At 53.9% G+C, this 137190-nt stretch overlaps 6 protein-coding genes across 22 annotated transcripts; 5 read left to right on the top strand and 1 right to left on the bottom strand.

Annotated features, from left to right (window-relative positions):
* The first annotated feature begins 7331 nt into the window (after positions 1-7331).
* Positions 7332-34644, top strand: FBXL19 (F-box and leucine rich repeat protein 19). Of its 6 annotated transcripts, none has more exons than XM_055365954.2 (11): positions 7332-8905; positions 11478-11678; positions 13055-13198; positions 13320-13406; positions 13492-13710; positions 14210-14371; positions 15816-16327; positions 27908-28071; positions 28169-28330; positions 32805-33023; positions 33127-34644. In XM_055365954.2, exons 1-11 carry the CDS (start codon positions 8864-8866, stop codon positions 33303-33305), a joined length of 2091 nt encoding a protein of 696 aa, XP_055221929.1. In that variant the 5' UTR covers positions 7332-8863; the 3' UTR covers positions 33306-34644. The 6 variants fall into 6 exon arrangements, with proteins under 6 accessions (XP_055221929.1, XP_055221931.1, XP_055221932.1 ...); XM_055365956.2 differs by having other exon boundaries at positions 14210-14242; XM_055365957.2 differs by lacking the exon at positions 7332-8905 and adding an exon at positions 9310-10207.
* A 7-nt stretch (positions 34645-34651) lies between these two features.
* ORAI3 (ORAI calcium release-activated calcium modulator 3) lies at positions 34652-41030 on the top strand. Its single transcript, XM_055365971.2, has 2 exons — positions 34652-35591; positions 39273-41030. Exons 1-2 carry the CDS (start codon positions 35364-35366, stop codon positions 39930-39932), a joined length of 888 nt encoding a protein of 295 aa, XP_055221946.1. The 5' UTR covers positions 34652-35363; the 3' UTR covers positions 39933-41030.
* Positions 41031-43345: 2315 nt separating this feature from the next.
* SETD1A (SET domain containing 1A, histone lysine methyltransferase) lies at positions 43346-70809 on the top strand. 5 transcript variants are annotated; one of them, XM_055365948.2, is made up of 20 exons: positions 43346-43466; positions 43579-44007; positions 44796-44960; positions 45172-45267; positions 47340-47610; positions 49505-49626; positions 50168-50397; positions 50684-51533; positions 51673-52458; positions 52956-53132; positions 53573-53660; positions 55473-55630; positions 55770-55857; positions 57538-57879; positions 65303-66352; positions 66643-66815; positions 66897-67007; positions 67219-67338; positions 69780-69917; positions 69995-70809. In XM_055365948.2, exons 3-20 carry the CDS (start codon positions 44811-44813, stop codon positions 70166-70168), a joined length of 5124 nt encoding a protein of 1707 aa, XP_055221923.1. In that variant the 5' UTR covers positions 43346-43466; positions 43579-44007; positions 44796-44810; the 3' UTR covers positions 70169-70809. The 5 variants fall into 5 exon arrangements, with proteins under 5 accessions (XP_055221923.1, XP_055221922.1, XP_055221924.1 ...); XM_055365947.2 differs by lacking the exon at positions 43346-43466 and having other exon boundaries at positions 43910-44046; XM_055365949.2 differs by lacking the exons at positions 43346-43466; positions 43579-44007 and adding an exon at positions 44091-44206.
* Positions 70810-70891: 82 nt separating this feature from the next.
* HSD3B7 (hydroxy-delta-5-steroid dehydrogenase, 3 beta- and steroid delta-isomerase 7) lies at positions 70892-75283 on the top strand. Of its 7 annotated transcripts, none has more exons than XM_019012545.3 (7): positions 71294-71442; positions 71629-71969; positions 72187-72342; positions 72557-72665; positions 72739-72838; positions 72974-73136; positions 73902-75283. In XM_019012545.3, the coding sequence occupies exons 2-7, from the start codon at positions 71804-71806 to the stop codon at positions 74315-74317; spliced, it is 1110 nt and encodes a 369-aa protein (XP_018868090.1). In that variant the 5' UTR covers positions 71294-71442; positions 71629-71803; the 3' UTR covers positions 74318-75283. The 7 variants fall into 7 exon arrangements, with proteins under 7 accessions (XP_055221942.2, XP_018868090.1, XP_055221943.1 ...); XM_019012543.3 differs by having other exon boundaries at positions 71318-71442; positions 71802-71969; XM_019012544.4 differs by having other exon boundaries at positions 71340-71442; positions 71798-71969.
* A 108-nt stretch (positions 75284-75391) lies between these two features.
* STX1B (syntaxin 1B) lies at positions 75392-97222 on the bottom strand. The gene is made up of 10 exons (XM_055365965.2): positions 96912-97222; positions 88063-88137; positions 87211-87310; positions 87045-87119; positions 83632-83705; positions 83079-83187; positions 82811-82884; positions 79480-79617; positions 79263-79373; positions 75392-79036 (listed from the first exon to the last, which is right to left on the bottom strand). The coding sequence occupies exons 1-10, from the start codon at positions 96939-96941 to the stop codon at positions 78956-78958; spliced, it is 867 nt and encodes a 288-aa protein (XP_055221940.1). The 5' UTR covers positions 96942-97222; the 3' UTR covers positions 75392-78955.
* A 22478-nt stretch (positions 97223-119700) lies between these two features.
* STX4 (syntaxin 4) lies at positions 119701-126752 on the top strand. 2 transcript variants are annotated; one of them, XM_055365970.2, is made up of 11 exons: positions 119701-120420; positions 120598-120699; positions 120789-120910; positions 121047-121121; positions 121557-121627; positions 124507-124615; positions 124695-124771; positions 125091-125228; positions 126125-126235; positions 126307-126402; positions 126496-126752. In XM_055365970.2, the coding sequence occupies exons 2-10, from the start codon at positions 120602-120604 to the stop codon at positions 126385-126387; spliced, it is 882 nt and encodes a 293-aa protein (XP_055221945.1). In that variant the 5' UTR covers positions 119701-120420; positions 120598-120601; the 3' UTR covers positions 126388-126402; positions 126496-126752. The 2 variants fall into 2 exon arrangements, with proteins under 2 accessions (XP_055221945.1, XP_055221944.1); XM_055365969.2 differs by having other exon boundaries at positions 119715-120420; positions 120811-120910.
* Positions 126753-137190: the final 10438 nt, after the last annotated feature.

Raw genomic sequence — 137190 nt, forward strand, 5'->3', positions numbered from 1 at the left:
CTCCTGACCTCAAGTGATCCTCCTGCCTTGGCCTCCCAAAGTACTGGGATTACAGGCGTGAGCCACCACGCCCAGCCCCCTCAAGGTGCTCTTCACATCTGGAGGAATTAGCCTCATCCCAGGCCCAGCTCTGTTGTCCAAGGCATCTGTCTCAGCAGAGGTCAGAGGTCAGCAGCTCTGCCCCCTCTACCCTCATCATGCCCCACCCTGCAGGCCAGCTCATCTTCTGTTTTGGTTACACCAGAAGCTGAATTCTTGGGAATCCCAGCAATTTAGGAGGCAGTGGGCTTCGGTTCAAGTCCTGCCTTTGTTCATCTTTTTTGTTTGTTTGTTTTGAGACAGAGTCTCACTCTGTCACCCAGGCTGGAGTGCAGTGATCTTGGCTCACTGCAACCTCTGCCTCCCAGTTTCAAACAATTCTCGAGCCTCAGCTTCCCAAGTAGCTGGGATTACAGGTGTGTGCCACCAGGCCCGGCTAATTTTTTGTATTTTTAGTAGAGACGGGATTTTGCCATGTTGGTCAAGCTGGTCTTGAACTCCTGGCCTCAAGCAATCTGCCCGCCTTAGCCTCCCAAAGTGCTGGGATTACAGGCATGAGCCACTGCGCCCAGCTCCTGCCTTTGTTTATCACTAGCTTGGACAAGTTCCTTAACCTCTCTGAGCCTCAGTTTGCTCCCTTATCTGGAAACTGGGATAATAATTCCCACTCACAGGTTCTAACTCACAGGGCACACCCACCAAGTGCCCTGACCCCTCCTATGAGGCCTCTCCTGGGCTTGTCAAGGGTTGCCCCAGTAACACATAATGCCGCCAACCAATGGCAAAGACTCAATGTCCCATGAGCCTGTGCCTGGAGCCCAGCCCCATGCCCCAGCTACACATGTGCTCCCAAGAGATCTGGAACCTTTGCTCAAGCATGACCCAGTGTTGTCCAGAAAACCACACAGTGGGGCCCATTCAGAACAGAGGCAAGGGTGCTGGGCGCAGTGTCTCACACCTGTAATCTCAGCACTTTGGGAGGCTAAGGTGAGGGGATCGCTTGAGGTCAGGAGTTCAAGACCAGCCTGGGCAGCATAGCAAGACTCCTGTCTCTACAAAAAAATACAAAAATTAGCCAGGCAAGGTGGTGTGCACCTGTAGTCCTAGCTACTCGGGAGGCTGAGATGGGAGGATTACTTGAGCCTGGGAGGTCAAGGTTTCAGTGAGCTGTGATCACCCCACTGCACTCCAGCCTGGGTGACAGAGTGAGATCCTGTATTTAAAAAAAAAAAAAAAAGGCCGGGAACGGTGGCTCACACCTGTAATCCCAGCACTTTGGGAGGCTGAGGTGGGCAGATCACAAGGTAGGAGTTTGAGACCAGCCTGGCCAACATGATGAAACCCCATCTTGAACCCGGGAGGTGGAGGTTGCAGTGAGCTGAGATTGCGCCACTGCACTCCAGCCTGGGCGACAGAGCAAGACTCTGTCTCAAAAAAGAAAAAAAAATAGTACTTAAGAAAAAGATTAATAACGTTATCATTATTGTTAAAATACCTGTTCATTAGAAAACTTGAAGCAGATCATAAATGAACAAAGAAGAAACCAACAAACCACCCTATTTTACCACCCAGAAATAACTATGACTGTGTTAACATTTAGTGAGCATCATTCTAGACACCTGATCAGATAAATAGAAAAAGATTTTATGACAATCAATTAATACTAGATATCCTATTTTTAAAATTACATTTAACTTTATTTGAATTTAACAAAAGGAACAGAAATAAAAGTTTAACTGAAAGAACTGTGGAACTTCAGATAAATATTTCTTCACTATAAATAATATTTCCTGTAAGATTCTTCCAAGTTTAAAAAAAAAGATTTGAAAACCATGAAGGATAAACTCATTATTTATTTATTTATTTATTTAATTTTATTTTTGTGAGACAAGAGTCTCGCTCTGTTGCCCAGGCTGGAGTGTAGTGGCACAATCTTGGCTTAATGCAACCTCCACCTCCCAGGTTCAAGTGATTCTCCTGCCTCAGCCTCCCGAGTAGCTGGGATTACAGGCGCCTGACACCACACCAACTGATTTTTGTATTTTTAGTAGAGGGTTTCACCATGTTGGCCAGGTTGGTCACAAACTCCTGACCTCAGGTGATCCGGCTGCCGCAGCCTCCCAAAATGTTGGGGTTACAGGTGTGAGCCACTGCGCCTGGCCCCCCTAAGGTGTTTCTTCACACCTGGAGGAATTAGCCTCACCTCAGGTCCAGCTCTGTTGTCCAATGCGTCTGTCTTGGCAGAGGTCAGAGGTCAGCAGCTCTGCCCTCCCCCCCCCCACCTCCATTGTGCCCTACCCTGCAGGGCGACTTGTCTCCATCTTTGTTTTGGTCACACTAGAAGCTGAATTCTTGGGAATCCCAGCAATTTGGGAGGCAGTGGGCTTTGGCTCAAGTCCTGTCTTTGTTCATTTTTTTTTTTTTTTTTTTTTTTGAGATGGAGTCTCACTCTGTCGCTCAGGCTGGAGTGCAGTGGCGCGATCTTGGCTCACTGCAACCTCTGCCTCCCAGGTTCAAGCGATCCTCAAGCCTCAGCCTCCCGAGTAGCTGGGATTACAGGCATGCGACACCATGCCCGGGTAGTTTTTACATTTTTAGTAGAGACCAGTTTTCACCATCTTGGCCAGGCTGGTCTGGAACTCTTGGGCTTAAGTGACCTGCCTGCCTTGACCTCCCAAAGTGCTGAAATTACAGGCATGAGCCACCATGCCCAGCCCAGTCGCTATTTATTTTTAATATTTTCCTCAGTCTTCCCCTACACCCAGATTTTTTCATTATATTACTACTTTCAATTTACTAGTATTTATAACATGTATAGTATATTCCATTCTGTACCTCAGACTTTTTAAATTATTTAATCTTAGATTGATATTTAAATATTTTCAATGGTAGCCAACTATGTATTTATTTATTTGTATTTTTTATTTTTAGAGATGAGGTCTCATTCTGTTCCCCAGGCTGGAATGCAGTGGCTCAGTCATGGCTCACTGCAGCCTTGACCTCCCAGGCTCAATCTCCTACCCCAGCCTCCCGAGTAGCTGGTACTACACGCGGGCACCACCATACCCAGTTGATTTTGATTTTTTTTTTAATTTTGCCAGTAGAAACCCCTCTATTGGCCTCGTGTGGTGGCTCATGCCTATAATCCCAGCACTTCCAGAAGCCGAAGATCACTTGAGCCCAGGAGGTCGAGGCTGCATTGAACTATGACTGCACCACTTCACACCAGCCTGGGCAAGAGAGCAAGACCCTGTCTAAAAAAAGAAAATAAACCCAAACCCAGCCATTGATGCCATCCATTCCCCCAGGATCACTGGCCAGTGAAGTCTACTAACATGTTCCTTGGCCATCTGAAGCCATACACACTGCTGGGCACTTCACTTCTGGGATTTTCAGTAACCAGATCCATTGCAGCTTGGGGAGCTTGGCTTTTTGGTGATTGCTGATCCCAAGGCTGACCCTGAGCTTCTCACAGAGGCATTTTCCGTTCACTCGCCCACGTTGGTCAGTGTCAATCAGACTCCTCTGTTCTATATCGATGTTGCCATCCCACATAACAAGAGTTCAATTATTGGGTACCTTGCAGTGGGTGGTATCCCAGAAAAAGCCTCCATCCAGTGGCACTAACTTCCCCTGGGAACCGCAGGAAGCTGTGCTTGTCATAAGGGCTGTCCACAGGTTTTCTAGTTCTTCTCCCAAGCATGTGGCAAGAGTCGGCTTCTCTAACCCCTTTAATTAGTTATGGCTATCTCTGTAATATATATACATATTTTTTGAGACGGAGTCTCGCTGTCGCTCAGGCTGGAGTGCAGTGGCGTGATCTCGGCTCACTGCAGGCTCCACCCCCCGGGGTTCACGCCATTCTCCTGCCTCAGCCTCCTGCGTAGCTGGGATTACAGGCGCCCGCCACCTCTCCTGGCTAATTTTTTGTATTTTTAGTTGAGACGGGGTTTCACCGTGTTAGCCAGGATGGTCTCGATCTCCTGACCTCGTGATCCACTCGCCTCGGCCTCCCAAAGTGCTGGGATTACAGGCATGAGCCACCGCGCCCGGCCTATCTCTGTAATATTTTTAGACAGGGTCTCGCTCTGTCGCCCAGGCTGGAGTGCAGTGGCTCAATCATGGCTCACTGCAGCCTGGACCTCCTGGGCTCAAGCAATCCACCCACCTCAGCCTCCCGAGTAGCTAGGACTACAGATGTGCACCACCACTCCAGCTAATTTTTGTATTCTTTTGCAGAGACACAGCCTTGCCAAGTTGCCCATGCTGGCCTTGGGCTCCTGGGCTTGAGCAGTCTGCCCAACTCGGCCTCCCAAAGTGTTGGGATTACATGCATGAGCCACCTTGCCTGGCCAGGGTTAGCTATTTGACAGGTCAATAAAATGTGAGCTGAATTGACATGTCACTTCTAGGCAGAAGCTATAAAAACCGCCTTCTTCTTCTTCTTCTCCTTCTCCTCCTTCTTCTTCCTTCTTCTCCTTCCTCCTCCTTCTCCTCCTTCCTCCTCCTTCCTTCTTCTCCTTCCTCCTCCCTCTTCTTCTTCCTTCTTCTTTCTTCCTCTTCTTCTCCTTCCTTCTTCTTCCTTCCTTCTTTCTTCTTCTTCTTCTTCTTCTTCTTCTTCTTCTTCTTCTTCTTCTTCTTCTTCTTCTTCTTCTTCTTCTTCTTCTTCCTTCTTCTCCTTTCTTCTTCTCCTTCTCCTCCTCCTCATCCTTCTCCTCTTCCTCTTCTTCTTTTTGAGTTTCACTCTTGTTGCCAGGCTGGAGCACAGTGGCACGATTTTGGCTCATGGCAACCTCTGCCCCCCCCGGTTCAAGCGATTCTCCTGCCTCAGCCTCCTGAGTAGCTGGGATTACAGGTATGTGCCACTGTGCCTGGCTAATTTTGCATTTTTAGTAGAGACAGGGTTTCTCCATGTTGGTCAGGCTGGTCTCAAATTCCCGACCCCAGGTAATCCGCCCACCTTGGCCTCCCAAAGTGCTGGGACTACAGGCATGAGCCACCACACCCAGCCCTTTTTTTTTTTTTTTTGAGACTGAGTCTCGCTCTGTTGTCCAGGCTGGAGTGTAGTGGCATTTGTCTTGGCTCACTGCAGCCTCTGCCTCCCAGGTTCAAGCAATTCTCATGCCTCAGGATCCTGAGTAGCTGGGACTACAGGTGCACGCCACCACACCCAGCTAATTTTTGTATTTTTAGTAGAGACGGGGTTTCACCATGTTTGCCAGGCTGGTCTTGAACTCCTGGCCTCAAGTGATCCAGCTGCCTTAGCCTCCCAAAGTGTTGGGATTACAGGCATGAGCCACCATGCCTGGCCTTTTCTTCTTCTATTTTTATTTTTTTAAATACAATCCACGGTCCTGGACTAGATTTCAGGATTTTTCAAGAGAAGCTGGAAATCCATTTTGCCTGAGAAATGTGTTGTTGTTGCTATGCCAAATTAAATGCACACATGACTGGATTTGTTGTTTCCGCATGTTGTAATAGTTCTGAGCGTGAGTTCGGGAATCTGGGGTTTGAATTTTGGCGGTACCACTCATCCATTCTGCATAGTTGAGGGTCCCAGTTTCCTCGTCTCTAAAATGGAATTCTACCTCATAAGGTTGTGTGGGTTTTTTTTTTTTTTTTTGAGATAAGAGTCTCGCTGTCGCCCAGGCAGCAGTGCAGTGCTGTGATCTTGGCCCACTGCAACCTCCGCCTTCCAGGTTCAAACAGTTCTCTTTTCTCAGGCTCCTGAAGAGCTGGGACTACAGGTGCACACCACTACACCTGGCTAATTTTTCTATTTTTAGTAGAGATGGGGTTTCACCACATTGGTCAGGCTGGTCTCGAACTCCTGACTCCAGGTGACCCACCTGCCTTGGCCTCCCAAAGTGCTGAGATTACAGGCGTGAGCCACCATGCCCGGCCCTCAAGATTTTTATGAGGACCACATGAAATGCTGAAAGCACTTAGTAGTATGTCCAGGAGCAGGGTCTTGCTCTGTCACCTAGACTTGAATGCAGCGAGTGGCATCGTCATAGCTCACTGCAGGCTCAATCTCTTGGCCTCAAGCAATCCTTGCCCCTCAGCCTCCTAAGTAGCTGGGACTACACGTCCAGCTAATTTTTGTATTTTTGTAAAGATGGGGCCTCACTATGTTGCCTTGGCTGGTCTTGAACTCCTAGTTTCAAGTTAACCTCTCACCTTGGCCTCCCGAAGTGTTGGGATTATAGGCGTGAGCCACTGCAACTGGCCAGGACAGTGATTGATTGATTGATTGATTGATTGATTGGAGACAGAGTCTCACTCTGTCGTCCAGGATGGAGTGCAGTGGCACGATCTCAGCTCACTGTAACCTCCACCTCCCGGGTTCAAGCAATTCTACTGCCTCAGCCTCTCGAGTAGGTGGGATTACAGGCACATGCCACCATGCCCGGCTAATTTTTGTATTTTTAGGAGAGACAGGGTTTCACCATACTGGCCATTGCTGGTCTCGAACTCTTGACTTCATGATCCGCCCGCCTAGGCCTCCCAAAGTGCTGGGATTGACAGTGGCATTTAAATAGAGACCTTTTAGAAAAGTGGGAAAGTAGAAAAATAAATAATAAATACATAGAGACCTGTAAATGATGAACAGTGAACTTGGTGGAGAAGTGAGATGGGCGTGGGGAGGATAGCCCTCAAGCAGAGGGAACAGGGTAGAAATCAATCATGCAACACCAAATTCAAGCAGTGAGGATAGAGGGGACAGCCAATCCTCTAGGGAGGGCTAAGGATTTCCTGACTGATAAAGCCTGAGCTGCAAAGGAGCCTCCTATCCAGCCTTGGGCAAGTCTCTGCCAAGCTGGGACTTCACACTACACTGGCCAGCCATTGACTTCCCTGATAGAAAAACCACAACCAACAAGTCCTCGCTGGGGCTGGTCTGCCAAACACAGAAGACAGAGGGAAGGGGAGGGGGCTGTCCTGGGGTCAGAAGTGAGCAGGTTTTCCAGGGGAGAAGGAAGATTGAGAAGAGGGGTATGGCTGCTGGCTCACACCTATAATCCCAACACTTAGGGAGGCCAAGGCGGGAGGCACACTTGTGGCCAGGAGTTCGAGACCAGCCTGGGCAACATAGCGAGACTTCGTCTGAACAAAAAAAAATTATAGTTTAAAAATTAGCTGGGTGTGGTGGCGCGTGCCTGAAGTCCCAGGTATTCACAAGGCTGAGGGAGGAGGATCGCTTAAGCCCAGGAGGTCGAGGCTGCAGCAAACTATGATCCTGCAACTGCACTCCAACCCAAGTGACAGAGCAAGACCTTAAAACACACACAAAAAAACAAAAAACGGCAGAAAGATGAGAAGCCGTTCCATTTGCATAGGCAGTTGAAGTGTCTAGGCAGAGGCCTCCAAGGCTGACTGGATATCAGGCAGGGGATGAGGCTGGACAGCCTGCAATGCCTCCAACTCCAGGTTGCGGAAATCGTGTTTGTAGTACCTCAGTCGAATGGAGATTGAGCGCCCCCTGGGAGCAGTGCTCGGTAACAGACGCTGGAGGACCCCGATGAGGAGGGGCGGGGGTCGGTTCAATCTGGGAGGAGCCTGCGGGTCAGTTTTCTTCTCACAGGAGCTAACTCTGTCCGGCATCATGGATTCCTGGGCTCCCAGAACGGCTGGGCAGGAAGGGACCTTAGAAAGGGACCTACCACCGCGTGCCCCGTGCCAGAGTTGGGCACTTTGGTAACAAGAACATTGGCTTGTTTAACACTCCCAACTGTGCTTCGAGGTGGGGATCATTATCCCCATTGTCCCCATTTTGCAGATGAGAAAAAGCAAGGTTTGGTGGCTTCCCGGGGCGGGGCGGGGATTCGCTGTGACTCCAGGTCCTTTTCCCCGGAGCCCGCACGTCTTGTAAGACACTGATTCCCGGAGGTCTGAGGAGCAGGAATCGAGTGGGAGGTGCCCAGGCTTTCTAGGGAACAAGAGTGTGAATGCACTCTCGACGAGAACCACGCCCCCCTGTTCGACAAGACTGATTCCTGCTACCTTCCTTTAAGGGCCCTCCCCTGAAACGCGAAGTCCTCGCCCCATGGAGAGGCGGACATTCTTTATTCCCGGATCGCCCGACGTTTTTCTCCCCCACCCGCACTGATCCCCACTGGTGACATAAATCCTTCCCCTCCACTCGCGAGTGAAAGCTTGGGACTACATTTCCCGCCAGGCTGTTCAGAAGCCGGTGGCGGAGAGAGGAGAAAAGAGTCTTTCCGTTTCCGTCGCCTCGCAATTTGGCGTGTCCGCCGGGATTCACATTTCAACAGCGACGTCCTTTCTCTGTTGGGCTCGGCAAGGAACTACATTTCCCAGCAGGCACCGGCGCAGAGGTCGAGGGGCGAGGTCGCCATCTTTTTCGTAGTCCTCTCCCTCATTTCCGCAGGGAAGAGGCCAGATGCCTGGACTACACATCCCATGTCGCAGTCGCCCCGGCCCTGCAGCCGCCATCTTTGCCGGTGGCCCCGCCCCATCCCCTTCCATTGTCTCGACTTGAGATGATAGACGGGAGCCGGGAGACTGCAACTCCCGTCAGGCCGTGCGCCACTGGAGGGGTGGATTTCGAGACCACAGGCGGGCGAGGTGCCCAAGGTGGTGGAAAGCGGAGACCGGGAGAGGCTAGGTAGCCTGCCATCTTTACGGTAGTCTCCTCGTTCTCCTGGTTCCGCCATTCTTAAGGAACACTAGAAGGCTAGAAAACTACTAATCCCATCGCACCTCGTAAGATCGACTACTAGTCAGGTGTATGTCCCTCTTCCGCCATCTTGCTTGTAGTCCTCTTTCCTTTTCACCTTTCCATTGTTCCTGACGAGTAGAAATGGCAGCGGGAAGGCAGCAGATGGACTGCGACTCCCGTCAGGTACCACACACGCGGAGGGTTGTGGACAGGAGGGCGTGTGAGTGCCTGGGAAGGAGGTCGGGTCGGGGGAGAAGGCCATCTTGTTTGTAGTCATCGTTCCCTCTCCTTCTCGATGTTCTGCAACTGGGAGCCTCGGGGCAACGGGACTCTAACTCCCGGCATCCTCGGCTCCCGGCTGGGCACGCCCTCCGCCGTCCTGTTTGTAGTTCCCGCTGTCCCCAGCGTCCTATTGTTCCCCCGTAGCATCAGTGGCCGCAGGACTACAACTCCCGTCGAGCCCTGCGTGCGTTCGTCCTGGAAAGTGGAGATGGTGGAGGAAGGAGGGGGAAGGGGGCGGGGTTCCTCTGGGAGAAGGAGGGAGTAAAGAGGGGGAGGAGGAGGAGGAGGGAAGGAGGAGGGAGGGGAGGGGAGGGGGGAAAAGAGGAGGAAGGAGGAAGGAGCTGAGGAGGGATGAGAGAGGCGGCCAGGGCCCCGGGCCGTAGCAGCGCGGGGCTGGGGGACCAGGGGGGCTGAGACACCCCAACTGCCTCCTTCCCCTTTCCCTCTCCCCCTCTATCCTTTCCTTCCACCCTCCCGCTTGAGGAGGGGGATTTATTCAAATTTTATTTAAATCCCTATCTCCCGAGGGTCGCGCGCTGGGGGGAGGGGGAGAGGTTGGGGGTGCGCGCGGGCTGGGGGGGGCGGGGCCGGAGCAGCTTCCTTCACCCCCCCTCCGCTCGCCTCGTAGCCGTAGGGCAGGGGGTCGCAGTCCAGGGGCGGGCCCAGGGGAGGGGGGCAGGTTACAGCGACCCCCCCCTCCCCGGGAACCGGCGGTGGGCGGGCTTGAACCCCGGAAACGGTGGGGGGGCCCAGGCCTGGCCCTGGACCCCTGGGCAGTGGGGTCCGGGAAGGGGCCAGTTAAAGGGCCAGGGGCGCTGGGGAGAGGCGGGGCGGGGTGGGGGGAGGGGAGCTGGGACTCGGACCCGGGACTGAGTGGGCCCCGGGCAGAAGCTGAGCACCCTGCGCCCAAGGAGCCCCCGTTGGCCTGGGGGGGCTGAGGGACTGAGCCCCCCAGAGCAGGACCTCCCCCTGGAAGGGCCGCGCCGCAGCCCGTGGGAGGGCCTCGCCCCCGGCGCCCCCCATCTCCACTCGCCGCCGTCCCGGCCTCCGCCGGAGGGAGGGGCCGAGCGCCCTCGGGGGGCCGTGGACCCCGGCGTTCTGAGCGTTCCGCGCCCCGCGCCGCCCGGCCCCCCCGCCGCCGATGGCCGCCGACCCGCCGGGAGCTGCCGAGAAGGGAGAGATGGCTCCCGGGACACGTGTGAGGTGGGTTCATGCGGCTCCTCCTCACCCCCAGACCTGGGCAGCGCCCACTCCCATTCATCCTCAGCCCGGCCTCTCTCTACCTTCCCCGCCCCCAGCCTCACCCTCTCTCTGCTCCAAACTCATCTCCAGCCCTCCTTCCTATGACCTCCCACCCTGGGGAACTGGCCCTCCTTCCTAGACCCTGCTTCCCCTTGAAAGCCCCCACCCCCGCCTGCAGTCGCCGCCCTCTAGGCCCCTCCCCTGGAGCGCTGGAGGGCCCCTTAGTCCCATGGATGGGTATGAAAGTCCCCGGAAAGGGGGAATCTGGGGTAAGACTGACTGGGAAGAGACCCTCCAGGCTTCTAATTCCACATGGGATCTTGGAGGATCTGGTTTCCATGGGAGGGGGAGCCCAAGGGATTCTAGATGATTAGGGATGAAAGCAGCCCGCGAAGCTGGGGGGCCTAGGACTGAGCCCATCCTCAGTTCTGGGAAGATGTCAGGCTGGATTCTAGAATCCCAAGGAATTTGGGAGATTGCCCAGGTGGACCTGAGGGATCCAAGAGGAGGGTGTCCTGGAGGAGGGAACCCTGTGAGGAACAAGAGGGGCTGAGATCTTGGGCTGAGAAGGGTCTCTGAAGAAGTATCTCCAGGGCTGTCAGAGCTCTGGGGAGTTAGTGGGCAGAGGAGATCGTTAGGGACTTGGGGGCAAGGATCTCGCTGGATCTGGTGAGGATAACTGGGTTGAGGGGAAGAGAGATTGGATGGCTGCTGTGGATGAAAAGGTTGGTGGGGCGGGGGGGAGGAAAAGTCCGGAGCTTCCGTCTAGGAATCTCTGGGTATCTGGGAGGTGAATCTGGGCAGTTTACCCCAGATTGAGATTGGGGAGAGCCTGGGATATTCTACACTCGGATAACAGGGGAAGAGTTGGGATCTCTCCAAGCTAACACCACGGACAAGGAGTGCCTGCCCTTTCCAAGGAGCTCCGGTGTGGGGATGGCAGAGGAGAGGGCCTCGGTGTCCCCTCCTGCTCCCTGGGCTAGGGAAGGGACCCTGAGGAGGCGGTAGAGGAGCGAGGCCAGGAAGCAGTTCTTGGGCTCCTCTTGAGCTGCTGCAGGGAGACAGGCCTTGAGTAGAGGATTGGCCCCCAGATACACAGAAGGGGGTGACCTCCTTGTCCCCCTGAGGAAGAGGGCAGGCTCTAGCTGCCTGTGGGTGGAGGGACCTGTCGGGGGTCTCCCAGGCCAGGGCCCCAGTGGGCCCATCTGACCCTGCAACCATCCACCTACAGCCCTCGGCGTTGCTGACGCCCCCAATGTCGTCGAGCAGCCGGGGGCCGGGGGCCGGAGCGCGCCGACGCCGAACCCGCTGCCGCCGCTGCCGGGCCTGTGTGCGAACTGAGTGCGGGGATTGCCACTTCTGCCGAGACATGAAGAAGTTCGGGGGGCCCGGGCGCATGAAGCAGTCGTGCCTGCTCCGGCAGTGCACTGCCGTGAGTTCTGCCCCCACCTTTGGGCTCTGCCCACCCTTCCCAATACCTCCTTGGAATGGCTGGTGACTGCCTCCCAGCCTGTACTGTGGAGTGGCTATTTGTTCACTCGTTCATTTCTTCCCTTCATTCACTAGTTTGTGTCAGTATCCATTTTTGTCCTCAGCTCCAAGCTGGGGGCAGTGTCCGGGTGCACAGAAGGATCTGACCCAGTCCCCACTTTCAGGCTCTTCCCAGCTCTCAGAGTCACACCCCCGCAGAATGCCCAGCCCCTGCTCTATCACCCCCCAAGATGTCTCTGTGCAGGAGGGGGCCCATCCCCAGAGATGGCCCCCTTCCAACAGGTCTTGCCCTTCTCTGGCCTCTTCCTCACCCAGGGTGGTCTTGGATTTGAGGCTAAGCTCACCCTTTATGTGACCTTGAGCAAATCATGCTGAATGAACCTCAGGTTCCTTCTCTGTAAAATGTTTCCTTTGCTGAGTTGTAAAGATTAAACAATGGCATGGATGCGAGTGTGTCTACCACAAGGCCCAGCACACAGTAGGGATCAGGGAAGCATGGGTTTCCGCCCTGCCTTCCTCATCCTTTGAGCGTCCCTGGGCTCCAGAGCACGGTCCCTCCCCAGCAGCCGTGAGGAGCCAGCTGCATCCTGCGTCCCCCTCCCCACTCTGCCACCTCCCTCTCTTCCTCCTGCCACTCTTTCCTGGTTGGTCTCTTCACTCCTCAGCCCCTCACTTCTTTTCCTTTATCCCCCAACCCCTTGCCTCACTTTTCCTTCTCCCGCTACCTGCATCTTCCTTGATCCTGCCGCATCCTTGTTATGACTCAGTCCTACCACTGTCTTCCCCAAAGTCACACTGTCTGAGGCTGCCCCCGCTTCCCCAGGACTAGTGGCTTCCCTAGTGTTCCCAGGGGGTCTTGCCAAAACCGGGTTCATTGTGGGATTCAGAGCAACCCTTGGGCTGCTCATGGAGCGACCTTGGTATCACCCTAAGCTGTCTTCCCCACCCTCTGAGTGTTACTGTCCTCCTCTCCAAAGCCAGCTGTAATTTCAGGGTCCCACTGGCCCTGGGTCCAGCTATAACAGTCACAGGTGATAACAGCTACATATCAGTGTCTCTCGCGTATTATTTTGGTCTCCCAAGAGTCCTGCGAGGGAAAGATTCTTAGCCCCGTTCTGCAAATGCAGAAACGGAGACTTAAGGAGGTTAAATCAGTTGCTTGAGGTCACACTCCCAAAAGGAGCAAACTCAGGATCAGACCCAGCTTGACCCGTGGGTGTTGCACCTCATCCGTCAGCTGGCCAGGGTCCCTAGAAGGAAGGGTCTTTCCCCTGTTGTTAGCTTTCGGGGCCCCTGATGTCCCCTCTCCCCCAACAGCCCGTGCTCCCACACACAGCTGTGTGCCTCTTGTGTGGGGAGGCTGGGAAGGAGGACACGGTGGAGGGAGAGGAAGAGAAATTTGGTTTGAGCCTCATGGAGTGTACAATCTGCAACGAGATCGTCCACCCCGGCTGCCTGAAGGTGATGGCCCTGGGACCCCGGCGTCTGGGGTGGGGCAGATTGTCAGGAAGCAGAGAGTGGGGGATCACCCTGGCTCTGGGCTTCCTGGCCAACCCCCCACTCACTGCCCTTTTGCCTACAGATGGGGAAGGCTGAGGGTGTCATCAATGCAGAGATCCCCAACTGCTGGGAGTGCCCTCGCTGCACCCAGGAAGGCCGTACCAGCAAGGTAGGGGCTGGGCTGGGCCGAGCTGTGGGTAGGTGGGGGTTGGGGAGCTGTGCAGGTCCTCACCCCCAGCTTCTGTCCCGCCTAGGATTCAGGTGAGGGGCCTGGCCGCCGTAGGGCCGACAACGGCGAGGAGGGCGCCAGCTTGGGGAGCGGATGGAAGCTGACAGAGGAGCCACCGCTTCCACCGCCCCCGCCCAGGCGCAAGGGCCCCCTGCCTGCCGGGCCCCCCCCGGAGGACGTGCCTGGGCCCCCCAAACGAAAGGAAAGGGAGGCAGGGAATGAGCCTCCCACCCCAAGGAAAAAGGTGAGCCACGGAGCACGCTCACTAGGATTGTCCTGAGGAATTCTGGGAGCTGTAGTCCTGGCTGGTTCTGTGGGGCTGTGTGGGCCTGGGAGCGTGCTCTGTGGGTTCCCCAAGGACTGTTGGGAGATGTAGTTCAGGAGTTGGGTGGGGGGAGGATAGAGCATGCTCAGTGTGGGGGGGGGCACAGGTGAGGTGAGCTGGCACTGCAGGAAGCTTTGGGAGCCCTGGGTGGGTTAGGGAGGCAGGAGAGAGCATGCTCAGATCATCCCTGCATGAGAGGAGGGAGGGGCTGGAGAGGGCCTGAGGGGAGGAAAGAGGAGATGGAGCATGCTCAGTGGGCTAGGACGCTGGGTGCAAGGTGAGCATGCTCAGAGTTATCCCTGGGACGGGGGCTTCTGGGACTTGTAGTCTAAGAGGAGGGCAGGGACCTTAGATTTCTGGCCCATGAGGGCCTAATGGGGTCTCTCCCTTCCCCCATATCTCCCTCTCACCCTGGTAGGTGAAAGGAGGCCGAGAGAGGCACCTGAAGAAGGTGGGTGGAGACGCCTGCCTCCTCCGAGGATCGGACCCAGGCGGCCCGGGCCTGCTGCCCCCCAGGGTTCTGAATCCGAGCCAGGCTTTCTCATCCTGCCACCCTGGGCTCCCTCCCGAGAACTGGGAGGTGTGCCGGGGACCTCCTCCCTCCCCTTCCCACCTTCCCTTGCCCCACCCTTCACCCTGGAGCCCAAGACCTGTCCGTTCCTGCTCACCTTGTTCTGCCCCAGCCCCACTTGGCCACGGTGGGCGTCCGGACACCTGGGATGAGTTGGGTGGGAGGGTGGGTTGAGTCCAGGCCACAGGAGCCCCTGACTTCCCAAAAACCCTTAGGGCTCATCTGACCTACTTGCCTCATCTTTCCAAGCCTTACAGGGGAGAGAACTGAGTTCAAATTTCTGTCCGACCGTTTACTCTTTGTATGATCCTAGCAGCTTGTCAGCCACCCTGAGCCTTAGTTTCTTTATCCATGTAGTGGAGATGCTGCTGCCTGCCTTGCCCCCTTATCCCGCAGAAGTGTATAAGTCTTACGAGGTTCTGAAAGGCAATGAGCTTTGTAAGCTATAAAATTTACCCAGATTGAAGGGAAATAAGGCCCAGAGAGGTTTGAAGACTTGTCCAAGTCACACAGTAAAGCCAGAATTGAGATATTACTTGGCACGGACACTCAACACAGGAGTCCGCCTGATTGGGTCCAAATCCTGCCTCTGCTGTTTGTCAGTTTGTAACCTTGGACAAGTCACTTTGTGCCTTTAAGCCTCGGTTTCCTCATGTCTGAAAAGAGTGGCCCAGGTCACCACTGTGTTAGAATACTGTGAGGACGGAATGAGTCAGCCGATGCGGGGTGCTGCTCGTGGGGCCAATCACTGGTACCCTCAGTTGATAGACAGACGCCTGCTCCAGCTGGTCCGTGTAGTGGATGATGAAGCAGGGGCTTCCCACAGCCATCCAGAGTTGAGGGCAAGCCAGGATTCAAAGCAGGGTCTCTCATTTCTCCATTCCCTACTGCTTTTGGAACTGCCTAAGCCATGCAAACCCATAAGGGCTGGAAATTATTTTATTTTATTTTATTTTTGAGACAGAGTCTCGCTCTGTCGCCCGTACTGGAGTGCAGTGGCGTGATCTCGGCCCGCTGAAACCTCCACCTCCCAGGTTGAAGCAATTCTGCCTCAGCCTCCTGAGTAGCTGGGACTACAGGCTTGTGCCACCATGCCCAGTTTATTTTTGTATTTTTAGTAGAGACAGGGTTTCACTATGTTGGCCAGGATGGTCTTGATCTCTTGACCTCGTGATCCTCCCGCCTCGGCCTCCCAGAGTGCTGGGATTACAGGTGTGAGCCACTGCACCCGGCTGGAAATTATTTTAATTAGCACTCTTCTGTTACCAATAAGAAAACTGAGGCCCAGGGCCTGGCAGTGGCTTTAGCAAGGTCTCTCACTGTCCGGAGCAGAGCCAGGGCTGGAACTCAGGACTGTCCCTCGGGCTGTTCATCCCCTGGTGACTCCTCAGGGTAGGGGGGTGGGAAAATGTATCCCAGGCCCTAGAACAGCATCAACCCTGTCTCCCTGCAGAAACCAAAGCCGCCTTTGGCCTCTGCAGAGGGCCCAGCGGTGCCGTCCCCGTCCCCGCAGAGGGAGAAGCTAGAGCGTTTCAAGCGGATGTGCCAGCTGCTGGAACGGGTGCCTGACACCTCCTCTTCCTCCTCGGACTCAGACTCCGACTCCGACTCTTCCGGCACATCGCTGAGTGAGGACGAAGCCCCCGGCGAGGCCCGGAATGGGCGACGGCCAGCCCGGGGCAGCTCTGGCGAGAAGGAGAACCGTGGGGGGCGGCGGGCTGTGCGCCCTGGCAGTGGGGGGCCCCTGCTCAGCTGGCCCCTGGGCCCAGCCCCACCACCCCGGCCTCCACAGCTGGAGCGGCATGTGGTGCGGCCCCCGCCTCGAAGCCCTGAGCCCGACACACTCCCCTTGGCTGCTGGATCCGACCACCCCCTGCCCCGGGCCGCCTGGCTTCGCGTCTTCCAGCATCTCGGGCCGCGGGAGCTGTGTATCTGCATGCGAGTCTGCCGAACTTGGAGCCGCTGGTGAGTGGCCTGGACAGGCCTGCGTTCCGTGGCCAGCAGGCTTCCCGCTTGCTGGGTGACCTGCGGTAGGTCTCTGGCCCTCTCTGGGCCTTGCTTTTATATTGGGGATACTTCTCTAGTATGCACAGATTACAGTGCATCCTTCCGTATTTCCCGTGTGCAGGCTACTTTCCACTTATGGGCTCATTTAACCCCGTAGACAACTTTGAGGTAGAGGTTATTTTCCCCTTTTTCAGATGAAGCTGAGGCCCAAGGTCATGTGGAAGAGAAGTGGTGGTAGAACTAGGCATTGGAACCTAGGCCCTTTGGCTCCAGTGCCTTTCCTCCTAATAGTAGCGACTATATTGAGTGTCTAGTGTGTGTCAGCCATAGCACTGAGCGCTGTACTGCATTGTCACTTCTCATACTGCCACTTCCAAAAACAGTCTGACGATTGGTTCCATTCACTTAGGAGAACGCCATGTGCTGGGCTGCCCCTGCCCTCGAAAGACAGCCAGGCTTGAACCTCCTGACTCGGTTCCTGCTTTTCTTCTGCCCTGGAGCCACCACTAATGCCCTCTGCCCATCCCCCAGCCCCCCAGCCTCTATTAGAAATGTCGGTCATCCTCCCGAGCCTCTTGTCTTCCTCTCTGATCTCGCCCCCAACAAAATTCCTCCTCCTCTCTATCAAACTCCCACAGCGCTCTGTTCCCCTCATAGAGCAAGCAGAGGCCTTCGGCGTGTTGACAAGCCTTCATTCATTTACTCGTTTCATGTTCCCATCAGTTGCTGGGGTGGGAGCAGATAACTGTGTCTGTTTTATCTTCATGTCCCTAGCACGGGACAAAGGGCGGTATAAGGGCCCAAGAAATGTTGCAGTAAACGAGGCTATCAGGCTCTTTCCCAGGGACTCGCTGTGGCTGGGACCAGGCTCCCTGTTGGGCACTGCACCAAGGTTAGCTGATTTGACCTTCATAATGGCAGCCCTGTGAGAGAAAAGGGACACCTGAAGTTACAGTACAAGTTCATGGCTGAACTCAAACTCTAGTCTTCTTTTGGGACCAGGTCTGGGCCACTGGTGCCTTCTGGTATCTGCAGAGATTGTGCAGCCAAAAGTACCAGAGTGCAGGCTCTGGAGGCAAATTGCCTGTGACATAATCTTTTTATTTTTATTTTTATTTAAGATGGAGCCTCACTCTGTGGCCCAGGTTAGAGTGCAGTGGCATGATCTTGGCTGATTGCAACCTCTGCCTCCCGGGTTCAAGCGATTCCCCTGCCTCGGCCTCCTGAGTAACTGGGATTATAGGCGCCCACCACCACACCCGGCTAATTTTTTTTTTTTTTTTTTTTTTGTAATTTTAGTAGACACAGGGTATCACCATGTTGGCCAGGCTGGTCTTGAACTCCTGACCTGAAGTGATCCTCCCACCTCAGCCTCCCAAAGTGCTGGGATTACAGACATGAGCCTGTAATGTAACAGGTTATGGTTATAGCTGAAGAGCTATAAACCATTAGGCCAGTCACTTAACTTCCTGTGCCTCGGTTTCTTCGTCTGAAAAATCAGATAATCAATGCTCTTGCATAGTGTTTTCTTGAGCTAATACACATGAAGAACTGAGCACAGTACCTGGGAAATAGGAACTACTTGAAAGAGCTCTCATTGTAGCCAGTATTTACTTAGTTGCAAATAGTTGCTGAACGCACAGCCTGTTAGGCCTCAGAATGTAGATCTGTGCCCTTGAAGAGCATATAGTTAAGCTGCAACATAGAAGCAGATAGTTACAGAAGTTGCAGGGGATGACACCTGCCTACTAATCAAGGAAATGTTTGCTGAGGCCCCTTCAAGGCCAGCTCTCTGCCTGGCATGTGGGAGCCAGAACTGAAAGGGACCTGATTTCTGCTTCAACGGGAGACGTGTGGCCCGAAGCAGACAAAGCGAGAGGCAATGGCTCCCAGTGTGGGCCCTGGACTCTGCATCCTTGGGTTTCACTGGCTGCGTGGCCATGTGTGGAGAGCGATACCTCTTGAGGCCCTGGTTTTCTCATCTGTAGTCTGGGTTTGTATGAATACTCACCTTTTGGGGATTAAGTGAAGTGATTCCCACAAAGCCCGCAGCACAGTGCCTGGAGGGTACTAAACACTCAATCAGATGGCACCTCCCAATGAAAAGGACAAGAGCCGGGCAGAGCAGGGGCCTGTGGGGGCACAGCAGGACCACTCAGGAGGCTCTGCAAGGTCTGGGCACAGAAGCAGGGGTAGTGGGGAGAGATTTGCAATGATAACTTTTTTTTTTTTTTTTTTTTTTTTTGACAGAGCCTTGCTCTGTCACCCAGGCTGAAGTGCAGTGGCATGGTCTCGGCTCACTGCAACCTCCGCCTTCCACGTTCAAGTGATTCTCCTGTCTCAGCCTCCCAGGTAGCTGGGACTACAAGCACCTGCCACCATGCCTGGCTAATTTTTTTTTTTGAGATGGAGTCTTGCTCTGTCACCCAGGCTGGAGTGCCTTGGCGCAATCTCAGCTCACCACAACCTCCACCTCCCAGGTTCAAGCGATTCTCCTGCCTCAGCCTCCTGAGTAGCTGGGACTACAGGCATACGGTACCACGCCTGCCTAATTTTTGTACTTTTTTAGAAGAGACAGGGTTTCACCATGTTGGTCAGGCTGGTCTCGAACTCCTGACCTCAGGTGATTCGCCTGCCTCAGCCTCCCAAAGTGCTGAGATTACAGACGTGAGCCACTGCGCCTGGCCTAATTTTTGTATTTTTAGTAGAGACAGGGTTTTGCCATATTGGTCAGGCTGGTCTCGAACTCCTGACCTCAGGTGATTCACCCACCTTGGCCTCCCAAAGTGCTTGGATTACAGGTGTGAGCCACCTTGACAGGCCTTATTTTTGTTTGTTTTGTTTTTCTTTTTTAGAGAGGGTCTCTCTCTGTTGCCCAGGCTGGAGTACAGTGGTGCAGTCATAGCTCATTGCAGCTTCAACCTCCTGGGCTCAAGCAATCCTCCTGCCTCAGCCTCCTGAGTAGCTGGGATTGCAGGCACATGCCACTGTGCCTGGCCAATTTTTAAAACTTTTTTGCAGGAACCAGGGGCTCGCTGTTACCCAGGCTGGTCTTGAACTTCTGGCCTCAAGTGATCCTTCCACTTTGGCCTCCTAAAGTGTTGGGATTACAGGTGTGAGCCACTGTGCCTGGCCAAGAACTTTTTTTTTTTTTTTTTTTTTTTTGAGATGGAGTTTAGCTCTTGTTGCCCAGGCTGGAGTGCAATGGCGTGATCTCGGCTCACCACAACCTCCACCTCCTGGGTTCAATCAGTTCTCCTGCCTCAGCCTCCCGAGTAGCTGGGATTACAGACATGCGCCACTATGCCTGGCTGATTTTGTATTTTTAGTAAAAACGGGGGTTTCTCCATGTTGGTCAGGCTGGTCTTGAACTCCTGACCTCAGGTGATCCACCCGCCTCGGCCTCTCAAAGTGCTGGGATTACAAGCATGAGCCACCGCGCCCGGTGTAAGGACTTTTTAAGAAGTGGAATGGCTTGGGCCAGGCATGATGGCTCATACGTGTAATCGCAGCACTTCGGGAGGCCAAGATGGGCAGATCACTTGTCAGGAGTTCGAGACCAGCCTCGCCAACATGGTGAGACCCTGTCTCTACTAGAAATACAAAAAATTTAGCCAGGCATGGTGGCATACGTCTGTAGTTCAGCTACTTGGGAGACTGGGACAGGAGAATCGCTTGAACCTGGGAGGTGGAGGTGCAGTGAGCCGAGATCACACCGTAGCTCTCCAGCCTGGGCAGGAAGAGTGAAACTCCATCTCAAAAAAAAAAAAAAAAAAAATGGCCGGGCACGGTGGCTCACGCCTGTAATCCCAGCACTTTGGAAGGCCGAGGCAGGCGAATCACCTGAGGTCAGGAGTTTGAGACCAGCCTGGCCAACATGGTGAAACCCTGTCTCTGCTAAAAATACAAAAATTAGCTGGGCATGGTGGTGGGCGCCTGTAATCCCAGCTACTCGGGAGTCTGAGCCAGGAGAATCGCTTGAACCCAGGAGGCGGAGGTTGCAGTGAGCCAAGATCGAGCCACTGCACTCCAGCCTGGCCAACAGAGCAAGACCCTGTCTCAAAAAAAAAAAACATGTGGAATGGCTTGGACTTGGTGACTAACTGGTAGTGGGGACAGCAGGGGTAACCCTCAGGTGAGTTTCTGACCCAGGAGCCTGGATGGGCAACAGCATCATTCCCCAGGCTCAGGAGGAGCAGTTTCCAGGAAGGTAAAGAGCTCAGATGACTGACGTGTGTGGTGTGCTCAGGACGTGTGGGTCTGATGCTCAGGAGAAAGATACACGTTTGGGAGTTCTCAGCCTGTAGGTAGCAAGCTAAGCAGCTTTGATGAAGAGGGCAAAAGATCATACATCAGTACTTGTGAGTTAGAGCAAGAGCCTAGCCAGATAATTGGAGGAGCTCATGGCCAGAGGTGTGCCCCCGAGTAGAGAGCGAGGCAGGAGGGAATGTGGTAAGCCGAGGAGGATGCTGGTGAGAGGCCGTGGGAGATCAAGGACCAGGAAGTGGTGGTTGGATTTTGCTACCAGGAGGCCTTAGTGTCCTCAGCTGTGCTCTGGGGGTTGGGGGTCCAAAGCCAGATTGAATGGAGTCGAGGACATCAGCTTCCAGGCAGGGACTTGATTCGTTTGTTCCTGTTGTGTTTCTGGTGTCTAACGGCACCTGGCGGACAGTGGGCAGTGAGATCATCTTCGCTGAATGAGTGAAGGACAAGAGAGCAGGATGCAGTGTGGAAGGATGTACAGAGGGTGGCGCTGGAGAGGCGTGTGTAGGGGACAGCAGGAGGCTGCAGGCTTTCCTGTCTGGTGGCTTCCATCTTTTCTTGGAACTGAAAGGGAAGTGATCCCTTAAGAGTGAAGAGTGGAGAAAGGGCAGCAGGGAAGGCGTGCAGGGGTTACTGAGATGCAAGGAAGAGGGTTGGGGCTTTTGAGGACATGGACAGAGAGAAGACGGCAAGGAAGGGACTGGAACACAAGGTGATCATGGTCGGGTAGGGCCTGGAGGTGGACAGATTGGAGGACAGTGGTAGCATCGGGGCCCAGAGAGCTACAAGAGGGCGGAACTGGCAGTGCTTGGAGCCCTAGGGGCCGTGAGCCCTCAGAGGGCAGTAAGGGCTGGTCCAGCTCCGTGTTCCCGGGGGCTTCTGCAAGAGGGAGGGTTAGGATTGGAATTGAGGGTTTGCAGGTTGGCCTAGTAGGAGAGGACTCATTGCGGAGTGGCTGGAGTCCAGGAGGAAGTGAATGGGTTAGGGGATTTTGGCATCAAGCCACATGTCTCTGGGACGACGGCACACCTTGGCTCTTAGAGCTTTCCCTGCCTCTTGTCTCAGTGTCATTCTCCAGCTTAGAAAGAATCCACCTGTGGCTCCCTGTCGCCCTCACAACAGACGCCCACCATCGCAGTCCTGTTGGACATATGGACATGAACTGGGCCTACCGACTGCACCAACCACTTCCCTGAGCTGTGTCCCTTCCTTGTCACAGCAACCTCTGAAGGAAGCGCTGTTCTTCACCCCACTGTACAGTTTGGGAAATGGAAGCCCACACAGGGCGAGTGACTTGCCTGAGGCCCCCCAAAGCCTGGAGGTGGCAGAGCTGGGATTTAGATCCCCATAGCTCACATCCTCAGCTCTGGGCTCTGTGACCATGATAGTCTATGGCCTGGCATTCCAGCCCTCCTTGACATGACACCCATCCCTCCTTTGCAGCTCCACTCTTGCCTCTTCTCTCCTCAGAATTCAGGCTTTCCACCCAGACGGGCTAGGTGGAACCCCGCCTCTGCTACCTACCACTTGGTAGTTGTGGGACCTTGAATACATTTCTCAACCTTTCTGGGCCTCATTTTTTTTTTTTTTTTTTTTTTTTTTTGAGATGGAGTCTCACTCTGTCGCCCAGGCTGGCGACAATCTCGGCTCACTGCAAGCTCTGCCTCCCGGGTTCACGCCATTCTCCTGCCTCAGCCTCCTGAGTAACTGGGACTACAGGTGCCCACCACCACACCTGGCTAATTTTTTTTCTTTTTTTTTTTTGTTTTTTTTTGTTTTTTAGTAGAGACGGGGTTTCACCATGTTAGCCAGGATGGTCTCGACCTCCTGACCTCATGATCCATCTGCCTCAGCCTCCCAAAGTGCTGGGATTACAGGCGTGAGCCAGCACGCCCGACCTTTTTTTTTTTTTTTGAGGCAGAGTCTGACTCTGTTACCCAGGCTGGAGTGGAATGCTGTGGTCTCGGCTCACTGCAATCTCTGCCTCCCGGGTTCAAGTGATTCTCCTGCCTCAGCCTCCTGAGTAGCTGGGACTGCAGGCGCGTGCCACCACATCCAGCTAATTTTTGTATTTTTAGTAGAGACGGGGTTTCACTATGTTGGCCAGGCTGATCTCGAACTCCTGACCTTGTGATCCGCCCTCCTTGGCCTCCCAAAGTGCTGGGATTAACAGGAGTGAGCCACCGCACACGCTTGCCTCATTTTCTTTACTGTAGAAAGGAGATGATGATGGTAATGTTGACCTTCTAGGGCTGGCGTGAGGTTCAGTGCTTAATGCATGGGACAGTGCCTGGCACACAGTGAACCCTGGATAATGGCTGGTTAGTAGTGCTGAAGTCACTGTGATCAGCGTGACTCTGGTTATGATGATGAGTTCCTGTGGCCTGGGGTTTCCAGAGCTCTCCGTCTTGTCTCTTGTGGGCCTGGACACAGGTTCTTGCCCATCTGGAACACACACCCTCCTCCCCCTCCCTTTGCTGAAATAACTACTGCTTTCCTCGGAGTCTCAGGTCAGGCATTGTCCCCCCAGGAGGCTCCCCCACCCAGTCCTTGAGGTGACTCTTACCATGCCCCTTGTCACCTCAGTTACTGCGGACTGTCCATGTCTCCTGACTGTATGGCAGGAACCTGTCATCTTTGCTTCCTCCGTGCCCAGTGGAAGCCAGATACTTGGGATCAGTAGGGCCCTCAGTGACTGTTGGTTGTCCCTCTGAGGTTTAACCCCAGTGTCCTGGTTGTACAAGAGCAGGGGGACTGATGAGCTGTAGCCAAGGAAGGTGTGGGAGACTTCCTGGAAGAGGAGGCACTGGAGCCGAGCCACGAAGGCTCTGGGTTGGCATTTCTGGCAGAGGCACAGCATGTGCCACAACGTGTTGGCATCAGACAGCACTGTGTCTGTAGGTGGGCAGGTGTGTGGCCTGGCTGTTGTGGAGTATGATACAGAAACACAACTGGGGGCCTGTGGGTGCCCCCAGGGAAAGGGGCTTCCTTCCAGCTGTGGACCGTGGAAGGGAAGTGGCTTCAAGGAAGTGGTGACAGTTAAGCTGGGAGGCAGTCGTGGCAGGGTCACAGTGGGCAGAGAGAGGTTTTGGATAGAGCAGATGTCACCGATTTTCTTGCTCACGGAAAGAGAGCAAAGGGGCAGGACCTAGGGGTAGAAGCTGGGTCGGGCATGAGTTGGTTTTTTTCCTTTTCATGTTTTGAATTGGAGAGATTTGCAGATGTTTATTAGTTGAGAGGAAGGAATCAGGAGAGGGAGAGGCTAGAATGCCAGAAAAGCAGGATGAGGGTAGGAGGGAACAGGAGAGCAAGTGGCAGAGGGGTGAAGGTGTTCGGACTGAAGCCTTGGTGTCTGTGCCCTTAGCCTTCTCTAAAACGTCACACCAGGGCTAGGCCCAGTGACTCACGCCTGTAATCCCAGCACTTTGGGAGGCTGAGGCAGGAGAATTGCTTGAGCCCAGGGGTTCAAGACAAGCTTGGGCAACATAGTGAGACCCCCATCTCTATTAAAAAAGAAAAAATTAGCTAAGCATACTTGTGGTCCCAGCCACATGGGAGGCTGAGGCAAGGGGATCACTTGAGCCCAGGAGTTTGAGGCTGCAGTGAGCTATGATTGCATCACTGAGCTCTAGCCTGGGCGACAGTGAGACTTTGTCTGAAAAAAATAATGAAATGACACACTGGGCCTCTGGAGTAGGTCTGGCATTTTTCAGTGACACAAAAATATAGCTTAATCCCTCTGTGAGTTTTGGAAAGGAAGTCTTTCCATTGGAAGGAAGTCTCTCCATTGGGTGCTTTTTTTTTTTTTTTTTTTTTGAGATGGAGTCTTGCTCTGTCGCCCAGGCTGGAGTGCAGTGGTGCGATCTCGGCTCACTGCAAGCTCCGCCTCCTGGGTTCACGCCATTCTCCTGCCTCAGCCTCCTGAGTAGCTGGGACTATAGGCGCCCGCCACCACGCCCGGCTAATCTTTTGTATTTTTAGCAGATACGAGGTTTCACCGTATTAGCCAGGATGGTCTCCATCTCCTGATCTCGTGATCCGCCTGCCTCGGCCTCCCAAAGTGCTGGGATTACAGGCATGAGCCACTGCGCCTGGCCACTGTTGGGTGCTTTTTCTAACACTTCTCTGATACTTATCTCCCTGTTTAACAAAAGTAGTCTTCAGGTAGTAGCCTAAAGCCACAGCAACACCTGGCTAGGATTTAATAACTCTGGTCTTATTTGTGTGTTTTATTTATTTATTTTTGAGACAGAGTCTCGCTCTGTCACCCAGGCTGGAGTGCAGTGGCGCAATCTCGGCTTACTGCAAGCTCCGCCTCCCAGGTTCATGCCATTCTCCTGCCTCAGCCTCCCAAGTAGCTGGGACTACAGGTGCCCGACACCACGCCCGGCTAATTTTTTGTATTTTTAGTAGAGATGGGGTTTCACCGTGTTAGCCAGGATGGTCTTGATCTCCTGACCTCGTGATCTGTCCGCTTTGGCCTCCCAAAGTGCTGGGATTACACCACACTTGGACTTTTGTGTTTATTTTTAAGATTAACATATTTATGTGAAACAATACTGTTTTTTTTTTTGTTTGTTTGTTTTGTTTTTTTTTTTTTTGAGACGGAGTCTCGCTCTGTCGCCCAGGCTGGAGTGCAGTGGCACGATCTCGGCTCACTGCAAGCTCCACCTCCCGGATTCACGCCATTCTCCTGCCTCAGCCTCCCGAGTATCTGGGACTACAGGCGCCCTCCACCACGCCCAGCTGATTTTTTGTATTTTTTTTTAGTAGAGACGGGGTTTCACTGTGTTAGCCAGGATGGTCTTGATCTCCTGACCTAGTGATCCGCCCGCCTCGGCCTCCCAAAGTGCTGGGATTACAGGCATGAACCACCGCGCCCGGCAACAATACTGGTTTTAAGTGCAAAGAGGAGATGATTCAAAGATAAATCATGTTACGCAGATAAGTGAAAGCAAATACTGGAGCTTGGGAATCACTGCCCCAGCCCAGGGCTTCTGCAAGGAAAAGCCTTTCAGAGTCATGAGGGCAGGGAGGGAGGCAAGAGAAAGCTTCCCTTGGGAGGCCAAGGGAAGGATCGCTTGAGCTCAGGAGTTCAAAACCAGCCTGGACAACCTTGTCTCTACTAAAAATAAAAAAATAGGCCAGGCACAGTGGCTCACGCCTGTAATCCCAGCACTATGGGAGGCCAAAGTGGGCAGATCACCTGAGGTCAGGATTTCGAGACCAGCCTGGCCAACGTGGAGAAACCCTATCTCTACTAAAAATACAAAAAATTAGCCGGGCGTGGTGGCGCATGCAAGTAATCCCAGCTACTCTGGAGGCTGAGGCGGGAGAATCGCTTGAACTCAGGAGACGGTGGTTTCAGTGAGCCAAGATCGCACCATTGCACTCCAGCCTGGGCAACAAGAGCAAAACTCTGTCTCAAAAAAAAAAAAAAAGTCAGGTGTGGTGGCATGTGCCTGTAGTCCCAGCTACTCAGGAGGCTGAGGTAGGAGGATGGCTTGAGCCCAGGAGTTTAAGGTTGCAGTGAGCTGTGATCGCAGCACTGCACCCCAGCCTGGGTGACTAAGCAAGACACTGTCTCAAGAAAAAAAAAAAAAAAGCTTCCTGGGCCTGCTGCTTCTGACACAGTCCATTGAGTCTCAGAGGCATTTCTGACATGCCTTTGAGAACTACTGAACTCAAAGAAGAGAGTTCTCAAACTGAGTCCAAAGGAACTTGGGTGTACTACAAAATGTTACTAGATTACCTTGGGAGAGGTGGGGAAGGATTCCTGGGGAAGTAAGTTTGAGAGGCCGTTCTCCAGTTCACTGCATGTTTTTTGTTTGTTTGTTTGTTTTTGAGACGGAGTCTCTCACTGTTGCCCCAGCTGGTGTGCAGTGGTGCGATCTCGGCTCGCTGCAATCTCCGCCTCCCGGGTTCAAGTAATTCTCCTGCCTCAGCCTCCCGAGTAGCTAGGATTACAGGCGCCCGCCACCACGCCCAGCTAATTTTTTGTACTTTTAGTAGAGACAGGGTTTCACTATGTTGGCCAGGCTGTTCTCGAATTCCTGACCTCATGATCCACCCACCTCGGCCTCCCAAAGTGCTGGGATTACAGGCGTGAGCCACTGCACCCAGCCCACTGCATGTTAGATAGTCTGTTGAGGCCTGTGGAGTGCTCGGGTTAGGAAACCTGTTTAATGTTGCTTAGGACTTGTTCATCTTTGTAGCTTCAATACTTGGGACCTATAACGCTTTCTATATATAATCAGAGTGAATAAATGAAATGCTGTAGATGAGGAGGTGGGGGAGAGTGGTCAGTGGAAGCTTTAAGTAGTTACTAGCTTGATTCATTCATTACAAATGGGCAGCTGGGTACAGTAGCTCATGCCTGTAATCCCAGTGTTTTGGGAGGCCAAGGCAGGAGGATCGCTTGAGGCCAGGAGATCAAGACCAGCCTAGGCAACATAGTGAGACCCTGTCTCTACAAAAAAATTGTTTAAAAATTAGCCAGGCGTGGTGACATGTGCCTGTGGTCCCAGGTACTCAGGAGGCTGAGGTGGGAGGATTGTTTGAGCCCAGTAGGTTGAGGCTGCGGTGAGCCTGGGTCCAGCCTGGGTTACAGAGTGAGACCCTGTCTCAAAAAAATTTTTTTTCAAAAAGTGGAAAACGCAAATCTGCCCTTGTGGAATTTACATTGTAGTTGGAGGAACACAGTAATGTAATAGGGAAAATATTAGGGCTGTAAGTCCAGCTGTGGGCAGCTGGCTGTCAAGATGGGACAGGTGTGGATCAGAAGCAGAGATGAGTAAAGGAGGCAAGGACCCATGAGCACCGGAACTCAGTCAGGAATCAAGAAGCCCAAGGGTGGCTGGAGACGACTGGATAACACCAGTCCCCTTGGCATGACATCAGGCAGCATGCGTGGCATTTGTGTATGTGTTGGGCAGCACACTTTCTATGCTGGGAGGCCCACAACTGGGATGAGCCCATGTGACCTGACAGCTGCCTTGTGGGCAGGCAGAGTGGGGGGGCTATTGCCTTCAACCATAAACGAGGCTTCTGAGGCTCAGGGAGAGGAACAGACTTGCCCAGGGTCTCATTTCCAGTTAGTGATGGAGTTGGGTTCCAATCCCAGTGCTCTTGGCTGAGGTCAGGTGCTTCTTGCCACCCTGTTGTCTGTGTGGCCAGAAGAGAGCTGGGGTGCACCCTTGGAGCTGGGGAGCCTGGGAACTGTGGGCTGCTGAGAGCTGAGGGCTGAGGTCTCTGTCTCCCCCCTATGGCTGCCAGGTGCTATGACAAGCGTCTGTGGCCTCGAATGGACCTTAGCCGGCGGAAGTCACTGACCCCGCCCATGCTCAGTGGTGTGGTTCGCCGCCAGCCCCGTGCCCTGGACCTCAGCTGGACAGGTGTCTCCAAGAAGCAGCTCATGTGGCTTCTGAACCGACTACAAGGTAGGGTGTGTGGTGCGGAGGACAGGGTGGGGACAGGGACAGGCCTGGGATGGAGTCCTCACAGCACCTGCTTCCTGACTGCCCCCTCTCTCTGCAGGCCTGCAGGAGCTGGTGCTCTCTGGCTGCTCCTGGCTCTCTGTCTCTGCCCTGGGCTCAGCCCCACTGCCAGCCCTGCGGCTCCTGGACCTCCGCTGGATCGAGGATGTTAAAGACTCCCAGCTCCGGGAGTTGCTGCTGCCTCCACCAGACACCAAACCAGGTGCAACCTCTGTTTGCTTTTCTGGAGAATGGGCTGGGCAAGGGTAGGGTAGGAGGCCTCTCAGGTCTCTTCTGACTCATGCTGGATGGTAAAGTATTTGAAGAAAGGAAAGAATACATGAGTTTGAATAGGAAGGCCCTGGTTGGGCATTATTCATTCATTCACCCACCTGCTGTGTACTTTGAACTGAGCCTTGAAAGGAACAGGGTTTTCCCAGGGAGTGTGAGACTCAGCAGTTTGGTGGGGCAGGAGGCCCATATTGGCAGAGGGGGATGCTGGGAGCAGAGGCCATCTCTCTTCATCTACTTAAATCTCATCATCCTTTAGGCCTGGGTATAAATGCCACTTCCTCCAAGAAGCTCTCCCTGATCCCACCCCACATTGAGCTCAGAGTCCCTCTCAGCTTTGAGGGCAGCCCGCCAGCATAATACTGGGCAATTGTGGAGTGCCTTGATGCACATCTGTGCCCTCCTGCCAGGGTCTCCAGCTCCCTGAGGGCAAGCGCTGGCTGGTCCCCCAGCACGTTCTCAGTGGCTGCTCCATAGATAGCTGTTGAATGAATAACTTGAATGAGCAATCAGGATGGGAGAGGTCTAGTTTGAGGAAAGATTTTCAAAAGGAGATTTGCAGTCGCCTGAAATAAGATAATCCTTTTGTTTGTTTTCATTTTTTGAGACCATCTGGCTCTGTCACCCAGGCTGGAGTGCAGTGGCAAGATCTCGGCTTACTGCAACTTATGCCTCCTGGGTTCAAGTGATCCTCCCCACCTCAGCCTCCTGAGTAGCTGGGCCTACAGGCGTGTGCCACCACACCTGGCTAATTTTTTTGCAATTTTTTTTTTTTTTTTTTGAGGTGAAGTCTTGCTCTGTCGCCCAGGCTGGAGTGCAGTGGTGCGATCTCGGATCACTGCAAGCTCCACCTCCTGGGTTCACGCCATTCTCCTGCCTCAGCCTCCCAAGTAGCTGGGACTACAGGTGCCCGCCACCATGCCCGGCTAATTTTTTGTATTTTTAGTAGAGACGGGGTATCACTGTGTTAGCCAGGATGGTCTTGATCTCCTGACCTCATGATCCACCCGCCTCGGCCTCCCAAAGTGCTGGGATTACAGGCGTTAGCCACCGCACCCGGCCTGTAATTCTTATAGAAACAGGGTTTCATCATGTTGTCCAGGCCGATCTCGAACTCCTTGTCTCAAGTGATCTGCCCACCTCTGCCTTCCAAAGTGTTGGGATTATAGGCGTGAGCCACCACACCAGGCCAAAAGAATCTTTTCTTTTGGAGTTCTTTCACCCCTCTCTTTCATAGTTCCCTTCTTCCCACCATGCCCCCTCCACAACAGCCCTGAAAGGGGAGAATAGAGAAGCAACTAAGATTCTTCCCGTATTCTAGATGAGGCACTGGAGGCCCAGAGGGATTGACTGCTGCAGGTCACCCAGTCAGGCCAGAGCACTCAGCCATTGTCCACTCTTACCGGAATTGGACTGACTTGGAGAGCTATGGGTGGGGGGTAAGGTGGGCATTGGGAATGGTGCATCCTGGGAGGTGAGAAAGTGCTGGCTGGTCCATTTCCTCCTGCTGGAATTCAGTTCAGTTCAGCCCTTTATCAGGAGCTCAGGAAGGCAGGCCTTTTTTGTTTTTTTTAGTTTTTAATTTTTTTTTTTTAACTTTTAAGTTCATGGGTATATGTGCAGGTTTGTTAAATGGGTAAACTTGTGTCACGGGGGTTTGTTGTACCGATTATTTCATCACCCAGGTATTAAGTCTATTTACCATTAGTTATTTCTCCTGATCCTCTCCCTCCTCCCTCCGAAAGGCTCCAGGGTGTGTTGTTCCCATGGATGTGTCCATGTGTTCTCATCATTTAGCTCCCATCTCTAAGTGAGAACATGCAATTTCTGTTCCTGCATTAGTTTGCTAAGGATAATGGCCTCCAGCTCCTTCCATGTTCCTGTAAAGGACATGATCTTGTTCTTTTTTATGGCTGCATAGTATTCCATGGTATATATGTACCACATTTTCTTTATTCATTCTTTCATTGATGGGCATTGAGGTTGATTCCATGGCTTTTACTATTGTGAACAGTGCCATACACCTTCAAACTCTTGCCCAGCTTAAATGCCACCACCTCAGTGAAATCCTCACTGATGCCTACTCCTCCCTGCCCAAGCCAGAAGTGACTTCTCTTTCCTCTGCTTTCCTCTATGGGCCTTTCCTCCTTGTGCCTTTAGCTGTGGCCCAAGGTTGAGGGCATCTGTAAAGGTATCCCCTCTCCAGGCCCTTGGCTCCTCAAAGACAGGAGGAGGGGTTAAAATTTAGGGCTTGCAAAGTCAAGTGCCCATAGAGTTGGCCTAGGAGGTAACAGAAGTGATGCATTGGTGTAGGACATTAGGGAGTGGCACCTAGCCACCCAGCTCCCCTCAGTCATCATCTGGTGGGAAGGAGTGCCTACTGAGGCCACATCTTACGATTCTTCAAGGAAAAGCTCAGTATGTAAATTTATTTATAAAAATGTCCTTTTTGTAGTGTTAGTCATTAAGGAAGTTTTTAGCATTCTGTAGACTCCATAAAACATGTTTGGAGGGCAGCCTCATGGTTTGTGCCATCTGATCTATTAATAGTTTATCTTAGGGATAGGCTGGTGCCTGGGAGGCAGACAACACTGTGGTAAGAGTTCAGATTCAGCATCACCAGGCCTGGGTTTCCTGGCTGTAAACAGGAATGATGATCAGAGATCTTGTCTCCCAAGGCTGTGGTTCTTAAAGTGTGGTCGGGGGACCAGCAGCATCCACAAAACTGGAGAACTTGTTAAAAAAGTAAACTCTGGGCCGGGCGTGGTGGCTCACACCTATAATCCTAGCACTTTGGGAGGCCGAGGTGGGCAGATCACTTGAGGTCAGGAGTTCGAGACCAGCCTGGCCAACATGGTGAAACCCCATCTCTACTAAAAAAATACAAAAAATTAGCCAGGCGTGGTGGCAAATGCTTTTAATCCCAACTACTTGGGAGGCTGAGGCAAGGAGATTGCTTGAACCTGGGAGGTGGAAGTTGCAGTGAGCCGAGATTGCACCACTGTACTCCAGCCTGGGTTACAGAGTGAGACTCCATCTCAAAAAAAAAAAAAAAAAAAAAGTAAACTCTGGTCAGGTGCGGTGGCTCAGGCCTGTAATCCCAGCACTTTGGGAGGCCAAAGTGGGAGGATCAAGGCTACAGTGAGCTACAGGGAGGTTGAGGCTGCAGTAAGCTGTGATTGTACCACTGCACTCCAGCCTGGGTGACAGAGCAAGACTCCGTCTCGGGAAAAAAAAAAAAAAAAAAAGGAAAACGTATATATGTCAGAAAAATGCATATAATATGTCAAATGGTGAGAAAAGAGGAAAAAATGATGCAAGGAAGTGGTAGGAGTGTGGAGAATTACATTAGTTTTTGCATTGCTATAAAGAAATACCTTCGGCTGGGTAATTTATAAAGAAAAGAGGTTGAATTGGCTCAGGATTCTGCAAGCTGTACAGGAAGTATCGTGCCTGTGTCTGCTCAGCTTCTGGGGAGGCCTCAGGTAGCTTTTACTCTTGATGGAACGTGAAGGAATCAGCATGTCACATGGCAAGACAGCTAGCAAGAGAGAGGAGGGGAGGTCACAGACTCTTTTATTTATTTATTTATTTATTTTGAGATGGAGTCTCGCTCTGTTGCCCAGGCCGGGGTGCAGTGGCACAATCTTGGCTCACTGCAACCTCCACCTCTCGGGTTCAAGTGATTCTCCTGCCTCAGCCTCCTGAGTAGCTGAGATTACAGGCGCCTGCCACCATGCCCAGCTAATTTTTGTATTTTTAGTAGAGACGGGGTTTCACCGCGTTGGCCAGGTTGGCCTTGAACTCCTGACCTTGTGATCCACCCACTTCGGCCTCCCAAAGTGCTGGGATTACAGGCGTAAGCCATCATGCCCGGCCCTCTTTTTTTTTTTTTTTTTTGAGACAAAGTCACTCTGTTGCCCAGGCTGGAGTGCAGTGGCACAATCTCGGCTCACTGCAACCTCCATCTCCCAGGTTCAAGGGAGTCTTCTGCCTCAGCATCCTGAGTAGCTGGGACTACAGGCGCCTGCCACCATACCCGGCTAATTTTTGTATGTTTAGTAGAGACAAGGTTTTGCCATGTTAGGCCAGGCTAGTCTCGAACTCCTGACCTCAAGTGAGCCGCCTGCCTCGGCTTCCCAAAGTGCTGGGATTACAGGCATGAGCCACCACGCCTGGCAGAATATTGTAGTCTCAAATACAATAATCATGGAAGGCCTCCAAGGAGGTGATGTGAGGAGTGGACAGATGAGGTCAGGCCATGAGGGTGTTTTTGAGAAGAGCAAGCCACAGAGTGCACCAGGTCACTCACTTATGTGGGAAGCAGGTGGAGGGCAGATGGTCTGGATACCTGGGCGCAGGGATGGGAGTGGCCAGGAGTGCTGACCTCTCATCTGGCTGCCCAGGGCAAACAGAGAGCCGTGGTCGGCTGCAGGGGGTGGCAGAACTGCGTCTGGCAGGTTTGGAGCTGACAGATGCCTCCCTGCGGCTCCTGCTGCGTCACGCACCCCAGCTGAGCGCCCTGGACCTGAGCCACTGCGCCCACGTCGGGGACCCCAGTGTTCACCTCCTCACGGCCCCCACGTCCCCACTCCGCGAGACCCTGGTGCACCTCAATCTTGCTGGTAAGCACGGTCCCCCGTCCGTCCTGCCAGCCTGTGAATCCCCACGGCCAGTGCCAACCCCTTGCTCACCTGCCTGGTCTCAGCTCCACTGCCCCATCCCCAGGTTGCCACCGCCTAACGGACCACTGCCTCCCGCTGTTCCGCCGCTGCCCTCGTCTACGCCGCCTAGACCTGCGCTCCTGCCGCCAGCTCTCACCCGAAGCTTGTGCCCGGCTGGCAGCTGCCGGGCCACCTGGCCCCTTCCGCTGCCCTGAGGAGAAGCTGCTTCTCAAGGACAGCTAGTTGGGCGCCCCCCACCCTCCCCCGGACTCGACAGGAGCCTGGACCTCCGGCTTCATTTCACCCCTGCTGGGAGGCCAGGTTCCCACCTCACCACCCTGGGATTCCTGAGTGTCAGTGACTTGGGATTCCCACCCAGGGACTCAAGCCAGCCACCCCCTTCTTTCCCCCCTGCACTGATATCTCTGGGGGTTTCTCCTTCCTATGTCCTCCCCCTGCTACCTGCTTCATTGTCCATCCCCTGGGGGGAGTGGGTCAGAGGTACTGGAGGGTGCTGAGCCGAAGGGACGGTGGGAGGGGGGTTATGGTGCAAGTGTTGGTGGGGAGAATGGGGAAAGGACACACACAGGATATGGGAGCCAGGGGCTGGGGGAGGTGGAAGGGGCGGGGGGCGGGGCAGACAGCAGACCACCAAGGGTTCAGGGAACAAAGACCAGTTACTTGGAGTGGGGGGTGGGGGTGGGGCCACAAAAGGAAAACCGGAGGAGCAATTGGGGATCCAGGTGTCAGAGGTAGGGGAACCAGGGGCAAGCCGGGGCTGAGCTGGAGGTGGGGATGAGAGCAGGTGTGGGGACAGCAATACCCCCTTGGGGGTCACCTCTCTGCTTCCCCCCTCCCCAGGCTTCAGTTCCTTCCCCCTGACCCTGACTCCTTGAACGTCACTGAAAACGGCAGCTATTGCAAGGAGTGGGGGCCGCGGGCAGCCGCTTTTCAGCTCGCGGCCCAGGGGAGTGGCGAGGGGCGCCCCAACCCCCTGCCCGCCTCTCCGCACAATACTTGAACATTCATCTGTACTGAAGTGTTACTTGAACCGGGGGAACCTCGGACCTGGGGGAGCCGGAGTGTGAGGGGACTGGACCAGCTTGGACTGAGACCTGAGACCGGGCCGGTGGGCGCCCATCTGGGACTGCGCCACCCCCAGGCTTGTTCTTGTTTTACTGTATTGAGCGGCGGCACCCGCCGTACCCGCATTATGGCTGGGGGCGCCAACCCAAGGATGGGGACCATGGGACTCCTCCAGCCTGGCTCTTCCCACTCTTTCATCGTCATGGAAACTTGTATCCCATTTGCCCAGGGAACTGCCACTCCTGGTTGCCATGGAAATAGCAGCCAACGGACACCTCCCGATGCCAGTGCTAAGGCTGGAAATGGCCCCCTCTTAGTTGCCATGGGAACCTAGTAACAGACTCTCCTGGCCCTCCTTCCCCGCCCCTTCCTCGAGCGCGGGGTGGGGCTTCGGGACCCCGGGGATGAGCCGGGCCAGGTCCTGCCCCTCCGCGCAGGCCTCCGGGGGGCCGGGGCTTACCATGTAGGGGAGGGGAGATCTATCCACATACCTCAGGTAACAGGGAGGTGCGCGGGTGGGGGGAGGGCTGGGCGGACCAAAGGCCGGAGGGGTGGGGCCTGGGGATAGCGAGAGGCTTGAGAATGGGGCCGCTTGGGGGAGGGAAGAGGCAGCCCGGCGAGGGGCAAGCGGGGGACCCAGCCGGGCTGGGCCCCTGGGCCCCGAGTCTGTACAATACGGTTTGCTATAAAACTCAAAATCTTCCAGCCGGGGCCGCGGAGTTCGTGTGTGTATCTGCGGGGTCCCTACCTACAGATGAGTGGGCTCACCTCTCCTGGACTCATTTTGGGAGGGATTTGGAAGTGTGGACACCTGGAGTGTCCAGCTGTACCTTGGAGGGGGCTGGGGCTGGCGTGCACCTCGGTGGGGTCCGGGCGCTTGGATAACGTTCTTGGTGGGTAGGGGTCGCGGGGAATCTCTGCGGGCCCGGGACTGCGGGGACTTGGTCCCCGGCTCCACCCCATCATGTGGCTAGCCCCGGCTCCGCCTCTGTCCCAGTTCCTGTTTTGGCCTCTGCTGTCCCGCTCCGGCTCCTGGGGCTCCCCGCAGACGCTGCTTTTCCTGCTCCACTGGGGCTGCCTCTTCCTGGGCGCCCGCCGCCTGCATCCTGCTCGCCCTGTCTGGGAATGGGGCCGCCCCCGGGCTTGGGCCGGCCTGGCTGGGGCCCCCGAGGCGCTTCCGCCCCGTAGTGACCGCCTGGTGCCGCCGCCCCCAGGATGAAGGGCGGCGAGGGGGACGCGGGCGAGCAGGCCCCGCTGAACCCTGAGGGCGAGAGCCCTGCAGGCTCGGCCACGTACCGGGAGTTCGTGCACCGCGGCTACCTGGACCTCATGGGGGCCAGTCAGCACTCGCTGCGGGCGCTCAGCTGGCGCCGCCTCTACCTCAGCCGGGCCAAGCTCAAAGCTTCCAGCCGCACGTCTGCCCTGCTCTCGGGCTTCGCCATGGTGAGGGGCCGGGAGGGGTCACACCCGGTGGGGCAGAGCACGTGGGGGGCACAGGTCGGGTGGGGGGGGGGGGCGAAGTAAACAGGTCCCAAGGGAGACAGGGGAAAGGGGGCTTTCGTCAAGGGGGAAGGAACAAGGTCCCGCGGGACTGAGCAAGTCCCTTCTTACGGATGTGTGTGTACAGGGGACCCCAGGAGACGGGGCCACCGGAGGACACGAAAGTCCTAAAGGTGTCGTAGTGGGAGTGGGGTGAACAAATCACCGGTGGGGTTGACTGCAACAATGAGGCAGAGTGGTCCAGATGGAGCCTGTTCCTGGCAGAAGTGGTTCCTAAGTCCCAGTGCCAGCTTCAAAGGCAGGTCAGCTGGGTGGGGGCTGCATCAACAGGTGGGGGGCTCGAGATGGATCAGCTGGGTGGAAGGGTCACCCAGCTGAAGGTGGGCCCGTCCCAGGGAAGGTGGCCACTCTCCAGCGGGCCCAAGGGGTGCTAGTGTCAACCAGGAAAACTGACAAGAGATCATGCCCGGGAGGGAGCCGCTGGGGAAGGAGGCTGATGAGGAAACTGATAAGCGAGTCTCAAGCTGATAAACCCCAGGTGCAGGAGGACGGTGTTGGCTAACGGTCTGCCCCAGCAGTGGCCTCACAGGAAGTGGGATGGAGGGAGGTCCCAGGGTGAGGATCAGCAGACACAGTCCTGGCTCCTCCCTGCTTGTGGCCAGCTGTGTGACCCTGGACAGGCCTCCACCCCCCTTGCAAGCCAGTGGGAAACTGAGATCATGGAGGGTGCGCCCTCTGTAGCCAGCCAAGTAACCGCCCCAGAGTGAGCCAGGCATGTCAGAGCAGGTCACGTACCAAGGATGGCTCAGACTAGCCTGCTAATTGGACAGGTGTGGAAAGTAAAAGCCTTGCCTCTGGGCAGGAGCGAATGAACTGGGACCCAGGGTTGCTGCTCTGTTAGTCTGGGGTTTCCCCACCTTCACCCCAGGAAAAAGGAGAAAGTGAGCTGCAGGAGGTACTTTGGGGAACGCACTCCTGTGGGGGTGGATATCAGAGGCGGTTGGGGTGGGTACCATGGCGCTAGGGGATCTGGGCCAGTCCCTGCCCTGTCTGTGCCACAACCTCCGTATTTGAACGACAGGGAAACTCTCTAACCCTAAGGGTCATCATAAGCCTATGGTCTTCTATGTGGGGTCCCAGAATCCACAGACCAGCTTACCTTTCATGATGGGGGCATCACCTGGGGACAGGATGTTGGCTCCCCTTCATCTGCACAGCCTGCAGAGGGAAGGAAGCAGCCACCCAAGCTGAGGGAGGTCAACCCCATGGTCCAGCCTGTTCCCAAGGAGACAATCCCTCCACGGCAGAATATGCAGGTGCAGGTTGCTGGGGTGACAGCTTAAGGGCCCGAGCCTTCTCCGCAGGAGGAAGGGGCTGGAGGTTTAGGTTCCGGGGGCAGGACTGGCCGCAGTCCTAGCAGGGGTGACCGAGGCTGGGCCAGGCTCTGGGAGAAACCAGGACTAAGCCTGGCCCAGATCCCTGTCTGTGGAAAACACCTCCTGACACCTGCCATGGCCCAATTTCCCAAAATACTCAGCCCTGTTTTCCTACCTCCACCCGCCAGCCTCTACACCTACCTTCTTCTTTCCCCAGGCCCAGAGCAATCGAATGGACCCTACAAGAACCAGGGATGGGGAGAGAGTGGGCTTCTGAAACTCAGGTGGCCTAAGTTAGAATAGCATTATACAAATTGTATCCAGCTGTCACTAAGCACCAGGCACTGCCCTCAGTGCCTTTATATACATCATCTGTTAGCCTACAAAGTGGGTACTGCTACTCTGGCCATTTTACAGATGAGGAAACTGAGGATCAGAGATGTTAAGACACCTGCCCAAGGTCCCACAGCAAGTAAGTGGCAGGATTTGAGCCTAAGCCGTCTGGTTCCAGACTCCAAATTTATAAATTCCTAGAATAGGGTCATCAACTCAAATGTTTGCAAAGGGCCAGGCAGGTAGTATGGATGCCAAATTGGCTGGGTAGGGACTAGCAAGCAAGAGACCCCATGACATTGGGGGTGATGGCTCACACCTTTCATCCCAGCACTTTGGGAGGCCAAGGCAGGAGGATCGCTTGAACCCAGGAGCCCAGGAGTTCGAGTCCAGCCAGCCTGGGCAACAGAGCAAGACCTGGCATCTACCAAACAAAAAAAAAAAAAAGAGAGAGAGAGACCCCATGACCTTTCCAAGGGGAGCAGCCATGACTGATTTGAGCTGATAGTTGCCATGCAGGAACGCGGGCCAAATGTGGCTAGTTCTTCCAAGTTTTCAAGGGGATCTGGAAATAGGGATATAAGAAATCTCTTGAGTTTTACAAGTTGGCAGCATCTTCCATTTTTTAAGAAACACACTGTGTGAGCCAAGCAAAACACGTCTGCAAGCTGGCAGTGGTCCACAGTGTGCCGATTTGTAAACTCTGTCCTCAGACTTTAGCATTCACTATATAGCAAGAACAGCAAACACATACCTAGTGCTTACTCTGTGCCTGGCACTGTTCTTTTTCTTTTTCTTCCTTTTCCTTTTCCTTTCCTTTCCTCTTTCTTTTTCTTTCTTTCTTTTCTTTCTTATCTTTCTTTTTTTTTTTTTTTGAGACAGAGTCCCACACTGTCACCCAGGCTGGAGTGCAGTGGTGTGATCTCGGCTCACTGCAACCTCTGCCTCCTGGGTTCAAGCAATTCTCCTGCCTTAGCCTCCCAAGCTCCTGAGTAGCCGGGATTACAGGCGCACACCACCACGCCCGGCTAATTTTTATATTTTTAGTAGAGACAGGGTTTCACCATGTTGGCCAGGCTAGTCTTGAACTCCTGACCTCAGGTGATCCGCCCAACTCGGCCTCCCAAAGTGTTGGGATGAAAGGCGTGAGCCACCACTCCCAGCCCATTTCATGTATATTTCATTTAATGTTTATACCAACCCTATAAGGCAGGGAGGTGCTGTTATCAATCTCTATTTCCAGATAGGAAATTGAGGCACACAGAGAACTGACTTGCTCAAGACTACACAGCTAGAGCAGAGAATGATCCCAGGCAGCCCAGCTCCAGAATCTGCTGTTTGATCCCTATGCAGTAAACCTGTTAGAAGCATGTCATCCAGCCCTTTTTTTTATTTTTATTTTTAATTTTTTTTTTGAGACAGAGTCTTGCTCGTTGCCCAGGCTGGAGTGCAGTCGCGTGATCTCGGCTCACTCAAACTTCTGCCTCCTGGGTTCAAGCAGTTCTCCTGCCTCAGCCTCTCAAGTAGCAGGGATTACAGGCATGTGCCACGATGCCTGGCTAATTTTTGTACTTTTAGTAGAGACGGGGTTTCGCCATGTTGGCCAGGTTGGTCTCAAACTCCTGACCTCAGGTGATCCACACACTTTGGCCTCCCAAAGTGCTGGGATTATAGGCATGAACCACCGCGCCCGGCCATCCAGCCCTCTTGATAGGCAGGTGGGGAAACCAGAACAGAACCGAGCCTTTGCAAAGCTGTCCATTCGTTTACTCAACAGAGACTGAATGTCTCTGGTTTCTGCCAGGCACAGTTCTAGGTCCTAGGGATATGTATCAGTGATGTATCCCAATAGGCGGAAAAAATCTCTACAGTTGAGGTTATGGGGAGATCAGTACATCCCCTCTTGTCCCTGCAGGTGGCCATGGTGGAGGTGCAGCTGGAGAGCGACCACGAGTACCCACCAGGCCTGCTGGTGGCCTTCAGTGCCTGCACCACCGTGCTGGTGGCTGTGCACCTCTTTGCACTCATGGTCTCCACGTGTCTGCTGCCCCACATTGAAGCTGTGAGCAACATCCACAACCTCAACTCTGTCCACCAGTCACCACACCAGAGACTGCACCGCTACGTGGAGCTGGCCTGGGGCTTCTCCACTGCCCTGGGCACCTTTCTCTTCCTTGCTGAAGTTGTCCTGGTTGGTTGGGTCAAGTTTGTGCCCATTGGGGCTCCCTTGGACACACCGACCCCCATGGTGCCCACATCCCGGGTGCCCGGGACTCTGGCACCAGTGGCTACCTCCCTTAGTCCAGCTTCCAATCTCCCACCATCCTCTGCGTCTGCAGCACCGTCCCAGGCTGAGCCAGCCTGCCCACCCCGGCAAGCCTGTGGTGGTGGTGGGGCCCATGGGCCAGGCTGGCAAGCAGCCATGGCCTCCACAGCCATCATGGTACCTGTGGGGCTCGTGTTTGTGGCCTTTGCCCTGCATTTCTACCGCTCCTTGGTGGCACACAAGACAGACCGCTACAAGCAGGAACTAGAGGAACTGAATCGCCTGCAGGGGGAGCTGCAGGCTGTGTGAGGCTGGTGTTAGCCACCACTCACTGCAAGCACTGCCTCCCTCTGGGGTCTGTAAGAGGACGCAGGGGCCTACAGACCTCATCCCCCCATCCCCTGGCTGGAGCCACTTCCAGTGGCCACTCTCAGGCGGAGTTCAGATTCCTGCCCGCAGGATCCTCTGGGCTGGGCCTTGGGGCAGCTCCCACAGTCCCAGGGATTTTCCCCATCAGTCTGTCCCTTGGGTTTTGCAAGCTACTCTGCACCTGGGCTGGCCTCAGTTGAAGGATCATGCAGTAGATAGAGGGGAGGCAGGGAGAGCTTGTGGGACCTTCAGTGCTGACTTTAGCCACCATTTCCATTCCTATACAGGATGTGAAGGTCAGAAGGCAGCCAATTGTTGGTTTAATTTTTTTTTTTTTTTTTTTGAGACAGTCTGTTTCCCAGGCTGGAGTGTAGTGATACAGTCACAGCTCACTGTAGCCTCAACCTTCCAGGCTCAAAAGATGCTCCCACCACAGCCTCCCAGGTAGTGAGTAGCTGGTACTACAGGTGTGTGCTGCCACACCCGACTAATTTTTTTGTAGAGACGGGGTTTCGCTGTTCCCAGGCTGGTCTCAAACTCCTGGGCTCAAGTGAACCTCCCGCCTCGGACTCCCAAAGTGCTCGGATTCCTTTCTTTATTTCTGTAGAATCTATTTTATGGTTGGCATTTTGGGGGAAGATTTCGATGGGTTCCACATTCTTGCTTTAGTTGTTGTAGAGGGATTTGGGTGTTTCTACCCAAGGCATTGGTCTAGCTTTTCCTACAATGAACCTATCTTTGGAGGTTCAGGCTCCCCACCTTCCCCCACCGTGGTGACCTGTGGCCACTCGCAGAAGGGATGGTGCCTGACCCACTGCCCTAGCCCCACGCTATGCACCAAACTTGTTCTCCCCCTCCTGGTCCAGGGCTGGGGTCTTTAGAGACTGACAGCCTCTGCCCCAGGCCTGAGTCCTTAGCAAGGGTTGGGTAAGGAGGTTTTAAGGGAGAAGGTCCAGTCCTTAGCCCTTGAAATACAAAGCTCTTCTGACACTGAATTTGGATGCACCTTGTTTTATATAATAAATCGTGTTTCACAGATGTCCCTGTTGCTGTGGGATGCAGGGCAGGCCTTCTTAGGATAACTTTACTTGTTCCCAAGAGCCGGGTGGTGGCAAGTTTGGGTGGACAGGACCTGGGAGGGGAGTGGGTTTCAGGTGTAACCCTGTCAGATGCTAACAAGGGCCAACAGCTTCTGAATGGGGAGAGTTATTCCAAGGCTACAGGCTTTGAACTCTTGTCCCTGAGTTCAGAGTCTCTATCTCTTCCACTGAGTATTTATTTATTTAGAGACGGAGTCTTGTGTTGCCCAGGCTGGAGTGCAGTGGTGCAATCTCAGCTCACTGTAACCTCCATCTCCCAGGTTCAAGCAATTCTCCTGCCTCAGCCACCAGAGTAGCTGGGATTACAGGTGTGTGCCGCCACACCCGGCTAATTTTTGTATTTTTATTAGAGACGGGGTTTCGCCATGTTGGCCAAGCTGGTCTCAAACTTCTGACCTCAGGTGATCCACCTGTCTTGGCCTCCCGAAGTGCTGGGATTACAGGCATGAGCCACCACACCCAGCCCTCCCTGAGTGTTTAGTATAAGCACTCTTTTTTTTTTTTTTTGAGATGGAGTCTCGCTCTGTCTCGCACTGTTGCCCAGGCTGGAGTACAGTGGCATGATCTCGGCTCACTGCAAGCGCCGCCTCCTGGGTTCGCGCCATTCTCCTGCCTCAGCCTCCCAAGTAGCTGGGACTACAGGTGCCCACCACCACGATCGGCTAATTTTGTTTTTGTATTTTTAGTAGACATGGGGTTTCACCATGTTAGCCAGGATGGTCTTGATCTCCTGACGTAGTGATCCCCCTGCCTTGGCCTCCCAAAGTGCTGGGATTACAGGTGTGAGCCATCGCGCCCAGCCGAGACAGAGTCTCACTCTTTTGCCCAGGCTGGAGTGCAGCTGTGCAATCTTGGCTCACTGCAGCTTTGACCTCCCAGGCTCATGAGCCTCCCACCTCAGCCTCCCAAATAGCTGGCACCACAGGACGTCCCACCAACCCAGCTAATTAAATTTTTTTTTTTTTGTAGAGAGGAGGGTCTCACTATGTTGTCCAGGCTGGTCTTGAACTCCTGGGCTCAAGTGATCCTCCCACCTTGGCCTCCCAAAGTGCTGAGATTACAAGTGTTAGCCACTGCACCTGGCCTCAAGTTTCTTTCTTGAGCAACTACCACATACTAGGGGACTTTCATAGGTTATCTTATTTAACTCCCACAACACCTTAAGCGTTAAGTCTTTATCATTTTCATTTCAGAGATAAGGAAACAGGCCCAAGAAGGCTGAAGATCTTGCCCAAAATCACACAGCTAGTCCATGAAACTGAACTTGGACTATCTACCCCTCACACGGGAATCTCTTTGATTTGAGAAAGGTTCCTACCAGTGCCTTTCAACTGGAACAGAAAGGAATCTGATCTCAACACCTATGCCTCCACGTAAATTATTTTTTTCAGCCTTATTTCCCTCAAAATTGTAGAATCCTAATCTTCTTCTATCTTGTAGTGTGAGACCTTGGATAAGTCTCCCTTCCACCTTTTCCTATTACTTAAAATGGTGAATTTGCATAAACCAGGCTCTAAGGATCTTTTCTGCACTGTTCGGATGTGTACAAATTGACATCCAAGTTTAAAGGAAGACTCTGAAACTTAGGTCAATGACTTGCCCAAGGCCATATAGCGAGGGCCTGATGTACACATATCAGGAGCGTGGGGCATCCTCAGCTCAGGAAAAGGGACCTCCTGGGAGTGCCTGCGCCCACACGGGATCAAAACGGTGCCCAGCCTTCAGAAACCTCAGCCCGAGTTCCAGGGGTAGGCCTGGGCCGCTGCTGCCCTTGTGCGGCGGCATCCCGTGAGCATAGGGCGCCATAGCCAAAGAAGCGGGCAGTGGAACCATGACGTCAGGAGGACACACCAGTCCAGTCCCGTTCCTGTAGGACCTCGTTTATTATTACAAGGCCCATTTAAGGGCACTTAGGCCCCACTAGGCTCATCAGAAAACCTTGAGGCGGTCCCTGGATTTAACCACTAATGGTGGGTTTGAGTACGGCAAAGTAGGGCACCTTCTACAGGCCTCACTCTCCCCATCTGGCAAATGGGCATTCTAAGCAGCCAGACACCCAAGGGCAATAACGGGAAGGCACCCTGCATTTATGTGCGAGGCGGGGCAAACCGCCTGAGTCACCGCTCACGGTTGTGTTTTTCCACCTCCCGGCCGTCCCTCCCATCCGGGTGAGTCCTCGTGGGTCCTCCCGGAGGCGCCCCCTAGTCCCAGGCTCTGCACGCCCTGGCCACGCCCCTTGACTCGGCCCCGCCCACAGCGGAATCCGCAGATTCGCCAGGCCGGATCCTCAGAATTCCTCGGGTCCCTCGATACTCGGCTGAAAATTCTCATCGGACTCTGAGAGGAGCGCTGGGCTGGAGGCATTTTCCCCAGGGTCAGAAGCGGGCTATTCTCTCACTTGGGCCAGTAAGAAAAATCCAAAAAAAGTTGTCGACTCTGCCAGCAGGGATTGGCTAACGGGCCGTTATTTTCTTGACTCCACCAAGGCGGATGAAGGGGAGGCTACGGCTGAGGCCGGGAACAGTGGCGAATCTGCAGCCTCTCAGACTTTGGCAGTGCAAGGAAGGGACGGGGAAGAGAAGCAAAGCGGCGCGCATCCTGTCCAGCGATTCGCCCCGCCCGCCCGGTGAATCTGCGTCTGCCGAACGCGCCACTGAAGGTTCCCCAGCGCTGGCTGGCCTCCTCCCCTCCGCCCCGCCCCTTTTCCTCAGGGACTAGTCGCAGCTTTCGTCGCCGCCGATTCGTCAAGGTCCCGGGCCGCAGCATCTAGATCGTCGTGGCGAAGCCGACTCTCCGGGGGATGCGGCCAATCTCCAGGCTCCCTGGGACGCAACTTCCGAGCCTCCCAGGGCGCCGGCCGAGGCGAAGCCGCTACCCTCGGCCCCGTGGGTCCCCCGGCAGCGCCTGTGGCGAAAGTGCGAATGCAGACCCTGTGCCCGCTGGGCCTCGCGCAGGTGGCGGTGGTGTTTGGTGCGCGCGCCGGGGAGGTGGTGGTGGGGGGGCGCCGCCGCCGCCACCGCTGCGGGGCCGGGTCTCGCGCTGCCGCTGCCGCCGCCTCGCGCCGCTGAGGTGCCGCGCGAGGTGGGGGGAGGGGGAGCCGCTCGCCGGGAGCGGGTGAGTGGGGCCGCGCGGCGCGCGTGCGCGGAGACCTGCTTGGGGGGTGCAGAACGCGCCGGGGCGGGAGGAGAGGGCAGCGGTGCGCGTTCCCCCCACCCCCCGCCCGGATTCGGGGTCGAAGCCGGGTCTCGGGCTCGGTCTCGCGGTGTTTCCAACGCCCCGAAGAGGTGCCACCTTTCGGCCAGAGGATCGGGGCGCGGGGACGAGAGCGGGTGTGTGGGAGCCGTGGCCGGGCTCGGCCCGGGCCGCTGGCCGGTGAGGAGGCGGGAGGGGGCGGGGCCTGCAGGGGGCGGGGGAGGGGTCTTGCGCCGAGGCCAAGTGGGGCGCGCGCTAGGGAGAGCGGGAAGGTAAGGGGGCTCGAGACGGGCCTGGGGGCCTGACAGTAGAGTTGGGAGGTGGAGAGAGGCTGGGTTGTTGTGGCGAAACAGAGGGTACTTGGGGGAGAATCCGGGGGAGCCCCGGGTCAGGGTGAGGGTTGGAAACTGGAGTGATGGGAGAACCTGGAATCGGGGCTGGCCAATGAGGAAAGGCAGGGGAGTCAGGCCCAAGTCCTGATCCTTCTTGCGTATCCCCCTTCCCCTAACAGTGTAAATGAGCAAAGATGGATCAGGAAGGTGGGGGAGATGGGCAGAAGGCCCCGAGCTTCCAGTGGCGGAACTACAAGCTCATCGTGGATCCTGCCTTGGACCCTGCCCTGCGCAGGCCTTCTCAGAAGGTGTACCGCTATGATGGAGTCCACTTCAGTGTCAACGTGAGTGCCCAGGTCTTTGGTTACCGTCCGGGGAGCTCCAGGCGCCCCTGTCCTCTGTGATTCTGTTCAGCACCTAGAACGGTAGCCTGCCTTCTTGAAAGTGAGCAGTTGGACCCAGCTCTTCTGCATGTGTGTGTCCAGATGGGCTGCTTGGAGCTCCCTAGCCTGGATTCACCCTGAGCTCTCTTTCTGCTGCTGCTTTCCTTCCTAGGACTCAAAGTATATACCAGTCGAAGACCTCCAAGACCCCCGTTGCCATGTCAGGTCCAAAAACAGAGACTTTTCCCTCCCAGTCCCTAAGTTTAAGGTAAGTGTCTGCTGGGCTCCTGGTGTGGTAGTCCTAAGAGGGTGTGGAGGATGCGTCTTGGCACTATAGCTGAATAAAAGGGTTTCCAATGGAAGGGTCTCAGCCAGATCTAGCAACCTCTGAGGCTGTGAGACTCAGTTGTTTTGGACAGGAGGTACACTTAATCTTCTAGAAAGGTGCAGGTCAGGTGTCCTAAGTGTATCCCTGGTGGCTGGAGTGTCGACTTCTTGAAGGGTGAGGTAAAGACTCTTTAGCTGCTATACCTATCACTGTATATTTGTAGACAGTGCATCATAGCACACAAGAGTGGGATCTCCCAGTTCCTTGACAGTCAAGGGGAGTGACAAGGCCACTGCCTACCTGGGTTGCACTGTTCCCCACCTCTCATTTGGCGATGTCATTTCCCTCTTGTTTCCTTCGAGGACTCCCATTCCCCACCCTAGACAAGATATTCTTCAGGCCTTGAACTGGGCCTGGAACACTGGTGGTTCTTCATTTCCTTCTCTGATTCTTTATTCTTCCTTTCTAAATAAATTGTCTGTGGGGTCCCTTCATTCTTCTTTTTTTTTTTTTTTTTTCTACTTTGTACACTTCACTTGGACAATCTCTTTCACACTCACAGCTTCAACTATTGCCTAAATGTTGATGACTTCCAAATATCTGTTTCCAGCCAACATCTCTAGGCTTGTATGCCTGGTAGGGGGACAGTTTCATTTGGAGGCCACACATGTTTCAGATTTAAGGGATTTAAAACAAATTATCTACCTCCTTAACCTACCTTTTTCATTTTCCCTCTACTCATATGTGGCAGTACCATTGACTCAGCTGTACAGCCTGGCAGCCTGTGATTCTCTCCTTTTCTCTCACAGTTGGTCACCGAATCCTCCTGGCTCTTTTCCTTTTTATTCTTCATCTTTCTATTCTCATTGCCACTAAATGTAGACCTTGGTATTCATTTCACCTGGTCTCCTTGCCTTCGTTCTTGCCTCAGTTTCTCCTCTGCCTTGCTGTCATTTGTCTCTTTGGCTTCACTACTCTGCTGTTTTCCTTTTGTTGCCAAGTCCATGTTTTGGGACATTGACATGTATGGTTATTGACCTGGCCAAGCCTTATCCTCCGCCTTGACAGCACACCCCTGTGTTACATCCACAGCATAACGCTTTGCGGTTTTTCAAAAACACCAAGTTGTTTTATATTTCTATGTTCTAGGGGTCCTTGTCATTTGATGAATTGTTAATCCCCAAATCTCAGTAAGAATGACACCATCTTTATGAATTCTTCCCTGATCATACTCTGTACAAAGGTTTCCTTCCCTGGGCTCCAGAACACCGTGTACGCGTCAGCTGCCACTGGGTCGTGTTGTGTTTGTATGTGCATGTCATGCTACTTTTCTGTATGGGAATCTCTTCCTTTCTATCTCTGTATTTCCAGTGCCTTGTTCATGGTAGTTACCTAGTAAAGGCTGAGCTAGGAAATCATCGCCCTGTAGCTCGTTCTCTCCACATATATTTATTCCTCAGTGTGTACATTTCTTTCTTTCTTTTTTTTTTTTTTTTTTTGAGACGGAGTCTCGCTGTGTTGCCCAGGCTGGAGTGCAGTGGTGTGATCTCGGCTCAGTGCAACCTCTGCCTGCCAGGTTCAAGTGATTCTCCTGCCTCACCCTCCTGAGTAGCTGGGATTACAGGTGCCCACCATCACATCCAGCTAAATTTTTTTTTTTGTATTTTTAGTAGAGACAGGGTTTTATCATGTTGGGCAGGCTGGTCTTGAACTCCTGACTTCTGGTGATCCGTCCACCTCATCCTCCCAAAGTGTTGGGATTATAAGTGTGAGCTGCCACACCCGGCCTAGTTTGCACATTTCTGTTCTTAATTCTTGCTGTTATTCTGCGGTGAGAAGAATTCAGGGAAAAGGGGTCAGGTCTGATGGATCCCTTATTTTGGGCCCCTTCCCTTGCCCCTCACTTTCCCGGATCTCTCTCTTGACTTCATGGAGCTTGCTAAAGTTTCCCGAAGGACAAAGGAACAGTGGTCAGTGTTGAGACCCCATACCAACTCCTGTTCTTTCCCCAGCTGGACGAGTTCTATATTGGACAGATTCCACTGAAGGAAGTGACTTTTGCAAGGCTGAATGACAACGTGCGGGAGACCTTCCTGAAGGATATGTGCCGTAAGTACGGTGAGGTGGAAGAGGTAGAGATCCTCCTTCACCCCCGTACACGCAAGCACCTGGGCCTGGCCCGTGTGCTCTTCACCAGCACTCGGGGCGCCAAGGAAACGGTCAAAAACCTCCACCTTACCTCCGTCATGGGCAACATCATCCATGCCCAGCTTGACATCAAAGGTGAGGACTCCTCTGCCTGCCACTCAGGCTTGGCCTCCAGCGGAGGTTGTACATGCAAATGCCTGTCAGGGTCAGGCAGGTGCCCAGGGTCATGATCTGAAACTGCTGGGGCCAGTTGTGTTTCTGAAATCAGATCAGATTTTAGAGTGGAATTATGGTACATGGATTTTTGTGTGTGTGGTGTCTCCAGCAAGGTCGGGCAATAGGCCATAATCAAGCACATAACTATCTGTAAAAAAAAAAAAATCATATGAAGGGTTGTACTAGGTAAGATGAATAGATTGTAGTAAATCAGCCCAGGTCAGGTTGGTTGCTTGGTTGGTTTTTGAGACAGGATCCTGCTCTGTCACCTAGGCTGGAGAGCAATGGCGTGATCTTTCCTCACTGCAGCCTCCAGCTCCTGGGCTCAGCCACCCCAGCCTCCTGAGTAGCTGGGATTATGGGCACGCACCACCACACCTGGCCAAAGTTTTTTTGATTATTTGCAGAGATGAAGTCTCACTACACTGCCCAGCCTGTTTTTAATTTTTTTTTTTTTTTTTTTGAGATGGAATCTCAATCTGTCGCCCAGGCTGGAGTGCAGTGGCACGATCTTGGCTCACTGCAACCTCCACCTCCCAGGTTCAAGTGATTCTTCTGCCTCAGCCTCTTGAGTAGCTGGGATTACATTTATGCGCCACCACGCCCAGCTAATTTTTGTATTTTTAGTAGAGATAGGGTTTCACCCTGTTAGCCAGGCTGGTCTTGAACTCCTGACCTCAAGTGATCTGCCTGCCTCGGCCTCCCAAAGTACTGGTATTACAGGCATGAGCCACCGTGCCTGGCCCCTTTTTAATCTTTCTATATGCTATTCTATAACCCATATAGGTTTTGGTGCCAGATTCTCAGAAATACTGGATTTTCTGGGTTTTTTGGTTTGGAAATTTGAGATAGAGAGTAAAGGAGCTGTGAACACAAGCGAGGTGGTCTGGGCTTCTGTGTTGAGTGATGGGGAGCAGTGGGGTCTGTGGCGAGCTGCAGATTGCAGTATTGTCTGGAGGAGGCAGCCATTAATAGGCACTGGCCAGTTCGCAAGTGGAAATGAGGTTTAACATTCTTGAATTTGATTTGTAAAAGAAAGCCAGGGCCGGGCATGCGGTGGCTCACGCCTGTAATCCCAAGACTCTGAGAGGCCAAGGTGGGCAGATCACCTGAGGACAGGAGCTCGAGACCAGCCTGGTCAACATGGTGAAACCCCATTTCTATTAAAAATAACAAAAATCCGGACGTGGTGGTTCATGCTTATAATCCCAGCTACTCGAGAGGCTGAGGCATGAGAATCACTTGAACCTGGGAGGTGGAGGTTACATCGTGCCACTGCACTCAAGCCAGAAATTTGGGTTTTTGTGTGAAATCTCATGGTTTTTAAATACCATGTTTCTTTCCTCACAAGGTGTTTCTGAGGTGTTCACTCCACAGCTCCTGCAGGCTCCGTTAGTCCCCGGGTTGCTGTTCTGCATGCTTTAGTTTACAGGATAAAGAGCATGGGGTGATCGAGCCTCTGGGTTTGAATTCCAATTTTTCCAATGACCAATTCTGTGACTTTGTGTAGATCGCTTTTAAGCCTCTAGAACAGAGGTACTGATGCTTCCCTTCTGGTGATCCAACATGGTAAAATAAGTAGAAGTGTTTTTGATAAATCGTGAAGTGTCATAAAATATGTTGTTTGTGGTAGTTTAGAGGTAGAGATGAGGTAGAAGGTCCCAAAGGTAGAGTTATGGTAGGAGAACTGAAATCCTGAAACCCAGATTCCAAGAAATTGTAGGAAACTTGAGGCCTGAGAAAGCAGGAATACCAGATCAGGAAGGAGTTAGTATCTCCATCTGACAATTGGTTCCCATTTCCCTCCCTCCAGGACAACAACGAATGAAATACTATGAACTAATTGTCAATGGCTCCTACACCCCTCAGACTGTGCCCACTGGGGGCAAGGCCCTGAGTGAGAAGTTCCAAGGCTCAGGTGCAGCCACTGAGACGGTGAGAAGTTTGTGGCTGCCACAGCCCCTAGCCATGTGGGCATGGTGTCCGGGTGTCCGGAGCAGGAGCAGTCTTCGGGAGGTTCCGGGCTTTCCCGTTAAACAAAGAAGAGCCAAGCAAAGCTGCTGAGATGCTTTCAAAAGACAGGGAACTAGGGGCCAGGCACAGTGGCTCACGCCTGTAATCCCAGCACTTTGGGAGGCCGAGGCGGGTGGATCATGAGGTCAGGTGATTGAAACCATCCTGACTAACACGGTGAAACCCCATCTCTACTAAAAATACAAAAAATTAGCCGGGCATGGTGGCGGGCGCCTGTAGTCCTAGCTACTTGGGAGGCTGAGGCAGGAGAATGGCATGAACCCGGGAGGTGGAGCTTGCAGTGAGCCGAGATCACGCCACTGGACTCCAGCCTGGGCAATAGAGCGAGACTCCGTCTCAAAAAAAAAAAAAAAGGGAGCTAGGATTCCTGGTTTGGGGAAGGGCAGGTTTCAAGTGGTGTTTGAGCCCATTCCTCTCTCCTTGCCCTGCTCTGTCGCTCCAGGCCGAATCCCGCCGCCGCTCTTCCTCTGACACAGCTGCCTACCCAGCAGGCACCACTGCGGTGGGCACTCCTGGCAACGGCACCCCCTGCTCCCAGGACACAAGCTTCTCCAGCAGCCGACAAGATACCCCATCTTCCTTTGGCCAGTTCACACCTCAGTCCTCCCAAGGAACCCCCTACACGTCTCGGGGCAGCACCCCCTACTCTCAGGACTCCGCCTACTCCAGCAGGTACAGAGCAGACCCCGCCTGGGGCCCCGCCCACAAAGTCTGGGAGCTGCCACTGGGAAGAAGATGCCCAGAGTCTCTCCAAGAGGGAGTTGGAAATAATTTGTCCTAGTTTCTCTGTGGATTCAGTCAACAAATTGCTGTCCTCGGGGAACACACTAGCTAGGAACCCAACATATAGCTCTTCTTTTGGAGGGCAGCATAGAGGGGCTTTGGGCCCTGGGACCCAGGACGCTGTGGTTTGGTCATAGAGAGCTGAGTCCAGCTAACTCCCCTGCTTCTTCTCCAGCACCACTTCAACCTCCTTCAAGCCCCGGCGGTCAGAGAACAGCTACCAAGATGCCTTTTCCCGCCGCCACTTCTCTGCATCTTCAGCCTCCACAACCGCCTCCACGGCCATCGCCGCCACCACTGCAGCCACTGCCTCATCCTCCGCCTCTTCCTCCTCATTGTCCTCGTCCTCCTCGTCGTCCTCTTCCTCCTCGTCCTCTCAGTTTCGTAGTTCTGATGCAAACTACCCAGCGTATTATGAAAGCTGGAATCGCTACCAGCGCCATACTTCCTACCCACCACGCCGGGCCACACGGGAGGAACCCCCTGGAGCCCCTTTTGCCGAAAATACAGCTGAGCGCTTCCCACCTTCCTACACCTCCTACCTGCCCCCCGAGCCCAGCCGGCCCACCGACCAGGACTACCGGCCTCCTGCCTCAGAGGCTCCACCCCCGGAGCCTCCAGAACCTGGTGGAGGTGGGGGTGGAGGAGGGCCCAGCCCTGAGAGAGAAGAAGTTCGGACTTCCCCCCGCCCAGCCTCACCTGCCCGCTCTGGCTCCCCAGCCCCGGACACCACCAATGAGAGTGTGCCCTTCGCCCAGCACAGCAGCCTGGATTCCCGCATCGAGATGCTGCTGAAGGAGCAGCGCTCCAAGTTCTCCTTCCTGGCTTCTGACACAGAGGAGGAGGAAGAGAACAGCAGCATGGTCCTTGGGGCCAGAGATACAGGGAGTGAGGTGCCTTCTGGGTCAGGGCATGGGCCCTGCACACCCCCTCCGGCCCCAGCTAATTTTGAGGATGTGGCACCTACAGGGAGCGGGGAGCCAGGGGCTACCCGGGAGTCTCCCAAGGCAAATGGACAGAATCAGGTGAGGTTGGGGTCAGCCAGAAGAGGCACCTGGGCTCTGGGAGTCAGGGTTGGGCCTAGGGGAGAGGGAAGGGAACCAGATGAGAAAGTAGGGCTTGGGACAGGCAGAAGCCTTCTGTGACCCTCCTCTGCCCCTGCAGGCTTCTCCATGCTCTTCTGGAGACGACATGGAGATCTCCGACGACGACCGGGGTGGCTCACCCCCTCCGGCCCCGACGCCCCCTCAGCAGCCTCCGCCACCTCCCCCTCCCCCGCCTCCTCCTCCTCCCTACCTGGCATCCCTTCCTCTTGGTTATCCTCCCCACCAACCTGCCTACCTCCTCCCACCCAGACCTGATGGGCCGCCGCCCCCTGAGTACCCCCCACCTCCTCCACCACCCCCGCACATCTATGACTTTGTGAACTCCCTGGAGCTCATGGACCGACTTGGGGCTCAGTGGGGAGGGATGCCCATGTCCTTCCAGATGCAGACCCAGATGTTAACTCGGCTCCATCAGCTGCGGCAGGGCAAGGGATTGATTGCCGCCTCAGCTGGCCCCCCCGGTGGGGCCTTTGGGGAGGCCTTCCTCCCGTTTCCACCCCCGCAGGAGGCAGCCTACGGCTTGCCGTATGCTCTATATGCACAGGGGCAGGAGGGCAGAGGGGCATACTCACGGGAGGCCTACCACCTGCCCATGCCAATGGCAGCCGAGCCCCTGCCCTCCTCCTCAGTCTCGGGAGAGGAGGCCCGGCTGCCACCCAGGGAAGAAGCAGAGCTGGCAGAGGGCAAGACCCTCCCGACGGCAGGCACCGTGGGCCGTGTGCTCGCCATGCTGGTCCAGGAGATGAAGAGCATCATGCAGCGAGACCTCAACCGCAAGATGGTGGAGAACGTGGCCTTCGGAGCCTTTGACCAGTGGTGGGAGAGCAAGGAGGAGAAGGCCAAGGTGAGGCCAGCGCCTGGGACCGGGGAGCCCTGGGCTTTGCAGGAGGAAATGGGCCTCTGGCTCCTCCAGGCTGCACAGCTCAGAGGAGACAGGTGATGGAGGCGAGTGGAGAGAGGCCGCAGGCCCTGCAGGCCACCCTGGGTGGGCAGGGGAGTTGAGGGGACAGAGAAGCGGGCACAGATGGGCCTGGGAGGCAGCAGAGCTTTGTCCTGGCTCCATTGCTTGCTTGCTTGCAGTGGACAAGCCCTTAGCTCTCTTCAAGCTTTGGTCTTCCATTTTGCCACTTGTGAAGTGGGAATGGTGGCTATTTCTTAAGACTGCTGGGCGAAATGAGCAGACTTTTGAGAAAATGCCGTGCGGGGGCTGGGACAGGTGTGACCAAGATATGGAGCAGCAAGTAGATGCGTTCTGTATTCCTGGGGTCTGGGAGTAGGTCTCAGGCAGGAGGGAATGCCTGGGTTCTGGGCGCTGGGGCTTAGCCCCACTGCTGCCTGCAGCCATTCCAGAACGCGGCCAAGCAGCAAGCCAAGGAGGAGGATAAAGAGAAGACGAAGCTGAAGGAGCCTGGCCTGCTGTCCCTCGTGGACTGGGCCAAGAGCGGGGGCACTACGGGCATCGAGGCTTTCGCCTTTGGGTCAGGGCTGAGAGGGGCCCTGCGGCTGCCTTCATTCAAGGTACTCAGAACTGTCGTTTTGTGGGGTAGGGTGGGGAGAGGGAGAGGGGGGCCCCTTCCTTGGGGTAGGGGTGGTCAGGAACCATGAGTGTTTGAGTTTTTTCTTTTTTTTGAGATGGAGTCTTACTCTGTTGCCCAGGCTGGAGTGCAGTGGCCTGATCTCAGCTCACTGCAACCTCCGCCTCCCAGGTTCAAGCGATTCTCCTGCCTCAGCCTCCCGAGTAGCTGGGGTTACAGGCACCCGCCACCACGCCTGGCTAATTTTTGTATTTTTAGTAGAGCTGGGGTTTCACTATGTTGGCCAGGCTGGTCTTGAACTCCTAACCTCAGGTGATCTACCTGCCTTGGCCTCCCAAAGTGCTGGGATTACAGGAGTGAGCCACCGTGCTCTGCCTGAGTGTTTGAGTTCTAAACAGGCCCCATCTTTTCCCCATCCCCCAGGTAAAGCGGAAAGAGCCATCGGAAATTTCCGAGGCCAGTGAGGAAAAGAGGCCTCGTCCCTCCACTCCTGCTGAGGAAGATGAAGACGGTGAGCAGGGTCAGGCATAAGGAGAAGGGGTGTGCTGCGTGGGTTCTGATGGGAGAGCAAGAGGTGGGGATGAAGGGGTCAGGTCGTCCTGAGGGCACAGCCAGGTGGAGGTGCAGGGTTGAAATGCAGCAGTTCTGAGAGCTGTGGGATGCACCAGGTAGACTTATCCCCGGATTGTAGTTGCAGGTCTTCCTCTGGTCTGCTGATTTACATTTTCTGTATTTTGGGTTTTTCCACCCATGAAATTCAGTGTCTGGAATCACAGAATTCCGAGTTAAACGAGGCATCTCCCCAAGTTTCCCACCTGATGCTAATGCCCTCCTACCACCTTCCTCCTAGTTTGCCTGAGTTTGAGCCCTTGCTTGATAGCTACCATGGCCTGGAAACTTGCCCATTGAGTCAGATCTGCTTCCCTGGAGACCCACTGGCCTTCATACTCTTTTCTTGGGCCAGGCATAACAAGTCAGCTCCTTCTTCCACCCGACCAGAAAATGATACAAGATCAAATGGACAGGACATATTTAAAACTGTGTGGGCTGGGCGCAGTGGCTCCTGACTGTAATCCCAGCACTTCCAGAGGCTGAGGCAGGAGGATCACCTGAGGTCAGAAGTTCAAGACCAGCCAGGCCAACATGGCACAACCCTGTCTCTACTAAAAATACAAAACAGCCAGGCGTGGTGGTGTTCACCTGTAATCCCAGCTACTTGGGAGGCAGAGGCATGAGAATCACTTGAACCCAGGAGGTGGAGGTTACAGTGAGCCAAGATTATGCCACTGCACTTCAGCCTGGGTGATAGCATGAGACTGTGTCTCAAAAAAAAAAAAAATACATATATGTATGCGTGTGTATATATATATATGTGTGTGTGTATATATATATATTTATGTATATATACATACACACGTGTATATATATATATATTTATGTATATATACATACACACGTGTATATACACACAAATATATACACACACACATATGCGTATCTATATATATTAAGGCCAGGCAGGGTGGCGCTCACCTGTAATCCCAGCACTTTGGGAGGCCGAGGCGGGCGGATCACAAGGTCAAGAGATCGAGACCATCCTGGCCAACATGGTGAAACCCCGTTTCTACTAACAATAGAAAAATTAGCCAGGCGTGGTGGTGGGTGCCTATAGTCCCAGCTACTTGGGAGACAGGCAGGAGAATTGCTTGAACCCGGGAGGCGGAGGCTGCAGTGAGCTGAGATTGTGCCACTGCACTCCAGCCTGGCGACAAAGCGAGACTCCGTCTCAAAAAAAAAAAAAAAAAAAAAAAAAATATATATATATATATATATATATATATATATATATACGATGGCTCACGCCTGTAATCCCAGCACTCCAGGAGGCTGAGGCAGGAGGATCACTTGAACCCAGGAGTTCAATACCAGCCTGAGCAACATAGGTAGACCCTGTCTCTACAAAAATTTTTAAGAATTAGCTGGGTGTGATTGCATGCCCCTGTATAGTCCCAGTTACTCAGGAGACCGAGGCAGGAGGATCGCTTGAGCCCAGCAGGTTGAGGCTGCAGTGAGTTGTGATCGTGCCACTGCACCCCAGCCTGAGTGACAGAGCAAGACCCCGTCCCAAAAACAAAAACAAATACAAAACTATGAAACATGAGGTAACTGAGGTGTTTGAGTTCCTCTGGTGAGCTTCCAAATTCTCATCTGTAAAATGAAGACCATCAGGAAGATTGGTAATAGTATATGTAAAGCCCCTTGCACAGGGCAAGTATCTTGTGGTTGATGGTAAATTTCCCCAACTACCACTCTGCTGGCCTAGACCCTGAACAAGAGAAGGAGGCTGGAGAGCCCGGACGTCCGGGGACCAAGCCCCCGAAGCGGGACGAAGAGCGAGGCAAGACCCAGGGCAAGCACCGCAAGTCCTTTGCTCTGGACAGCGAAGGGGAGGAGGCATCCCAGGAGTCCTCCTCGGAGAAGGTGAGGGCCCGGGCGCCGGCTCCTGGCCGAAGCCTACTTCCCATAGCCAGCATCTTTGTGGTTGGAGCCCAGGCAGCTGTGCCTGGTGTAGGACCAGTTGTCCCCTTCCTGTTAGTCCCCATTTGTCTTTTTTCTTAAGGATGAGGAGGATGACGAGGAAGATGAGGAAGATGAAGATCGAGAGGAAGCTGTGGATACCACAAAGAAGGAGACAGGGGTGTCGGATGGTGAGCACAGACAGTGGAATCGACTTTGGGCTCGGAGGAGGGGTTCGGCTGCCTGGCTAGCCCTTTTCTGAGCCCACATGACCTTCCTGCTGGGCTTTTGGGTCACCTTTGCCTTCTGCAAGGGCATCTGTTTGGGCCACATTCTTAGGAACCCTTGGCCCCTTGACAGCAATAAGCTCAGTGCTCAAAATGCTCCCTCCTGCTCCCTCTTCTGCTGAGACATAGCTGTCCAAAAGGACAGCCTGGCAGAACGCTTTTTTTATTTTTATTTTTGTTGTTGTTGTTTTGAGAGAGTTTCGCTCTTGTTGCGCAGGCTGGAGTGCAGTGGTGCAATTTTGGCTCACTGCAACCTCCGCCTCCTGAGTTCAAGAGATTCTCCTGCCTCAGCCTCCGTTGTAGCTGGGATTACAGGCACCCACCACCACCCCCAGCTAATTTTTTGTATTTTTAGTAGAGACAGGGTTTCACTATGTTGGCCAGACTGGTCTTGAACTCCTGAGCTCAGGCGATCCACCCACCTCAGCCTTCCAAAGTGCTGGGATTACAGGCGTGAGCCACCACACCCAGATTTTTTTTTTTTTTTTTTTTGAGACGGAGTCTCACTTTGTCACCCAGGCTGGAGTGCAGTGATGTGATCTTGGCTCACTGCAACCTCCGCCTCCCTGGTTCCAGCAATTTTCCTGCCTCAGCCTCCCAAAGTGCTGGGATTACAGGCGTGAGCCACCACACCTGGCTAATTTTTGTATTTTTAGCAGAGATGGGGTTTTACCATGTTGGCCAGGCTGGTCTCAAACTCATGACCTCAAGTGATCCACCCACCTCGGCCTCCCAAAGTGCTAGGCTTTCAGCTGTGAGCCACTGCACCCAGCCTCTTGCAGCAGTCTTGACTGATTTCCCTGTCTCTCTTTCTGTCCTTCTCCCTCTGTTTCAGTCCATTTTCCAAACTGCTTATAGAATCTCTTTCCTAAAATGCACTCCTGACCCTGTGACTTCCCTCCATAAGGTCCTTCCTGGCAACTTGTTCTCCACAGGGTGTCCCCCCGGGCCAACACCATGGGCTGTTTATCTCCTGGCCCTGCTCTGTTCAGCTCCATCTCGCCCTCCTCCGGTCCGCTCCCCAGCTGCCACCACCTTCTAGTCTAACTTATCCAATTCTGTTCCTCAAAAACTGTGAAATTCTTCAGTTTTTTCGAGTCCTTCCCGTACATGAGCAGTCTCAGAATATAGCGCCTGTCGTGTTTTTTAACCTTTTCAGCCCAGAATCCTTTTTCACCCAGTCCTTCGTCCAGACTGGGTCCTGAGACCCACTTTAGGAAGGTTTGAGTGCCAGAGCAGCCTGCTTCCCAGTCTCCAAGCCTCCACTTCCTCTTGCTTCCGAAATCCCTGTGCAGTCCCCATGTCTGTGTGGTGGACTCCTTGTCCTTGAGTTCAGCTTGTCCCCTGGGATGCTTTCCTTGTCGGGCCTCTTCAGACAGAGTCTAGGGCTTCCTTTGCCATCCTCCTCGCGTGCTGATGTTTATCTCACAGTGAAAATGGTTTGCTTATGCAGCTCCTTGGTCTGTTGGACTTCCCCGTCCCTAGCCCAGAGCCCAGCATCCACAGCAGGGAGTGAGTGAGGAGCCCACGGCTGGCCAAGTGAGGTCTGCCCACCTCTCCTGACTGCCCCTTCTGGATTTCCAGGCGAGGACGAGGAAAGCGATTCGTCTTCCAAATGTTCTCTGTATGCTGACTCAGATGGCGAAAATGACAGCACATCAGACTCCGAGAGCAGCAGCTCTTCCAGCTCCTCATCCTCCTCCTCCTCCTCATCCTCATCCTCCTCGTCCTCTTCATCCTCTGAGTCCTCCTCTGAAGATGAAGAGGAAGAGGAGCGGCCAGCAGCCCTTCCCTCAGCCTCCCCGCCCCCCAGAGAAGTCCCAGTGCCCACGCCAGCACCTGTGGAGGTGCCAGTGCCGGAGAGGGTTGCAGGCTCCCCAGTCACACCCCTGCCCGAACAGGAGGCGTCTCCAGCAAGGCCTGCAGGTAGGTGCCACAGGGCTGTCGGTTGGATCGCTGTGTGTGTGAGAGAGAGAGAGAAAATCGTGGTGCTTGCATTTATTGTGTACAAGTGTGTGACTTTATTAGAAAAACATACAAAGAAAATGTCACCATCTCCTGTCACTCCCTTCTAGAGACATTGATTGTCTGACACACCTCAAACTGTACCGTCATGGTGGTTTACAGAACCCCAGGCTAAGCTGCCTACTAAAGTAAAATGGGTTGGTCTCTTCTCAAGTAAATTAAGGAGAAAGTGCCCAGTTGAATAAGTTCTTCCTCCTAATTTTTCTTAAGCCTGTTCTTCAGTGAGTAGTGAACAAGTGCAGGTGATTAAATGGGCAAATAGGTAGAAAACAAGTATTAACATAACACAGAACTTGGTCCTAGCTGCTTTCCTTTGTTCATTTGTACGTCTAGTTGTTATACTCTAGCACATTCGCATAGCTTAGCCTGCTGAGGGAACCGCTCTTTCAAGCAGTAGATATTTTTTGAGTGCTCATCGCAGCCAAACAGTAGGTGCAGGGGATGGGTTGCTGAGCCTCACAGGCAGTGTTCTCACTCTCATCATGCTTACAGTCTACAGGGAAAGACATCTTCATTGAGTAAGAAATACATAGGCCGGGCGCGGTGGCTTACGCCTGTAATCCCAGCACTTTGGGAGGCCAAGGTGGGTGGATCACGAGGTCAGGAGATCGAGACCATCCTGGCTAACATGGTTGAAACCCCATCTCTACTAAAAAATACAAAAAATTAGCCAGGTGTGGTGACAGGCACCTGTAGTGCCAGCTACTCAGGAGGCTGAGGCAGGAGAATGGCGTGAACCCAGGAGGCAGAGGCTTGCAGTGAGCCGAGATTGCACCACTACACTCCAGCCTGGGCGACAGAGCGAGACTCCGTCTCAAAAAAAAAAAAAAAAAAAGACCAGCCTGGGCAACATGATGAAACCCTGTGTCTACAAAAATTACAAAAATTAGCTAGGCGTGGTGGCACACACCTGTGATCCCAGCTGCTCGGGAGGCTGAGGTGGGAGGATCACTTGAGCCCAGGAGGCAGAGGTTGTAGTGAGCCAAGATCACACCACTGCACTCCAGCCTGGGTGGCAGAGCGAGACCCTGTCTCAAAAAAAAAAAAAAAAAGAATACCTAGGAAAACCTGTGGTTACGAACCATGAGAAGCACCAGGAAGAGGCACAGGGCAGCCAGCCGGAGCACATCTGCAGGAGGAGGAAGGCTTCCTGCTGAGGTACTGCTGGGCTGAAGTCTGGGCAAATCAGGCAGCACCGCTGGTTTAGCGTGTGCAAAGGCCCTCCAGCAGGGGAAGCAGCGGGTTGGAAGACCAGAAGAAAGCCGACCCTTCAGAGGGTTGAGCACAAGGGGGCACTGGGGTGGCTGAAACTAGAGAGGTGAGTGAGAGTTGGGCCCAGCAGACAAATAGGCCAGCCATGTCAGGAATTTGGCCTTTATTTTGAAGTAGAAACCCATCAGAGGAATGACATGGTCAGATGTATGTTTCGAAAAATGCAGTGCAGAGAAAGCTTGGAAAGGGGCCACAGTGGATGTAGGGCGCTTCTTAAGTGGCTATTGTAGAATGTAAGGCGAGTTATGGTGATAGCTTGGACTTAGGGTGTTGCAAGGATAGATCAAATAAGTCAGTGTTCAAGATGTGCTATGAGCTTTAGGAGGCCGAGGCGGGCAGATCACTTGAGGTCAGGAGTTCGAGACCGGCCTGGTCAACATGGCGAAACCCCATCTCTACCAGAAAATACAAAAATTAGCCAGTTGTGGTGTTGTGTACCTGTAGTCCCAGCTACTTGGGAGATCGAGGCACGAGAATCGCTTGAACCCGGGAGGTGGATGTTGCAGTGAGCAGAGATCATGCCACTGCATTCCAGCCTGGGCAACAGAGTGAGACTCCATCTCAAAAATAAGATGTGCTGTGAAGATGTGCATGGCCTCCTGGGGTCTCCCAGTTGCACGTTGTTGAGAATCCGTGGTCTGAGATAGGCAGTGCCCACAGGAAGACCTCCTCACCCTGGTGCACTCTACTAAGCTCCAGACCCCATGAGAGGGGAGTTGAGGCTCTCATTACACCTCAGATGACTCTCCAACCTCTTCTGGGCCCATTGGGTAGCAGAAGGGCCTGTGGGGTCACTGGCAGGTCAGAAGGCATGGATCTTAGTCCTCTTCCATTCTCATCAGAGCAGGAAGGAGAGGGGCCTGACCATATCTGCATTTCAGAAAGCCCATTCTAGCAGGAGGAGGAGAGATTTGGAAGAGAGGAGCAAGGAGGTGGGTGACATGAGGAGGTTTGAAAGGATGCAGGTGAGATTTAATGGCATGAACCAAAGCCGAGCGGTTCTAATGTGGCAGAAGAGTGGAGTGGAAATGGGGGTGAGGATTGGAGGGAAATTTAGGAGGTAGGATGACTTGGTTAAACTTCCCCAGGAAAAGAAACTTGGGAAGAAAACCAGGATTAGGAAGAAAACTGATGAGTATAGTTGAGGTTGCATTTGAGGTGCCCCTTGGGCTTCCCAGTAGAAACAGTGGCAGTTGGATCCATGGATCTGGGGTCTGGAAAGAACGGTAGGCTGGATATGAGGTCGGTGCTTAGGTCTTGAAAGTGTAGCAGTGAATTCACCTGTAGACCGAGGTAGGCGAGTGGGGGGAGAGAAAGGGCAGAGCCTTCCCATCCTGTGAGAGCGGTGGGCAAGCAGGGCCCGAGGAGGCTGAGAGCGGTGACCAGAGGCGAGAAGGGAAGCAGGTAGTGGAGAGGCTCTGCAAAGCAGGGAGTGGCCTTGTATCACCAGGCCACCAGCAAGGCTGAGATAGGAAGTATCTGTTGCATTTGACAGTTAGGAGGTCATTGGTGACCTTATCAATTTCAGTTGAGTGGTTCAGACTGAAGCCAAGTTACAGGGTGTTAAGGAATGAGGGGAGGGCAGTTTTCTGGAAGGGTGGACCACTCTTGCTGAGATAGAAAGGAGAGTTGGGGCCCGGCGCAGTGGCTCACACCTGTAATCCCAGCACTTTGGGAGGCTGAGGTGGGCAGATCACTTGACGTCAGGAGTTCGAGACCAGTCTAGCCAACATGGTGAAACCCCATCTTAACTAAAAATACAAAAATTAGGCTGGGTGCGGTGGCTCACACCTGTAATCCCAGCACTTGGGAGGGCTGAGGCGGGCAGATCATGAGGTCAAGAGATCAAGACCATCCTGGCCAGCACCAACATGGTGAAACCCCATCTCTACTAAAAATACAAAAACTAGCTGGGCATAGTGGCACATGCCTGTAATCCCAGCTACTCGGGAGGCTGAGGCAGGAGTAATCGCTTGAACCGGGGAAGCAGAAGTTGCCATGAGCCGAGATCATGCCACTGCACTCCAGCCTGGTGTCAGAGCGAGACTGTCTCCAAAAAAAAAAAAAATTAGCCATGCATGCTGGCAGGCGCCTGTAATCCCAGCTGCTCAGGAGCCTGAGGCAGGAGAATCACCTGAACCTGGGAGGTGGAGGTTGCGGTGAGCCGAAATTGTACCACTGCACTCCAGCCTGGGCGACAGAGTGAGACTTCGTCTCAAAAAAAAGAATTGGGGGTTGTGATATCAGCTCCCATGTGTCAAGTACCTATGTGTGCCAGGCTCTAGGCATAGCATGTTGACAATTCATTTTCTCATTGAATCCCCACAACCTCTCCCTTTTGTTTTTTTTTTTTGAGATGGAGTCTCATTGTGTTACCCAGCTGGGAGTGCAGTGGTGCAATCTCGGCTCACTGCAACCTCCGCTTCCCGGGTTCATGTGATTCTCCTGCCTCAGCTTCCCAAGCAGCTGGGATTACAGGTGCACACTGCCACGCCTGGCTAATTTTCGTATTTTTAGTTGAGACAGGGTCTCACCATGTTGCCCAGGCTGGTCTCAAACCCCTGACCTCAAGTTATCAGCCCACTTTGGCCTCCCAAAGTACTGGGATTACAGGTGTGAGCCACTGCGCTTGTCCCACAACCTCCCTGTGATTCCCATTTTATAGATGAGGGCTTCAAGGCTTAGTGAGATGCAGGAACAAACTAAGGTTACCAGCCAGAGCTGGAGAGAGAGCAAGAAGAGAGGGCAGGGTTGAGGGAGGGGTTAGCTTTTCCAAGTAGGTGAGGTTTGGGCATGTTCCACTGAAGGGAACAGGAGCCAGGTAGATGTGCCGGGAGAGAGGAATGCTTGCTGGCATGGCCTTTTTGGGGAGGTGGAGGAGTAGCTTCCAGATCTGATGCAGTTATACCCTTCGGTGGGGAGGCAGGGAGATGGGGGTGTTGTGCCTGAGTCCTCTTTTGACCCTGTGCTGCAGGACTGTGAGAGGAAGGGTGGAGTAAGAACCTTGGAAAGTGGAGAAAAGTTGCTCCAGTCCAGGCACGGGGGCTCACACATGTAATCCCAGCACTTTGGGAGGCCGAGGCAGGAGGATCTCTTGAGCCCAGAAGTTCGAGACCAGTCTGGCTAACAACAACAACAAAAAAAGCCAGGCATAGTGGCAAGTGCCTGTGGTCCCAGCTTCTGGGGAGGCTGAGTCGGGAGGATTGCTTGAGCCTAGGAGGTTGAGGAGGCTGCAGTAAACAGTGATTGTGCCGCCGCACTGTATCCTGGAGACAGAGCAAGCCTCTCGCCTGGGCCTCCCCATGCTGGAAGGCCTTGCCAGAGCTGGGGCCTGGGAGTGAGGGGAGAAGAGGCTGCTGGCTGGCTCCACAGGGTAAAGGTGTGGTGGAATGATGAGGACCTGGGGCTGTGCTGGGACAGGAGAGGGCAAAGTACGGGCCCTGGGGTCTGGGCAGGGTGGAGGAGGAAGTTGGGAAGAGGGTGATGTGCTAGAGGGAAACTGAAGGATGGGAAGTTGAAGGTGCAGTGGGGCAGACTGAATGGACAGTGGGGAATGTTGGAGAGGATGGGGAATCTCCAAGGCGGAGCCATTCTGGGATTGACAAGGCCAGGTGTGTGGCTGCTTGAGGGGAGCTGAGGGTGACTGAAGGGGATCACTGGAGATGCAAGAATCCAGGTAAACAGGCGTGATTGCCAAGTCCCCTGGGGAGGTGGCAGAGGTGGAAGAGGAGAGGAAGATGCAGGCAGACCCTTGGTGTCTGGATAGTGAGAGGGCACGACAAGGGAGTCTGAGTTACCAAGGACAGAGGAGCCGTGGCTCAGAGCAAGGGGTGCTTAGTGAAGGCTCACTGAGTTTCTTCTCTTTTTTTTTTTGAGATGGAGTCTCGCTTTGTCACCAGGCTGCAATGCAGTGGTGCCATCTCGACTTACTGCATCCTCAGCCTCCCAGGTTCAAGTGATTCTCCTGCCTCAGCCTCCTGAGTAGGTGGGACTAAGGCACACACCATCACGCCTGCTAATTTTTGTATTTTTAGTAGAGACGGGATTTCACCATGTTGGTCAGGATGGTCTCGATCTCTTGACCTCATGGTCCACCCGCCTCGGCCTCCCAAAGTGCTGGGATTACAGGCGTGAGCCCCCTCGCCCGGCCAGCTCACCGAGTTTCTAATAACCAGAACCAGTTTCAGTCACCACCGTCTTAGTGATTGCCGCCTGGGGATGTTAGTGATGGCCCTGGGGAGGGGCAGGTTATGCAGTAGGAACTGGCTTCTGGGGCCTCGCCCCATGGACCTGAGCGTGGCAGTAGAGCAGTTCTCAGAGGAAGGTGGTGGGAGTCGTATTGACTGGGCAGGTGCCCCCAAAAGTTGTCTCCTAAATGAAAGAGATGGGCAGGTTTCCTTCGGGACAGTCGCAGAGGGAAGTGTGTGTGCAGCAGCTGTGCTGGTGGAGGAGTGTGTTCTGCGAGCGAGGCTTCCCGAGGACATGCATGCTGAAGCGTGAGGTGGTCTGTAGGGGGCGCTGCCCCAGTGTGGTGGGGAGGAAGGTGAGAGGAGGCCTGCGCGCATCTGGGTCCTCACTGGCTTCCTGGAGTGGGTTGCTGCCACAGGCTGAGACCCCAGCGGGTATCTAGAGCCTAAGGTGCAGCCAGGAGCCTGGCTCAGGGCGCCAGGGTTGGGAGTGCGGTGGACTCAGGTGAATCGCTGCCTCCTAGGGCCGGGCCTGGTGCCGGCGGCCCTGTTGGCGCTGAGCGGGGAAGCCAGTTGTGAAGCCAGTGAGTCCGTGGGCTGCAGTTCAGAGCATGAGCTCAACCCACATGGCCTGGGAGCAGAGCTTGTTCTGTCATCTGGTAACTGACCACATCTCTGTGCCTCAGTTTTCCTGTCTGTAAGATAGGACCCTCTGCTGGGTACAGTGGCTCACGCCTGTAACCCCAGCACTTTGGGAGGCCGAGGTGGGCAGATCACGAGGTCAAGAGATCGAGACCATCCTGGCCAACATGGTGAAACCCTGCCTCTACTAAAAATACAAAACTTAGCTGGGTGTGGTGGTGCATGCCTGTAGTCCCAGCTACTCGGGAGGCTGAGGCAGGAGAATCGCTTGAACCCGGGAGGCGGAGGTTGCAGTAAGCCGAGATTGCGCCACTGCACTCCCACCTGGCGACAGGGCGAGACCCCCATCTCAAAAAAAAAAAAAAAAGATAGGAACCTCTTTGGGCTGTTGTGAGGATTACATGAGTTACTCTACGTAAGAGGTGTGATTGGTGTTAGGCACAAAATCCATTGGGCTGGCTCTGAGAGCCTCATGCAGGCTTTCCCAGGGATGGCGACCAAGGGAGGATGCACTCCCCGTCCTGAGGGTACGCTGGGGAGGCAGCACCCCCAGCTCGGAGCCAGTGTGTTCCCTCCCCAGCCACCCGCATCCTGGGATCTCCACTCCAGCCCTGCTTCTCTAGCAGCGCTGTCTCCTGCCCCCTCCCTGCAGGGCATGTTCAAATTCTGTAGGGGATGGGGAGGAAGGCAAGTTTCATAAAATATTTTAATACAAAGATGCCACTTTTTAGGTTGTATCGTGTTCACCTTGCTAAACTGAGAATATTGTTTATGATGGAGATAATGGATATTTTAGCTGAAATGTGGCTGACTGGGTCCTTGGCATGCGACATGGCTGGGGCCTGGGCACAGGGCTGTCCCGCCAGTCTGGGTAGGAAAGTGGAGTCCAGGGCGAGTGGTGCCGCCCTTCTCAGCGTGGTTACAGCTTATGTTGTGGTGGTGTCTCCTGTTGGACTGTGGCTCCGGGAGGACATGGAAGGTGTGTGTGTGGACTCCGAGTGTCCCCCACACGTGTCACAGCGGGAACGAATGGGTGGGAAACCCCCTCTCATCAAGGGAGTTCATCTTGCTGGGATGTGGGGCTGAGGCCAGGGCGTCTGTGTTCCCCCCAGGGTTCCTGGGCGGAAGTGGGAGAGAGCACACAGCCTGTGGTCATGGGCGGCCAGGGCGGCTGAGCATGGGTCTCCCTGACCTCCTTTCCTTCCTATGTGCTTCCTTCCCAGGCCCCACGGAGGAGTCATCCCCCAGTGCGCCCCTGCCTCCCCCAGAACCACCTGCTGGGCCCCCGGCCCCTGCCCCACGCCCCGATGAGCGTCCCTCTTCTCCCATCCCCCTCCTGCCCCCACCCAAGAAACGCCGGAAAACTGTCTCCTTCTCTGCCATCGAGGTGGTGCCAGCCCCGGAGCCCCCTCCAGCCACACCGCCGCAGGCCAAGTTTCCCGGCCCAGCCTCCCGCAAGGCTCCCCGGGGCGTGGAGCGGACCATCCGCAACCTGCCCCTGGACCACGCATCTCTGGTCAAGAGTTGGCCCGAGGAGGTGTCCCGAGGAGGCCGGAGCCGGGCTGGAGGCCGAGGCCGCGCCACCGAGGAAGAGGAGGCTGAGCCAGGGACAGAGGTGGACCTGGCGGTCCTGGCCGACCTGGCCCTGACCCCTGCCCGGCGCGGGCTGCCTGCCCTGCCTGCTGTTGAAGACTCAGAGGCCACAGAGACATCGGACGAGGCCGAGCGCCCTGGGCCCCTGCTCAGCCACATCCTCCTGGAGCACAACTATGCCCTGGCCGTCAAGCCCACGCCCCCTGCGCCAGCCCTGCGGCCCCCGGAGCCAGTGCCCGCACCCGCCGCCCTCTTCAGTTCCCCAGCTGATGAGGTCCTGGAGGCCCCCGAGGTGGTGGTGGCTGAGGCGGAGGAGCCCAAGCCGCAGCAACTGCAGCAGCAGCGGGAGGAGGGCGAAGAGGAGGGGGAGGAAGAGGGGGAGGAAGAGGAGGAGGAGTCCTCTGACAGCAGCAGCAGCAGCGATGGGGAGGGCGCCCTCCGGAGGCGCAGCCTCCGCTCCCACGCCCGGCGCCGCCACCCTCCGCCCCCACCCCCGCCGCCACCGCCCCGCGCCTACGAGCCACGCAGTGAGTTTGAACAGATGACCATCCTGTATGACATTTGGAACTCGGGCCTGGACTCAGAGGACATGAGTTACCTGCGGCTTACGTACGAGCGGCTGCTGCAGCAGACAAGCGGGGCTGACTGGCTCAACGACACTCACTGGGTCCATCACACAAATATCCTGAGTGTGGGCGGCCTTCCCCGGGCTTGGGTCCTCCCCCGACCCCTCCTGGCACCTGCATCTGTCCCCCACTCTGTCTGCCTCCCCTCTGGCTCCAAGCCATCTTTTCTCTCCTCCTGGTGCCTCTTTTCTGCCTTCCAAAGCATTTCTGGCAGGAACGATGGGGCTGGGGCTTCCTCCCCTCTCCCTCACCTGGGTATGCTCAGCGGCGTGGGCCCCGCCCTCTCCTTTGGCTGGGACTCAGGTGGCCAGAGAGGAGCCGTCCTCTTCCTTAACACCCTGCACTCACCAACCTGACCACCCCAAAACGCAAGCGGCGGCCCCAGGACGGGCCCCGGGAGCACCAGACGGGCTCAGCCCGCAGCGAAGGCTACTACCCCATCAGCAAGAAGGAGAAGGACAAGTACCTGGACGTGTGCCCAGTCTCGGCCCGGCAGCTGGAGGGCGTGGACACTCAGGTGGGCCCAACCCCGCCGCCGCGTCCTCCTGCCACTCACCTCCCTGCCCTGCTCACGTCCTCCCTGCCCTGTGTCTCACAGGGGACGAACCGCGTGCTGTCCGAGCGCCGGTCCGAGCAGCGGCGGCTGCTGAGCGCCATCGGTACCTCCGCCATCATGGACAGTGACCTGCTGAAACTCAACCAGCTCAAGGTGAGGCTGGGCTGCAGGAGGGGCTGGGTGGGGTGGGGTGGGGCAGGAAGGGGCAGAGGCCAGGGGACCACCCAGCAGGCTCCTGTGGTTCCCTCGGGTAGAGTTGGGGGGTAAGCGGCCAGAACACCCTCTGCCCAGGAAGTCTGTGGGAAGAGTGAGGGTCTGGGGTGTGGGAGGTGTCTGGCAATTGAGTCTCCCTTCTGCCCCCCAGTTCCGGAAGAAGAAGCTCCGATTTGGCCGGAGCCGGATCCACGAGTGGGGTCTGTTTGCCATGGAACCCATTGCTGCTGACGAGATGGTCATCGAATACGTGGGTCAGAACATCCGTCAGGTGAGGCTGCACTCCCAGCCCCGCCCCGGCTTCTGATGCAACAAGACAGCATGGGGGCTCACACACATGCTGTTTGTCCGGTTAAAGCCTTGCACACTCCCTAACCCCGGTACCTAGCCAGTGAGAACAGCCTCCCTCTGGTGTGGTCAGCAGGTGTCAGTGGTCCAGCAGGAGGCACGGCTGATGGCACTGCTCCCTTTCTTTTTTTGTTTTGAGACATAGTCTCTCTCTGTTGCCAGGCTGGAGTGCAGTGGTGCGATCTTGGCACACTGCAACCTCTGCCTCCTGGGTTCAAGCGATTCTCCTGCCTCAGCCTCCCGAGTAGCTGGGACTACAGGCGTGTGCCACCATGCCCAGCTAATTTTTGTATTTTTAGTAGAAATGGGGTTTCACCATGTTGGCCAGGATGGTCTCGATCTCCTCCTGATTTTGTGTTCTGCCTGCCTTGGCCACTCAAAAGTGCTGGGATTAATAGGTGTGAGCCATTGCATCCAGCCAAGCGCTGCTCCCTTTCAAAGGGCCTGGGAAGCGGGAGGACAGGCACTGAACAAGTATCCACACAGAAGGATGGTGTTCCAGCCTGAGCAATATTGCCAGACCCCGTTTCTGCAAAATACAAAAGCTAGCCGGGCGTGGGGGTACATGGCTGTGGTCCCAGCTACCCAGGAGGCTGAGGTGGGAGGATCACTCGAGACCACGAGGTGGAGGCTGCCGTGAGCCAAGATTGCACCACTGCACTCCAGCCTGGGCAACAGGGCGAGACCGTGTCTGTAGAAAAAACAAAAGCCAAAAGGATGTCATTTGGTATTAACAAGATCTTAACAAGATCTGGGGAGTTGGGCTATGGGAACACACACCTGGGGGGCCTAAGACCTTCCAGAGACCATGGTGCTTGAGTAAAGCTGAAAGGAGCTCGCAGGCCCAGACAAGTGGCAGTGTGTGTGCGCTTGGTTGCGAGACACCACGTGCATGAACCTGGAGGCAGGGTCGTCTTGTGAGAGTGTGGAGGTCAGCTTGGCTCATTAGAAACCAGGGCCATGGCCAGGCGCGGTGGCTCATGCCTGTAATCCGAGCACTTTGGGAGGCTGAGGCAGGCAGATCACCTGAGGTCAGGAGTTCGAGACCAGCCTGGCCAGCATGGTAAAACCCCGTCTCTACTAAAAATACAAAAATTAGCCAGGTGTGGTGGCAGGCGCCTGTAATCCCAGCTACTAGGGAGGCTGAGGCAGGAGAATCGCTTGGACGTGGGAGGCGGAGGTTGCAGTGAGCCAAGATCGCGCCATTGCACTCCAGCCTGGGCGACAGAGCAAGACTCTGTCTCAAAAAAAAAAAAAAAAAAGAAAAGAAAAAACAGGGTCAGTGGCAGCGACATGCGGCTGGAGGGAACAGAGAGCCCAGACCGCACGGGCTTGGGAGCCTGTGAATCCACTTGGGCCTGTGGTGAGAGAGGAGGAAAGTCCCGGAGCTTTCTTCAGGAGAGGGTCCTTCCGCAGGAGAGGGCCCCATGGCTAGTGAGCTCCATGTCTAGGCTGACGCCAGTATCCAGGCAAAGGCAAGGGTGGCCCGACCCAAGCAGTGGCAGCAGAGGTGACAGAGAGGAGGCTTTGGGTGCAAGGTGGTTGGCTGGGCTCAGCAGTGAGAGGGTGAGGGGGACGGGAGGCCCTCTCTCGGTGCTTCTCTTAGCTGCTGGGAGTATGGTGGGAGGGCCAGTGAGATGGGTGTGAGGAGGAAGAACAAATATATGGTCAAGATGAGCTCCAGTCTGGACATGTGGGGTTGCAATGCCCCAGGGACATCTAGGGGGTGACGCCCAGCAGCTCCACTGAGGTGGCTTTTGGCTGGAAATGGAAGTTTGGGAGGAGTCCCCACCACATAGCTGGCGGCTGAGGCTCTGGAAGGGAGTGAGGTCACCCGAGGAGGGCGCGCAGAGGCTCCTCACTGTCTTCTGGGAAGTAAGGGTTGCTCCTCACACGGAGGTGCGGGGCCTGACATGGGCGGCCTGCCATTTGCATTAGCCGGTGGCAGCCAACAGGTGCCTGTTTTGGAGAGAGGTCCAGGGAGGAGAGATGAGCAGGGTGCCGTCGGTGACATGGCCAGTCATTTCAGGAGCTGCCCCAACCCCAGACTTGCCCCAGCAGTCCGGGACCCCACTGTGACCAGGCAGATGCTCGAAGGAGCCAGTGGCTCTCTTACCCAGTGCAGATTTCCCTGGAGTTCCTTGCAGGTGACTTAGAATGGCCACCAGAGGCTTAGGATGCTGCCCCAAAGAGGGAGGGCTCCTGAAAGCAGAGTCAAGAGAGTCAGTGCCGGGTTAGCGGGAGCCGGAGGCAGAGCTGCAGCTCCAGGCCTGGTGGGCGTGGACCTGGGGTGCTGGCTGGCAGGCGTGCTCAGGGGCAGGAAGTGGGGGACTCTTCCCTGACCATCGCATCTCACCCTGGCAGATGGTGGCCGACATGCGGGAGAAGCGCTATGTGCAGGAGGGCATTGGCAGCAGCTACCTGTTCCGGGTGGACCACGACACCATCATCGATGCCACCAAGTGTGGCAACCTGGCCAGATTCATCAACCACTGCTGCACGGTGCGCCAGGGGCCAGCCGGGGCAGGAGTTGGGGGTCGGTGGGGGTGGCCACGGCTCACACACCCTTCCATCCGCAGCCCAACTGCTACGCCAAGGTCATCACCATCGAGTCCCAGAAGAAGATCGTGATCTACTCCAAGCAGCCCATTGGCGTGGACGAGGAGATCACCTACGACTACAAGTTCCCACTGGAAGACAACAAGATCCCGTGTCTGTGTGGCACAGAGAGCTGCCGGGGCTCCCTAAACTGAGGTGGGGCAGGATGGGTGCCCACACCCCTATTTATTCCCCCTGGTGCCCTGAGCTCCCAGCACCCCCCCAGCCTTAGTGGGCTCAGCAGGGCCCACATGCCCCCATCTCCAAGCGTGGGGTTGGGGGCCCCAAGCCCAGCGAGGGAGCCTCAGTCCCTGGAGGCAGCTTCTGCCTCTCCTGTTACCCCTGCCCACCACTCCCTGATTGTTTTTCTTTGCGGAGAAGAAGCTGTAAATGTTTTGTAGCAGCCAGCAGCTGTTTCCTGTGGAAACCTGGGGTGCCGGCCTGTACAGATTCTGTCCTGGGGGGCTACACAGTCCTCTCGCTTTGTGTTAATGGGGACTTCCTCTTATGCCCTGCGTGTACCCCTCCCCAGTTTAGGGGTCTCTGGGGCAGTGGCCATGTTCTCCCCCTGGGGGGGCTCTGCACCCCCAGTCCTGGGGACTCCGTGCCTGGAACCCTGCCTCATCTGTTCCTGCCAGACCCTGAAGGTCACCCTTCCACCCTGGTGTCACTCCCCGGCTCAGCCAGGCCAGGATGGCGGGGTGGGTCCCTTCTGCTGGGCTGGACTGTACATATGTTAATAGCGCAAACCCGACGCCACATTTTTATAATTGTGATTAAACTTTATTGTACAAAAGTGTTTGGTCGGTGTATTTGGGCAGGAGCGAGGGGTTGGGGGTAGAGGGCACGGAGGGTTGGGCAAGATGAAGAGAGGGAAAAGTGGGTACCTGAAGTGTGGGGCAGGTAAAGGGGCCTTCAGGCAAGAGCCCAGACCTGCAGAGACAGTCCGAGACTGTCTCGGACTCCCTGACAGGCTGCAGCAGCCGCACCCGCACCAGGAATACCCCACCAGTGCCCACCAGGGTGGTGCCAAGGTCAGGCCTCCCCTTCCTACAATCACAGCTGCGGCTGGACCTCCGGCCTCCTGGGAAGCCCAGCAGGAGGGAAGGCCTGAGGTCACACTGTGGGATGAGGTCACCGCTGGCTCCACCCACAGCCCCAGAGCCCTTCAGCCCACTCTGCAAGTTCGAGCTTCATCCCCACGAAGTTCTCCGCTGGACCCGGATGCCAGTGGAGCACAGAGCGGCCGCCAGGGGGCGCCTTGGGGCAAGAGTGGTGGGGGTTGTGGCTGGGCGGGTCTCTGTTCCTGGAATGGGGCAGGAGGGAGAAGGAGGAGCCAGCGGAAGGACGGTGTGCGGGCCAGCCAGCCCTGGACGAAAGAAGAGGGCCCCTCCGAGCCAGTCTGGGCACCCTGGGATAGCAGCTGCAGGTAGGCAGAGGCGCTGCCAGTGCCCAGGTGGCCTTTCCCTCCATCCGGCCCTTCCCACCTTCCTATAACCTTCCCTCCACCTCCCTCAACTCCTGGCCTCCCCACCCTTTTACTGCCTTCAAATCTCTCTCCCTAAACCCTGACCCCTTCCTGCACCCCAAGCCTGCCCCTCTCTCCATAACTCAGACATCAGCAGGGGCAGACGGCAGGTGGCCTGGTTGCTGCAGCTCCCAGGATCAGCTCTGCCCTCCCCCCAATCGCCAGCCTCGTCACCGCTCCAGGGCACCTCCAGCAGTAACAGGTGGTTGCAGCAGGTGGCAGCCAGCCCCTGGATGAGCCAAGGTCTCTTCCCCAGCCAGGCATGGCCGACTCTGCACAGGCCCAGAAGCTGGTGTACCTGGTCACAGGGGGCTGCGGCTTCCTGGGAGAGCACGTGGTGCGAATGCTGCTGCAGCGGGAGCCCCGGCTCGGGGAGCTGCGGGTCTTTGACCGACACCTGGGTCCCTGGCTGGAGGAGCTGAAGACAGGTTCTTGTTGGGGGAGCTTGTGGTGGAGAGGGTGTGGACGCTTCCCCAACCCTTCCCAAGCTGGGATCCCCACCCCTGCAGTGGAACAGATGATGCTGGTTTCTGTCCACATGGACGGGTCGAGTGAGTCACATTGGGAACGTGACTCCAGGGTGGAAGATGAACCCAGCCTCTGGCCCCAGCTCTGACATGGCCTGTGTCCTCCAACCCCGGCCAGGGCCTGTGAGGGTGACTGCCATCCAGGGGGACGTGACCCAGGCCCATGAGGTGGCAGCAGCTGTGGCCGGAGCCCATGTGGTCATCCACACGGCTGGGCTGGTAGACGTGTTTGGCAGGGCCAGTCCCGAGACCATCCATGAGGTCAACGTGCAGGGTGAGGAGCTCTGGACACTCCTGGCCATCTTGCCTGTTTGTTCCCCACTCTTTGGCCTTGACCTCCAGTGACTCCCCTGGGACAAGTTGTCCTATTGACAGCCCTGCCCCCGCCTCCCCTGACCTGTCATGGTTTTCCCTGGACCTGGGATGGGGAGGAGGAAGATGCAGAGAGGGAAGAAGCTGCAGCTTGGATACGCCCCCTCCTCTGCCAGGCACCCGGAACGTGATCGAGGCTTGTGTGCAGACGGGAACACGGTTCCTGGTCTACACCAGCAGCATGGAAGTTGTGGGGCCTAACACCAAAGGTCACCCCTTCTACAGGTGAGTGGCAGGCCCTCTTGTCCTCTAAGAGCCCATTTCCCTCAGCATTGAGTCTTCCTTCTCCTCCCACCAGGGGCAACGAAGACACCCCATACGAAGCAGTGCACAGGCACCCCTATCCTTGCAGCAAGGCCCTGGCTGAGTGGCTGGTCCTGGAGGCCAACGGGAGGAAGGTGAGCCCAGAAAAAGGAGGCGCAGAGATGGGGCTCCTGCCCTGCACACCCCCTTACCCTGCCAGCCCAAGGAGGCCGGGGCCGAGAGCAAGCTGTCGGGTCCCAGGTCTCAGCAGTGCCTGCCTTTGCCACCAGGTCCGTGGGGGGCTGCCCCTGGTGACGTGTGCCCTTCGTCCCACGGGCATCTACGGTGAAGGCCACCAGATCATGAGGGACTTCTACCGCCAGGGCCTGCGCCTGGGAGGTTGGCTCTTCCGGGCCATCCCGGCCTCTGTGGAGCATGGCCGGGTCTATGTGGGTGAGGACTGGGCTAGGCAGGGGGAGGCTGAGAGTATGGCAGGAGGACTTGCTCTAGAAGGGGGCAGGACCCACATGGCCCCGGGAGAGAAGTGTGGACTCTGGCTAGAAAAATATGGTCTATACATGGGCCAAGGTAGACTGTGATTATGTCTCCACAGCCTGCAGAGAATACAGGATCCATGCAAGTTGGGACATTAAAAAGTGTATCATAGGCTACAGAGAAGATTGCAGCTATGGGAGCAGCCATTCCCCAAGAGAGGAGAGGAGAGGGACAGTGTGTACACAGCACTAAAAGGGCTGGGTTCAGTGGCTCGCATCTATAATCCCAGCACTTTAGGAGGCTGAGGCGGGAGGATGGCCTGAGCCCAGGAGTTGGAGGCTGCAGTGAGCTATGACCGCACCACTGCACTCCAGCCTGGATGACAGAGACAGACCCTGTCTCTAAAACTTTTTTTAAAGGAAGTAGCATCTACACAGGGAATAAGGTCACCTGCCACTCCATCCTGCAGTCCCCAAGCCTCTCAGGGCCCACCACGCAGGTCCTGGCTTCTCTATCCTCTCCCCAGGTTCTTTGCAGATGCAGGCTGGCCCAGGAGAGCAAGTGACTACCAGGGCGAGGGAGAAGGCAGCCTTTCCCAGGCTGCTGTGGGGATGTGAGCGGCAACTACCTGGGCCCAAAGAGGGGGTGGCCCAGGAAAGCAGCCTCGATGTGGTGTTGCAAGGGCACTCAGGGGTGTGTCCGCCTCTCTTCCGCCACCGGCAGGCAATGTTGCCTGGATGCACGTGCTGGCAGCCCGGGAGCTGGAGCAGCGGGCAGCCCTGATGGGGGGCCAGGTATACTTCTGCTACGATGGATCACCCTACAAGAGCTACGAGGATTTCAACATGGAGTTCCTGGGCCCCTGCGGACTGCGGCTGGTGGGTGCCCGCCCACTGCTGCCCTACTGGCTGCTGGTGTTCCTGGCTGCCCTCAATGCCCTGCTGCAGTGGCTGCTGCGGCCACTGGTGCTCTACGCACCCCTGCTGAACCCCTACACGCTGGCCGTGGCCAACACCACCTTCACCGTCAGCACCGACAAGGCTCAGCGCCATTTCGGCTATGAGCCCATGTTCTCGTGGGAGGATAGCCGGACCCGCACCATTCTCTGGGTACAGGCCGCTACGGGTTCAGCCCAGTGACGGTGGGGCTGGGGCCTGGAGGCCCATTACAGCACATCCATCCAGGTCCCGAGCCCTCACACCCTGGACGGGAAGGGACAGCTGCATTCCAGAGCAGGAGGCAGGGCTCTGGGGCCAGAATGGCTGTCCTTGTCGTACAGCCCTCCACATTTTCTTTTTCTTTTTTGAGACAGGGTCTTGCTCTGTCACCCAGACTGGAGTGCAGTGGTGTGATCATAGCTCACTGCACCCTCAACCTCCTGGGTTCAAGCAATCCTCCTGCCTCAGCCTCCTGAACAGCTGGGACCACAGGTGCACGCCACCACACCTGGCTTTTTTTTGTTGTTTTTAGAGACAGGGTCTCACTATATTGCTCAGGCTGGTCTTGAACTCCTGGGCTCAAGTGATCTTCCCACGTGGGCTTCCCAAAACGCTGGAACTACAAGTGTGAGCCACCGCGCCTGGCCCAAGCCCTCCACATTTTCAATCCAGGAGCCTTGAGTCTGTGTTGTGTCCTGACACCTCCAAGTTCTAGGGCCGTCAGGACACAAGGGGAGGGTTTGGGGACAGAGTGTCCTTCCTCTGTCCTCTTACCCCAGTCCTGATGGCCGCTTGGTGAGTGTCTGGTGCCCTGGTAGCCTGCCCCGGCTCTCTTCTGGCTTTCTGAGCAGGAAGCGAGCAGAGGCTCCACAGGCTTACACTGCTCTCCTGACATCCACACGCGACCCTCAGTGCAGAGTGCAGAGGCGGCTCTGGTTCCTCCAGCCACCTCAGTCCCTCTTTGGGAGGTGATGTTCCCATTGTTTTTCAAAGGCCTCATCTTCAACTGTCTGTCTTAGAATTCCCCTCTGGAGGGCTATGGCCTCCCTACGCTTTCACTTCCCACCTCTCTACCTAAGTTCCTTCCCGGCACATCGCCAGCCCTGGGCCTGGGGATGTCCCCAATGCTGTACCTGACCGACCCCGGATTAAAAGCCTCATCCACGACTGTGTCCATCTGTCTGTCCAGCTCTCCCTCCCGTCCCCCCACCCCATGTCCACTTCCCCACGGCGCCCATCCCACGTGGGGACAGAAGGAAGTGAGCACACGGCACACCCGCTGTTGGATTGGTTGCTATTTCTCCCGTCCCACAGGGCCCGACCTGGCCCAGGGTGGGGTGGGGGGCTCTGGGGACAGGACATGCAGGGAGGAAGTGGGGGGCAGGATTTTCCTGTGTTTTATCCATTTGCAAGTTGGTCACCAATAGAGAGAAATGGGACTCTGAGGGCTAACAGGAGAGGGTGGCCTGGCTCTGGGCCCCAGCCAGGCCCCAGGAGTCCTGTCCCCTCTGAGAAGGGGAGGGAGAGAGCTCTAGAAACCAACAGAGAAACAGAGAAGGGGGCAGGGGCTCATGTCAGCAAACACGGCTACATCACGTGACACGCCAGCGACACAGAAACACACGCCAACGCACACGGCTGCACAGCGGGCAGGGGCGGTTAGGGGAAAGGGAGCCGGGGCCACCCATCTTGTCCTCTGCAGGGCGGGCTGGGGGGCAGGGTGAATGCATAGAACACGTCATGTGTACACGCTCAGGGCGTGGCGAGAGCGTGTGTCGACCCACGGGTACATGGGATGGACACGCAGTGTGCTTCGTGAGGGGTGGGAACAGGGAGGAGGGGGAAGAGGAGCACTGAGCCCTGGCCAGGCCCGGGACCACCCGCAGGGCACACGTGGGGCACATGTGGGCTCAATGGTTGCAGGCGCCTGGGCAGGTGGCACACATTTGTCCGAGAACATGCAAAAGACACCAGCCCCCAGACAACATGCCAGGACACACACAGACAGCAGCCAACAAGCAGGCACATCATAGGATGCGGGGGATGCATAGAAAGGGCACAGCAGACCCTTACAGATCCCCTGGTCCACCTGAGGCCCAGAGATGGGCAGCTGTGGGCCCAATGCCACTCCAGGTGGGGGGAGTGGTGCCCCAGCCACGCTGCAACCCTTCTCCTGTGGCCCCAAGGCCATGGGACTTCCGGAAACACCTGGGCTGAATGGGGGTCCTGTCCAGGCGGCCGGAAGAGGGGACTGGGGGCTGGGGCCTGCTCTGATGTCTCCCAAGCAGCCCGAGATGGGAGCAGGAGGGCCGTGGCCAGACTTGGGGCAGACTTCCTGTCCTGCAGAGGGGCGTTCTGGGAAGGGACAGGCAGCCCCCCAGCTCAGGACGGCCCACCTGGGGTTACGCACGTGGCCACACTGACACACACACACAGGACAAGGGAGAGCTCGGCTGTCTGAGCTCGGGTAGAGGTGGAGGGGTACTGTGTTCTGGGAGGTCACATCTGTTTGGCCACATGCACACACAATGCACACACACACAATGTACACATACAATACACACACACAATGCACACACATGTACGCTTCACATGACCTGGGACCCTGGGGTCCGCACACACATACCGAGTGCCTCGCCTGTGCACACATAAGCCCCATGCCAGGGCATGGCACATTTGTGTGCTTGTGTGTTCACCTTTCATGATCCTAGGCCACGGAGTGGGGACCTCTAACACTGTCCTTTCTCCCACGCACCACCTACCTGCCACCAAACCCACAAATTGTGCCTGTGCTGGCTACACAACAGGGGAGGTGCTAGCCCCTTCCTCACACCAGAAATCCAGGCCTGTGTACCCTTCAGTCACACCCTGGTGTGGGGAGCAGCCTGAGGGTTCAGCAGGAGAGGTGTCCGGGATGGGTCTCAGGACCCAGCCCACCCTGAGTGGCCACTGCCACACTGGCCACTCCAGTACTTCTGAAATAAACATTTCCCCAAACCCGAGTTCCCTGAGGCAGAGCCCAGAGCATCCGATGGGGCAGTGGGGGACACACAGTCCTCTCCCAGGTCCGAGGTGGGTGTGTGAGGAAGGGGTCGTGTCCTGATCTTTGATCCCTGCAGGGAAGTCCTTGGCATCTTGCCTCATCAGTAACATTCCTACAAGTAGCCCTTTCCTTCCAGGAGGCATTCGTGTGATCCCCGCACCCATGCCAGTGTGCATGGTTTGTGCCTGGTATGGCCCCTGCCTGGGGCCACCTCGGCCTTGCCACGTGTGAGCACACTGAGGGGTACCAGCTTCCAGGGGCTCGGGGCTATGCTGGGCAGAGACATGGAGGAAGGTGAGGATCTAGGTGTGAGCGTGCAGAGCCCTGAGGCTGGGCAGGCAGGGAGCTCTGCCTGCACAATGATGTAGCCATGTGTGGCCACACCAGCACTGGGCAGCACCTCTGGGGAGGGGGGCAGGGCAAGGACAACTGGAGAGACAAAGCCAGATGTGGCCACGTCCTTAGAAGTGTGTGTGCACGCACGTGTGTGTGTGTGTGTGTGTGTGTGTAATACGCAGGGCAGAAACACACCATGTAGGTCAGGCAGGACAGAAACACATCATGTAGGCCAGGCGTGGTGGCTCAGGCCTGTAATGCCAGCACTTAGGGAGGCCAAAGTGGGCGGATCACCTGAGGTCAGGAGTTTGAGACCAGCCTGGCCAGCATGTCAAAACCTCATCTCTACTAAAATTCTAAAATTAGCCAGGCCTGGTGGCAGGCGCCTGTAGTCCCAGCTACTTGGGAGGCTGAGGCATGAGAATCGCTTGAGTCAGGGAGGCACAGGTTGCAGTGAGCTGAGATCGCGCCACTGCACTCCAGCCTGGGTGACAGAGCAAGACTCGTCTCGGAAAAAAAAAAAAAAAAAAAAAATTAAAAAGCACACCATGTAGAGAGCCCCTAACACACACACACACACACACACACACATGCATACACACGCATGCCACACACAGCTGCATTCTAGGTAGCAAGAAATACACATTTCTGTGCCCTCCCAAAACAGGTGTCCACTCCACAGTGTGGAGGGCTCTATCTGAGAAGACCTATCAATACTTCAGGCACATCCTGGACACATACACACACACACGCACATCCTCCTGGGACACGCCACATCCCCTGGGGTAACAAAGACATGGGGTGTCTGCCATGGCCTGTGTGTACCTGGGCCTCCCTGGATCCTCTGAGAATGTGAGTGTGAGTCCACACACACCACCTGCCTGGTTTGTAGCAGACACAAAGGGCTCAGGTATCAGTGGCTTTGTTGCTGTTGCATTAGGTTCAAACACTCAAACACAAAATTCCACGTACACAAATGGTGTGTCCACAGATCTGTGGTCTCACGCACGCACACACACTGTTCACAGAGGACAGAGAGGGCGTGATGGGCTGCTGTGTTACACTCGGCTGCAGTCTACACAACAGCCCCGGTGAAGGGGGAAGCTCAGACCACGCACACACACCCAAGGTGGGGGTGGGGGGGGTGCTCTGGTACATCACACACATCACACGCACACGCACGCTGGGGTGTCCACACGTCTCGAGCATGTGCTGGCGGCATGCATGTTGGTGTGCATGTGTAATCACGCCTGCTGCGATCTACGTGCGGGGGCGGGGGGGTCCATGGCCCAGTGAGGTCCAGGGACACCAGGGTCTGCTGTGGGGGTGGAGGAGGGGTGGGGCTGCCTGGGTCTGTTTTGGGGGTGAGCCTGGAGCAGGGGATGGAGTGAAAGGGGTGGTGGGGGTATTGCTCCCGATGTGGTGGGGGAAGGGTCTGGGAGAGAGAAGGGTGGGGGGGCCTACAAGCCCAGCGTCCCCCCAATGGATGACGCCAAGACCACCCCCAGCACCACACAGCAAATGATGATCATGATTTTCTTCTGCAGCAGAAAGAGGAGTGAGACAGGGAGACAGTGAGAGATCGACACACGGACAGATGCAGGGACAGACGGGGCAGAGGGTGGCAGGGAGAAGAGGGGAGAGAAAACAGAAACAGGAAGAGGTCAGAGCCAGAGATAAGGCCTCCCGCCCGCTGCCATCACTCACCTCAGCCCGGGCTCAGCCTTGGGCTCCCCCGCCTACCCCCAGGCCACCTGCCCCGCTCACCCTCCGGGCCTTGCTCTGATATTTCACTGCTTTCTTGGTGTCAGACACAGCTCGCTCCACGTAGTCTACAGAATGTTCCACGTTGTACTCGATGCGGTCAATCATCTCTCCCTGCAGACAGAGGAGACATGCACAGGGAGGGATGGGGGCTGGGCTGGAAGAGGGGACCTCAGGCCCAGGGAGGCTCCCAGAGTGGCATGGGTGGCAGAGCCAGTACCTGGCTCTCTACAAGCATGGCCATGTCCACAAACATATCATGCAGCTCGCGGATGCTGGTCTCCAGCTTGATGATCTCATTGTGCCTCGTCTCAATCTCATTCAGCGCCTGCTTCGTCATCTGTGAGTCCATTTTGATCTAGGGCGACGAGGGAGAGAGCTACAATCACCCTTCCCCGCCATGAGCGCCTCCACCGCAGTGGAGTGGCCAGGGTCAAATCCGGTGTCATTTACTAGCTGAAACCTTAGGCACATTATTTACCTGCTCTTGGCCTCAGTTTCCCCACCTAGAAAATGTGGATCATAACACTGCCCACCTCACAGGGTGGCTGTGAAGACTGAGTGAGTTAATATGTGCACATCAGTCAGGCACGATGGCTCATGCCTGTAATCCCAGCACTTTGGGAGGTGGGTAGATCACCTGAGGTCAGAAGTTTGAGACCAGCCTGGCCAACATGGCGAAACCTCGTCTCTACGAAAAATATAAAAATTAGCCTGGTGTGGTGGTGGGCACCTGTAATCACAGCTACTCAGGAGGCTGAGGCAGGAGAATTGCTTGAAGCCGGGGGGGCAGAGGTTGCAGTGAGCTGAGATCACGCCACTGCACTCCAGCCTGGGCAACAAGAGTGAAATTCCATCTCAAAAAAAAAAAGAGTCAGGGCTGGGCACAGTAGGTAGCTCACGCCTGTAATCCCAGAACTTTGGGAGGCTGAGGCGGGCGGATCACGACGTCAGCAGACCAAGACTATCCTGGCTAATGCGGTGAAACCCTGTCTCTACTAAAAATACAAAAAATTAGCCGGGCGTGGTGGTGGGCGCCTGTAGTCCCAGCAACTTGGGAGTCTGAGGCAGGAGAATGGCGTGAACCCGGGAGGCGGAGCTTGCAGTGAGCCGAGATTGTGCCACTGCACTCCAGCCTGAGCCACAGAGCGAGACTCCGTCTCAAGAAAAAAAAAAGAGTCAGTAGGGAGAGGCTTGTAACCCCAGTACTCTGGGAGGCCAAGGCAGGAGGATCACTTGAGCCCAGGAGTTTGAGGCCAGCCTGGGCAACATAGTGAGACTTTGTTTCTATCAAAAAAAAAAAAAAAAGGAAATTAGCTGGGCATGGTGGCGCCTGTGGTCCCAGCTACTCAGGAAACTGAGGCAGGAGGATTGCCTGACCCCAGGAGGTCGAGGCTGCAGTGAGCTATGATTGCTTCACTTCACTCCAACATGGGCCACAGAGTGAGACCATGCCGAAAAAAAAAAAAAAAAGCCAGTGGGGAAGAGACCATGACCCACAGTCAGATATGCCTCCTCTCCACAAACACCCAGCCCCAGCCAGGTGAGTCACTTCCCAAATTACTCACTGTTCTTACCACATTGAGCCACTCCTCTGCTCTACAGCCTGCCATGGCTCCCCACTACCCAAGGCTCCACACCTTCCCTTCAGCAGTCAAGGCTCAGACTCCCTCTCCCCTCATCTCCTGCTCATCCTGTGACCATTCTATAAGCCGAAATCATCCAATGGCTGTTTGGACAGTGTTCAGTCTCCCTGTCTTTTTTTTTTTTTTTTTGGTTTTTATTCTTTGTTGAGACAAGTTCTTGCTCTGTCACCTAGGCTGGAGTGCAGTGGTGCTATCATAGCTCACTGCAGCCTTGACCTCCTGTACTCAGGCAATCCTTCCACCTTAGCCTCCCGAGTAGCTGGGACCACAGGCACACGCCACCATGCCTGGCTAATTAAAGCAGGTTTCACCATAGAACTGATTTGCCTACATGAAAAGAAATTGTTTTTTAAATCAAAAAAACATTTTTTTTGTACAGATGAGGGTCTCACTTTGTTGTCCAGGCTGGTCTATGAACTCCTGGGCTCAAGACCTCCGTCCTCCTTGGCCTCCCAAAATGCTGGGATTACAGATGTGAGCCACCACACTGGGCTGCTCAATGCGTTTTCAACAAAGATCAGTTCTCCAAATAACAATGAGCTGAAAACTTTTAAGACAGTCATAGCACATCTTTTAAACCTGGTCTAGAACCCTTAACCAGAGTCATTTTGCCACCAGAAACAGAAACGGAGACAGGAGTGGGCAGGCCAGGGCAAAAGTCCACTGAGAGAAACAAGAACTAGGTTCGGGGAAAGCCCATCCTTTCTTTCTTTCTTTCTTTCTTTTTTTAAGAGACAGAGTGTCGGTCTGTTGCCCAGGCCGGAGTGCAGTGGCAAGATCTCGGCTCACTGCAACCTCCGCCTCCCAGGTTCAAGTGATCCTCCTGCCTCAGCCCCCTAGTAGCTGGGATTACAGGCACGTGCCACCATGCCCGGCTAATTTTTGTATTTTTAATAGAGACACAGTTTTGCCATGTTGGCCAGGCTGGTCTCGAACTCCTGACCTCAGGTGATCTACCTGCCTTGGCCTCCCAAAGTGCTGGGATTACAGGCGTGAGCCACTGGGCCTGGCCAGCCCATCCTTTTCATATGTAAAAGGACAAGGGCAGCACAGGGGACAAAACCTAAGCAAAACTAAAACTTGTTTTTAAAAAAATCTTCAAAATGTAGGCAAATTAGGCTGGATTCAGTGGTTCACGTCTGTAATCCCAGCACTTTGGGAGGCTGAGGCAGGCAGATTGCTCGAGCCCAGAAGTTTGAGACCAGCCTGGGCAACAGAGGAAGACCCCCCATCTCTACAAAAAAAGTTTTTTTTAGGCCGAGTGGTGGGCGCCTGTAATCCCAGCTACTCGGGAGGCGGGGGCAGGAGAATCGCTTGAACACAGGAGGCGGAGGTTGCAGTGAGCTGAAATCTCGCCACTGTACTCCAGCATGGGTGACAAGAGCAAAACTCTGTCTTGAAGAAGAAAAAAAGAAAAAAAGTTTTTTTTAATTAAAAAAAATTTCTTTTAATGTAGGCAAATCAGTTCTCTGGTGAAACGACTTGCTTCAGTAGCAGAGTATGTCGTGTATCCTAGGGATCGAGAGTTCTGACTCTGAAACTAGACAGGATTCAAGTCCTGGCCCTCCCCCTCGCTCTGAGATCTTGCCAAGTGATTTCATCTCTCTGGGCCAGTTTTCCTCATCTGTGAAATGGGGTTTCCTCGAAGGGGATGTGTGAGTATTAAATGAGTTGGTGGGTGAATGTGAAGATGGAAAGTGCTTAGAACAGTGCCTGGCACACGAACGACTCCGTCATCTGATGGGGGTGCCTTCCTGCTCCGCTCCCATGGAATTCCCCAGTTCCCGGCTCAGGCTTCCCGCTGCTCATTTTTCCAGGGTGGACTTAGGACCTTAGTTCAACCTGAACTTAGGGAGGGGAGGCAAAAATTTTCCAAAAACAGAGCCCGCCCCACCCGCGGCTCACGTCGTCTGTGAAGATGGCCAGCTTCCCGCTCTCCAGCATGTCTTCCAGTTCTTCGTTGGTGGTGGTCCTTCCAGCTGCGGGAAGAAAGGACTCCCTGCTCAGGGGCTGGGACAGCCTGGGGGCCTGAGGTGGGGTGATGGGGCGGGGACCTGGGGCCCACCCTCCCACGCCGCCTTAAGCCAGGGGCCCCCTCCAGAGAGGAAATGCCTGGAAGGGGGCTTGGGCAGCCTCAAAGAGTTTGGGATCCTGGGGTGGGGGGCACACGCACTGATCTCCAGTTGCCGCTGGATCCGGTCCTTGCAGCGGTCCCGGTACTTGGACTGGGTCGCGTTATATTCGGTCATTACCTCCACGAACTTCCGGGACAGTGTGGAGTGCTACGGTGGGGGTGGGAGGACAGACGGATCAGGGAGGTAGTCAGGGATCAGGGAGGGAGTCAGGGAGCAGAGACCGAGGCAGGTGAGGAGGCAGTGCATGGGCGGAATAAGGAGGACGCGCTGAATTAGTTTACGGTCCCTTCTTCAGCTCTGGCCGCGATCCCAAACCCTGACAAGTTCATGGTTCCCTACCAGCCCGGTACCCCCATCTTAGGCCAACACCAGCTAGAGACACTGCTACTGCGCTGAGATGCGGCTCGACCCCGCCCTCTCCGAGAGCCCCGCCCCAGGGCCCCGCCCGCTCTAGCCTCGCCCCCCAGAGCCCCGCCCCAGCCCTCCCTGACCACGCCCCCGCCGGTGCTTGGCCCTGGCCCGCCAGCCTCCAGCCTGGGCTCCTCCCCAGCTGGGTCCCGGCCCGACCCCCACTGGGCTGCCGCCTCCTACCTGGGTCTTGCGGATGCGCAGGTCCGCGGAGGAACGGTTCAGCCCCTCCTCCTGTTCAATGCTTTGCTCGATCGCTGCGGGAGAGAGGGCGCAGCGATGGGCGAGAGACCCGGGGCACATGGGGCGGGGGTCCGGGGCGTACGAATGGTCAACACCCCGCGGCAGCGCCAGGCCCGGGGAGAAACGTCATCCCCAGGGCGAGTGCGGGCAGCGGTGGCCCAGAGTGGTGTTAGGAGCCAGCAGATAAACAGACGAACAGACGTTTGAGGGGGTTCCGAAGGCAGGCAGGAAGGGATACTGAGGGTCAGAGGGTCACCAGACAGAAGGGGGCTATTTGTTCTAGTGGCAGAACTGGGTCTTGGAAAGTCCCATCAGTGGTAATTCCTGTCCAACTCCATGAGGGCGTGCCGGCCCAGCCCGCGTGAAGGGGCCATGTATGTGGGGTGCTCCCTACTTCCTACAGCCTCTGGACAGGGGGCAAGAACACAGCCTGCCTTTTTTCTGAGGGAAGGCAGTCACCTCCGGGTGGATCAGGTTCTAGTGGCCCCTCTTTCCCAGGGGAATTCAAGGGCAAACACATGGATATTCCAAGGGAGAAAGCAGCCCTCTCCCTGCCCTGCAAGGTGATCCCCTATCCGGGAATTCCCACTTCTGAAGGACGTTCTGGAAAAGTGCACAGATTAACTGAGATTCCTGCTTCTGGATCAAGCACTCCTGACACTATCGTTCCGATTTTCTAAAAAAGAGATTGTGGTAAAAATCTACCTCGGTGAGATCAGAAAATGCAGCAGGGATGAATCACCGGCCCTCTCAGACCTCACCGGCCTCCAGGCCATTCCTAAGAGCCTCACTCCTCCGTTCTGTTGGCAGTGGGGGAGGTACGGGGCCGGATGGCACCCCAAGGCTCCCCCGATTGAGTGACAGCTCTGGCCCAGCAACACATGGCCCAGGGATATTGGAATCGGCTGGCCCAGATTGGGGCCCGACTGTCAGCCTTGGGGCTGGGGTCAAGTCCGGAGGGAGGGGTCTCTTACAGGATCTCATTGACTTTTTACAACATTCCTGGGAGTTCAGTGATATCAGCTCATGTTTTAGACTAGAAACTCAGTTTCCAGTGGGCAAAACCACTCACTCAAGGTCACACCCAAAGCCTGAGCTCATGCCACCAGCTGGAAGAGGACTAAGAGAATCCTCTCTCCTTTCCTGGAGGTCTGAAAGGTCAGCTTCTCTAAACCACGGCCACTTTTCCAGCTTCTTTCTTGGTCTATTCCTGAACCCCTCACCCACAGAGCCCTCCCCAGGGTCTTACAGAGAGTGTTCAGGGTCAAGGCTTGATGGACCTAGAGAAAGCATTGAGCCCAGGGGATTTTAAACTGCCAGCAGGAACCTTGTTTCTGAGAAGGAATTTCAGGGGCTGTTGCAGAGAATGAAGAGAGGTCAGGCAGGTAGGTGCTCCCAGCTCCAGCTCAGCTAGAACAACCTGACTTTTATGTTTTATATATTGGGATTCTTTGTATGACTTTGGAAAAAAAAATATTTTGATGCCCCCCACCCCCCACCCCCAAAACAAGCTAATTTTGAAATTGCTTTCATTTGTCTTACTGTACTGATAAGGAAGCTGAGAGTAGGGGACTTGTCCAGGGTGAGCTGATGGTGGAGGTTGGACTCTGTCTGCCTGGATTTGCACTTAACGTGCTCCCAGATTCAGACAGTTTCCATCCAGCAGACTCTCCTGAGTACAAAGGGCTTGTTTTTACAAATCCACATCTGAGGCTCACATATGGCCTCCCCTCGAGTCCAGAGGGCATGGAGTTACTACCCTTCTCTCTCTGGGCCAAGGTCAGTGTTCTCTGGGCCAGGTAGCTGATATAGCTCCTCTTCCCCAAAGCCTAGCAATGCGCCTCGGACATTGGAGGTGCTCAGCATACGTTTTCTGATACTGACTTACCAGGAGCATGCAAAACAGCATGCTGGTAACACTGCTATTTCCCTGGTATGAGCAGACAAGGAGGTTCCCAACCCACGGTGCTTTGGGGGAAGGTGGTTATTACCAGCACCCAAGTCCTTAAATTAGAGTGAATAAATGAACATTTGGCAAGTCCCTCTTGAAAGCTCGCCAGCCCCTGATGTCAGCCACACAAGTCCAATCTGTCCTGAGCCAAGGATACCGATTCAGAGGCATTTGCTGGGCCCACCCACTGGGTGCTCTGTGCCATGCCGGGGGCCTGCTCAGGAGAGATGAGGACTTAATGAAATCGAAGCCACTCGGAAGATCACCTTTTTCTGGTGAACCTTCATGCTGGTGGAACCAGCAGGGCTCAGATGCAATTTAGACAAACACTCTCCTTTCCCTCATTTCCTATCATATCTTTCTCCAAAGAACTGGAGCAAGGGGGAAAGCTGGGGTTTTGTGCTTTCTCACTGTTTAATAATCTGGCTCCTGGAACTTTGTAGAAATTCCTTAGAGAAAGGCCTGTTTTGCTCAAAGGATGGCAAAGTTCTTTTCTTTTTTTTTTTGAGAAGGAGTCTTGCTCTGTCACCCAGGCTGGAGTGCAGTGGCGCGATCTCGGCTCACTGCAACCTCTGCCTCCCAGGTTCAAGTGATTCCCCTGCCTCAGCCTCCCAAGTGGCTGGGATTACAGGCGCCTGCCACCACGCCCGGATAATTTTTGTATTTTTAGTACAGATGGGGTTTCACCATTTTGGCCCGGATTTGGTTAGGATTTTGAACTCCTAACCTCAGGTGATCCACCCACCTTGGCCTCCCAAAGTGCTGGGATTATAGGCATGAGCTACCACGCCCAGTCTCTTTTTTTTTTTTTTTTTTTTTGTTTGAGACAGGGTCTCTATCTGTAACCCAGGCTGGAGTGCAGCAGCATGATCTCGGGTCACTGCAGCCTCGACCCCCTGGGCTCAAGCAATTCTTGTGCCTCAGCCTCCCAAGTAGTTGGAACAGAGGCACGTACTACCATGCCCAGCTAATTTTTTTTTTTTTTGAAACAGAGTCTCTCTCTGTCACCCAGACTGTAGTGCAGTGGCGCAATCTCAGCTCACTGTAACCTCCACCTCCCGGGTTCAAGCAATTCTCTGCCTCAGCCTCCTGAGTAGCTGGGATTACAGGCGCCCGCCACCACACCCAGCTAATTTTTGTGCTTTTAGTAGAGACGGGGTTTCACCATCTTGGCCAGGCTGGTCTTGAACTCCGGACCTCGTGATTCACCCGCCTCGGCCTCCCAAACTGGCCCAGCTAATTTTTGTATTTTTTGTAGAGACAGAGTTTTGCCATGTTGCCCAGGCTGGTGTTGAACTCCTGGGATTGAGCAATTGGCCCCGCCTCGCCCTCCCAAAGGCCTGAGCCACCACGCTCCACCCACAGTTCTTTTTCTTACTGGTTGAGGGATTGTACTCCTCACCTTTCAATTTGGACCGAACCTTGTTGGCCGTCTTCTTGATGTCTGCAGTGAGATCCTCCAGCTCCTGTTTGGTCTCTGAAGGGAGGGCGAGGGCAAGTGAGATGTCTGGGTGGGAACCCCAGACCCCTTCTCCTCCCACCCCACAGTCACCAGCAGCCACACTCACTCTCATCTGGGTTGGGTGCGGCCAGGATGGCGCTATGCTGTTTTTTCACCTGCTCCACATCCTCCGACAGTTTCTCAATGCAGCCCCGGATCTCTTCCACCTGGAGCAGAAAATCGGCTATACCCAGCCAAGCTGTCAGGCCAAACAACGGGTTCCAGGGGAACCAGCCAGGGTTCAGGGGGATGGACCAGCCCCAGAACGGCTGATAAAAAGCCAGGGAGGGTGCAGGAGCAGGGAAGTGGGGGACAGGGAAAAGGAAGTTGTCGGTGGCTAGGGGCTGGGTGCTGGGGCTGGGGCTGGGTGCCGGGGCTGGGGCTGGGCGGTGGGACTAGGGGCTGGGGCTGGGGCTGGGGCTGGGGCTGGGTGCTGGGGCTGGGGCTGGGGCTGGGTGCTGGGACTGGGGCTGGGGCTGGGGCTGGGTGCTGGGGCTGGGGCTGGGGCTGGGGCTGGGCAGTGGGACTAGGGGCTGGGGCTGGGTGCTGGGGCTGGGGCTGGGTGCCGGGGCTGGGGCTGGGGCTGGGGCTGGGCAGTGGGACTAGGGGCTGGGGCTGGGGCTGGGGCTGGGTGCTGGGGCTGGGGCTGGGCAGTGGGACTAGGGGCTGGGGCTGGGGCTGGGGCTGGGTGCTGGGGCTGGGGCTGGGCAGTGGGACTAGGGGCTGGAGCTGGGGCTGGGCACTGGAGCTGGATGCTGGGGCTGGGCAGTGGGACTAGGGGCTGGGGCTGGGGCTGGGTGCTGGGGCTGGGGCTGGGTGCTGGGCCTGGGGCTGGGGCTGGGCAGTGGGACTAGGGGCTGGGGCTGGGGCTAGGTGCTGGAGCTGGGCGCTGGGGCTGGGGGCCTTGGAGGCCCATTACCTGTTCAAAGAACTCATCCATGAAGTGGTCCCGATCCACGTGGACCACCTCCTCTTCATCATCACTGTCTTTTGCCTGGGGGCAAGGAAGGCTGAGTCCATGAGCAGGCCCTACCTGGGTCCCCAAGGCTGGCTCTCCAGCTCTCCCACCCTCTCCCTGCTATGCACACACAGGTGCTCCCAGCTCTAGGCTCAGAGGAGGGGTCCTGGGAGGGGTCCCATGCAGGGGAGATGGCAAAGGCACCAAAAGTGTTTGTCAGCCCAAAGGATTCCTTAGAAGGAATTGGCAAAAGACCCCCTCTCAGGGTGGATGTGGCCTTGGGGGCGCAGAGCCAGCCTTGACCAGCCAATAGGGATGATTTCAATATTCCAACAACAGCTCAGCGTCAGGCTTGCAGTAACTGACCCTGGGCTCCGTGAAGGGTCCTGGACTGGAGTCCCGGGAGCCTGGATCTCCCTACTGTTCCTGCTCTCCTGCCCGGATCTCACTTTACTCCTTCTCTTCCTCTCCTGCCCCACCTGACCAGACATGTCCCCTATGCAAGGTCACTTCACTGCCAGCGGCAGGCGCCAAGTTGAGCAAGCAGTGAGGGCTGGATAAGAGATACGGGCAGCACCCCGACCTCCCTCGCGCCCTGTGCCCCCCTCTTCCTGCCCACTCTCCCTCCCCTCCCAGCCGGCTCTCCCTCGCAGTGGATTCACTTGCGTTCATCCAGCCCCTTCCAACTTCACACCCACCTACTCTTGCTGGCTTGGATTTCCCAGTTGCAACCTGCAGCTGCTCAACCCTCCACCCGCAGGGCTCAGAGACACAAAGAGATTTACCCACCCACAGCACCACTGCCACCGACAGACAGACTCTAGACACAGACAGAAGAGCTGACACCCAAGGCACACAGGAATAGGCCCCCCCGACACCCACACGGAGATGCACTAATGCTGGCGTTCACCCGCACGCAGACTCACAGCTGAGCCGCACTGACATGTGTGGACACACTGGCTTTCAGCTGCACCCCTGAGGACATTTGGGAGGGCTCACTGGGCTTGTTCTTCCAGCTTCTCCGAGCCTGATGTCTGCACACACACTCAGAGCTGGACAGGAGAGGCTGTAGGGGAGGTGCCCTGTGCTACACACACCTGAGTCCTTCTCTGCTTGGGACAGAGGTCTGACAGCAAAATCTGAGCCCATCAAGCTTAATGACATCTGGAGCCCTGATCAGTCCCAGTGGAAATGTATACAGAGTTCATCCTGATTTCCAAAAAGAACCCAGCCAGAGCTCAGACAGAATCCAAACCCCAGAGCCTGGGTGAAATCAAGACAGGATCCAAACAGCATCCACCTGGGGGTGTAGTCAGTTGGAATCCAAAAAGAAGAGCTTGCCAGGGTCCCAGCGGAACGCAGACAGGGCCTAACAGAAACCAGACAGGCTCAGACTGAACTAGCCGAGGCTCACACAGATCCCAGACAGATCCCAGACAGATCCCAGACAGCTCAGATTGAACCTAGACAGGGCCAGATGGGACCTAGGTGCAGTCCACACAGCCAAAACTCAGGATCAGCAGTGCCCCACAGCCCCGGGAAAAGCCCGCACAGCCCGGGGGGCCTCCAGCTCCACGCTCCTGAAGCCACCCCAGCCTCCCTGCTAAGCCCAGCCCAAATGGAACTCCAGGGAGTCTTCACACAGACGCTGGGCCCACACTGTGTCGGAAAATGTGTTCAGCGCTTGTGTTGAATTTCCAGACAATCCCAACCATCCGCCTGGAAAGGGAGTTTCCTCGGTCTTGGCTCACAGCTGCCCCCAGAAAGTGGGGCGGCACAGGTGGCATAAGTTGGGGACCCTGAGAGGCTCTGGGATGCTGGGCTCACCTCTGAGGACCCATCGGCCTACCATGATGCTCTTCACTTTCTCTGTCCTCAAAATCCAGCTGTGCTACAAGGCCTCCTTCCCCTAGAGCCAAAAGCCTTCCTCTGCCCTTTCTCTCCCTTCAACCACTCACTCAGCCACCAGCCTCATGCGGGTCATGCGGCCTCTCCCTGGCCCGGGTGCCTGAGGACTTTCCTGTTCTCTGTGTCTCTCCCTTCCCCATGCTAACGTTAGGAAGTCTTTCCTAAAATCTAATTTCAATCTCTCCTGTTGTTCTTGGAGCCACCTCCCTTAGGTTCATCTCTGGAGCACCCTGGGCTACCTATTTGTTTGCCCTCAAGACAGGAAGAATGATAGAAGGCCCAAGTGTGGTTTATTTGGTATAATAAATACAAAGAGAGCTGGGAGCTAATAATCCTCTACCATTTACAAACACTTTTACATCCATAATCCGTTTTGATCCTCAGCACCACCAGCCCTGAGAGAAAAGCTGCATAAACATCATCGTCCCCATTTCACAGATGAGGGAACAGGAAGCCAGGGGGGTAAAAGGAGAGTGACTTGCCCAAGGGCACCCAGGCCACATAGGGCCAGAAAACCATGGGCATCCAGCCCCTCAAAGACCGCTGTTAGGCTCCAGACTGGGCTACCTCCCCCACTGACTTTCCGCTCCCAGTTACTTTCCCTCTCAGTGAGCGCCTGCTAAGTCCCAATCTGGGGAAGGCTCTGTGTCTGGACAACCTAGCAAAACAAGAGCACTTGATGGTATTTTTTGCGTAAGCCTTACATTCTTGTTAACTCATTTAATCTTCATTAGGACTCTGTAAGGACCATTGGCCAACATAATTATAATTATGCAAATATTTAGATGATGTTTTACAATGTGCCAGGCACTGTTCTATGTGCTCCACATATATCTATCCATTTCATTCTTATAACAGTCCCCTTGGAGGTATTATTATAGCCCCCTTTTATAGATGGGGAAACTGAGGCATAGAGCTAAATAACTCAGGCCAGTTGTAGTGGCTCACGCCTGTAATCCCAGCACTTTGGGAGGCTCTGGTGGGAGGATCACTTGAACCCAGGAGTTCAAGACCAGCCTGGGCAACATAGCAAGACCATGTCTCTACAAAAAATACAAAAATTAGCTGGGCATGGTGGTGTGCACCTGTAATCTCAGCTACTTGGGAGGGTGAGGTAGGAGGATCCCTGGAGCTCAGGAGGTCAAGAGACTGCAGTGAGCTGTGATTGTGCCACTGCACTCCAGCCTGGGTGACAGAGCAAGACCCCGTTTCTTTAAAAAAAAAAAAAAGAACTTGCCCCAGGTCAGCTGTTAGAAGACCATTTGGCTCTACCCCTGAGCCTAGTCTCTGCATTTGCTGAGTGGTAACAATGCCTACCATCGGCTGATTCCATGTTACAGACAAGGAAACAGGCTCAGAGAGGTTGCCTGACCTGACTAAAGCTTCACAGCAAATGAGGCCAGAGGTAGGACCTGAACCCAGGACTGTCTGGCACTAAATGTCAGGCTCTCTCCCTTCTGTCCTGCTGACAGATGGCAGTCCCTCCTGGTCCTAAAAAGCCCACTCTGCCATGTCCTCAGGACTGCTGAACTCCTGCAGCCAGGACAGAAAATCAGTAGGAGGGGCCCAGGGCTGCAGGAAGAGCTTGGACAGGAGGCCAGGCCTCCCAGCCTCCGTCTGTCTTGCTGTGTGACCCCAGGCAAACTTCGACTCCTCCCTGGGCCCCAGTTCCCTCGTCACTGAAATGAGCAGACTGGTGCAAGTGCCCACCCTGCTCTGAGGGGCCCTCCATGCTCTGAGTGATGCATATTTAGTAATGAGCACAGCATCCATTTCTGGAAGAAGTTAGGCCAGCCAAAAAGAAAGCAGGCTGTGGGCAAACCAGACTACCTAGGAAAAGATGATCAAATGTGCCCCAGTCTACTTTATGGCGGCCTCAGGTTACAGGTGAATGATTCAAGCCTCAGTTGCCTCATGTGCAAATCGAGGATGTAACATATATGTGCTGATTACCACGAGTTGGGTCCTATTACAAGTGCTTTGCACTTCTTTTTTTTTCTTTTTTCTTTTTTTTTTTTTTTTTTTTTTGAGAGATGGGACCTCACTATATTGCCCAGGCTGGTCTCGAACTCCTGGGCTCAAGAGATCCTCTCTCCTTGGCCTCCCAAAGCGCTGGGATGACAGGTGTGAGCCACTGCACCCAGCCTGCATTTCTTGTTTAATCCTCACAACCACTCCATGAGGTCGTATTCTTATTCTCATTGGACAGATGAGGAGGTGGAGGCGCAGAGAGATTGGGTAACTTGCCCAAGATCACACAGCTGATGGGATGACTCAAACTCAGGCACTCTGCTCTACAGCGCACAGCTCCTTGAGCACTTGAGAGGGATTGAATGAGAGAGTGCAGTGCCCCTGAGCCCCTTCCAGAAGCACCTGGGGACTGCGCACATCAGATCCATGCCTCCAGCTGCAGCCTGACCTCCTCAGGGGCCCCCTAAGTCCAGGTCTTCCACGCCAGAGCCACCACGGGCCTTGTGTGTATGTCGATGTGGAGTGACGGCAAGGACAGATACAGAAGCGGAAGGAGAAGAGTGACAGTGAGAGCCAGCAAGTCAGTGACCAGAGAGACAGATGGTGAGACGGTGACAAAAACACAGAGGCGGCAAGAGACTGGAATTGGGTGACAGAAAAGTCAGAGAGAGTGTGCGTGTATGTACGTGTGTGTGTGTAAACACATGCGTGCCCCAGCACTGACACACACGGGCTTCCCATGCTCCTCAGGGGTGCAAACATCATCGTTTGATCGGAGGCAGCAGCCTCCCCCTGCGCCCCTTCCCCCACCCTCTGCTTCAGTCCATCTGTCTCCCTGGCTGGGGCCTCTCCTTGCTCCCTCCCCCTGAGCAGCCTGGCCCTCTCACCCTGACCTGTCTCCTCCATCTTTCCTGCCTTACCCCCTGCCCCTTTCTCATCCTCCCTCTGCTTCCTTGAGTCATTCATTCATCTAACGGATGTGTCTGATTTGTGCCAGGTGCTCTTCTGGGTGCTGCTGGCGATGTCGTGGTGAAGAAGACAGGCGAGAAGGGCCTGCCTCCAGGGAGCTGGCATTCCAGTGGGGGAGGCAGACAATGGGAGGTGAACAAGACCATTTCAGATTGTGCTGAATAGCAGGAGGGAGATAAGCAGAAAGATGGAATTGAGAGACATGGGAATTGGGGGGGATTGTGGAAGGATTTCTACAGGATGGTTAGCAGGGCTTTTCTGGGGAGGTGACATCTGAGCTAGGTCCTGAAGGAGCCAACTGTGCCACGTGCTGGGGAAACAGAATTCAGGGCAGAGGGAACAGCATGCTGGGCAGAGGGAACAGCATGCACGAAGGTCCTTGGACAGGGGTAAACTTGTGTGTTTGGATAGCAGAAAGAAGCCCAGTGCTAGCCGAGCGCGGTGGCTCATGCCTGGAATACCAGCACTTTGGGAGGGCGTGGCGGGAGGATCATTTGAGGCCAGGAGTTTAAGACCAGTCTGGTCAACATAGACCCCATCTCTACAAAAGTAAAAAGAATTAGCCAGGCATGGTGGTGCGCATCTGTAATCCCAGCTACTCGAGAGGCTGAGGCAGGAGGATCCCTGGAGACCAGGAGGTCAAGGCTGCAGTGAGCTGTGATTGCACCGCTGCACTCCAGCCTAGGCAACAGAGGAAGACCATGTCTCTAAAAACATTTTTTAAAATATAAATAAAGGCAGCCCAGAGCAGCTGGAGGATATGGATCCATCACCCAGGGTTCGTTGGTCTCTGCCCCCTGTGATTTCAGGGCTGCGTTTCTAAAGCACCTACTGTGCCTGCCTCATACCTGAGGGCCTTTGGGGCACGGGGCGGTCCCTCAGCAGCCTTCATCCTGTCCAGCCTCAGATTCAGGCTCCTGCAGTGCAGGCCCCACCTTCCTACCAGGTTGTCTCCGCACTTCTCCCACCCGACTCCACAGCTGCGTCTCAGACCTCAGCCCTCCCTGTGCGCCTCCTGTCTTCTCCCATAACCCACCTTCCTCTCCACCTCACTCGCTCTGCTCTTTCCTCTTGAGCCCCACTCTGGCTTCACTCCTTAGACCCTGGGACACCTATTTAGCTGATTAACTCCTTTTCACAGCCTCCACAACCAGCCTAGCACCAACCAAGGTTGCCTGGTAAACTGGACGCAGAAAACCCTGGTTCAAGCCCACCTCGACCGTTAAAAGCTATCTGACCTTGGACAAGTCAGGTTTTTTTCACCCCCTCTGGCCCTCAATGTACTCCAAAATAAAATAGGGGCCATGTCCTGCCCATCGCAGGGGGCTTGTGTGGTGTTGAAGAGAAATAAACAAGCCATCTGCTGGGTAACAGACACACAGCACTGTTGGGCGCCAGGCCCCCTCCTAGGCACCTGATGCATATTAACTACTTCCAGTCCTCAGGATAACCCTGTGAAACAGGCACTCTTACTTCTCCCAGTTCATACGCGAAGAAACTGAGGACCAGAGAGGTTAAGCAACTTGCCCAAGGTCTCACAGGAAGTAGCAAAATTAGAATTTGAACCCAGACAGTGTGGCTCCCGAAACCACTGTGTGACAAACGGACTTGAGAACCCCTTGGGAATGCCAAGGTACTGTTGGAAAGACAATCAGTCCCCTGGGCTAATGTCCCCTCCCACCACCGCCCCTGCCTCATCCCTCCCAGTGTCTCAGAGACCCCGTTTCCAGGTCCCCCACACCCTGCCGGGTGTCTCCCGCATCCCAGCCTCCTTGCTTTCAACTGTAGCAGGGAGACCCTTACGCTACCCGAATCTGTCAGCTTTTCCCACCCCACCCGCCCCCTCTTGAATCTCCAGTTTCCCTGAGCTGTGACTAATACCAAAGCCACCACATCCACTCAGCCCCTTCACCCTTCCACACCACCTCCGGCAGCCACAGCCAACAGGATTCCTTACCTCTGAGCAGGGGCCCCTGACTCATTCATGAGGCCTCCCCCTCCCCTGCCTCCCCCTTACCCCGCTTAGCCTTTTCCCTCCCTCTTTCTTGAATTGTACCCCAATTCCACACCACCTGATCCCAACCCACTTCCATTTCCCTGAGTTTTGGAGTTATGGAATAGTCCTGGTAGCAGGGGAACTGGGTTCAAGTCCGGATCCCTCACCTGCTAGCTGTGTGACCTTTGGAAAGTTATTCAACCACTCCGGGCCTCAGTTTCCCCAACTCTAAAATGAAAGAGCCTCTCCGTCCACTTGCCAGGAGGTCAGTGGGGCTCTAATGACATCACGGATGAAAGCCTGCTCTGCAAACTGAGGAGGGGAATTGACAGCACCGATGCTGAAGCCGGCCTGCCTGGGTTTGAATCCTGCCTTTACCAGCTGTGTGACTTTGGTCTAATTACTTAACCTCTCTGAGCTTAGTGTCCTTATCTATAAAATGAGATAACATATATCTATATATCTAAAAAGATATTTATATATCTATGAAATGAGATAACCAGTCTCATAGGATTGCTGTGAGGATCAAAATGAGTGAATATGCATAAAACACTTCAAACAATGTTTATTATTACTGTCACTTTCCTCATGCCTGAGTGTATATTCAGTAAAAATGTAATAAAGAAACCTTTAAAATTCCCTCCCTCAGCCACCAGCTCCTCCTTGCTTCCCATTTGGCAACCTGTCTGTCCCCAGAGACAGCGGTCACTTGCCTCCAAACACCTTCTTCTCGTCTGTCTGTAACCTGGGTCCCCACCCCCAAATCCAGGGGACAGCTCTTCACCCCCAGTGCTGAAACTTCTGTTTCAAAGGCCAGAAAAGCAGAGACCTGTGTCAACCTGGCAGACAGGAAACCCAGATTGCAGTCTGCCCCCCACCCACTTGCTTGGTGACCTTGGACAAGTCCCTTCCCACACCTGAATCTCAGTTTCCTCATCTGTCAAGTGGGGTAATAACCCCTGGGGTAACAACCCACCAGTTCTCTGTAAAGGCTCAGTGCATTGGGCAGCTCAGCCGGGGCCGGTACCCTTATTAACATAACACCACCAGCCCAGCACAGTGCGGACTGTCAGTGCTGCCTCCTCGGGCCCCAGGTCATTTCTCCAAATGCCCCAGCGTCCTCCCTGCCCCTGAAACCATTCTCATCGAACCCCACTCCCCAGTTCCTCCAGGTAGCAGCCTCCACTGCAGTCCTTCCCCTGTCCCCCCAAAACCAGGGACTGCCTGGCCAGACTCTTGGAGCCGGGCCTCTTCAGGCCTGCAGACCTGGGGCCTGCATCAGCCCTTGACTGCCCGGGGTGCCCCAGTTCCCCCAAGCAGAGCGCGGCCCGTGTTTCATGGCCCTCTCCTCTGCATCCCCATCTCCCACCTCTGGGTCGCCCTGTCTCAGGCCCTGGCCCTCTGGCTCTCTTCGGAGGCCACCTCTTCCCTCCCTGTCTCAGAGAGATGCCCCCTCCCTACGGGGAGTGACACACGCGTGTGCACACACACACACTTCATTCACTGCCAGGTGCTGGCATCTCAGTCCCAACCTGTGTCCTTCCCCGTAGCATCCCCTGAATCTGGGTCCTGCTAGACTCTCAGCCTGGCCCAGTCACCGCCCCCATGCTTCTCTTTGGCAAACCTGCCCAGGGGATGACAGTCTCCTCCGGTTTCTCCTGATATCCACTCTCTCCCATCCCCAGACCAGACCCCGGGGCCCTCCTGGGAATGCGGGGTGTTCGAGGCCCCTGAGACCTCTCCTGTCCCCTTGTGTCTTCATGGCCTCCAACCCCTTCCAGGCACTGTCCCCAAAATGCAGGTTCACTGGAGAGACATCAGGCGCCTGAAGATACTGGGGTGCTCCGGCTACCAACCTCCGATCTCATCCTTCGCCCCCACGTCCCAGCACCTCCCCCACTCCATCCCCACGCGCTCCCCCAATATTGGGGTCCCGCCCCCCCATTCTCCCCACCCCCAAGCTCACGCTCCGCAGCTCTTGAGTCCGATCCTTCATCCTGCGACGGCTCCTCCTCCTCCTCGTCCTCCTGCCTCTGCTGCTGCTCCGGGTCTCCCGCCTCTGTGCCGGAGGCCGGGGTCTGGGGGCGCCGGGGGGCGCCGCGGCCGCAGCGGGGGGCCTGCGGGCGGGGGCGGGGCCGGGGGCGACTGGCCGAGGGCCGGGCAGGGGCAGGGGCCTGGGCCGGGCTCGGCTCTGCCGGGCTGCGGTGGCGATGCGGCTGCGGCACAGGGTAGGATGGAGGGATGCGGGAGCCGAGCGCGGGGGAGGGGGGCGGAGGGAGGTGAGGAGGAAGCGAGGGCGGGGGGAGCGGGAGCGCGCAGGGAGCAAGGGGCATGCGCAGCGCCCGGGCCGGGGGCGCCTGGGGGTTGTAGTCACGGGCTTGGGGGACACCCGAGGAGGGGGCGGGAGAGGCCTGGAGGCGGGTGGGGGTGGGCAGAGCCCGAGGAGCAGGGAGAGATGCGGAGAGCCAAGCGGAGATGCTAGGGTGGCCCGGGGGGTGGGGTGGCCCGGCGGAAAGAGGGGGTGACGGAATGAATTCAGGGAATAACCTGGGAGCCGGGATGTGGATCCCTTTCCAGGAGACACAGATCGCGACTGTGTTTTGTGTCTGGTGTCTGCGTGAGGCTGCGCGCGACCACCTCTGGGTGCGAGCCCATGTGTGTTCCTGCAGGAGGCTCTTTGGACACTAGAAATAGAAAGACCGACCCTCTGTGTGGTTTTTACGATGCAGGGAACCAGCCAGGTGCTTGCTGAGAAGGACACGCGGCTTGTGTTGCACAGCCTGGGCCTCTCCCGCCGCGGTGGGTCTCGGAGCTCTGCTTGTCTGCCTCCGGGGACAGGGTGCTCACTACCTGCCAGGACCTCTTGGCCCATCTGCAGATGGCTCTGACTGTTGAACATGAAATTTGTCCTTAGTGGGAGGGGAAATCAGGTGCCCCTGAGGGTCTGAGTGACCTCCTGTTCTGATGCCCACCTCTCCTCTCCCCATCCTTACACCACACCAGCTCCTCCCACCCCCTGCAATGGGGCGCCGGTCCCCAATGGGACAGGTCTTGACTCTCAATCGATCCTCCTGCCTCAGCCTCCCAAAGTGCTGGGATTCCATGCCTGGGCCACCGCACCCGGCATTCTCTTGCCAGGTACCCAGTGACCTCCTTGGTGCCAAATCTGTGTCTGATAAACCCTCATCCCACACCGCCAGTCGGGCCTTACCATCCCTGACCTCTCAGCAGCATGCGACCCTGATGAGCCCCTCTTCCTGAAACCCTCCTGTCTGTGGTGCTCCGCCCACCTACCCCCCAACCTGATCTGTGAGTGTTGTCTCCCAGCCTCTTTCCAGGTCCTTACCTTTTTTCCCACAGCCCTTCAACCTCAGGGTTCCCTGGGCTCCGTCCATTCTCTTTTTTTTTTTTTTTTTTTTTTTTTTGAGTTAGGGTCTCATTCTGTTGCCCAGGCTAGAGTACAGTGGTGCAATCTCGGCTCACTGCAGCCTCAACGTCCCAGGCTCAAGTGATCCTCCCACCTCAGCCTCCTGAGTAGCTGGGACTACAGGCACGCGCCACCACACCTGGCTTATTTTATTTTTTGTAGAGACAGGGCCTCACTATGTTGTCCAGGCTGGTTTTGAACTCCTAGGGTCAAGCGATCCTCCTGCCTCAGCCTCCCAAAGTGCTGAGATTACAGGCCTAGGCCACCATGCCTGGCATTCTCTTCCTTCTTTACCTGCATCTTTCTGCACCTCCGTGTCTGCAGTGCCCACATCTGTACCTGCGAGCCAGATCCTCCCCCTGTAAGACAGCCCCTACTATATGCCTAAGCTCTGAGCTGGGCACCAAGAAGACAGAGATTGAAGATGCCACCAGAGCCATGAGTAGATCCATGACTACAGTGGGCATGGCTAGCGCTGACGTGGGGACCTCAAGGAGGTGGCTGTCCCCAAAGTGCTCCTTCCTGTGTTCTCCCTCAGAGATGGCGTCATCTCCATCCACCCAGCCACTCAAAGCACAGAAAGCTGTCCTTGCCTCCCCGCCATTATAATGCCAGCACGTTCTGGGCATCCAACGTGTTGCATTCACTATGCTCGTAGCTCCCAGTAACCTCCCAACCTCACAGTAGCCACTGCTAAGATCCCAAGTGTATAGACAAGGACACTGAGGCTTTGCATGGTCACATAACATATCCAAGTTCACAAGGTTAATAAAGGGCAGGGCTGGGGTCTTGTTTGCTTTTTTTTTTTTTTTTCCAGAGACAGGGTCTCACTCTGTTCCCCAGGCTGGAGTGCAGTGGTGCAATCACACCTCACAGCAGCCTTGACCTCCTGGGCTCAAGCGATCCTCCCATCTCAGCCTCCTGAGTAGCTGGGACTACAGGTGTACACCACTGTGTCCAGCCAATTTTCTTTCTTTCTTTCTTTCTTTCTTTCTTTCTTTCTTTCTTTCTTACTTTCTTTCTTTCTTTCTTTCTTTTCTTTCTTTCTTTCTTTCTTTTGAGAGAGAGTCTCGCTCTGTCACCCAGGCTGGAGTGCAATGGCGCGATCTTGGCTCACTGCAATCTCCACCTCCTGGATTCAAGTGATTCTCCTGCCTCAACCTCCCAAGTAGCTGTGATTACAGGTGCCTGCCACCATGCCTGGCTAATTTTTGTATTTTTAGTAGAGACAGGGTTTCGCCATGTTGGCCAGGCTGGTCTGGAACTCCTGACCTCAAATGATCCGCCCGCCTTGGCTTCCCAAAGTGCTGGGATTGCAGGTGTGAGCCACTGTGCCTGGCCCTAATTTAACTTTTTCTTTTCTTTTTTTTTTTTTTTGCAGAGACGAGGTTGGTCCTAGCCTCCTGGGCTCTCACCTTGGCTTCCCAAGTGCTGGTATATAGGCATAAGCCACTGTGTCTGACCTTGTTTGTATCTTTTGATTGCAAAGCCCATTCTTCTTTTCTTCTTCTTCTTCTTCTTCTTCTTCTTCTTCTTCTTCTTCTTCTTCTTCTTCTTCTTCTTCTTCTTCTTCTTCTTCTTCTCCTTCTCCTTCTTCTTCTCCTTCCTCTTCCTCTTCTTCTTCTTCCTTCTCTTTCTTCTTTTTTCTTTCTTTTCTCCTTCTCCTTCTTCTTCTTCTTCTTTTTTAAGAGATGGGGTCTTACTCTGTTGCCCAGCCTGGACTCAAACTCCTGGGCTCAGTCTTCCTACCTCATCCTCCTGAGTGGCTGGGACTACAGGGGCACACCACTGCACCTGGCTCACAACCCATTCTTGTAAAAGCATGCTCTTATAGCTCCTCTCTCAACTGTGACACCCAGAGCCGTCTCCAGGCCCTCTCCTGTCCCCACCACCTCAGGTCAGTCTAGGCCCTCACTGTCTTTCACCTGGGCCGTCAGCACAGCCTTCTCTCTCTGGTCTTCCCACTTGAACGAAGCCCCTTTCCTTTACATATGTCCTCCTCCCCAGTCCTTAATGTGATTGCCCCCAAAACAAATGTGACCTGCTGGGCGCAGTGGCTCATGCCTGTAATCCTAGCACTTTGGGAGGCTGAGGCAGGTGGATCATCTGAGGTGGGGAGTTTGAGACCAGCCTGACCAACATGGAGAAACCCTGTCTCTACTAAAAATATGAAATTAGCCGGGCGTAGTGGCACATGCCTGTAATCCCAGGCACTAGGGAGGCTGAGGCAGGAGAATTGCTTGAACTTGGGAGGTGGAGGTTGCAGTAAGCCGAGATCATGACATTACACTCCAGCCTGGGCAATAAGAGCGAAACTCCATCTCAAAAATACATAAATAAATACATAAAAATAAAAAATAAAAATATAAAAATTAGCCAGGTGTGGTAGCATGTGCCTGTAATCCCAGCTACTCTGGGGGCTGAGGCAACAAGTATGGTTGAACCTGGGAGGCGGAGGTTGGAGTGAGCCAAGATCGTGCCACTGCACTCCAGCCTGGGAGACAGAGCAAGACTCTGTCTCAAAAACAAACAAACAAACAAATCAGAATGAATAAATGGCATATTCCTGCACCTGTTTTACCCAGGCATAAAGAACAAAGCAAACTGTGAAGGCAGGGAGTTTTGTCTGTTGTGTGTTCACTGCTGGTTCTCCAGTGGCTCCATGGCACCTGGCACATGGTAGGCGCTCAGTAATTACGTGTTATAGGAATGAATGAGTGAATGGCGCACCACTCAAATCTGGCTGCAGCTCTAAAGATGGACACAGGCGCACACATATGGCAATTCCTCTCACTGATCAGTGATTTCAAGCTCATTACATTCATGATCACTTATGGGCTACCCAAAGTGAGTCATCTGAATCATGAAGGAACTTCCTATGCAGTCTCCTACCCAGTGCCCCCCACCTTTTTTTTTTTTTTTTGAGACGGCGCCTTGCTCTGTCACCCAGGCTGGAGTGCAGTGGCACAATCTCCACTCACTGCAACCTCCACCTCCCAGGTTCAAGCGATCCTCCCACTTCAGCCTCCCGAGTAGCTGGGACCACAGGCATGTGCCATCTCACCCATCTAATTTTTTTGTATTTTTTGTAGAGACAGGGTTTCACCATGTTGCCCACGCTGGTCTTGAACTCCTGACCTCAAGCAATCCACCCGCCTTGGCCTCCCAAAAGTGCTGGGATTACAGGTGTGAGCCACTGTGCCTGGCCAATTTTTTAAAGCATTGATATAACCAGGCCAGCCCCTGATCAGAAAATTTCCCTGGTTTCCCATTGCTTATGGGGTAAAGCCCCAATTTCCTAACCTGGCTTTCCACTTTAGGGCATGCCACCTATTCTCACGCACCTTCTACTCCTATCCCGTTATTCCTTGCATTTTCATATCTCCATGCCTTTCCTCGTGTCATTCTTGTCCCCTGGAACTCCCTTCCCTCTAACATCCCCAAGCCCACCTCCTGCTCTTCTATCAAAGTTCAACTACGGTGTCTTTCTTGGCCCTCCTGATGCTAGAGGGAAAGCATAGCCAAATCCAGGCTCAGCTGCTCACTGCCCAAATGCTAAACACGAGACGAGAGTTGGGGGCCGAGCACGGTGGCTCATGCCTGTAATCCCAGCACTTTAGGAGGCCAGGATGGGTGGATCACCTGAGGTCAGGAGTTCAAGACCAGCCTGGCCAACATGGCGAAACCCTGTCTCTACTAAAAATACAAAAATTAGCTGGGCATGGTGGCTCACGTCTGTAATTCCAGCTACTTGGGGGTGCTGAGGCAAGAGAATCGCTTGAATCCGGGAGGTGGAGGTTGCAGTGAGCCGAGATCATGCCACTGCACTCCAGCCTGGGTGACAGAATGAGACTCTGTCTCAAAAAAAAAAAAAAAAAAAAAGAGTTGGTAGGAGGAAAGCAGGTTTATTCGGAGAGCCAGCCAACCGAGGAGATGGCAGTCTAATGTCTGAAAGTCTCATCTCAAAATTTTCAGGCTGGCTGGGTTTTATATATTTATTAGAGACAAGCTCTCACTCTGTTATCCAGGCTGGAGTACAGTGGCACAGTTATAGTTCACTGAGCCTTGATCTCCCAGGCTCAAGCAATCCTCCCATGTCAGCCTCCGAAATAGCTGGAACTACAGGCACGTGCCACCAACCTGGCTCACTTTTTGATTTTTTTTGTAGAGATGGGGTCTTGCTATGTTCCCTAGGCTGGCCTGAAACTCCTGAGCTCAAGTGACGCCCCTACAACCAGCAGCCCCCCACCTCGGCCTCTCAAAGTGCTGGATTACAGGCATGAACCACCGCGCCCAGCCGGTGGGGGTTGGTTATGAGAGGGGGTGGTTATGAGAGGGGATATATGGAAGCTATGCACAGGTTGACTCGAGGTGGGTCAGTGTGTCTGGTCTTGTTGACAGTCCTGAGCAGTGGGCCATCTGGTGGTCTGGCTGGCACTGGTTCGGGTGCAACAGGAATACAGGAGGCACTCAGCATTCTTCCCAGGGCCGGACATGCTGCAACCTTGATTCCCTGCTTAGTTTTTCAAGGCCACTTCCTGGAGTTCTTTATGCCAAGCACTAGTTAAGCGTTATTAAAAACCCAGCATAAAAGGAAAGGAGGGGAAAAATAAAAGCAAAAAAGAATAACTGATTTTCAAGATGGGGTGGTAGTTTCTGTCTCAAAAGCCTATTTTTTTTTTTTTTTTTCAAGACAGCTTCTCACTCCATCACCCAGGCTGGAGTGCAGTGGCGCCATCTTGGTTCACTGCAACTCCACCTCCTGGGTTCAAGTGATTCTCTTGCCTCAGCCTCCCCAGTAGATGGGATTACAGGCACGCACCACCACGCCTGGCTAATTTTTTTTTTCTTTTTTTTGAGATGGAGTCTGGCTCTGTCGCCCAGGCTGGAGTGCAGTGGCGCGATCTTGGCTGACTGCAACCTCTGCCTCCCAGGTTCAAGCGATTCTCCTGCCTCAGCCTCCTGAGTAGCTGGGATTACAGGAACGCACCACCATGCCTGGCTAATTTTTATTATTTATTTTATCTTATTTTATTTATTTTATTTTATTTTATTTTTTGAGACAGAGTTTCGCTCCTGTTGCCCAGGCTGGAGTGCAATGTCACAATCTCGGCTCACTGCAATCTCCGCCTCCTGGGTTCAAGCGATTCTCTTGCCTCAGCCTCCCCAATAGCTGGAATTATTACAGGCATGCGCCACCACGCCTGGCTAATTTTTTTTTTTTTTTTTTGAGACGGAGTCTTGCTCTGTCGCCCAGGCTGGAGTGCAGTGGCGCGATCTCGGCTCACTGCAAGCTCCGCCTCCCGGGTTCACGCCATTCTCCTGCCTCAGCCTCCTGAGTAGCTGGGACTACAGGCGCCTGTCACTGCGCCCGGCTAATTTTTTTTTTGTATTTTTAGTAGAGACGGGGTTTCACCGTGGTCTCGAGCTCCTGACCTCGTGATCCACCCGCCTCGGCCTCCCAAAGTGCTAATTTTTTTTTCTTTTTTTTTTTTGAGATGGAGTCTGGCTCTGTCACCCAGGCTGGAGTGCAGTGGCGTGATCTTGGCTCACTGCAACCTCTGGTTCCCAGGTTCAAGCGATTCTCCTGCCTCAGCCTCCTGAGTAGCTGGTATTACAGGCATGCACCACCATGCCTGGCTAATTTTTATTATTTATTTTATTTTATTTTATTTTATTTTATTTTATTTTATTTTATTTTATTTTATTTTATTTTATTTTTTGAGACAGAGTTTTGCTCTTGTTGCCCAGGCTGGAGTGCACTGGCACGATCTCGGTTCATTGCAACCTCCGCCTCCCGGGTTCAAGTAATTCTCCTGCCTCAGCCTCCCGAGTAGTTGGGATTATAGGCATGTGCCACCACACCCGGCTAATTTTGTATTTTTAGTAGAGACGGGGTTTCTCTGTGTTGGTCAGGCTGGTCTCCAACTCCCGACCTCAGGTGATCTGCTCGCCTCAGCCTCCCAAATTGTTGGGATTACAGGTGTAAGCCACCGCGCTCAGCCAATTTTTGTATTTTTAGTAGAAACAGGGTTTTACCATGTTGGCCAGGCTGATCTCGAACTCTGGGAGGCTGAGGTGGGAGGATCACTTGAGCCCGGGAGGTGGAGATTGCAGTGAGCCAAGATCATCACATCACTGCACTCCAGCCTGGGTGACAGAGCAAGACTCTATCTCAAGAAAACACACACACAAAAATATGAATGCAGCTGGGGTGGAGCACAAACATTCAACCCCTAACAGAATACCATGATCAAACTTTCATTTTACAAAGATCCTGCTGGTGGCCGTGTGCGGGACCACCACAGATGGCTGTGCCAGAGTGCACTACGTGAAGCAGTACGCCCCAGAAGCACTGCTCACATCCCAGACATCATGTATTTGAATATTTATTATAACAATTATCTGACAGGTGGAGGTACAGTGTCATGAGGAAAGAATGCCTTTAACTAATTTCCACCAAGGTGCAGTCAAGTTGGCAGTAGCTCTGGCTCTGTGAAGGTTGATGGGGAGATCAGTTAGGAATCACCCAGGCCAAAAATAATGAGGCCTGCACCGAGGCCTAGAGGTGGGGATGGAACATCCATTACACAGGTGTGTCATGGGGGGAAATTTGTCAGACACGATTGCAGATTGGAACAGGTGATGAAGGAGGGAGGAGGGTCCTAGATCACTCCTGGGTCTCTTGCTGTTACTGTATGTGGAGTAAGTTTGATGGAATAAGAGAAAGATCTTGGCTGGGCGTGGTGGCTCATGCCTGTAATCCCAGCACTTTGGGAGGCCGAGGTGGGCAGATCACAAGGTCAGGAGTTCGAGACCAGCCTGATCAACATGGTGCAATCCCGTCTCTACTAAAAATACAAAAATTAGCCAGGCATGATGGTGCGAACCTGTAATCTTAGCTACTCAGGAGGCCGAGGCAGGAGAATCACTTGAACCTGGAGGCAGAGGTTGCAGTGAGCCGAGATTATGCCACTGCACTCCAGCCTGGGCAACAAGCGAGACTCCATCTCAAAAAAAAAAGGTGAAAGATCTTGAAATACATTGCCTTTATAAATCTTACCAGCAAACTACTAGGAAACGTAAAAATGCCATTTATAGAAATCTATAGTACCTGGCAGGGTGCAGTGGCTCACACCTGTAATCCCAGAACTTTGGGAGGCTGAGCTAGGAGGATCACTTGAAGCCAGAATTTCAAGACAAGCCTGGGGAACACAGCAAGACCCTGTCTCTAAGGAAAAAATTTAATTAGTTAAAAAAAAATCGCTGGGCACGGTGGCTCACACCTATAATCCCAGGACTTTGGGAGGCCAAGGCGGGCGGATCACCAGGTCAGGAGATCGAGACCATCCTGGCTAACACGGTGAAACTCCATCTCTACTAAAAATGTAAAAAATGACCCGGGTGTGGTGGCACGTGCCTGTAGTCCCAGCTACTCGGGAGGCTGAAGCAGGAGAATTGTTTGAACCCAGGAGTCGGAGGTTGCAGTGAGCTGAGATCATGACACTGCCATCCAGCCTGGGCGATAGAGCAAGACCCCATCTCAAAAAAACAAAACAAAACAAAACAAAACAAAAAACTGTAGTGTTTAAGAATAAATCTTTAAAACATATGTTAATGTCCTTTATGAGAGAAAAGAATTAAATTTTATTGAAAGACTTTAGAAAAGTCCTTTTTTGAAACAGGATCTCACTTTGTCGCTCAGGCTGGAGTTCAGTGGCACAATCAGGACTCTCTGCTCTGCAGCCTTGCGCTCGTGGGCTCAAGTGATCCTCCCACCTCAGCCCCCTGAGTAGCTGAGACTACAGGAACATGCCACCATGCCGAGTAATTTTAAAATTTTTTGTAGAGACATTATGCTGCCCAAGCTGGTCTCAAACTCCTGGCCTCAAGCAATTCTCCCGCCTTGGCCTCCCAAGGCACTAGAATTACAGATGTGAGCCACTGCGCCCTGCCCAGATGAACACTTGCTTTGCTCACCACTGTGTCTCTATCTAGCATCAGAGCATCGTCCTGGTACAAAGAGTGGGGCCTGAATAAAGATTTACTGCTTAATGGATGGATAGGTCAAATGGGTATTCATTCTTTTGTTCCTGAGCACAACAAGTGTAATAGGTCCTGTGCCAGGTGGCACGGGGAGGCAGAGATTAGTCAAATGGGGGCCAGGTGCGGTGGCTCACACCTATAATCCCAGCACTTTGGGAGGCCAAGGCGGGCAGATCACCTGAGTGCCTCGCGAGTGGCTGGGATTGCAGGCACACACTACCATACCCAGCTAATTTTTTTGTGTATTTTTAGTAGAGATGGGGTTTCATCACGTTGGCCAGGCTGGTCTTGAACTCCTGACCTCAAGTGATCCACCCGCCTCAGCCTTCCAAAGTGCTGGAATTACAGGCATGAGCCACTGTGCCCAGCCTCATATGCTGAATCTCTAATCTCCAATGTGTTGGGAGTAGGAGGTGAGGCCTTTGAAAGGTAACTAGGTTTAGATGAGATCCCAAGGGTGGAGGATCATGAGGATGATGGGATTCGTGCCATTATTTAAAAAGGAAGAAGGCCAGGCATGGTGGCTCATGCCTGTAATCACACGAATTTGGGAGGCCAAGGCGGGTGGATCACTTGAGCTCAGAAGTTCAAGAACAGGCTGGGCAACATGGCAAAACCCTTCTCTACCAAAAATACAAAAAAAACTAGCTGGGCATGGTGCATGCACCTGTAGTACCAGCCACTCAGGAGGCTGAGGTGGGAGGATTGCTTGAACCCCGGAGGTTGCAGTGAGCCGAGATTGTGCCATTGCACTCCAGCCTGGGCTTTTTTTGAGACCCCCATCTCCGAAAAAAAAAAAAAAAAAAGGAAGAGACACCAGACACCAGAGCTTTCTCTCTCTGCCATGTAATAATACAAGAAGGTGGCTGTCTGCAAACTAGGAAGTGAGCCCTCACTGTGAACAGAATCTGCTCGCAGAATCTTGGACTTTCCAGCCTTTGGAACTGTGAGAAATAAATGTCAGTTGGTTAAGCCACCCCATCTATGGTATTTTGTTAAAGCAGCCCAAACTAACTAAGACATAGTTAAAATTGGTTTAAAATTACTCAAAGGTACCATACTTTGATATATTACCTTTTAACATTCTTTCTTTTTTCTTTTCTTTTCTTTTTTTTTTTTTTTTTTGAGAAGGAGTCTCACTCTGTCGCCCAGGCTGGAGTGCAGTGGTGTGATCTCAGCTCACCACAACCTCTGCCTCCTGGCTTCAAGCAATTCTCCTGCCTCAGCCTCCTGAGTAGCTGGGATTACAAGCGCCCGCCACCATGCCCAGCTAATTTTTCTATTTTTTTAGTAGAGATGGGGTTTCCCTATGTTGGTTAGGCTGGTCTCGAACTCCTGACCTTGTGATCTGCCCACCTCGGCCTCCCAAAGTGCTGGAATTACAGGCATGAGCCTCCGCGCCTGACCAACATTCTTTCTTTACCATTATTTATTTAATATATTTTTTCAAATAGGTAGTACTTTCACATAGTACAAAAATCTAAATATTACCAAAAGGGTTCAGTGAAATTCTTACTCTAACAGCTCTACTAACCACTTTGTTCCCATGAACCACACCTACGGAACCACTTTTATTAGTTTCTTATAAACCTTCCAGAATTTCTTTATGCGGATGTTACCAGAAAGGGGTCTGGATCCAGACCTCAAGAGGGGGTTCTTGGACCTTGCTCAAGAAAGAATTCAGGGTGAGTTGATAGAGTAAAGTGAAAGCAAGTTTATTAGAAAAGTAAAGGATTAAAGAATGGCTACTCCATAGACAGAGTAGCCCCAAGGGCTGCTGGTTGCCCATTTTTATGGTTATTATTATTATTTTTTTATTTTTTGAGACGGAGTTTCACTCTTGTCGCCCAGGCTGGAGTGCAGTGGCACAATCTTGGCTCACTGCAACCTCTGCCTCCCGGGTTCATGCGATTCTCCTGCCTCAGCCTCCCAAGTAGCTGGGATTACAGGCGCCTGCCACCATGCCCAGCTAATTTTTGTATTTTTCATAGAGACGGGGTTTCACCATTGGCCAGGCTGGTCTCGAACTCCTGACCTCAGGTGATCTGCCCACCTCGGCCTACCAAAGTGCTGGGATTACAGTCACGAGCCACTGTGCTGGGCTGGTTATTTTTTGATTATATGCTAAACAAGCGGTGGATTATTCATGCCTCCTCTTTTTAGACCATATAGGGTAACTTCCTGACATTGCCATGGCATTTGTAAACTGTCATGACCTTGGTGGGAGTGCTGCAGTGAGGACGCCCAGAGGTCACTCTCATTGCCATCTCAGTTTTGGTGGGTTTTAGCTAGCTTTTTTACTTCAAACTGCTTTATCAACAAGGTCTTTATGACCTATATCTTGTGCTGATCACCTATCTTATCCTGTGACTTAGAACACCTTAACTGTCTGGGATGCAGCCCAGTAGGTCTCAGCCTCATTTTACCCAGTTCCTATTCAAGATGGAGTTGCTCTGGTTCAAATGCCTCTGACATAGATACAAGCAAACACACACACACACACACACAATTTTTTTCTTACATAACAGTAAGCATGATACACTTATTCTACACTTTGATATTCAATGAACAAATATTTCATATCTATGCAAAATGAAGTTTCTAATTCTTTTTGACAGCTCTGTACCTGCTGATGGGCAAGTTATGATTATTGCAAATACTGGGTGAATTACATTGGATGGATGGGTCATTTCATACATGCGCAGACGTGTTGAATTAAAATTCTATTTCCCAAACCTTTGAAGTTGGTGTGGACTTGAGACTTGCTTTGGCTAACAGAATGTGGTAGAAGTCATGTGCAAATTCTGAGCAAGGCCTCAAGATTTCGTTACTGTTTCCACTTTCACTTTCCTGGAATTCTAAGGCCATTATGCTAAGAAGAAACCCAGGATGAAATGTAACATGCTGGGAGTGGCTCAACTGTTCCCGCCAACCTAGTCATCAGAGCTAAGATAGCAGACAACAGGTGAGTGAGGCCATCTTGGGCCATTCAGCCCCAGCCGCGGTGCCAGCTGACTGCAGTCACTTATATAATACAAGCCACCCAGCTCCTCTCAGAATCTGGAGAAACAATACATTGTTGTTTATCTCGGTAAGAAAACTCAAGGTTTGGGAGTGGTTTTTTACCCAAGAGTAGCTAACTGATAAAACAGAAATCTCTTTCAGATAGATTTTCAGAAGTAAGATGACTGGTTCAAAGTGTAAATGCTTGCTGGGCGCGGTGGCTCATGCCTGTAATCCCGCACTTTGGGAGGTCGAGGCGGGCAGATCACCTGAGGTAAAGAGTTCAAGACCAGCCTGACCAACATGGAGAAACCCCGTCTCTACTAAAAATCCAAAATTAGCCAGGCGTGGTGGCTCATGCCTGTAATCCCAGCTACTCAGGAAGCTGAGGCAGGAGAATCACTTGACCCCGGGAGGCAGAGGTTGCGGTGAGCCGAGACTGCACCATTGCACTCCAGCCTGGGCAACAAGAGTGAAATTCTGTTTAAAAAAAAAAAAAAAACAAAGTATAAATGCAGCTAGGTGAAGTGGCCCATGCCTGTCATCCCAGCACTTTAGGAGGCTGAGGCAAGGGGATCGCTTGAGTTTGAGACCAGCCTGGACAACATAGCGAGACCCTGTCTCTACAAATAATTTTTAAAATTAGCTGGGTGTGGTGGTGTGTGCTTGTGGTCCCAGCTACTTAGGAGGTTGAGGCAAGAGGATCACCTAAGCCCAGGAGATCAAGGTTGCAGTGAGCTGCGATTGTACCACTGTACTTCCACCTGTGTTAAAGAGTGAGACCGTGCTCAAAACAACAACAATAAAACAAAATGTAAATGCATTTGTAATTTTGATAAACATTTTCTGGCTTGTATCATTTTCCATTCCCACCAACAATGGGTGAAAGGACCCATCTCCCCACAATCTTGCCAAAAGAGTGTTTTGCCAAACTTACATCTGTATATGTGTCTAAGGCCTTATTGTTTTTGTGAACTGTCATGTTCTTTGCCCATTTTTTATTGAACTACTGGTCTTTCTTATCAATATATGAGAGCTCTTTAAACAGTAGGGAGATTAGACCGTTTTATGCAATAATAGCTGCAAATATTTTTCCCAGTTTTTTTTTTTTCCCCCGAGACAGGGGGTCTCACTCTGTTGCCCAGGCTGGAGTGCAGTGGCATGATCTCAGCTCCCTACAGCCTCTGCCTCCCCAGTTCAAGCGATTCTTGTGCCTCAGCATCCCGAGTAGCTGGGGTTACAGGTGTTCACTACCACACCCAGCTAGTTTTTGTATTTTTAGTACAGATGGAGTTTCAACATGTTGCTTAGGCTGGTCTTCAACTCCTGGCCTCAAGTGATCTTCCCACCTCGACCTCTCAAAGTGCTGGGACTACATGCATGAGCCACTGCGCCCGAACAGTTGTCTTTTGATTTTACTTATGATGTTTTTTGCCATGCAGAATTGTTGTATGTAGACAAAGGTATTAATCTCTTCTTTTACAGTTTTTGAATTCTGAGTTGGAGTTGGAAGGGCCTTCCTCACTCCAGAAGTTATAAAAGATTTTGACCATATTTTCTTCCAGCATTTTATTTTATTTTATTTTATTTTATTTTTTTTTTTTTGAGACAGAGTCTCGCTCTGTCACCTAGGCTGGGGTACAGTGGTGCAATCTTGGCTCACTGCAACCTCCATCTCCTGGGTTCAAGCGATTCTCCTGCGTCAGTCTCCTGAGTAGCTGGCACTACAGGGGTGTGCCACCATGCCCGGCTAATTTTTGTGTCAGTGCACTCCACTTAGTAGAGGAGTACTACTCCTTTTAGTAGAGGCAGGGTTTCACTATGTTGGCCAAGCTGGTCTCGAACTTCTGACCTCAAATGATCCACCCACCTCGGCCTCCCAAAGTGTTGGGATTACAAGGCATAAGCCGCCGTGCCCAGCCTCTTCTACCATTTTAATATAGTTTATCCAAACAAATTGCATGATCCATCACCTTTACAACAAAGTTCAGGGCAGGCCTGGTGCGGTGGCTGACGCCTGTAATTCCAGCACTTTGGGAGGCCAAGGTGGGCAGATCATCTGAGGCCAGGAGTTTGAGACCAGCCTTGGCAACGTAGTGGAACACTGTCTCTATTAAAAATACAAAAATTAGCCGGGAGTGGTGGGGTGTGCCTGTGCCTGTGTTCCCAGCTACTCGGGAGGCTGAGGCAGGAGAATTTCTTGAACCTGGAAGGCAGAAGTTGCAGTGAGGCAAGATTGCACCATTGCACTCCAGCCTGGGCAACAAGAGTGAAACTCCATCTCAACAACAACAACAACAACAAAAAGGAATAGGGCCAGGTGCGGTGGCTCATGCCTGTAATCCCAGCAGTGTGGGAGGCCGAGGTGGGCAGATCACCTGAGGTAGGGAGTTCGAGACCAGCCTGACCAACATGGAGAAACCCCGTCTCTACTAAAAAATACAAAATTAGCCAGGTGTGGTGGCGCATGCCTGTAATCCCAGCTACTCGGGAGGCTGAGGCAGGAGAATTGCTTGAACCCGGGAGGTGGAGGTTGTGGTGAGCCGAGATCGAGCCACTGCACTCCAGCCTGGGCAACAACAGCAAAACTCTGTCTCAAAAAAAAAAAAAAAAGGAATAAAGTTCAGGGCCAAAATTATGACGAGTGACCCAATCGTAAAATTATGACAGTGTCATCCACGTGGATGGGAAACAGGAAGAAGAGTGGCTGGCTCAGGAGGTTCTCAGCGGGAGGCAATGCTTCCTGTTTGGGACACTTTCAGCTTAAAATGTCTGTGGGACCTCCAGGAGGCAAGTGGATTCAAGGGTCTGGAGTTAGGAGAAATTTGGGGCTGGAGATAGGGACTTGCAGGCCAGCATACGGTTATTCAAAGCCACAAGAGTATGTAAATAGTTTGAGGAAGAGAGGGTCTCAGATGAAACTCTAGGGAGTGGTCAAGTTTAAGCCCAAAACATGCCCATGGGGAGAGAGCTATGGGGGTGTATCGTCTCCATGGCCCTTAGGGCTTGGCACAGAAACAGCCTCAGAGATGTCTGTAGGGTTAACTGCAGCCCTTACTTGAGTCCTGTGTGGATATCTTTGGCTGCTTGGGACACACCTCACAGGGAGAAGGGGAGGAACAATAACCTCGCTGGCAGTCAGCCCCAACCCAGCGGTGTGGGAGAGACCTGAGACGGGGGCGGGGGGAGGCTCAGTGGGTATAAGTCATCTGCCTCTCCTCCCCCAGACAGTCCGAAGCAGGATATCAATAGGTGGCAGCAAGTCCCCAAGGGTAGGTGGAACACGGGGAGCCACCCGAACTGGTATTTCCCTGGGATCACAGTGCAGTGGTTAGGAGTACAAACAGTATGGGCTGGGAGCGGTGGCTCACGCCTGTAATCCCAGCACTTTGGGAAGCCCAGGTGGGAGGACTGCTTGAGACCAGGAGTTTGAAACCAGCCTGGACAACATAATGAGACCCCATTTGTACAAAAAAATAAAATAAAATAATTAGCCAGACATAGTGGCACTCGTCTACGGTCCCAGTTACTCTCAGTAAGCCGAGGTGAGAGGATCCCTTGAGCCCACGAATTCAAGTCTTCAGTGAGGCATGATTGCACCACTCAACTCCAGCCTGGGTGACAAAGCAAGACCCTGTCTCAACATCAATAACAACGAAAAAATACAAACTGTGGAGCTCCAGCATCTGGGTTAAAATTCCGGCTGTATCCTTTACTGGCTGTGTAACCTCAGGCAAGTTCCTCAATTTCTCTGTGCCTCCACTCCTTCGTCTATAAAATGAGAACAGTAATAGTACCTCCCTCATAAAACTGTTATGAGATTAAATGAGTTAATAAAGTGCTTATGTTAGTGTCTGGCACATAAAGTGCTTTATAAATATTGAATAAGAAATAATTTCATTCATTCGTGAGTATTTGTCAAGTGGCTACTGTGTACCATGCACTGTTGTAGGTGCTGGGGGCACAACTGGGGGTAAGGCAGGTGAAAACCCTTGTCCTGTGGAGCTTACATTCTAGTTGATGGGGGAGCAGTGATAACAGACAATACGTAAAATTTTTTTTTTTTTTGAGATGGAGTCTCGTTCTGTTGCCCAGGCAGGAGAGCAATGGCACGATCTCGGCTCACTGCAACCTCCGCCTCCCGGGTTCAAGTGATTCTCCTGCCTCAGACTCCAGAGTAGCTGGGATTACAGGTGCACACCACCACATCTGGCTAATTTTTTATATTTTAGTAGAGACGGGGTTGCACTGTGTTGCCCAGGCTGGTCTCAAACTCCTGAGCTCAGGCAATCCACTCGCCTTGGCCTCCCAAAGTGCTAAAATTATAGGTGTGAGCCACCACGCCCAGCCAATTTTTTTTTTTTTGAGACAGAGTCTTGCACAGTCGCCCAGGCTGGAGTGCAGTGGCGTGATCTCGGCTCACTGCAAGCTCCACCTCCCAGGTTCACACCATTCTCCTGCCTCAGCCTCCTGAGCAGCTGGGACTACAGACACCTGCTACCACGCCCAGCTAATGTTTTTGTATTTTTAGTAGAGACGGGGTTTCACCGTGTTAGCCAGGATGGTCTCGATCTCCTGACCTCGTGATCCACCCGCCTCGGCCTCCCAAAGTGCTGGGATTACAGGTGTGAGCCACCGTGCCCGGCCTATTTTTATATTTAGTATAGACGGGGTTTCACCATGTTGGCCAGGTTGGTCTCGAACTCCTGATGTCAGGTGATCTGCCCACCTCAGCCTCCCAAAATGCTTGGATTACAGAAGTAAGCCACCATGCCTGGCCTTTATTTTTTATTAAAAAATTTTTTTCTGAGACAGGGTCCTACTCTGTCACCCAGGATGGAGTGCACTGGCACAATCATAGCTCACTGCAGCCTTTAACTACTGGCCTCAAGCAATCCTTCTGTCCCAGCTTCCCAAGTAGCTGGGACTACAGGTGCGTGCCACCATACCCAGCTAATATTTTATTTATTTAAATTATTTATTTATTTATTTTTTGAGACAGAGTCTCACTCTGTCTCCCAGGCTGGAGTGCAGTGGCATGATCTTGGCTCATTGCAACCTCTGCCTTCCAGGTTGAAGCGATTCTCTTGCCTCAGCCTCCCCAGTAGCTGGGATTACAGGCGTGCACCACCACACCCGGCTAATTTTTGTATTTTTAGTAGAGGCAGAGTTTCTCCATGTTGGCCAGGCTGGTCTCAAACTCCTGACCTCAGGTGATCCACCCACCTCAGCCTCCCAAAGTGCTGGGATTACAGGTGTGAGCCACCGCACCCGGCCTTATTTTTTATTTTGTAGAGATGGGGTCTCACTATGTCGTCCAGACTAGTCTCAAACTCCTGAGCTCAAGTGATCCTCCTGCCTCAGCCTCCCAAAGTGCTGAGATTACAGGCATGAGCCACCATGCCTAGCCCAATATGTAAAATAAATTAGCAAAATATATGGTATGTCAGCTCCAAGTGGAGACATAAGAGATGGTTGTGAGCTGGCAAGGCTGATAGCCCCGGCCCTGGTGCACAGTGGGACCCAGAAGACGGAGAGCAGAAGGAAGTCCCCAGATAGGCAGCAACATGGACCCTCTAGCAGAGACATTAGAGCTGCTAAAAGATTCAGAGTAACAATCATCGCCGTCATACAACAGCAGGAAGCACTGACATACTGACATTCCACACCAGGTGCTGTTCTGTTTGCTTTACAAATATCACTTCATGTTTACAGCAATCCTATGAATACGGTGCTATTATTATTTGGATTTTTCTGTTTCTTTTTTTTGAGATGGAGTTTCGCTCTTGTTGCCCCCAGCGTACAATGGCGCAGTCTTGGCTCACTGCAACTTCCACCTCCCGGGTTCAGGCGATTCTCCTGACTCAGCCTCTCAAGTAGCTGGGATTACAGGCATGTGCCACCACGCCCGGCTAATTTTGTATTTTTAGTAGAGACGGGGTTTCTCCATGTTGGTCAGGCTGGTCTCGAATCCCGGACCTCAGGTGATCTGCCAGCCTTGGTGAGGGCCGGGCACGGTGGCTCATGCCTATAATCCCAGCATTCTGGGAGGCCAAGGTGGGTGGATCACCTGAGGTCGGGAGTTTGAGACCAGCCTGACCAACATGGAGAAGCCCCATTTCTACTAAAAATATAAAATTAGCCGGCTTGGTGGTGGGCACCTGTAATCCCAGCTACTCGGGAAGCTGAGGCAGGAGAATCACCTGAACCCAGGATGTGGAGGCTGCAGTGAGCCAAAATCACACCACTGCATTCTAGCCTGGTGACCTGGAGAGACTCTGTCTCAAAAAACAACAACAACCAAAACAAAAACAAAAACAAAAACAAAGAAAAATGAGAACTGAGGTATAGAAAGGTTATATAACTTGCCTCCTAGAGTTATTACAGTGGGTGAATGGGCTGGGATTCCAACCCAGGTCATCTGGCTCCCATGTAGATAGGTCTGGACCCACAGGTAGAGGGGACAAGACAAATTGCCAAGCCTCAGGACTGGGTAGAGCCAGACAGGATCAACAACCTCTCCAGTAGTTGGCTCCAACCTAGCAGGTGTGGGAGAGGCCCTGTGACAGGGGCGGGAGAAGGCTTAGTGGGGCGGGCAGTCCACCCACTCCTCCCCCAAGACAGTCCAAAGCAATAGGTGACAGCAAGCCCCCAAGGGTGGGTGGAACACGGGAAGCCACCCCAGCTGGTATTTTCCTTGGATCATAGTGTAGAAATTAAGAAACACACCCCGCCCCCCCAACAGCTGCACAGTCTGGAGCGAATATACACGCCCACCACCCACACACCCAAGACCCAATACACTTTTTTAAACTTTATTTTTACTTCTATTTATTTATTTTAAATTATTTTTAAAAAATCTAATTAGAGATGAGGTCTTAGGCTGGGCACAGTGGCTCATGCCTGTAACCCCAGCACTTCGGGAGGCCGAGGCAGGCAGATCACGAGGCGGGAGGATCACGAGGTCAGGAGTTTGAGACCAGCCTGGCCAATATGCTGAAACCCCATCTCTGCTAAAAATACAAAAATGAGCTGGGCGCGGTGGTGTGCACCTGTAATCTCAGCTACTTGGGAGGCTGAGGCAGAATTGTTTGAACTCAGGAGGCGGAGGCTGCAGTGAGCTGAGATCGTGCCACTGCACTCCAGTCTGGGAGACAGAGCGAGACTACGTCTCAAAACAAACAAACAAACAAACAAACAAACAAACAAACAAACAACGACAACAAAAACAGAGATAAGGTCTTGGCATGTTGCCCAGGCTGGTCTCAAGTCCTGGGCTCAAAGCATTCTCCTGCCTCAGCCTCCCAAAGTGCTAGGATTACAGGCGTGAGCCACTGCACCCACCCTACTTTTTTTTTTGATACAGGATCTCACTCTGTCACCCAGGCTGGAGTGCAGTGGCAAGATCACTGCTGACTGTACCCTTGACCTCAGGGACTCAAGTGATCCTCCTGCTTCAGCCTCCTGAGTAGCTGGGACTACAGGAGAGCACCAGCGCACCTGGGTAATTAAGATTTTTTTTGTAGAGACAGATGCTATGTTGCCCAGGCTGCTCTCGAACTCCTGGCTTCAAGTGATACACCCACCATGGCCTCCTAAAGTGCTAGGATCACAGGCATGAGCCACTGCACCTAGCCTAATATAGTTAATATCCCCTTCAAGGCTGCTCAGAGGGCCTGAGAGGTACAAAGGGCTCAGCTCTGGAGAGCTCCACCCCCAGCGCCAATCTCTCTAAATGGCCTCTTTCCTCTCCATATTCCACCACAAGGCTTGGAGTCCAGCTTCCTGTGACCTTAAGTCACCATTCCAAAGCCCTGCGATCTCACCCAGAGACCACAAGTGAAATAATATTATAATCCTGAGAAGTTTAGTGGACCAAGATGGCATGCCATCAAGACGCTGAGAAACAAAGAGGAAGATGGGACCAGGGGGCCCAGAAGACGCTGGAACCCACAGTACTAAAAGCTCAGAGAGGCTGGGCACAGTGGCTCACACCCGTAATCCCAGCACTTTGGGAGGCCAAGGTGGGTGGATCGCTTGAGCCCAGGGATTTGAGAACAGCCTGGGCAACATGGTGAAACCCAGTCTCTACCAAAAAAATATACAAAAATTAGCCAGGCATGGTGGTGCGTGCCTTAGTACCAGCTACTTGGGAGGCTGAGGCAGGAGGATTGGCTGAACCTGAGAGCACACCACTGCACTCCAGCCTGGATGACAGAACCAGACCTGACCTCAAAGAAAAAAAAAAAAAAAAGGCCCAGAGGGGAGGGCACCCTCAACAGATTTCCAGCCCCTTCCACATCCTTCCTAACCTCACTTGATACTGTTCAAGTCCTACCTTAGGCAAGGCAGAAATTATAGGACCAAGCCGCCAAATGGGGAAATTGAGTCCCAGAGAGAAGTAATGCATTATTTAAGATCCCATACAGGACTATGAGTCAGGGGTCCAAGAGCCCTTCCACCGTGTGCCACTCAGAGACACAGAGTAGGAGGGGGAAGGGGGCCGGGTGGCAGGGGACAAAAGATGCAGGAGGCAAGCAGCAGTGACTGAAGAGGCAGAGGCTGACATGAAAGACCCAGGAGCAGAGAATCTTTCCTTATCATCTCCAGGGGACACCACTGGGCAGGGCTTGGCATCCTGAAAAACCCTGCATTCCCTCTGTGGGTTGATCAGGGCACCACTCTCCTACTAGCTGGGTTTTTTTTGTTTTGTTTTGTTTTTGAGACGGAGTCTTACTCTGTCACCTAGGCTGGAGTGCAATGGCATGATCTCAGCTCACTGTAACCTCCACCTCCCATGTTCAAGCAATCCTCCTGTCTCAGCCTCCCAAGTAGCTGGGATTACAGGCACCTGCCATCATGCCTGGCTAATTTTTGTATGTTTGTAGAGACAGGGTTTTGCCATGTTGGCCAGGCTGGTCTCCAACTCCTGGCCTCAGGTGATCTGCCTGCCTCAGCCTCCCAAAGTGCTGGGATTACAGGCATGAGCCACCACACCCTGCCTGAGCTGGGTTTTAACAGGAAGAGGAGAAGAGCCAAAACTCCTCACATAGAATCACACAGCACTTGACAGTTTCCAACCTCATCATCACTGAAGTTTAGAGCAGCCGATACCCATAAAGATGATCTCCCCATCCCCCTACAGTTACCCACTGTGCAGAGGGAGATCCACACTTAGAGACAGGAAGCGATTTCCAGAAGTCCATAGCAACTCAGTCCCAGGAATCCAGGTTTCCTGACCAGAGCATAGCAGAAAGGGTCCATTCCTTTCCTTGCTTGTACCTTCACAGAAGCTTCCTGGACAGAGCCCTGGGGTCCAGGAGACCCGTTATTCATTCCCGGCTATGCTGAGACTTGCTGAGTGACCTTGGGGACTCCTTCTAGAGAATCTAAGTTCCACGACTGCAGGAATTTTTGTCTATTAGTCCTTGATGTATCTCCAGCCCTAGAACAGTGTTTGGCCCATACTATGTGCCCAAAAAATATCCATTAAATGACTGAATGTTGCTGTGCATGGTGGTGCATGCCTGTAATCCCAGCACTTTGGGAAGCTGAGGCAGAAGGATTGCTTAAGCCCAGGAGTTAGAGACCAGCTTGGACAACATAGTGAGACCCCATCTCGTAAAAATTTTTAAAAATAAAAAATGAGTGAATATCTAGATAGCCAGGATTAGAGAAGTGTCACAGTCAGAAAGCCTGAAGCCTAAAGAAGACCAAGGAACCAGGGGCTTTATCCTCAGATACATGAAAGCCTGAAATTCTATCCACAAGTATTTATAGAGGGCCCGTAATGTTCTTGGTACTGAGCTAGGAACTCCCCAGATTCAGTTAAGAACAAAGTCATTACCTGGCCTCAGATGCAAGGCAGGGACTGGGGGGTGTGAGTGGCAGGGAGGCAGCGTGATCAATACAAACACTTTTCTTAGCCTGAGCTGCCCTGACATGGTCTGACGGCTCACAAGGTGGTGAGTGCAGCCGGGCTGCAGTGTTCAAGGAGGGCGCCGGCTGGCCGCCCACCTGTCAGAGGCTGCGCCAGAAGGATGCGGAAGAAGAGATTTCTGCCTTGGCTGAGGTCACTTCCCACCCCCAGATTCCCTGCCCACACAACCCTGCAATTTTCTGACGCTGACGACTCGGATCCTATTATTTCCCGATTTTCAAGGTCCCATGATGCTGACAGCCCCAAATGCTAAGTCGTCAGTCCGCCCACGCCCCTGGACCCGAAAGCAATAAAGGCGAAGTCAGCAAGGGTCCTACCACCCACTGCCTCGAAAGGCCTCTGGGGGTGGTCGGCGCGCCCCTCCCCACCTCGCGGGGGCCGTGTGGGCGTCGCTCGGTCGTTGGGGTGCCGGGGACGTCGTGATGAGAACGGCGTCCCAGAGACGGCTGTGACAGAGCCGGGACACGTGACAGTCACAGGGTCACATTCTGCGGTCCACGAGTTTGGGACCGGGCTGGTCACGTGATGCGGTGGGGGCACCATGGGGTGATGTGAGATGCGGGTGTCTCGGATTACGTACAAATGACGTATTCCTACCCCTTTTGGCAACCAGATTTCCGCTGGAAGATGCAACGGTTCCGGTGACGGTAGCGAGTTCTCGCGTCCAGGCATCTCCGCTTCCGCTCGGGGCGCAACAACTTCCGACTCCACCTTCCCAGCCTCGGGCAAGGAAGAGACGCGACCATATGCGCATGCCCCGAATTTATCACGGAGGGGCGGGGCTGAGGCTGCGGGAGCTGGAGGGGGGAAGAAAAGGGAATTCCAACCTGTGGAACCTTGGGGGGTCCCCGGGGTCGGCACCTTCCCATTGACTGTGGGCGGTGCAAGGGACGGAGCCTCTGGCGGCTCGTGGGGGTGCTGGGGTCCGCAGGGGGAGGGAGGGGAGTGTCAGAGTGTGAGCGGGGTACGGGAATTCCAAATTTGAGGGCCTCCCGGCTCTGGCGCCGGGGAGGGAGAGCTCAGGCCGCCATGCGGGACAGGACCCACGAGCTGAGACAGGTGAGACGCCAGGGCAGCGGGGATGGGGACGGGCGGACGAACTGGAACGCAGGACTTCTGGTCTTCGGGGTAGGGAAGGGTGGCTGATGGCCAGGAAGGAAAGTCCCGGAAGCCTGTGGGTCCTGCGGGGTAAGAGCCGCAGCGAAACGGTGGTGCCAATGACTCCGGGCCTGGCAGGGGGATGACAGCTCGGACGAAGAGGACAAGGAGCGGGTCGCACTGGTGGTGCACCCGGGCACGGCACGGCTGGGGAGCCCGGACGAGGAGTTCTTCCACAAGGTAAGGGGCTGGGGTCTCCGCCTGGATTCGCGGGGGTGTAGGAGGACCCGAGGAGTAGCGTGGTCTGGAGTACCCCATATCTCTTTCAGCCCTCTCGGTCACCCTCCCCAGGTCCGCACAATTCGGCAGACTATTGTCAAACTGGGGAATAAAGTCCAGGAGTTGGAGAAACAGCAGGTCACCATCCTGGCCACGCCCCTTCCCGAGGAGAGTGAGTGAAACCCCGGCTGCAGGGCGCATGCTCCGCCCCAGGGATTGTGGGGGTTGTAGTTCCACGCAGGTGGTGGCCAGAGTGGTTTGTTGAGGTGGGGGCTGCTGTTTGGGAGTCTTGGCCTTCTCTTATTCAGGCATGAAGCAGGAGCTGCAGAACCTGCGCGATGAGATCAAACAGCTGGGGAGGGAGATCCGCCTGCAGCTGAAGGGTGAGCTCCTGGGACCTCAGACAGATCCTTCCCTCTGATCCTGCCCTGTTGTTGGTATATCTGGGGAGTGTGTGGCCCAGAGAAGCCAGTGATATATCCAGGTCACACAGCAGGCCTGGGTCTAGCATCTCTGTCTCCTGGCCTCCAGGCCATTGTACTCTCCACAGCACAAGTCCGCCTCTCAGGTTCTTTTATTTACAATGAAACCATTTACTTACACAGTTATCGCTGCCCACTGGGCATTCTTTGGGCAGGGAGATGGAGTTTTGTTAGGTGGCCTCTGCATACCTATGGGAACTCAGTGATGTAATGCAAAGAAAAATAAACTTACTTTCTCCTCTTAGAGGCTCAGCCTTAGTCATTTTATAATAAATTATATTTCCCTAAAAATCCTATGGAGACAAGTACCCCCAATACCCCTGTGTCTTCCCACAGCCATAGAGCCCCAGAAGGAGGAAGCTGATGAGAACTATAACTCCGTCAACACAAGAATGAGAAAAACCCAGGTGGGTTTTTTTTCTCAGAAATGAGGACATTTCAGCAAATGTTTCATGAAGTATTAGATGACAGGTGTATGAAGGAAGGGCCTGCAGAGATCATGGAGTCCAATTGGATGACTTTTCCAAATGGGGAAACTGAGCTCAGAGAGAGAAAGAACTTGCTCAAGGTCAGGAAGCCAGGTCTCCTGATGCTCAGTCCGGTTATAACACCCTGCTTTATTTTCTTCCATTCAATAAGAAGTTACTGTGACCCCAGACAAGACCTAGTCTTGGCTGTGGGACACCTGTTTTCTTTTCTTTTTTTGCCTCAGCCTCCTGAATAGCTGGGATTACAGGCGGACACCACCATGCCCAGCTAATTTTTGTATTTTTAGTAAAGACTGGGCTTCACCATGTTGGCCAGGCTGGTTTCGAACTCCTGACCTCAGGTGACCCTCCTGCCTCGGCCTCCCAAAGTGCTGGAAATACAGGCGTGAGCCACCATGCCCGGCTGGGACACATGTTTTCTGGGAGTCAAGATGAGGAGTTAGGGTTCAATAGGGGATAAAGACATTACTCACGTGGGACCTGGTGGCTAACGGCGCTGCCCAGGGAAGGAGAGTGAGAAGTCATAAATGACTGGCAGGTTTCCTGTCTATATGACAGGGACATCCTTAGTCCCACAGGTGGAATTCAAGAAGTCAGGAAGAGGAACTTCCTTGGGGCGACACTGAAGAGGAACTCCCCTGGTGTGATATCTTATTTTTTTAATTATTATTATTTTTTTGAGATGGAGTCTCACTCTGTCCCTCAGGCTGGAGTACAGTGGCACAATCTTGGCTCACTGCAACCTCCACCTCCTTCAAGCGATTCTCCTGCCTCAGCCTCACGAGTAGCTGGGATTACAGGTGTGCACCACCACACCTGGCTAATTTTTTATATTTTTGGTAGAAATGAGGTTTCACCTTGTTGGCCAGGCTGGTCTCGAACTCCTGACCTCAACTGATCCACCTGCTTTGGCCTCCCAAAGTGCTGTGATTATAGGCATGAGCCACCGCGCCCGGCCCCTGGGGTGATATCTTAGTAAGGAGATTTGCAGTGATCTGACTGGCCCTCTCTGGGTCCCCAGTGAGGAGGATACCAGGAGGTCAGGGTTGGAGTAGTTGGGCCCAGGGCTCAGCAGGGACCCCAGATTGAAGATGGAGCAGCTTGGGCATCTTGGAAGGATGCAGCTGGAACCAGGAAAGCAGATGTATCTCTGGAAAAGGAACTCCAAGGAATGAGCATATTTAAGGCCTCAGAAGAAGGGGCAAGGCAGAGCAGATGCCCCAGAGCCAGTGTTTCTGGGGAAGCCTGTGATGGTGATTGGCATGAGTGGTCGAGGGTCCATGTGGGCCTGTTGCACCTGTTTCGCCCAGGCGACATGTTCATCTCTAGGCGTAGGAGCTGTGGTGTAGGCAGCGAGGTTGGCATTCAGCAAGCATTCAGCAGTTACATATTGGGTGCCTACTGTGTGCCAGGCCTTTTTGGAACTGTTTAGGATACAGCAGTGAACCAATGATCCCTGTCCTCATGGAACTTCCCTTCTGGTGTAGACAATCACCATAATAAATAAGTGAATTATTTAGAACATAATAAGCATTAAGGAAAAAAGAGCAGGGGAAGAGGGACTAAGCATGCTGGAGGAGGTAGAGTTGCAGTTGAAAGCAGGTGGAGGAAGCTTCATTCAGAAGGTAACATCTGAACAAGAGACTTAAAGGTGTTTACTGGGAATGAGCATTCTAGGTAGAAGGAAAAGTGAATGCAAAGGCTTAAGCTGAGAGTGTGCTTTGTCTAGGGAGGGGTAAGGAGACCAGTGTGGATGGGTGGAGGAAGGGAACAGTAAGAGGAAGTAAGATCAGAGAGGTCATGGGAGAAGGAGAGATCATAGAGGGCTAGCCAGGCACCGTGGCTCACGCCTGTAATCTCAGCACTTTGGAGGCTGAGGTGGGAAGATTGGTTGAGCCCAGGAGTTTGAGACCAGCCTGGGCAATATAGTGAGACCCTCTCTCCCTCTCTCTTTTTTTTTTTCTTTGAGACAGGGTCTCACTCTGTCACCCAGGCTGGAGTGCAGTGGTGCCATCTCTGCTCACTGCAACCTCCGCCTCCTGGGTTCAAGCCATTCTCTTGCTTCAGCCCCCCAAGTAGCTGGGACTACAGGCGCCCACCACTGCACCAAGCTAATTTCTGTACTTCTAGTAGAGATGGGGTTTCACCACGTTGGCCAGGCTGGTCTCGAACTCCTGACCTCAGGTGATCCACCTGCCTCAGCCTCCCAAAGTGCTGGGATCACAGGCATGAGCCACCGTGCCCGGCCAACCCTGTCTCTATTAAAAATAAAAATAGGCCAGGTGCAGTGGCTTACGCCTGTAATCCCAGCACTTTGGGAGGCCGAGGCAGGTGGATCACAAGGTCAAGAGATCAAGACCATCCTGGCCAACATGGTGAAACCCCATCTCTACTAAAAATACAAAAACTAGCCGTGCGTGGTGGCACGTGCCTGTAGTCCCAGCTACTCAGGAGGCTGAGGCAAGAGAATTGCTTGAACCCGGGAGGCCAAGGTTGCAGTGAGCCGAGATTGCGCCACTGCACTCCAGCCTGGGCAACAAGAGCGAAACTCTGTCTCAAAAAATAAATAATAAATAAATAAATAAAAAAGATCATGAAGGACCACGTAGGCCTGATAAGGGCTTTGGCTTTTAGTCTAAGAGAAATGGGGGAGCCTGTCAAGGTCATCACAAGGTGGTTAAGGTGGCAGATCCCGCATAAGAGCTCATGCTATTTGCTCACTGTACTATGGGGTTGCCGAGGCACCGACCGGGCAGGGATCCTCCCAGGGGCACTCAGCCTATATTCTTCATCTTTAGCATGGGGTCCTGTCCCAGCAATTCGTGGAGCTCATCAACAAGTGCAATTCAATGCAGTCCGAATACCGGGAGAAGAACGTGGAGCGGATCCGGAGGCAGCTGAAGATCAGTGAGTTGTGCATGCCCAGCCTGGCCCGCAGAGGCAGGTAATCCCAACCCAGCCCTGAGCCTGGCCTTTTCCTTCACAGCCAATGCTGGGATGGTGTCTGATGAGGAGTTGGAGCAGATGCTGGACAGTGGGCAAAGCGAGGTGTTTGTGTCCAATGTGAGTGGCCACAGCCAGCCCCTCTCTGCTGTGCCTCCCATCCCCTCTGAGTCCTGTCCCTTTCTCGAACTCCTGGGCTCAGGTGATCCTCCTGCCTCAGCCTCCCGAGTAGCTGGGACTATAGGTGCAAGCCACTGCACCCCGCTTGCTGTGGCCCTTTCTGATTAAGGGCACCCTGAGGCCTCTAAGGGAATTAATTAGCCTGCCTGGAGTCACCCATCAGATTCCAGGCTGAGGGCTCCCCAGAAGCTCAACAGGAGGTTCTGACCTGCTGTCGGTCTCCCTGTGAACAGTTGCCCCACTCCTGTCCACCCCCCAGATCCTGAAGGACACGCAGGTGACTCGACAGGCCTTAAATGAGATCTCGGCCCGGCACAGTGAGATCCAGCAGCTTGAACGCAGTATTCGTGAGCTGCACGACATATTCACTTTTCTGGCTACCGAAGTGGAGATGCAGGTGGGTGCCCCGCGCAGCCCCAGACGTGAGACCAGGCTCAGTCCAAACTGCCAGGCTCCCACCACCCTTAGATTCTCTCCCTGAGGCTTTTGTGTCTTCCAGGTTTGGCCATGCCCCCAGATTGGTGCTTATTCCTATCCTTAGCTGTACCCCGAGAATGGCACCTGCCTCTGCTGCTACGCAGATGCCCACTCCCTCCTGCATAGCACCCTGCCCCCTCTCCAAAACTTGAGCCTGCCCAGGTCTGGCCCCAGCCCTCACTCCCCCTCCACTAACAGCATCCACCCTTATACCTCTCAGAGGTCCAGTCAGAGTTGCCCTAGAGGGGCTGCCTCCTAACATCTGTACAAGGCTGGGGTGGGGGCGGCGTTCCCCTGGCCCTGGTTGTGTGAGTTGAGTTGAGCTTCCAGCCCTGTCCTGGAGGAGCTGGCCTCAGTCATGCTACAGCCAATGCCCTTTTGCAGCTGAGACTTACAGGAAAGAGATCTCATTCAGTAGGAGTACTGAGACCTGAGGCTGGTGGTGCCAGGAGGAGGCAGGGATAGGGAGGGCTTTGCAGCAGCTGTAGATAGGCCTGGAAGAATGGGTAAATTCAGACAGATTTGTGAAGGCACAGTTCACCATCTGTGAAAGGTATGAGCCATTTGAGGCCCTTAGCTCCAAGCTACCACTGCAGATAGAGGTTGTATGGGATAAGTGAGCAGGGGACAAGAGACTACATGATAGAAGGGGCCTGGAAGCCATCCCCAAGGAGTCTGAACTTTTGTCAGATCGAGTCTTGCCCTTGTCTTTGTTAGTGCAATTTTTTTTTTCCTGCCAGGAATGTTCTTCAGTCATGTGGGGTGGGGTGGGCAAAGGCATCCTTACCTCCCTGAACCACCCCATCCTCTGAGCAGGGGGAGATGATCAATCGGATTGAGAAGAACATCCTGAGCTCAGCGGACTACGTGGAACGTGGGCAGGAGCACGTCAAGACGGCCCTGGAGAACCAGAAGAAGGCGAGGAAGGTGAGCCTCCCAGGCCCGGCCACTGCCCCAGGCACCCTGTGTGACTTCCCTGACCCCCTCCTCTCCCACAGAAGAAAGTCTTGATTGCCATCTGTGTGTCCATCACCGTCGTCCTCCTAGCAGTCATCATTGGCGTCACAGTGGTTGGATAATGTCGCACATTGTTGGTGAGATGTTGTGGGCTGCCCCCTGGCCTGCCCCAGCCCTGGCCCCAGCCCTCCCTCCTCCCTCAGACCCTGTTCTCCCTCGTTTCCTTACAGGCACTAGGAGCACCAGGGACCCAGGGCCTGGCCTTCTCTCCCAGCAGCCTGGGGGGCAGGGCAGAGCCTCCAGTCGGACCCCTTCCTCACACTGGCCCCTATGCAGAAGGGCAGACAGTTCTTCTGGGGTTGGCAGCTGCTCATTCATGGTGGCCTCCTCCTTCAGGCTTCAATGCCTGGGGGAGGCCTGCACTGTCCTGATTGGCCAGGACACACGGTTTTGTAAAAAATTAAAAAACAAAAAAAGAGCATAGAAAGCCCTGTGCACGTGTGTTCCTGGAAGGGCTGGCCCAAGGCTTCCGGGCATCCAACCTCCTTACCTCCTGGACGTCCCCAGGGCCAGGTCCGGCCCTGGCTGCTCAGGTCAAACTGCCATGGGTGCTGTGCCCACAGCAGGCTGGTTCTGCCTTTCTGCACCCCCATAGGAATGGGTGGGCAGGGAGGGGTAACACCGGCATCTAGCTCCTGGCTCAGTACTGTCCCCGGGAAAGGACCACTGTGAGTATCTGTCTTGGAAATGATGAGGCTGACCAGGCCAGGCTGGGATGCAGGTGAGATGGGGGTTTGGGTGGCATCAGTGGGCCTTCTTGTGGCCCAGAGGAAGAGGCACCATGAAAAAATGCCTAATTAAGGCTGTCACTTTGGATGCAGTGGATAGGGATGGTCTGGTTTCAGCAGGGATGACATTGGAGTGGGATGTTAAGTGGGGAGAAGCCAGTTATGGCGAGAAGCTGGGGAAGAGGTTGCCAGTCAGAAAGCACAGGAGGCCGGGCCCTGTGACCAACAAAAGCATCATCTTTTACATAAGAGTTTAGGCAGGGTGTGGTGGCTCGCACCAGTAATCCCAGCACTTTGGGAGGCCCAGGCAGGAGGATCTCTTGAGCCCAGGAGCTTGAGACCAGCCTAGGCAGGATGGGGCAACCTCTTCTCTTTAGAGAATAATAATTTTAAAAATTAGCCAGGCGTGATGGCAAGTGTCTGTCGTCCCAGCTACTCCAGAGGCTGAGGTGGGAGGATCGCTTGAGCCCAGGAGATTAAGGCTGCAGTGAGCCATGGTCATCCCACTGCACTCCATCCTGGGTGACAGAGCGAGACCCTGTCTCAAAAATAATAGCAATCATCATCAGTAGCAGCAGCAGCAGCAGCAGCAGCAGCAGCAGCAGCAGCAGCATAGAGAGCCAGTGATCCTGGATCAGTGCACCTGGTTGCTAAGGGTTACCTGGCTGAAGCGGGTGGTGGCAGCAGAAAAGCCTGACCTCTGATTTCTTCCATAAGGTACCTGAGATCCAAGCCCTGACTAAATTTCTTTTTTTCTTTTCTTTTCTTTTTTTTTTTTTTTTTGAGACAGAGTCTTGTTCTTTTGCCCAGGCTGGAGTGCAGTGGCACTATCTCAGCTCACTGCAAGCTCCGCCTCCCAGGTTCACGCCATTCTCCTGCCTCAGCCTCCCGAGTAGCTGGGACTGCAGGCACCCGCCACCACACCCGGCTAATTTTTTGTATTTTTAGTAGAGACGGGGTTTCACTGTGTTAGGATGGTCTCGATCTACTGACCTCGTGATCTGCACGCCTCGGCCTCCCAAAGTGTTGGGATTACAGGCATGAGCCACCGCGCCTGGCCAGCCCTGACTAAATTTCTAAGGGCTCCTAGTCCTGATGCCTAATTTCTGGAGTGGACGTGGCTCCTGTTCCCCTACACCTAGAGTTTTTGTTTGTTTGTTTGTTTGTTTTGAGACGGAGTCTCGCTCTGTCGCCCAGCCTGGGGTGCAGTGGCGCAATCTCGGCTCACTGCAAGCTCCGCCTCCCGGGTTCACGCCATTCTCCTGCCTCAGCCTCCCGAGTAGCTGGGACTACAGGCGCCCGCCACCAGGCCCGGCTAATTTTTTTTTTTTTTTTTTTTTTTTTTTTTTTTTGAGACGGAGTCTTGCTCTATCGCCCAGACTGGAGTGCAGTGGTGCGATCTCCGCTCACTGCAAACTTCGCCTCCCGGGTTCACGCCATTCTCCTGCCTCAGGCTCCTGAGTAGCTGGGACTACAGGCACCCGCCACCGCGCCCGGCTAATTTTTTGTATTTTTAGTAGAGACGGGGTTTCATCGTGTTAGCCAGGATGGTCTCGATCTCCTGACCTCGTGATCCGCCCGCCTCAGCTTCCCAAAGTGCTGGGATTACAGGCATGAGCCACCGCGCCCGGCCCCCGACACCTGGTTTTAAAGGGTAAGCCGGCTCCTGGCACATGTCTGCTTGCAGTAGGGCGGCGCCTAGCTCTGACCTCCAAGGTCTGGGGACTGCGTCGCAGCCGCCCAGTCCATCCCACTTTCAATCTTACAGGCCCCTGCTGTTGCTGCCGCTGCCGCCGCTCCCAGCTGCCCAGTCTGGCGGGCTCAGTCCCGCGTTGCCATGTGTGGGAGACCGCGTCGCGTAAGCGCTGGATGTGGCTTCGCTGATGCACATTGGACCGGGCTCTGGACTGGGCTAGGGGAAGGGCAGGAGGGCGGAATTGGGCCCGAGGGCCAGGCCTGGCCGACCCCCGACTGCGCCTCCCGGTGGCCCCGCAGCGCCTCCCGGTGGCCCTGGAGTGCAGGTCTTACCGTCCGAGATCGCCCGCAACTGGGCGAGCTGTGCATGGGGCGTGGCCAAGGCCGTGGTTTGGTTACGATTGGCCAGCGGGACTTAAGTGTTGTCTCTGAAGAGCATGGACATTAGTCTGGAGGGTCCTGGAAGAGTGATCCCCGCCCCACCATCAAATGGCGCTTAGGTCTAGGAAGCGGGTGTGGGCGGGGCCTTAGGGCGAGGCGCAGACACACCCCGAAGTGGTTGGATTGTATACCGCAAGGGGCTGGATCGAACCCCCCAAAGACACTGGAAGGCTGTGTGGCTGAGGAGGGCCCGGCAGATCCAGTGTGTCGTGGGCTTTACAGGAAAGAGCTCCACCTTCTCTGGAGTGTGCAGATGCGATCTAGGTGTGTCCACCCGATGGGAGCTGCGGGCCGGGCAGATGCTGCCCCAGTACAAAGCTGATTTGGACCTGGGGCCTCTGGACTTCCCTGATTCTCTGCTTGCATCTCCAGCAAAGTCCTGTCCCGTTGGCTGCCTTCATCCACTCTCTCGCCTCTCTGCCTTCAGAGTAAAATTGCAAGATCTGTGGTGCTTACTGGGATCTGATAGAGTCTCTCAGCATCCACTGTCTATGCAGCGGGTGTCCACCTGCAGCGGGGGGCCATGTGCAGCGCGGGGCAACGTGCAGCGTGTGCCTCTTCTTAGCCATGCTGGACAGCGCCGCCCCTGAAAAGCAGCTCCCCTGTTTCACCCAGAAAGCCATCCAGAACCTCCTGGAAAAGGTGGCCTGATGTCCAAGTGGCCTCGGATGCCAGGCTCAATCCTTTGAACTTTTCCTGTGGGCTGTCAGGACCCATAGAAGGTCTTTGAGCAGGTGAGTTTGGAGCAGATCTGGTAGGCAAGCGAACAGATGGATGCGTGCACTGGAGATTCCGTGGGCTCCCCTGTGTACATCTCTTCCCTTTGGGAAACTGCCCTGAGTGAGGGGCTAAGGGCAGGATTTGCACTGAAATCCTAGCTTTGCTGCTGTCAGCCCAACTTTTAGGCAACAGGGTCTTAGTTAGATGTGACATTTCCAAGTCCATCTTGTATCACAACCTGTCAGCTGCAGCTCACTTATTCAATCTATTGTGGTTCAAGTTCCCAAGAAAAGGAATCAGTCTGGTCTGCTCTCCAGATCAGATTACATTTACTTGCCTAGGAATTGTCTGCCCTTTAACTCAAGACTTTGCACTGTTGTTCGCATTTGTAATCCCAGCACTTTGGGAGGCCAAAGCAGGAGTATTGCTTGAGCCCAGGAGTTCAAGACCAGCCAGGGAAATATAACAAGACCCTATCTCTACAAAAATTAAAATTAGGTTGGGCACTGTGGCTCATGCCTGTAATCCCAGCACTTTGGGAGGCCCTGGCAGGTGGATCACCTGATGTCAGGCGTTCGAGACCAGCCTGACCAACATGGTGAAACCCCATCTCCACTAAATACAAAAAGTTAGCTGGATATGGTGGTGCAGGCCTGTAATCCTACTTGGGAGGCTGAGGCAGGAGAATCACTTGAACCTGGGAGGCGGAGGTTGCAGTGAGCCGAGATTGTCCCATTGCACTCCAACCTGGGCAACAAGAGCAAAACTCCCTCTCAAAAAAAAAAAAAAAAAAAAAAAAAAAAAGCCAGGTGCATGTCAGTGGTGCGTGCCTGTGGTCCCAGCTACTTGGGAGGCTGAGGTGGGAGGATTGCTTGGGCCTGGGGTTGAGACCACAGTGAGCCAACATTGCACCACTGCACTCCAGCCTGGACAACAGAATAATACCCTGTCTCAAAAAAAAAAAAGAAAAGAAAAAGACTTTGCCCTTGAGTCAAGACTTTACCCTTGGCTAAGATGGATGCAGGAAGTGACATGGTACAAAATGCTGCAGCAGAGCGTGTGTATGTGCTGGAAGAGGAGTGGACTAGGGCAGTGATTGACATCTCTGTTCCAGATATTTGCTTACCTTCCCTGCTGGGCCCCTCCCTATAGGAGCATTATATGCTCATTCCCTGCTTACAACAGGTTTGGCTATAGGACTTGCTTTGGCCAGTGGAATATGGGTAGGAAGACAAAATATCGGCCGGGCGCAATGGCTCACACCTGTACTCCCAGCACTTTGGGAGGATGAGGCGGGTGGATCAGCTGAGGTCAAGAGTTCGAGACCAGTCTGGCCAACGTGGTGAAACCCTGTCTCTACTAAAAGTACAAAATTAGCCAGGCATGGTGGCACGGGCCTGTAATCCCAGCTGCTAGGAAGGCTGAGGCAGGAGAATCACTTGAACCCGGGAAGAGGAGGTTGCAATGAGCCCAGATCATGCCATTGCACTCCAGCCTGGACAAAAAGTGAAACTCCGTCTCAAAAAAAAAAAAAAAGGTAAAGTATCACTTCCGCATAGAAGCTTTAGGGCACCATTAAGTACTCTAGCAGCTTCCAGTCTCTTCTCCCTCTGCTCAGGCTCATAAACCTGGCAGTTTCCAGATCTAGACTTCTCTTTCAGCCTGCAACCCAGAATGACAATGACATGAAGCTGGGCTACAGCCTACCTATAAAATGATGCAGAATTTAAGAAATAAATCTCTCTTGCTGTGAGCCATTGATATATGGAGGTTGTTTGTTAGCACATCCAAATGTTTAAACAAACTGTTACAGAATTAATACCCAGAAGTGGTGTGCTGCAACAATAAAAATTAAGCCTCGGCCGGGCACAGTGGCTCACACCTGTAATCCCAGCATTTTGGGAGGCCAAGGTAGGTGGGTCACCTAAGGTTAGGAGTTTGAAACCAGCCTGGCTAACATGACAAAACCCTGTCTCTACTAAAAATACAAAAAAAATTAGCCAGGCATGGTGGTAGGTGCCTGTAATCCCAGCTAGAGGCTGAGGCAGGAGAATCGCTTGGACCCAGGAGGCAGAGGTTGCAGTGAGTCAAGATTGCGCCACTGCGCTCCAGCCTGGGTGATGGAGTGAGACTCCATCTCAAAAAATTAAAAAATAAAAATAATATTATTAAAAATGAGCCAGGTGTGGTGGCATGTGCCTGTAGTCCCAGCTACTTGGGAGGCTGAGATGGGAGGATCGCTTGAGCCCAGGAAGCAGAGGTTGCAGTGAGCCAAGATTGCACCACTGCACTCCAGCCTGGGTCAAAAAAAAAAAAAAAAAAATCCCCAGCCAGGCACGGTGGCTCATGCCTGTAATCCCAGCACTTTGCGAGGCTGAGGCGGGTGCTGAGGTCAGGAGTTTGATACTAGCCTGGCAAACATGGTGAAACCCTGTCTCCACTAAAAATACAAAAATTAGCCAGGCATGGTGGTGGGCACCTGTAATCCCAGCTACTCAGGAGGCTAAGGCTGGAGAATCGCTTGAACCTCGGATGCGGAGGTTGCAGTGAGCCAAGATCAAGCCAATGCACTCCAGCCTGGGCGACAGAGCAAGACTCTGTCTCAAAAAAAAAAAAAAGCCTAAACTATGTAAACTATATGACATTGACGTTGAGCTGGACAGTGGCTGGTAAGGGAACTGTCATTGGAAGTTGGAAAGATGGTGACGTGTGTTATGCAATGGTGAAACGTTTGGTTAAACTGTAAGCTTATGACCAAATGAGCTTTAGGCTTTAGGTAAAGAACTGGGGAAAGGGAGTATTGGTAGCATGCTGTCACTGCTATTGCATGCATTTGAGGAGTTACTAGAAGAAAGAGATGACTCAGAAATTAAATGGTCAGTTTTTAAGCAGAAATGGAAGAGAATATAGAAATTCGAGGCAAGTGATCCACATTTTCAGTAAAAGATACAACTGAGAAAGTCCTTGAGCCACAAGGTTTTTGTTTTTGTTTTTGAGACAGTCTTGCTCTTGTTTCCAAGGCCACCTTCTCGGTTCAAGCCTTTCTCCTGACTCAGCCTCCCAAGTAGCTGGGATTACAGGCGTGCACCACCACTCTCAGCTAATTTTTGTATTTTCAGTAGAGACAGGTTTCACCATGTTGGCCAAGCTGGTCTTGAACTTCTGACCTCAAATGATCCTCCCACCTCGGCCTCCCAAAGTGCTGGGATTACAGGTGTGAGCCACTGCGACTGTCTGAGCTACAAGTTTTGATTAAAAGTCATCTTTGTGGCAAGGGCCATATCAAGTATGTGGCTATTATGCCCTTTGTAAAAATCTCCAAACTGATCAAAGTGGTTCCCAATAAATCCTCTCAGCTAGTCAAGATGATTCAGAGGAAAGAGGTTAAGAGTGTAACTCACCTTGGCTGGGCGTGGTGGCTCACGCCTGTAATTCCAGCACTTTGGGAGGCTGAGGTGGGCGGATCACCTGAGGTCAGGAGTTTGAGACTAGCCTAACCAACATGGAGAAACCCCGTCTCTACTAAAAATACAAAATTAGCCGGGCATGGTGGTGCATGCCTGTAATCCCAACTACTTGGGAGGCTGAGGCAGGAGAATTGCTTGAACCTGGGAGGCGGAGGTTGCAGTGAGCCAAGATCACCCATGGCACTCCAGCCTGGGCAACAAGAGTGAAACTCCATCTCAAAAAAAAAAAATGTAGCTTACCTGAGGGAGTCAGTAGGCTCAACTACAGTTAAGTCTAACATCATGGTTATGTCAGAAAAGAATTATGGGTATGCTGTTGACCCATGGATCTGAATGGAGTAAAATACGTAAGTTCGGTTTTGGAGGGAATTGCCCTGCTTCCCCTGCCTAACATCCCCTCACCCTGACAAAAAGCCACCAGGTTAAATCTTGACCATGAGTGTTCAATACTTACTATGATTTTTAGGTCCCCAAGTTTCTTTCTTTTTTTTTCTTTCGGAGACCAGGTCTCACTCTGTCACCCAGCCTGGAGTGCAGTGATGCAACCACAGCTCTCTATAACCTCGAACTTCTGGGCTCACACGATCCTCCTGCCTCAGCCTCCCAAGTAGCTGGGACTACAGGCCCATGCCACCCCAGCAGGCTAATTTTTGTTTTTCAGATTTTTTTGAAACAAAATCTCACTCTGTCACCCAGGCTGAAGTGCAGTGGCACGATCTTGGCTCACTGCAACCTCCGCTTCCTGGGCTTGAGTGATCCACTTACCTCAGCCTCCCAAGTAGCTGGGACTACAGGTGTGCGCTACCATGCCCGGCTAATTTTTGTATTTTTTTGGTAGAGACAGGGTCTTGCTATATTGCCCAGGCTGGTCTCGAACTCCTGAACTCAAGCGATTCACCTGTCTTGGCCTCCCAAAGTGCTGGCATTATAGGCGTGCGGTGTACCACCATGCCCAGCCTATTTTTGTTTTGTTTTGCTTCGTTTTGTTTTGAGATGAAGTCTTGCTCTGTCACTCCAGCTGGAGTGCAGTGGCACAATCAAGCCTCACTGCAGCCTCTACCTCTAGGGCTCCAGTGATCCCCCCACCTCAGCCTTCTGAGTAGCTGGGACTATAGGCATGCGCCACCACACCTGGCTAATTTTTCTATTTTTTTCTGGACAGGATTTCAGCCTGTTGCCCAAGCTGGTCTTGAACTTCTGGTCTTAAGGAGTTCTCCCTCGTTGGCTTCCCAAAGTGATGGGATTACAGGTGTGAGCCACAATGCCCAGCCTAATTTTTGTATTTCGAGTTTTTTTTGTTTTGTTTTGTTTTTAGTAGAGATGGGGGTCTCTGTATGTTGCCCAGGCTGGCCTCAAGCAATCCTTGCCTCAAGTGATCCTCCTGCCTCAGCCTCTCAAAATGCTGTGATTGCAGATGTGAACCACCATGCCCGGCCTGGGTCTCCAAATTTCTTTCTTTTTTTTTTTTAGAGACGGAGTCTCGTTCTGTCGCCCAGGCTGGAGTGCAGTGGTGTGATCTCGGCTCACTGCAAGCTCCGCCTCCCAGGTTCACGCCGTTCTCCTGCCTCAGCCTCCCGAGTAGCTGGGACTACAGGCGCCCACCACCATGCCTGGCTAATTTTTTTTTGTATTTTTAGTAGAGACAGGGTTTCACTGCGTTCGCCAGGATGGTCTCGATCTCCTGACCTCGTGATCTGCCCACCTCGGCCTCCCAAAGTGTTGGGGTTACAGGCGTGAGCCACCGCACCTGGCCATGGGTCTCCAAATTTCTATGGGCATGAAGGAGACTGAGAAAGCTACTCTACTTCAGAAAGACATAACCACCAATGTCCTCTCAATTGTGGCCAAGGAGAATAAGTGGAAAAGGGTGGGTTACTCTAAGGGCAGAGCCAAGAACATGGTGAAGAATGAACTAGGGAACTCTTCCCACTCCCAGGGAAAAGTGGGGGTTCTTCTCAACATCTGCCCAGCAGCACTTTAGACTTACTGGGGCCCAGAGCCTGCTGTGTGTCTCCCGTCCTTCCTTCCTTTTTTTTTCTTTTTTTTTTTTTTTGAGACAGAGTTTCACTTTTGTCGCCTACGTTGTAGTGCAATGGCACTATCTCGGCTCACTGCAACCTCTGCCTCCTGGGTTCAAGCGATTCTCTTGCCTCAGCCTCCCGAGTAGCTGGGACTACAGGTGCATGCCACCACGCCTGGCTAATTTTTGGTTTTGGGGTTTTTTGTTTTTGAGATGGAGTCTTGCACTGTCGCCCAGGCTGGAGTGGAATGGCACGATCTCGGCTCACTGCAACCTCTGCCTCCTGGGTTCAAGCGATTCTCCTGTCTCAGCCTCCTGAGTAGCTGGGACTACAGGGGCCCGCCACCACGCCCGGCTAACTTTTTGTATTTTTAGTAGAGACCGGGTTTCACTATGTTGGCCTGGCTGGTCTTGAACTCCTGACCTTGTGATCTGCCCCCCTCGGCCTCCCAAAGTGCTGGAATTACAGACATGAGCCACCGCGCCTGGCTAATTTTTGTATTTTTAGTAGAGACAGGTTTTCACCGTGTTGGCCAGGGTGGTCTCAAACTCCTGACCTCAGGTGATCCACCGGCCTCGGCCTCCCAAAGTGCTGGGATTACAGGCATGAGCCACCGCACCGGGCCCTGTCCTTCCTTCTGAACGGGAGTGTGCTCTGCTGTTCTCCTGTCCTTGTTCTGCTTTATATGTTGGATGTGTGCATGTATGTGTATGTGTGTGTGTGTGTGTGTGTAGAAATGGGGCACAGGCAACTTGTCTCTGTCTCTCTTATTTTGTAGCTCATAGGTCTCTGAATCAAGAGAAGCCACATCTGGACCTGATATAGAAGAGACTATTAGAGATCCTGGGCTTGAGGCTGATTCCATGTCAGATGGGTCACTTAGGTGGTCTCCCTTGGGAAGGGGATGCATTTATTTTGCATATGGAAGAAAATGCAAAGGCAGTATTTGTAAGGAAGAGGGCAGACGGGGGAAGATTTTATAATTGTTCAAAAACATTCACTGGGCTGTGTGTGGTGGCTCACGCCTATAATCCCAGTGCTTTGGGAGGGTGAAGCAGGAGGATCACTTGAGGCCAGGAGTTTTAGACCAGCATGGGCAACATAGTGAGACCCTATCTCTACAAAAAATAACACAATAAAAAAAAATTAGCTGGGCGTGGTGGTGCTTGCCTGTAGTCCTAGCTACTTAGGAGGCTGAGGTGGGAGGATCACTTAAGCTCAGGAGGTAGAGGCTGCAGTGAGTTATGATTGCACCATGCACCCATGCACTCCAGCCTGGGCAACACAACAAAACACTGACTCTAAAAAACCAACCAACAAAAAAAATCACATGTATTCACTGGCCCTCTCTTTGGGGACCTGCTATATAGAATGGTTTTTTGTCCCCAGTTCACTGACATTAGGTATGGCTATGTGGCTTGCTTTAGACCATGGACTTTGAGTGGAAATGACATGTGCCACTTCCACGAGGAAGCTTTAAAAGCCGTAATGGGGTCTGCCACCTTTCCTCTCTTCAGTGTCTGGAGACGGAAAGTTCCAGCTTGAGGATTTTCCTTCAGACAGGGCTCTGGAATGAAGATAGCATAGAACAGAGCGGTCCCATGGAGGACATGGATATGAGTGAGAAATCAACATGGTGTTGTGAGCCCCTAAGATTTGGGGGCTGCTATTACTGCAGCATAACTGGATCCCAGCTGATAGATGCAGCCTCCCTGTGGGATACCCTGCTCAGGTATCCTTTCCCATCACCATGACAACTGACACACCATAATGAGCTACGCTGATGTTAGGAA

This window comes from Gorilla gorilla, chromosome 18 (genome assembly GCF_029281585.2).
Source record: "Gorilla gorilla gorilla isolate KB3781 chromosome 18, NHGRI_mGorGor1-v2.1_pri, whole genome shotgun sequence".
NCBI classification, from domain to species: Eukaryota; Metazoa; Chordata; class Mammalia; order Primates; family Hominidae; genus Gorilla; species Gorilla gorilla.

Excerpts from the sequence above, each read along its gene's own strand:
- STX1B (XM_055365965.2), bottom strand. The coding sequence starts at position 96,941 with ATGAAGGATCGGACTCAAGAGCTGCGGAGC. Across the intron at positions 88,138-96,911 it reads GGACTCAAGAGCTGCGGAGC|GCAAAAGACAGTGATGATGA; the intron begins GTGAGCTTGGGG and ends CCTTGCCCCCAG. Across the intron at positions 87,311-88,062 it reads TGGATGAGTTCTTTGAACAG|GTGGAAGAGATCCGGGGCTG; the intron begins GTAATGGGCCTC and ends TTTCTGCTCCAG.
- SETD1A (XM_055365948.2), top strand. The coding sequence starts at position 44,811 with ATGGATCAGGAAGGTGGGGGAGATGGGCAGAAGGCCCCGAGCTTCCAG. Across the intron at positions 50,398-50,683 it reads GACTCCGCCTACTCCAGCAG|CACCACTTCAACCTCCTTCA; the intron begins GTACAGAGCAGA and ends CTTCTTCTCCAG. Across the intron at positions 57,880-65,302 it reads GTCTCCAGCAAGGCCTGCAG|GCCCCACGGAGGAGTCATCC; the intron begins GTAGGTGCCACA and ends CTTCCTTCCCAG.
- HSD3B7 (XM_019012543.3), top strand. The coding sequence starts at position 71,325 with ATGGGGCAGGAGGGAGAAGGAGGAGCCAGCGGAAGGACGGTGTGCGGG. Across the intron at positions 71,443-71,801 it reads CCCTGGGATAGCAGCTGCAG|GCATGGCCGACTCTGCACAG; the intron begins GTAGGCAGAGGC and ends TTCCCCAGCCAG. Across the intron at positions 72,666-72,738 it reads AAAGGTCACCCCTTCTACAG|GGGCAACGAAGACACCCCAT; the intron begins GTGAGTGGCAGG and ends TCCTCCCACCAG.
- ORAI3 (XM_055365971.2), top strand. The coding sequence starts at position 35,364 with ATGAAGGGCGGCGAGGGGGACGCGGGCGAGCAGGCCCCGCTGAACCCT. Across the intron at positions 35,592-39,272 it reads TGCTCTCGGGCTTCGCCATG|GTGGCCATGGTGGAGGTGCA; the intron begins GTGAGGGGCCGG and ends TTGTCCCTGCAG.
- FBXL19 (XM_055365952.2), top strand. The coding sequence starts at position 10,348 with ATGACCTCCCACCCTGGGGAACTGGCCCTCCTTCCTAGACCCTGCTTC. Across the intron at positions 11,679-13,054 it reads TGCTCCGGCAGTGCACTGCC|CCCGTGCTCCCACACACAGC; the intron begins GTGAGTTCTGCC and ends CTCCCCCAACAG. Across the intron at positions 28,072-28,168 it reads GCTTCTGAACCGACTACAAG|GCCTGCAGGAGCTGGTGCTC; the intron begins GTAGGGTGTGTG and ends CTCTCTCTGCAG.
- STX4 (XM_055365969.2), top strand. The coding sequence starts at position 120,391 with ATGCGGGACAGGACCCACGAGCTGAGACAG. Across the intron at positions 124,616-124,694 it reads CCGGAGGCAGCTGAAGATCA|CCAATGCTGGGATGGTGTCT; the intron begins GTGAGTTGTGCA and ends TTTCCTTCACAG. Across the intron at positions 126,236-126,306 it reads ACCAGAAGAAGGCGAGGAAG|AAGAAAGTCTTGATTGCCAT; the intron begins GTGAGCCTCCCA and ends CCTCTCCCACAG.